Source organism: Perissodus microlepis, chromosome 6 (assembly GCF_051167445.1).
Source record: "Perissodus microlepis isolate ML-2025 ecotype Zambia chromosome 6, ASM5116744v1, whole genome shotgun sequence".
Taxonomy (NCBI): domain Eukaryota; kingdom Metazoa; phylum Chordata; class Actinopteri; order Cichliformes; family Cichlidae; genus Perissodus; species Perissodus microlepis.
The window spans coordinates 21,437,770-21,580,548 of record NC_140466.1 but is presented as its reverse complement, the minus strand read 5'-3'; the positions used below and the strand labels follow the sequence as shown (position 1 = coordinate 21,580,548).

General features: G+C 39.9%; 6 protein-coding genes, 9 long non-coding RNA genes and 1 pseudogene across 21 annotated transcripts; 11 read left to right on the top strand and 5 right to left on the bottom strand.

Moving 5' to 3' along the window:
- Window positions 1–1,237: 1,237 nt before the first annotated feature.
- LOC146385607 (uncharacterized) lies at window positions 1,238–1,898 on the top strand. 2 transcript variants are annotated; one of them, XR_014800390.1, is made up of 4 exons: window positions 1,238–1,322; window positions 1,434–1,507; window positions 1,662–1,709; window positions 1,846–1,898. It is a non-coding gene; the product is annotated as an uncharacterized LOC146385607 (long non-coding RNA). The 2 variants fall into 2 exon arrangements; XR_014800391.1 differs by having other exon boundaries at window positions 1,263–1,318.
- A 4,291-nt stretch (window positions 1,899–6,189) lies between these two features.
- On the top strand, window positions 6,190–6,990 carry LOC146385606 (uncharacterized). 2 transcript variants are annotated; one of them, XR_014800388.1, is made up of 4 exons: window positions 6,190–6,270; window positions 6,382–6,455; window positions 6,610–6,657; window positions 6,794–6,990. It is a non-coding gene; the product is annotated as an uncharacterized LOC146385606 (long non-coding RNA). The 2 variants fall into 2 exon arrangements; XR_014800389.1 differs by having other exon boundaries at window positions 6,211–6,266.
- A 29,892-nt stretch (window positions 6,991–36,882) lies between these two features.
- On the bottom strand, window positions 36,883–40,969 carry LOC146385605 (uncharacterized). Of its 2 annotated transcripts, none has more exons than XM_084929998.1 (4): window positions 40,625–40,969; window positions 39,036–39,191; window positions 38,740–38,832; window positions 36,883–37,738 (listed from the first exon to the last, which is right to left on the bottom strand). In XM_084929998.1, the coding sequence occupies exons 1-4, from the start codon at window positions 40,967–40,969 to the stop codon at window positions 37,424–37,426; spliced, it is 909 nt and encodes a 302-aa protein (XP_084786124.1). In that variant the 3' UTR covers window positions 36,883–37,423. The 2 variants fall into 2 exon arrangements, with proteins under 2 accessions (XP_084786124.1, XP_084786125.1); XM_084929999.1 differs by having other exon boundaries at window positions 39,036–39,182; window positions 40,616–40,726.
- Window positions 40,970–45,706: 4,737 nt separating this feature from the next.
- On the bottom strand, window positions 45,707–47,540 carry LOC146385604 (zinc finger MYM-type protein 1-like; annotated as a pseudogene).
- Window positions 47,541–73,791: 26,251 nt separating this feature from the next.
- Window positions 73,792–75,569, bottom strand: LOC146385603 (uncharacterized). Of its 2 annotated transcripts, XR_014800520.1 has the most exons (4): window positions 75,450–75,563; window positions 74,702–74,777; window positions 74,352–74,532; window positions 73,792–73,863 (listed from the first exon to the last, which is right to left on the bottom strand). It is a non-coding gene; the product is annotated as an uncharacterized LOC146385603 (long non-coding RNA). The 2 variants fall into 2 exon arrangements; XR_014800519.1 differs by lacking the exon at window positions 73,792–73,863 and having other exon boundaries at window positions 74,309–74,532; window positions 75,450–75,569.
- Window positions 75,570–88,465: 12,896 nt separating this feature from the next.
- Window positions 88,466–89,229, bottom strand: LOC146385602 (uncharacterized). Its single transcript, XR_014800387.1, has 4 exons — window positions 89,168–89,229; window positions 88,983–89,056; window positions 88,781–88,828; window positions 88,466–88,644 (listed from the first exon to the last, which is right to left on the bottom strand). It is a non-coding gene; the product is annotated as an uncharacterized LOC146385602 (long non-coding RNA).
- Window positions 89,230–92,285: 3,056 nt separating this feature from the next.
- LOC146385601 (uncharacterized) lies at window positions 92,286–93,041 on the top strand. The gene is made up of 4 exons (XR_014800386.1): window positions 92,286–92,339; window positions 92,451–92,524; window positions 92,679–92,726; window positions 92,863–93,041. It is a non-coding gene; the product is annotated as an uncharacterized LOC146385601 (long non-coding RNA).
- A 3,258-nt stretch (window positions 93,042–96,299) lies between these two features.
- LOC146385600 (uncharacterized) lies at window positions 96,300–97,079 on the bottom strand. Its single transcript, XR_014800385.1, has 4 exons — window positions 97,019–97,079; window positions 96,834–96,907; window positions 96,633–96,680; window positions 96,300–96,496 (listed from the first exon to the last, which is right to left on the bottom strand). It is a non-coding gene; the product is annotated as an uncharacterized LOC146385600 (long non-coding RNA).
- A 3,070-nt stretch (window positions 97,080–100,149) lies between these two features.
- LOC146385599 (uncharacterized) lies at window positions 100,150–100,908 on the top strand. Its single transcript, XR_014800384.1, has 4 exons — window positions 100,150–100,206; window positions 100,318–100,391; window positions 100,546–100,593; window positions 100,730–100,908. It is a non-coding gene; the product is annotated as an uncharacterized LOC146385599 (long non-coding RNA).
- A 2,037-nt stretch (window positions 100,909–102,945) lies between these two features.
- Window positions 102,946–103,722, top strand: LOC146385598 (uncharacterized). Its single transcript, XR_014800383.1, has 4 exons — window positions 102,946–103,006; window positions 103,118–103,191; window positions 103,346–103,393; window positions 103,530–103,722. It is a non-coding gene; the product is annotated as an uncharacterized LOC146385598 (long non-coding RNA).
- A 9,638-nt stretch (window positions 103,723–113,360) lies between these two features.
- Window positions 113,361–115,282, top strand: LOC146385597 (uncharacterized). The gene is made up of 3 exons (XR_014800382.1): window positions 113,361–113,516; window positions 113,631–113,672; window positions 113,746–115,282. It is a non-coding gene; the product is annotated as an uncharacterized LOC146385597 (long non-coding RNA).
- A 191-nt stretch (window positions 115,283–115,473) lies between these two features.
- Window positions 115,474–117,836, top strand: LOC146385596 (uncharacterized). The gene is made up of 7 exons (XM_084929996.1): window positions 115,474–115,933; window positions 116,092–116,364; window positions 116,460–116,516; window positions 116,712–116,885; window positions 116,970–117,005; window positions 117,114–117,152; window positions 117,283–117,836. Exons 1-7 carry the CDS (start codon window positions 115,880–115,882, stop codon window positions 117,577–117,579), a joined length of 930 nt encoding a protein of 309 aa, XP_084786122.1. The 5' UTR covers window positions 115,474–115,879; the 3' UTR covers window positions 117,580–117,836.
- Window positions 117,837–118,466: 630 nt separating this feature from the next.
- On the top strand, window positions 118,467–120,766 carry scpp7 (secretory calcium-binding phosphoprotein 7). Its single transcript, XM_084929995.1, has 9 exons — window positions 118,467–118,501; window positions 118,626–118,690; window positions 118,981–119,025; window positions 119,242–119,289; window positions 119,380–119,421; window positions 119,664–119,723; window positions 119,807–119,974; window positions 120,279–120,360; window positions 120,493–120,766. Exons 2-8 carry the CDS (start codon window positions 118,637–118,639, stop codon window positions 120,315–120,317), a joined length of 456 nt encoding a protein of 151 aa, XP_084786121.1. The 5' UTR covers window positions 118,467–118,501; window positions 118,626–118,636; the 3' UTR covers window positions 120,318–120,360; window positions 120,493–120,766.
- A 553-nt stretch (window positions 120,767–121,319) lies between these two features.
- On the top strand, window positions 121,320–123,480 carry scpp5 (secretory calcium-binding phosphoprotein 5). The gene is made up of 11 exons (XM_084929994.1): window positions 121,320–121,427; window positions 121,545–121,605; window positions 121,693–121,746; window positions 121,880–121,945; window positions 122,078–122,128; window positions 122,248–122,316; window positions 122,441–122,470; window positions 122,580–122,627; window positions 122,725–122,775; window positions 122,897–122,980; window positions 123,095–123,480. Exons 2-11 carry the CDS (start codon window positions 121,552–121,554, stop codon window positions 123,110–123,112), a joined length of 525 nt encoding a protein of 174 aa, XP_084786120.1. The 5' UTR covers window positions 121,320–121,427; window positions 121,545–121,551; the 3' UTR covers window positions 123,113–123,480.
- Window positions 123,481–128,295: 4,815 nt separating this feature from the next.
- Window positions 128,296–130,184, top strand: enam (enamelin). 2 transcript variants are annotated; one of them, XM_084930070.1, is made up of 6 exons: window positions 128,296–128,349; window positions 128,456–128,479; window positions 128,653–128,715; window positions 128,831–128,872; window positions 129,138–129,221; window positions 129,795–130,184. In XM_084930070.1, the coding sequence occupies exons 1-6, from the start codon at window positions 128,296–128,298 to the stop codon at window positions 130,182–130,184; spliced, it is 657 nt and encodes a 218-aa protein (XP_084786196.1). The 2 variants fall into 2 exon arrangements, with proteins under 2 accessions (XP_084786196.1, XP_084786197.1); XM_084930071.1 differs by lacking the exon at window positions 129,138–129,221.
- An 840-nt stretch (window positions 130,185–131,024) lies between these two features.
- Window positions 131,025–139,491, top strand: cnga1a (cyclic nucleotide gated channel subunit alpha 1a). Of its 2 annotated transcripts, none has more exons than XM_084931421.1 (9): window positions 131,025–131,449; window positions 132,353–132,454; window positions 132,550–132,609; window positions 132,691–132,744; window positions 132,834–132,971; window positions 133,063–133,167; window positions 133,500–133,606; window positions 134,137–134,747; window positions 134,849–139,491. In XM_084931421.1, exons 2-9 carry the CDS (start codon window positions 132,375–132,377, stop codon window positions 135,881–135,883), a joined length of 2,190 nt encoding a protein of 729 aa, XP_084787547.1. In that variant the 5' UTR covers window positions 131,025–131,449; window positions 132,353–132,374; the 3' UTR covers window positions 135,884–139,491. The 2 variants fall into 2 exon arrangements, with proteins under 2 accessions (XP_084787547.1, XP_084787546.1); XM_084931420.1 differs by having other exon boundaries at window positions 131,027–131,449; window positions 132,547–132,609.
- The last annotated feature ends 3,288 nt before the right edge of the window (window positions 139,492–142,779 follow it).

Here is a 142,779-nt window from a genome sequence, read left to right as displayed (position 1 = left end):
TGCTTTGCTGTTTTGTAGTTTAGTTTCTCCCAGTGTAGTTTATCTTTAGTTCCGTTTTGCCATTCTCTCCTTGTGTTTTATGTTGCAATAAACCTCCTTCGCATCTCAGCAAATGCCTGCTCTTGGGTCCTCATTTATTCCTCCACACGGCCCAGCCCGTTTTCCGTGACAATATCAGTGTTTGCCAACCACTGGAGAAATGATCAGGTGTGCCCTGGAAGATCATCTGGTTCCACCTGATTAGTACTCTAAGCAATGGGCATGAGTAACAGGCAGAACAATTACTTTCTCTTCCACTAGAGGGCAATAATTAAATAGGTTGCCAACTCCCAGTAAAACAGAAGGACAGGAAGAAGAAATTACATAATAGTCATGCTGTGAGACCACGCAGGGCGTAATAGCAATAGATGAATATTTGAAAAGAAAAAGTAGTCACTGATCTGAGTTCTGGAGAAAATTCTGACCAAGATGAAGGCCATAACATGACTAGTGGTCAGAACGAGGCAAAAAAGGTATGCTGAGGACACACTGAATCATTTCCACCACGGATTCTCAAGGGAAAATTATCAATATGCTTCTTGCGACATTTTCTTTGGTTGTGTGCTGTGCGATTTTTCTAATGTGAAACATTGGCCATGGCTCCAAAAGTTTGGGAAACACTTCTTCATATAACTAGAAAGTAATGCATATTACCACTGTAGGTGTCCACCCTATAGTGTTTGCAAACTGGTAAACAGATGGAAATACCTCGCTATTATTACAAATCAGGAGATTTTGCGGCTTAAGCAGTTAACAAACAACACCCAGTCTGACATCCTTTTTTTTTTTTTTTTTTTAATGACTTGCTGTTATAACACAAAGGTACATTAACTTTATTTAATAGATAAGAAGACAAAAATCAATTAAAGAACATCAAGAGCAGGTCCTGGTTTATGGAATCCGCTCGCTATTGTTCTCTCTCTCTCTCTCTCTCTCTCACTGTCATCACCTCCAACATTTTCAGGGGTTCCTAAACAACCAAATATCACATGTTGCCATATAATCTTTTGATTGGTTGACAGGATAAAAGTCAGCAGCTTGTTGCTATTTAATTGTGCTGTAGCAAAAGGATTTAATCAGGTGTGTCCTTAAATATTGCCTAATTGTGTTTCCACTTATATTAAGATGAGGATGTTTACTAAGAATTATAATTTCCCAACAGTTATGCTAAGGAGGATAAATCATCACTTGCAACTGTGTATAAAAAGCTCCACTGCCAGTACAGCATTACCACAATCATCCACATCTCTGAGACAGTCTGCTGAAGTTGTGAAGACCTGTCGGTAACATTTCTCATCAAACCTTTATTGCTTCTGTGTTTTCAGTATAATGTTGGTGGAATGGTGATTTTGCTGATGGTTTTGACCACATCTCATCAGAATTATTGTCAACAGGTAAAATCACTGAAACCATGATCAAGGTTGTGTTTCTGCTTGGATGCCTGCTGAGCCTTGCTCTGGCAAATCCTGTAAGTGTAATATGACTGAAGACTAAATTAATGTTTTAATATATAATGTATAACTATATCTTGTACTGTGTGTGTAATTCAGTCACCAAACTGTATCAGTGTTCCTGTGCTGTCATATCAAAACAACACATTTGCATATTTTTTTTTTAAACAGACTGACTCAGCACACGAGCGTGATGCACGTTCTTCATCTAGGGAGGGGGTGAGTCCCATGTTTGTCTTTCTACGTTTGAACATTAGACACACTGGACTCTCCGATATTATCATATCCACAGAAAGCCATTCAACAGAGAATGCATTATCCCATGTAATAATATTTATTACTTATTTTCTTGCAGACTACTGGGACTACCACAAGTTATCTTGCCCTGATAACAGCTCTTCTACAGAATCCAACACTCCTTGCAGCGATTCTTGCCGCTATACGATAAGCTGCTCCTTCACCAACAGCTATTACTGTTACAAAGAATGAATTGAAAATGAACCAACAATGAATAAAAACCCATGTTGAACGGCATCGTTGTTTTTCATAATTTATTCACACAGATTATTGAAAATCTCCACTTATTTTTGAATGACTTGGTCTTATAGAGAGTTTAAAAAAGCTTGCATGATTCATAGGTCAGTGTTGTGGCTTAACAGAAAAACAAAAATCTTTTGAAATTCTGACTTATTTTCAGAAAGCAGACCATTTTCAATGAAAAATGTCTTACTCTCTACTCTTGCTCAGCTGATTAATGCGCCACAGTGCAAAATCACATTGAAAAAGGGGTGGCTGGAGCTTAGGAGGTAGCACAGATCATCTACTGATTAGGAAGGTTAGTGGTTGAATCCCTGGCTTCCCTAGTCTGCATGCAAAATACTTGGCCCAAGTTAGTAACCCCAAGTTACTCTGATGCATCCATTGGAGTATGAACGTGTGTGAATGTTAGCTAGGAAAGTTAATATGGGTGAATGTGGCATGTTGTATAAAGCAGGGAGAGTAGAAATGCACTATATAAGAATCAGTCCACTTACCAAAGCAATACAGCAGCTATTAAATACAAAACTGAAGATAAAGAGAACCAAAGAGAAGCAGCAACCGAAGACTCTGTAGTAAATGCCAAGAAGAACATCTGAAGGGAGGAAACACAGTATTTGTGATGTTCATGGTGTATAGACTTAAGTATTTAAGTCAAAGCATAAAAAAAATGATGTTTGTATATAAAATGATGTCAGGCCATCCAGTTAGTACTGAGCTGCTGAAAATTGGGCACTAACGATGAAAATGTTTGTAATACTTAAACAGTTGATGCCATACTTTTGTAAAGACCCACCCACATTAAAGGTGAACGTCTGCAATTCTGCAATAGTATCTCAATTGTTTGATTTAAAATTCCCTGTGATTGTGTACAGAGAAAAAATGGCAGAATCTGTGTACAAAAACTTGTGCCTAACCATACAATACAATGGTGTTTGTGAAAAACAAACAAACAAAAAAAATAAATTTTGAGTCTAACTGATTTTCACTGATGAACTTTATTTGGCAGCTACTAAACACAACAGTGATCAGAAAGTCAAAAGTCAAGATTCAATTTAGAAAAGAGAAAAAGTAAAGCAAAACAAGCAACATTGAGCTGGCGTCATAAATGCAATGCTGGCTTAAAACCACTCTTTGGTTTTTTAGTTTCCTTTATGGTTACAGGGAGTTATAGTGGGTGCAGCTGTTGTAGTAGTTGTAGCAAGTGCTTGTAGGAAGGCAGAGAGAAGCTGCTGCAGGGAGATGCTGTTGTTGTTGGTCATCTCTAGAGAGAAAAATATCCATTTTACAGAACATTTTACAGAAAGTGATGTTCAATAAGATGAATAGATAAGTTGAGAAAAAGTTAAGATACAATAAGATGTACTAAAATGACAGATTCATCCAAGCAAATAAAAATTATCCTTCACAATCCGTGCACAAAAAATACTGAGAGTAAAAATGTTATTTGTACAGCTGCAGCAGACTGTCTCTGTCACAGCTGCAGAGGCAGATGTGTGGGATTTTAGAAGAATGGGGACCCAAATGCAGACATGGATGCGGGAGAATGTTTTGAACAGAAAGCGAGCCTTTATTTATGGATGATCAATACTGCAAACAGGTGGAACAGAGAAAACTAACAAAACCTAAACTAGGGAAAACTAACCATAAACATATAACCTGAGGGTTGACCAGAACCAAGGGATGAGGAACCAGGAAACACGGGAAAGCTGATGGAGAGAACGCTGAGACAATACAGGGAAGACATGCAGAGGTAACACAGGAGGGAGACATGGCTCAACCTAATGAACATGATGAGACAGGGAGGAAGGAAAACTGAATACAATGACATAAGACACGGACCTTCAAAGTAAAACAGGAAACATAGCGACTGAACACAAGATACGTAAACTTAACAAAGAGTCCGGGGAGACAGAGAACATAGGAACGTGAAACGTGGGATGGGAGGGCACCGAGTAGACAAAACAGAACACAGGGAAGCCAAATACCAAAACCTAAGAACTAGAACTCAAGAAATACTACTGAACTAGGGAGCTAGAAATACTAGGACAGAAACCAAAACACTAACAGTGAAAACCATGAATAACAAATAATCAAGAAACACAAATTAAACAGATACAGAACACTGGGTCACCAACTCAGGACTGTGACAGTCTCAGAGAGAAGGAGGTTGTTGTAGTGAGATTCTGAATGTTCAGTGCAGGAAGCATCCAAACAGAAATGCCTTCAGCATGGTTTCAGTTATTATAGCTGTTGATAAAAAACAAACAAACAAACACATTAAAGACAATAAGATAGTAAAATGACAAATACATCAAATTAAAAAACAAAACAATTATCTTTCACAATCCTTACACAAGAAATGCTGAGAGTAAAGATTACCTTAAGTTGTAAGGCTGCAGCAGACTGTCTCAGAGAGAAGGAGGTTGTTGTAGTGGTGTTCGGGATGTTCTGGATGAAATAATACAGGTCAACAGATTTGTCCAATACTTCAATGTAAACATTAATCTTTATATCTGTCACGGTCCTGGGTCATTTGACCCAGCATTTTCAGTTTCTTGTATTTTGGTATTTATCTGTATTATGATTTATGTTCTGATTGTTTAGTTATCCTGTTTTGAATATTATAATACTATGTTTCAGTTTATTCTGGTTTAGGGTTTTGTTCTTAGGGTTTGTGTCTTGTGCCTTCGTGTTTAGTGTAGCTTTAGTTCAGTGTCACGTCTTCATCTTTCTGAACTGTTTCCTGTTTTACTTTGAAGGTCCACGTCTTACGTCATTGTATTCAGTTTTGCTTCCCCCTCGTCTCGTCAGGCTCATCAGGTCCAGCTGTGTTTCCCACATGTGTGTAATCTCCCTGCGTTCTTCAGTGTGTATTTAAGTCGTGTCTACATGTGCCTTCGCCCACCTTCCTTCATGTTCTGCTTTGCTGTTTTGTAGTTTAGTTTCTCCCAGTGTAGTTTATCTTTAGTTCCGTTTTGCCATTCTCTCCTTGTGTTTTATGTTGCAATAAACCTCCTTCGCATCTCAGCAAATGCCTGCTCTTGGGTCCTCATTTATTCCTCCACACGGCCCAGCCCGTTTTCCGTGACAATATCAGTGTTTGCCAACCACTGGAGAAATGATCAAGTGTGCCCTGGAAGATCATCTGGTTCCACCTGATTAGTACTCTAAGCAATGGGCATGAGTAACAGGCAGAACAATTACTTTCTCTTCCACTAGAGGGCAATAATTAAATAGGTTGCCAACTCCCAGTAAAACAGAAGGACAGGAAGAAGAAATTACATAATAGTCATTCTGTGAGACCACGCAGGGCGTAATAGCAATAGATGAATATTTGAAAAGAAAAAGTAGTCACTGATCTGGGTTCTGGAGAAAATTCTGACCAAGATGAAGGCCATAACATGACTAGTGGTCAGAACGAGGCAAAAAAGGTATGCTGAGGACACACTGAATCATTTCCACCACGGATTCTCAAGGGAAAATTATCAATATGCTTTTTGTGACATTTTGTTTGGTTGTGTGCTGTGCGATTTTTCTAATGTGAAATATTGGCCATGGCTCCAAAAGTTTGGGAAACACTTCTTCATATAACTAGAAAGTAATGCATATTACCACTGTAGGTGTCCACCCTATAGTGTTTGCAAACTGGTAAACAGATGGAAATACCTCGCTATTATTACAAATCAGGAGATTTTGCGGCTTAAGCAGTTAACAAACAACACCCAGTCTGACATCCTTTTTTTTTTTTTTTTAATGACTTGCTGTTATAACACAAAGGTACATTAACTTTATTTAATAGATAAGAAGACAAAAATCAATTAAAGAACATCAAGAGCAGGTCCTGGTTTATGGAATCCGCTTGCTATTGTTCTCTCTCTCTCTCTCTCTCTCTCTCACTGTCATCACCTCCAACATTTTCAGGGGTTCCTAAACAACCAAATATCACATGTTGCCATATAATCTTTTGATTGGTTGACAGGATAAAAGTCAGCAGCTTGTTGCTATTTAATTGTGCTGTAGCAAAAGGATTTAATCAGGTGTGTCCTTAAATATTGCCTAATTGTGTTTCCTCTTATATTAAGATGAGGATGTTTACTAAGAATTATAATTTCCCAACAGTTATGCTAAGGAGGATAAATCATCACTTGCAACTGTGCATAAAAAGCTCCACTGCCAGTACAGCATTACCACAATCATCCACATCTCTGAGACAGTCTGCTGAAGTTGTGAAGACCTGTCGGTAACATTTCTCATCAAACCTTTATTGCTTCTGTGTTTTCAGTATAATGTTGGTGGAATAGTGATTTTGCTGATGGTTTTGACCACATCTCATCAGAATTATTGTCAACAGGTGAAATCACTGAAACCATGATCAAGGTTGTGTTTCTGCTTGGATGCCTGCTGAGCCTTGCTCTGGCAAATCCTGTAAGTGTAATATGACTGAAGACTAAATTAATGTTTTAATATATAATGTATAACTATATCTTGTACTGTGTGTGTAATTCAGTCACCAAACTGTATCAGTGTTCCTGTACTGTCATATCCAAACAACACATTTGCATGTTTTTTTTTTAAACAGATTGACTCAGCACACGAGCGTGATGCACGTTCTTCATCTAGGGAGGGGGTGAGTCCCATGTTTGTCTTTCTACGTTTGAACATTAGACACACTGGACTCTCCGATATTATCATATCCACAGAAAGCCATTCAACAGAGAATGCATTATCCCATGTAATAATATTTATTACTTATTTTCTTGCAGACTACTGGGACTACCACAAGTTATCTTGCCCTGATAACAGCTCTTCTACAGAATCCAACACTTCTACAGAATCCAACGCTCCTTGCAGCGATTCTTGCCGCTTTACGATAAGCTGCTCCTTCACCAACAGCTATTACTGTTACAAAGAATGAATTGAAAATGAACCAACAATGAATAAAAACCCATGTTGAACGGCATCATTGTTTTTCATAATTTATTCACACAGATTATTGAAAATCTCCACTTATTTTTGAATGACTTGGTCTTATAGAGAGTTTAAAAAAGCTTGCACGATTCATAGGTCAGTGTTGTGGCTTAACAGAAAAACAAAAATCTTTTGAAATTCTGACTTATTTTCAGAAAGCAGACCATTTTCAATGAAAAATGTCTTACTCTCTACTCTTGCTCAGCTGATTAATGCGCCACAGTGCAAAATCACATTGAAAAAGGGGTGGCTGGAGCTTAGGAGGTAGCACAGATCATCTACTGATTAGGAAGGTTAGTGGTTGAATCCCTGGCTTCCCCAGTCTGCATGCAAAATACTTGGCCCAAGTTAGTAACCCCAAGTTACTCTGATGCATCCATTGGAGTATGAACGTGTGTGAATGTTAGCTAGGAAAGTTAATATGGTTGAATGTGGCATGTTGTATAAAGCAGGGAGAGTAGAAATGCACTATATAAGAATCAGTCCACTTACCAAAGCAATACAGCAGCTATTAAATACAAAACTGAAGATAAAGAGAACCAAAGAGAAGCAGCAACCGAAGACTCTGTAGTAAATGCCAAGAAGAACATCTGAAGGGAGGAAACACAGTATTTGTGATGTTCATGGTGTATAGACTTAAGTATTTAAGTCAAAGCATAAAAAAAATGATGTTTGTATATAAAATGATGTCAGGCCATCCAATTAGTACTGAGCTGCTGAAAATTGGGCACTAACGATGAAAATGTTTGTAATACTTAAACAGTTGATGCCATATTTTTGTAAAGACCCACCCACATTAAAGGTGAACGTCTGCAATTCTGCAATAGTATCTCAATATTTTGATTTAAAATTCCCTGTGATTGTGTACAGAGGAAAAAATGGCAGAATCTGTGTACAAAAACTTGTGCCTAACCATACAATACAATGGTGTTTGTGAAAAACAAACAAACAAAAAAAATAAATTTTGAGTCTAACTGATTTTCACTGATGAACTTTATTTGGCAGCTACTAAACACAACAGTGATCAGAAAGTCAAAAGTTAAGTCAAGTCTATTATTAGAAATCAGGAGATTTAGCGGCTTAAGCACTTAGTCTGACATCCTTTTTAGGGCCTGAGCACTGACCCTATTGCATGGCTATTCAACTAAGATGTTAGTTGGGCCAGATTTTCAAACCGATGAATTTATCTGGGCCAGATATTTTTTTGCAGCCAGTAAGCAGCAGATCATGATCAATGTCAAACCCACACAACTGTATTGAAAAACAAGTACTTTTTTATTCCTTTTCCCCCTGTAAATCTGGTGACCTCTCACAAATGCACACCAAAAGGTCCATTTAAAAAAAAGGGAGCTATAATTAAATAATTTTTTTGCACATTTGAAATAATAATAATAAAAAAAAAACATTTTGATAATTCCCTTTCAAATTAAAATAAATGTTTTGCTGACCACTCACTTTTCCTGCCACGGATGGAGCCCCATCCGTCACAAGTACACAGACATGCTTCATATCCAGACCATTTTCCTCAAAAAGAGCTGAAATCTTCTCAAACATTATTTTGCCAGCTGCGTGTCCCTCTAACGGTAGTAAGCCGAGCAATTTCCCATCCAAAAAACGGACATATACGCACGAATTATTATTATTATTTAATTAATTAATTAATTAATTAATTTTTTGCGTTTTCTCTGTGTTTCTGCCAGGACCACAGGCAGGGCCACTCGCAGGTTGCTTCTGGGCTGCATGTGGCCCGCGGGCCACCATTTGAATAGGCTTGCCCTATTGTATCTGCTCCATTTCTTCTTATTATTATTCAGGCAAAACAAGTGACTTTTTGAGGGCTTGAACATGCTCAAAAACTCATGAAATTTTGCACACGTGTCAGGTCTAGTGAAAAATTTCACATTTTGGTGGTTTTACATATGAGCATTAGAAAATGGCTCTGGAGCGCCACCTATGCTTTGTTAAATGCAGTCCTACAAACACATAGTTTGAGCTACATGAATGAAATTTGACCCACAGACAAACAAAAAAGTCAGTTTTCTTTTGAGTTTTCGGGATACGGTGTGGCCGTGGCGCCACGGCGAATTTCGATGATTCGCCATAAAAATCTTATTGTCTTTCATTCCGTCATACATTGTCCGACCTGGATCAAAGTGCACACATATGATAAGGCTCCACCCCTGAACAAATTTCGACTGCCATATTTGACATCAGTGACAGTGCCATCTTGTGGGAACAGGACATTTCACGTTTTACACTTTGGGGTACAGTATAGAGATTGGTGACTGGTGCAGCCTCAAATTCCTCCAGGAAAGCCTTAAGGAGTTGGTCTTGGCAATACATTGAAAAATGTGAGCTTTTGCGAAAGGGCGTGACCCCAGTAACATGGCAAACATTGATGTCTCGCCATGAAGAAACAAATTAGTATAACTCAAAAGAAATCAGTCTGATCAGTACCAGACTTTACAGGCGTGATGACAGACCTGCCCTGAACAGATTGATATGCCCATTGTCAGGAATACGCAGAGCGCCACCTAGTGGGAACAGGAAATGTCATGTCTTTTTGCACACACCTCCAATGTGATGACGCCTTTCTTGTTATGTGATTATTTTTATGGAATATTACTAAATGGTGTCACAGCGCCCCCTACAAAATTACAAAACACCAGCCCCTGCCCTGTATTTCATCTATGAGTCTGAAACCTGTAAAGTATGGGATCAGAACGATGTCACCTTGAAATGAAACTGAAAAAACATATTGAAAGTGAAAAGTATTTGCATATATTATAATGCTGACCAATGACTGTAGAAAACACGGACGACGCGGCTGCGGTCACAGACAAACTTGCATGTGTCTGTTCGGGAATGGCAGATGCTAAGAGGTCTAGTGTTTACATTACCGACTATTTCAAAGTGACAGCCTGAGGTGTTCTTCAGTAAATTGGATTACCGGACAGGAGTACCTGAGGCCCCAACGCAATATTTTAAGTAAGTTAAATGTGTTTGTAAGCTATTCCGTAACTTAGGTCCTTAGCTAGCTACCTAGCTAGCCGCCATGATTCTAGCCTATGTCACAGCGGCATGTGCGCTTTTTACATCCAACACAAAAACTGCAGTCGTGGTGCTTTCGATTGTACTCAGAACTCGGAAATTCTGCCTTCCGAATAGGAAGATGTAGGTAACACGAGACTGCAGATTAGCTGCATACAGGGCTGGACTGGGACAAAAAATCGTCCCGGACATTTTGACTAGAGACTGGCCCGCCATTATAGGAAATCATAAAGCCTTTGAATGAAAACAAATGCTGTTGTGACAGTGATGTACACTGTTTTGATGGTATATATGTGTTAAGTCTAATTGTTGAATGTTGTCATTGTGTTTCTTAAATTTGTAAGGTCTTAGTTCAATCTATAGGATCAAGACATTTCTTTGATCCTGACCACCTCTCCGGCCACTCTGTGCTGGGGGAGGTTTTATTGCAGATACATTCTATCTGGAAGGTCTGTTTCTTGTGTTGTAAGCTTCCTGCTTTTATGATCCTTTTGGTGAGCAGGAGGTCACACAAACGCACCCACAGGTCACACACACACACACACACACACACATTCTCACATGACACACACACACACGTTCTTGCACATGCATACAGGTGCTTACACATACACACACATAGTGCCTTGTCTTAGAACCATTGGGGGGTTTTACGGTGGGAGGTGTTTGTGTTGTATTGTGTATTGTAACTGTCATGTCAATAAATAGCTACGGGGACAGCTGCTCTTTGAAGGATTTTGGGCATGAGACAGGTTAGGAGCGTGAGCTCCAAGAGCTGGTTCTTGACCAAAAACTTCCCTCGCTAGCGGGTTGAAGATGTTCTGTTATGTCTTATGTTCTTCATGAGGAATAAGTCTCTAAACTAGCGGGGCTGTAATCCATTTATTTCAACAATGTAACTGTATTCTGAATATCACCTATTAAACGGTAACTGTAACGGATACATTTACTCATATTTTGTATTTTAAATACATAACGCCGGTACATGTATTACGTTACTCCCCAACACTGCCTGTTGATGAGATCCTGAGATTCGCTCCTAAAACACCGGCCTCCAACTCCTAAAGAGACACAGGTATCCCTAAATTGAGCAAATATTAGCTTTAGGCTAGCTTGCTACGACGAATAGGCTAATACCAGCTTTTTACCACAACTTCACCAAATGTAGCTAAAAAAACTAAATTAATGTCCAGTCCAGTGGGACAGCAAGGAAAGATGACAAAAAATGATTACTTACCTGCGGTTTAGAGGGTCAAGCTGAAATTGAAGCAGCCATTGAAAGATGGGAAGAGAGAAAGATGGCAGCTTGGTCAGCACTAGTCGGAATCCCCGCCCCCCCAGCGCCCCCCCAGACGCCAAAACAGTGCCAGCAGATTGAAACTGAAAAATGTATTGAAACTGAAAAAATGTATTGAAACTGAAAAAAAAAAAAAATTGTAAGCGAAAACAAAAAAAATTACAGTTTCAATTAATTGTTTTTCACTATCATTTTTTTTTCAGTTTTAATACAAGATTTTTCAGTACATTTATTTCAGTTACAATATTTTTTTTCAGTTTCAATATTTTTTTCGGTTTCATTTCAAGGTGGCATTGTTCTGATCCCATAGGTAAGCTTATGTTAGATATCAAGATGTATAAAAAAGTCTCTTGGAGCAGTATTCCAAATCCTACAGGAAGTCATCCATTTTGAATTGGACATGTCATTTTGGCTACATTTTTTTCTCTTTTCAGGCCTCGTACTTTGACGAACTCCTCATAGGGATTTCATCAGAACGACATGATCTCCGGTGCATGGAATCTAAAGACCTTTTTGATGTTAAATTGCGAAGCTTTTTGCTTTTGGTGAAACGGGGTGGTCATGGCGTCACATGGAGTTTCAATCACTCGCCAAGAAGCAGTAAACTGCTGTAACTCAAAGACACATTGTCCAATCGCTCCCAAACTTCACAGGCATGATGAGAGTCGAGCTCTGAAAAGTTTGATATGCAATTTGTCAGCAATGGTTAGAGCGCCACCTGGTGGGAAGAGGAAATGCAACGTATATATTATAATCGTCATTGAACGATTAGCTGCTGATTGTATGCGTGAAATCAATGAGTGTGATATCACATCAGATCTGCTGGGTGTAGGTGTCGGGCGCGGCTCGACGCGCCGGGGTGCGATGGCCCTCTTAACGCTGCTTGCAGCTTTAATTTTTTTTCAATAATGACTTGCTGTTAGAGCACAAAGGTACATAAGGTTTATTTAACCCTCGTGCTCCCCTTCAGGGCAGCTCCGGACCCCGGGGGTCCCAGAGTACCCCTGGGTCGCATTTCACAGGCCGTGCATCAGGGTTGGCTCCCGCGCCCCGTACACCCACGTTTCCCTCCGCAGATGCCACTCCCGTTTCAATTTTTCTCCTAGTTTCAGGCAGGCTCTATCACGCTCGTCCATGGGAGGCCGCTGTTAACCCTTGTGCTCCCCTTCGGGGCAGCTCCGGATCCCGGGGGTCCCAGAGTACCCCCCCACCCTCAGTAAAGACGGATGAACGAAAAATGAAAAAAAAAAAAAAAAAAACCGCACAGAACGATCATTCGGGGTCGTCGAGTGCCCCAGAGCGATTCTAATGGGTTCGTCAGGGGATCAGGAAAAAAAACGTAGCACTTGGGGGCCACCCACAGAAGCTGCTGCGGCAGCGTGGGGGTCATTGATACCCCAGTACATGAAAATGAAGCATAATCACAATAATAATAATAATAGAAGAAGAAGAAGAAGAAGAAAAAGAAAAAGAAGAAAACAACACACAGACGCTTCTGATTTTTATTTTATTTTATTTGAAATGACACTCATGATACAACTGAGGCAATCTGGAACGCAAAATATAAGTCAACAACGGGGTTGAATCAGCCTTTCAAGACAAACGAATCTCAGTAGATATGTCAACAACAGGTTTACGTGAAAAAAAAAGGTTTACATGAAAAAATATCAACAAACTGTCCGTGTTTCAGGCGCTCGGTGCTGTAAAGCGCCTCCTGTGGATGAACGTGATAGAGCCTGCCCGAAACTAGGAAAAAAATTAAAACGGGAGTGGCATCCACAGAGGGAAATAGAAATGATGAGGAGCATACCATTTTGGGACATGCGCAATAGGGGGGGTGCGTTTTTAAAACGCCCCCCGTGGCTGTATTTTTGATTATAATATCAACAAACTGTCCGTGTTTCAGGCGCTCGGTGCTGTACAGCGCCTCCGGTGGCTGTGAATATATGATAAAAATATCACCGTAGGATGCGTGCGTTGAAAGAATCAGCCTTTCGTGACAAACAAATCTCAGTAATCTCCTCTGTAACACTCTGTGACCAGCCGCAGCTGGCCGATTTTCACCACATCCTCTCCCACCAGTTTATGGTAGGCCTCGGTGATGACGTCAAAGATTTTCCTCGCCGATTTCAGCTCATGCAACAGCGTTTCGGCCACGGTGCCGACCTTGACGTCATCCGCTTCCATGTTGCGGGCGATCAGGAGACGTTGAATGGAAGGAATGAAATGAGGCGTGAGGAGTCCTTTCCTGATGCTGTAATAATGGTCAGCGTAAAAGTCATCCTCCAAGACTCGCAGACACTCGTGTTGTCTCTGGCTGGGGTGATTGGTCTTGCAACCGTTGCATGCGTCGGTGCGGTACTCTAGGTCGAGTAGGTGATACACCGCAGTTTTCACGTTATCGCCGAATAAAGAAGACGCCCAACCATCAAGCTTGGCGTCTTGCCACTCGCCCGCTGCCGCATCACACTCCCCCTCTTCCGAGGAACTGTCAGTTGAGCCGTCCGAGGAACGGTCCTCCTCGTCGCGACGCAGGGGTGCAGAGCAATGTTCCCTCTAAGCTGCGCACGCGCGCAACTGCACACTGCTGGCACGGTCTCTGTGCACAGAAAATCTGCGTTGCGCACAAAAAAAAAAAAAAATCTAACCTGAATTGAAATTAAAATTAATACTTTAACACTTCTGTTTTGCAGTGTTAGTCAATAAGTGACTGGCTGCTCTCGTATGGGATTAGAATGATGCCACCTTATCCAATAGTCCAGCCAATAATGCGATTCACATTCGCAGCTAATCAATGTCGTTGACAGGCTATGACAGCGTCCTTATGTGCCGACACCGGTGTTTTAGTTAGAAAAGCGGCGTGGCTGATGTGGAGTGAAGCCACGTTAATGACAACGTGTACAATCATTGGAGATGTGAGCAGGACAGACGGAACAACTGACGGAAAAAGTGTGGATTTTATACCAGTTTTGATTTTGTGTTGATAGGCCACGTAAAACCAGAGATATGATAAAAAAAATATATGCAATGTTTGGTTTTCTTCCTGAATACTACTTTATATTTACTGCGGGAAGAAACGGTAAAAACTGTGTTTTATAAGGAAAACGCTTGAAAGCACTCTCCACCTGCAAGCAAAAACAAAACCAAAAACCCTCCACCCTTTCCTATTGGTCGAAAAAAGTACCATGTCGACCAATCAAAAAATGATATGGCAACGTGGCATCTAGTTGTTAAGAAACGGGGGGAAGTTTTAGGAGTGACAGCGGTGTTTTGAGATGGGAGAGATTTGAGACGTTTAGCGCAAATCTTGTGAAGTGAGTGTGTAGTGTAGTCAATAGTTTTGTTGTGTGTGTCAGAACAATGAGGCGACTGCTGAAAGTTACAGGTTTTACAGGAGTGATACATCTCCTGTTGTCAGGCCTGCAGATATCAGGCTGTTGTTCTCCTTTATCTCATGGTGGACAGAAATTATTTTTTGGAGTGGCACAAATAATTTGTGTGGCATCAAATTTAATGCAGAACAGCTGATTGTTCTGTAAATACTTTGAAATGTTTGTTTAAAAGCGCATTGGCTGCATTTAAAAAAAAAAAAATAGCTGCAAAAAACTCATACTCATAATACAAGTCAGAGCTTATATATATATATATATATATATATATATATATATATATACATATATATATATATATACATACACACACACATATATATATATATATATATATATATATATATATATATAGAAAGTTAAAAAGTTCAAGTTATTTTTACTTCCAATAGTGTTAACATACTGCACAGGTCAATGACTAGATTTTTTTACATTTTCATTGTAAGTGGGCTGAAGCAGTTAATTAAAAAGAGTCTAACATAAATGTAAATGCTGTAATTTGATTATTTTAATAAACCATGTAACTTGGATGGATTATGGTGGTGTGACCACAGTGCACACGTCTGATGTCGCTCACAGTAGTCCAAGGGATCGCTCAGGGAGTTTGTGTGTTCGCTCAGACACATTAAAAATTGGAGGAAACATTGGTGCAGAGTCCATCTTTTTCTTTTTATCTCCCTCGGTTTTGAGCGAGGGAGATGGTTTTGACAAATAAAAGTTTCAGAACGACAGAACTACGACGTAGGTGGAGGCATCTTCACCAAAGTTGTCTCGAATCCACTTCACAGCATCGCGTTCCTCTTGCGTGAACCTCGACTTGAGGCTCACCGCCAAAAGGAAAGCGTGGGGTCCGGGAGCCGACAGTTCGACGCACTCCTTGATTTTCGTTTTCACCTCGTCTTGCGTTTTGGTCGTGTCAAACAGCCCCGGAGTGTCGATCACAGCGATTTTTCTTCCGTCTTCGCCCTCTGCCTCTTTTCTGAGACAGCCGTCGGTGACAGACTTGGGCGAAACATCCTCTTTGAAAGCGTTCGCATCCCCCAGGATGGTGTTTCCGGACGCACTCTTTCCCGATCCTGTTTTACCGACCAGTCTCAGTTCTTCACGGATCGCAGAGCCTGCGTGGTTGGGGAAATGACAGTAACATTTGAATCATTCTAGAAAAAAAAAATAAAGCACTACGTTACACTAGGTTATTCTTTTGTTACCTTTGTATCGATGTTGACAGCGAGCAGTTTGTCCACATAACGCGAGAACCACAAGCAGCACACGTCCCTGGAACCGGCCTTTGGTCGTCAACATTTTTAGTAAGCTAAGAAAAGAAGAAAGAAAAAAGAAGTGAAATTAAAGGACATTCAAGGAAAGTGTTTCAGATCAGATTAGCAAGTTAAACCACACTGAAAATACACGTTTAATAAACCATGGCCCCAAACTGGTTGGTTGTCCCATGTGTTTCCCCCGTAGCTGCTACGGGCGCACACTCAATGAGCCCTGGTTTCGCAACGCAGGCGTAGCAACAACCTCCTTCTCCTCCTCACTGCCTCCTGTGTGTGTGTGTGGAGGAGGTACTGGGGTTCTCACAGACGGTGGTGTTCACGAAACCCGCCCTCCGCAAAGCTAAGCGTACGCTAGCGAGGCACGTGAGAACGATGTAGGAGGAGCAAGGAGGACGAGGGGCACGGAGAGCCCGAGGTCCAACTGGGGGGCGATGTTCACGTAATAGGCAGGCCAAACAGCTGTTCTTTCACTAGCAAGGCCCTTGAGAACGATGTAGAGGGAGCAAGGAGGACGAGGAGCAACGGAGAGCCCGAGGTCCAACTGTGGGGCGGTGTTCGTGTAATAGGCAGGCCAAACAGCTGCTCTTTCACTATCGGGGCACTTGAGAACGATGGAGAAGGAGCAAGGAGGACGAGGAGCAACGGAGAGCCTGAGGTCCAACCGGAGGGCGGTGTTCGCGTAATAGGCAGGCCAAACAGCTGATCTTTCACTAGTGAGGTGCATAAGAACGATGGAGAAGGAGCAAGGAGGATGAGGAGCAACGGAGAGCCCGAGGTCCTCACCGAAGGAGGTGTTCGCGAAACTGGACCTCCGCATACCTAAGCGTACGCTAGCGAAGAGCATGAGAACGATGTAGAGGGAGCAAGGATGAGGAGGAGGCAAGGAGTTTCTGAAGTCCAAACGGAGGGCGGTGTTCGCATAATAGGCAGGCCAAGCAGCTGCTCTTTCACTAGCGAGGCACGGGGGAAAGATGGAGAAGGAGCAAGGAAGACGAGGAGCAACGCAGAACCCGAGGTCCAACTGGGGGGCGATGTTCACGTAATAGGCAGGCCAAACAGCTGCTCTTTCACTATCGGGGCACTTGAGAACGATGGAGAAGGAGCAAGGAGTACGAGGAGCAACGGAGGAGCCCGAGGTCCAACCGGAGGGCGGTGTTCGCGTAATAGGCAGGCCAAACAGCTGATCTTTCACTAGCGAGGTGCATAAGAACGATGGAGAAGGAGCAAGGAGGACGAGGAGCAACGGCGAGCCCGAGGTCCTCACCGAAGGGGGTGTTCGCGAAACCGGACCTCCGCAGACCTAAGCGTACGCTAGCGAGGAGCATGAGAACGATGTAGAGTGAGCAAGGATGAGGAGGAGGCAAGGAGTTTCTGAAGTCCAAACGGAGGGCGGTGTTCGCGTAATTGGGCAGGCCAAGCAGCTGCTCTTTCACTAGCAAGACGCAGAAGAACGATGGAGAAGGAGCAAGGAAGACGAGGAGCAATGGAGAGTCCGAGGTCCCCACTTAGGCCGGTTTACGCGAACACTGCCGAGAAGAAGACGATGATGATGATGTGAAGTTGAGAGTTGTTTCCTCCGGCGGTTCGGGGTCCCTCCAGACCCCAGTGTTTGCCATCGTAACTTACAAATGTGGATTGGGGTGGCGAAATACCCCATCGTGATTCCTAAGGGGTCACAGGCTACCCACGGAACACAGAGGACCCGCGGTCATCACTTAGGCCGGTTTACGCGTAACCCGGGGCCCACCCGGCTAAGCACTCGCCTGCGAGGACCAGGAGAACGGAGCAGAAGGAAGAAGGACTAGGAGGCAGGGAGAGTCCGAGGTCCTCACTTAGGCCGGTTTACGCGAACACTCTTGAGAAGGAGACGATGATGTAGATGATGATGATAATGATGTGAAGTTGAGAGTTGTTGCCGTGGCGCTTGGGGGTCCCTCTAGACCCCAAGGTTTGCCATCGTAACTTACATGATCGATGGAGGGTTACAGCTGTTTAGGTGCCTTTGTCCGACGCTGTGACGAGACCCGCTATAGCTGGGGGTCCGCCTGACGCCCATCCGCCCCGAGCCGGAGCCCCGTTTCGCGATGAGACCTCGTTACGCGCTGCCGGGGTATGCGTGACCCTCCCCCCCACTTTTTGTCCAGGCCGCACAAGGGTTACATGGGTGTGCACCAATCATCTGATACACACAGACCAAATCACATGCCCACATGGAGGTTGTAAGGTAAATTTAACTCTGCCAGAATCTCACAGATCCACAAACTTAAGCTTACACTGGGACATCTGGGGTTCAGTTTTTTTATTGTATTTTTTTTTGGAACTTAGCGTGGATGTTACTTTTTGGAAATAAACAGAACATCTCTAAGAACTTAACTAGGAAACAGATTTGCCAATTACAGAATCCACACAGTAGTCTGCCACATCCTGAAGTGTTCAGGATTATTGAATTTTGAAGGGTGCTCCTCCCAAAGAGCAAAGCAATGTGTCAGTAGGTTCTCAGTTTTAATGACCGGAATGACTGAGAACCTGCAGATATGTTCAGGATTATTTATAACACTAACATTAATCACTCAGAAAGGCTGAGAAATTATAATTCTGACAACTTATCAGTACACATCCATATTTTTATATCTGTGTCTATATATCTGCAGTAGTTAAAAAAAAAAAAAAAACAGAGAAAACTATGAATCAACATAAGAACATTACCTGATGCTGCTGAAGTGAAGCAGAGCAAAGTTAGATCTTTTTAGAGACACAGCTAAGCGTTTTGCAATTTTGCATCATTTAAAAAGTTTACATTTCTTCAGTATTATACAGCAGAAATTCTTGTCCAGGGTTTGTACGGGTGCTTGAAATACTTGAAAATGCTTGAAATACAGTTCTGGTGCTTAACAGTGCTTGAAACTGTAATTGTATTTCATTCACCACAAATAACTATCTGATTGAATAGTTTTATTATCAGATAAAGAAATAAAATGAGTTGCAAAGTGCAAAAGCAAAATTTCTCCGCCTGGGCTGCCTTGCACCTTGCATGTCAGCCTGTTTCAATTTGCGACCCCGCCCCTCCCCCGAGCAGTTGGGGCTGAGTGCAATCACCATGCCTGGAGGGTGCCGCTTTAATGAAGGTTGGCTGGAAAAGGACAATTACAAATTATGGATAAGAGGTCCGAATCAACGCGTAGACACATTTTCACAATGGGGGAATCTGCCCTTTCGAGTCACATGAGAGGTAAGTCTTAGTAACAATTTTTTTAGTCTGTGCATGTTACAGTAATGCTAATTTGTTTGTGTTTGCTAGTTAGCAATTCCGTGGGAGAAGTTATTAAAATGGATTTAGTGTGATGCAGTATGGCAGCACTAGTATATATTATCTAGTTATCTCATGGTAATTTATGGAATATGTTGTGAACTTAGCTAACATTATTTAGCAGGAGCGCAAGTTACTTCCCTCAACTGAAAGCTTTAAACAGCAGCCTGGTACATAATCACCTAATTCAAGGCATCCAAAAACAGTCTACACAGCAGCGAAGTTGTCAACACCTAATTAGATGAATACAGGTTTTTTTTTTTTATGTATTTTGCAATCTGCAATGTTTTTCAAATATTATGTTGGTGTCTTGCAACACTTTCGGGTTGAATGGAGCTGGTGAATCTCAATGCATTCTGGGTGGTCGCTGCCATCCTGTTATTCTATGGAGTTATTTTTGTTCCACTTTTCTGAGTGCACGTAAAAAAAAAAAAAAAAAAAATTGCAAGTACAAGTGTTGCATTTTGAGGAGAAAATTATCTCCTATTTTGAGCAAAGAAAGGCTAAATTTCAAGGAACAAAATTCACATCCCCTGATTTAAAATGTTCCGTTCTTATTTAAACAGATAACTCTGAATTAAATCTAACATAAAACATATTTAAATTAATTAATATGACCATTTCAAACACTGCCACTCTGCGTTCCTCCACCTCTGCCTCATTTGAGTTTTGGATGAAATGCACTCTGAGATATTCGCCTGGTTTTAGCTACAGTAGCTAGCAAGCTGATTGGAGACCAAAACAGCCAATCCGAATTTTTTGCATCCAAGTCTGTGATTGGTTGTTTTTGTGGCACAAATATGATGGTGTACAGAAAGAGCTGAACAGGGGCAGAGATGTTGAGAGCACGAGTAACACTGCGAGCGGGCCCGCAGAGATCTGAGCAAGAGCAAATGCAAAAACTGAGCAAGAGGGGCTGCTATTGTGTATGTGTATATGGATAATAGCAAACCCTGAAATACATTTTTTGCACCCAGCAATGCACTTTGTTAAAAAAAAAGTGTTTATCCACTACATATGTATGTATATATGCTTATAATGCAGTTTTCCCCAGAGTTCCACCATCTATTTTTGCACTATTTCGAGTTGTTATTGCATTAACTCTTTGATTGATTTCCACAATACTTTAATTCAATGCCTACCTGAAAGACAATTTCTATTATTTCTAATTTTTACTGTGAAGTTGTTTGTTAATTGACATATGGCATAATACAGTCTTTTTGTGTGCGATTAAAAAATAAAAGTGAAATCATTATGAGTATGTACATGTTTGTTTAAATATGTAAATTATGACAGTGGAAATGCGCTGGAAAAGCTTGAACATGGACCTTGAAAGTGCTTAAAAAGTGCTTGAATTTGATCCTGAAAAAGGTGTATTAATCCTGTTGTCGCAGGTAATTTTTAATTTTTTTTTAATATCTTTTAAAAACAGTGTCCGACAGCGCTGTACACAAGGGTAGATTGGTGCGTAATAAGTGAGCAATTAAGACAGAAAACAGAAGTTTGAGATGAGAAGTACAAAGTGTGAATTTATAATTGTGGAAGCAAAACACCACAAGTAAGAGGGAAATAATGTCCAATATAAACAAAATGTCAAGTGTAGTTTGTGGATCTTCTTTTGCTGCTGGTTGAGTGATTTTTGGTTAGAGTGATGAAACCTGCAGCATCAGAATCAGAAATCAGAAATGAAATGTCAGGTTTCAGCACTGACGGCGTGTCCGTGTACATGCTGTTGGGTGAACAATCCAAGCTTTGTGTGGAATAAGTTTATCTGCTGTCATTTACTATTTTAGCTGTTTGGTTGTTGTTGAAATAGTTTTGTGATTTTTAACTTGAAATTCTGGTGTTTTTGGTGCAAAATACATATTTAAAACTCGATCCAGGATTTAATGAATCAATATCACATTGTTCAAACTGGAATCGATCTGAATTGGGAAAATCGAAAAAAACAAAAAAACAAACATCCTAATCCACAGTGACGTACAGCTAAATTGTTCCCTCTATCTGCAGCTGAGCTCTGACTTACTTTCCCCAGCAGAAGAACGTCCAGCACGTAGCAGCAGATTAAAATTTACATATTAACCTTTAAAGGCTACTGCATACTGTCTGTAACTGGTAAATCAGGGGTGTCCAAACCCCAGTCCTTGAGAGCTAACTTCCTGCAGCTTTTAGATGCATTCTTGTTTCAACACACCTGAATCAAATGAATGGCCTGTTACCAAGCCTTTGCCAAACTTGAAGGCATGCTGAAGAGCTAATCAAACCCAACCATTTGCTTCAGCTGTGTTGGAATGCATCTATTCTAAGGTAGCTCTCGAGGGCTGGAGTTGGATACCCCTCTGGTAAATCATCTTTTCTCATTTATTTTACAAGAAGAAACGTCCATGTTATTTGGAAAAAAAACCCAACAAAATCTCAGGCATACAGCAGAAGCCCAGATGTCACAGTTTTGCAATCACTCTAAAACAGAATTCCATTTTAAAAAAGAAAATACTCTGGTAATTTTCTACTAGTATAATAATTTTTTTGTTTGTTTGTTTATTACAGAAATTGACTTTCCTGTAAATGGTAAAATGGAAAATTCTGTAATTCTACAGTGTACTGTCTGTACAATTTATAGGCATTTCCTTCAGCTATAAAAAAAACAGTATATTTTCTTGTCATTAACAGATTTTTGATTAATAGATAAATTGAAAGTTCTGTTTATTTTACCATTTACAGGCACTTCCTTTCACTGTAATGCATACATTTTCTTTACACCTTTAAACTTACATTTTAATACAATTACAACTTAATATGCTATTTGGGAAGGCTTTTTCAGTTTTATTTGATAGAGACAAAAAGATTGACAGAAAAGCGTAGGAAGACGTGCAGAGTCTAACAAGGGCCGGTGTTCCAGATAAACTGGCGTTTAGATCAACTGGCGTTGGTCGAACAGATGTGTGGCAGACTTGCGTTTCAGGAGCTGCTACCGACAAACCAGCAAAAAAAACTCCAAATGTGTCATCTGTGACACTTGTAAGGTTATCTCAAACACCCTCCGAACACGAGGCGGGTCTGGGCCCGCGCTGGAGAGTCGGCGCAGTGGCAGGATGGCTGCTGTGTTGCCTGGGATTACTCCTCATCCCCTACCCAACCCTGTTGCTGGTCACGTGCTCTATAATGTTGTACTGTGGACATTTATGTGCTTTCTGTGCAGAGGAGTTTTTTGTTTCCTGTTCTCATGCTGTCCTCCTATAGCCCAGCATGAGTAGAGGTCTCTTTTTTTCCTCTTGTACTTTCCCATTGTAGTGTACATTTCAGTGTTTTTTCTGTAATGCAACCGTTCTCTGACTTGTATCCCCATGTGATGTCTGTGTTGTGTGTGTAAGGTCGGGGGCAGGTTCATTCCACTGCAGGGCAACCTGCCACTGCATGTGGCGAAAAAAATTTGAACTTGAACTTGGACTCGAATCAACCAGCGCCACCTCTGGCCAAGTGCCACAGCCTACAGCCAGATCAACTTGTGACACACATCTGCACCACATTTGAATTTGTTTCATGCACAATACATTTGTACCTTTCAATTGTTTGTTTGTGCGTCATGCAAATAAACCTTTGAAATGAATGAAATGATACCATGTATGTATGTATGTATGTATTATTAGCCTACATTTGTACAAAATGCCCAATTACATACACAAAGTCATAAGAATCACCACCCTTCTTCATCATGAAATCAATACTTTTGCCCATAAGAAAAAATGTCGTGAACAAATATATGACACACTAATATTTCACCAGTGTTGTAACATCACATGTCGTTAGCATAGTCTGCGTGTGTCTTTTCTCTGCAAACGAACATTTTAGAGTTGGTTGTTATATACAGTCTGTATAAGTAGTCAATCTCATAACAATCCGTAAGGAGATGGCAGTTACGCTGAATGTACAGCAGTTACACAGTGATCAGTAATAAACAGTCTCCAAAACTTGCATATAATCCTCAATTTGGAACCCATCTACTGACTACCACATAGCAGCTGGACCAGTCTCCAATGCAGGTCAGTCCACTGCTGCCACCTGTGGCCAAGTACCATAGCCTACTACTAGATTAACTTGTGACACACATCTGCACCTGCTGCTATGATCACATTGAGTAAAGGCTGAGTGGCTGCACTTACCCCTGGTACATCCAAATCTACCCACAAATATGTTGAAAGATGCAATGCCAGCAATGTGGATTGTTAACACTAAAAACAATCAGTAAGCAAAGACAACATGGATCAATTTTTTCTGTTCATTATCCAGCCAGATATACTTATGACACACATCTGCAGCTGGTCCTATCACCACGTTTGAATTAGTGTGGTTGAGAAGAGCTTGTGAGAGAGTGGACTTCTGAAAGTGAGTGACTGAGGTGTGCTAGTTGGTTTGTGTGGTGTGTCTTTGAGTTTGTGTGTTTGTGGTACAGTGGAGTAGGTAGATAGGTGGACAGGTGTAGGTGAGGGAAATGGATCCCAAAATTGTGAGGGAGCTTCTGGAGTTCAAACTCCACAATTGCTATCCTGAAGGATCAACCAGCAGGGAAAGATATACAATCAAGAGAAGAGCTGAGACCTTCAGGATAAATGGTGAGTACAATGGACAATGTCATGTAAACCATCAGAGTGTAGTATTGTGCTGTAATGTGACCATTTCTTTTTTTCCCCTGTTTGTTCTTGTCTTGCCTTACATGCTTAATGTAGAATGAGACCTATATTATGTATGCAGGCAGAAGAAGAACAAAACTGAGAAACTGGTGAAAGTGGTCTGCTCTGCCAAAGAGGCAAATGACATTTTTAAGGAATTTCATTCCAGCCACTTTGGTGGACACTGTGGATGGGAGAAGACCCACAGTGCTATCATGGCACGCTATTACTGGCCTGGCATGGAGGGGGACATTAAAAAATGGGTGAGCACATTTTGTCTGAATGAGCCTCAAACTCATTTTGAAAACCCCAACCCCCCCCCCGCCCCCTTTTTTGTTTGTTTGTTTTTCTGTTGTTTGTTTCTGTCTTTTGTTTGTACTTTGTTGCTCCTGACTAACCCGTATTACCTACAGCTCTAAGGCATTTTGCTGATTATTAGCATGTAATGTTACTTCATTTGTCAATAGGTTGCTCAGTGCCCACAATGCCAGTGTAAGCGGGCCAATATTAAGGAAAAGAAAGGATACATTCCAATCGAGGTACAGTAACACAGACAGAATATTTGATACTGTCCAAATACATCAAATGTAACATGTTCTCCCCCCCCTCACAGGTCACAGAGCCCTTTGAGGTCGTTGGAATGGATCTTGTGGGTAAACTGACCTTAACGGATGGTGGTAATCAGTATATTTGTGTAATGGTTGACTATTTCACCAAATGGGCAGAGGCCTACCCACTGAAAAACAAAACTGCAGATGAGGTCACCAGTTGTATTCTGGATTTTTTCTACAAATTTGGTGCACCTAAAAGACTGCTAACAGACCAGGGCTCAGAGTTCTGCAAGAAGGTAAGGTATTAATAGCTCAAGCAGATATGTAATGTAAGCTTGGATGACTAATGTGATCACCTTTTCAAGGTCAACTATGGCTTGTGTAAAACCCTGGGCATCCAAAGAAGCCTCTGCTCACCATACCATCCCCAAACCAATGGCTTGGTGGAGAGATTAAATGGCACAATCCAGAGGTACAATACTGTCATTTATATTTTGTGCTGTAACTATGTCACAACGCTGGCTATTTAGTATATTGTTCTTATGCATTCACATTTCAGATCCTTCAATAAACTGGTGAGTGACGAGCCCAAGAACTGGGACAAATTTCTGCAGTCCACCATGTTTGGACTGAGGACAAAAAAGCAGCTGACAACAAAATACAGCCCATATTTCCTCATGTTCGGCAGAGAGGCAAGGTATCCATCGGAGATCCCAAATGAATACAAGGTACAATGGTGTAATTTACAAGATGAAAAGAGACAGAAAAATGTCTCAATCCTAATCCAGTTACTCAGTCATTCTATTTTGGCAGATTGCAGAAGACATGGTCACTAAAATCATTTCAAATGAAGAGGTGTGTGAGGGCCTACAATCCCAGGAGGTGGTATATGCTGAAGTAACCAAAAATGTTAAAACCACCCAAGACAAAATCCGCAGGGGAAAGGCAAAAAGGGGAGAGGAGGATGGCTTTCAGGTGGGAGACCTGGTTTTGCGCAAAAATGTGAGGCAAGAACAGAGAAAAGGTGGCAAACTGGATGCTGATATGCTGGGACCCTTGGAGATCTCGGAATCTAACCGGCGAAAGCAACCGATCCTGCTTTTATGCATACTTCAGACTGTGACAGGGACCTCTCCCCGACTTAGTTATTTAAGGAGCCATGAATCCCCAGGTCACCACCCTGGATCTCCTGCCTTCAGGTCCTAGCCCCGCGTCCGAGACTAGGTGGGGTAACCAAACCCGTGACACACACAGCCCTCAGCTGGCGACGAGGCCTTTCAGCCCCGCTTTCTAACTAATAGTAACACAAGTTTCCTGCTTTAACGCACGAGGATGGATCACACACCGCCACTTTTTTCCTAATAACTAAAGACGGATCACACACCGCCACGGATGAAACACCGATTCTATTAATTACTAACTAAGACGGATCACACACCGTTTCTTTAACATACTGAGTGAATTTACACTGAGATACGTTCAACTTAGCGAACAGATAATTTAAGCTTTAAACAACATGCACGGTTCGAAAATAAACAGGTCGTGCTTACCTTTTAATCATGTGAGCTAGCTCTCTGTTCGCCTCGTTTCACGATCTCAGCGCTGCCAATTCATCCTCTCTGGGCCTCGAGCGAATCCCGGGTTCCACAGCACCAAAACTGTTGCGAAATCAGTTTTACCCCGGTTCTTTTATTCGTCGAAACTTCCAGAGACGGCACCGGAACTCAGTAGTCATTTCACAAAACCTTTATTCATCTTCATTTAAGCATGCACTTCTAGAAGGGAAGACGAGGCCGGTGTCCCTCTGAAAATCTTCACCCCTTTGTTCGTTACAGCCAGCTTTATAGAGGCGTCCCCATCATAAAACCCCCTACGGTGTGCTGCAAACTCTGTGTCTGTATCTATGTGCACGAGCACATGAATGCCTACATGTGCGCGTTCCCACGTGTCTATGTGAGTGCTCGTGTGTGACTGTGTACGCATACCTGTGTGTATGTGTGAGTGCACATGAGTGAGTGTGCGTGTGGATGTGTGTGCGTGACAGTTAAAACACTGTGGGTGTAGGTGACTCCCTAGGTCATAAAACCCATCTCCCTTCCAGACCACAGTTATCCAGTTACAAATGTTGAGACCCCCACCCAAACATCCTCTAGGTAATTTCCTCTCAGCATTAACTCCTCTCTGTTTTACTTTCACAGTTCAGCTGGGGAGGGGTCTCCTACAATCTACTCCTAAGTTCACGACACAGTCAAGCCTTTATTACTTTGAGGGCAGTGTCTCTACAATAGTTCTACATTCTATGTTAACACATTTCTAAACTCTAAAATAAGCTAAATACTCCTACAAATCCCCCTTTTTATCTGCCCTATGGCAGATAAAACTAAACTAAATCCCTCACCATAATGTTTTCATACTGTGACTCCCCATTTCCCAAAAGTGGCATCATGGTGTCTGCCTTTGTATCAGATTCTCCCACAGCACGATTGATGAGTCTTACGAACAAGGCTCTGATACAAGGCACACAACAACACCCACATGTCACTAATACTGCAATAAAAACAAACAAAGAAACCATAATTGACATAATGAAACCTTTCCATTGCCCAAAGACAGAGGTCTTCCACGCTTCCAGCGGGTCATCTAATCCCGAATGCTCCTACATTGTGGTGGACAACGTCTTTAGGCCTTCCAGAGCTCGGGTCACAGAGCCGTCGGGAACTGTGTTATTTGGAATGAAAGTACAATACATATCCCCAAACATCGCGCAAACGCCCCCTTTTTCTCCCAACAACATATCTAACGCCATCCGATTTTGTACTGCCATTAAAGATGTTGGACTCAACTGTTCAGCCAGCCCTTGCATTTAATGACAGCACAAAGATCAAATGTATACGAGATTGTGGACCCTTTAACGTAGTCCAACTCTATACCGCCATAATAATCAAAACACTCATCTGATTTACCTGTTTCACTACGTTTGGTGCGCTTCACCGTGGCCGGTGATGGTGGAGTCGCTGGAATGGATTCAGGTCTGTCTCTGGGCAATTCACTTATAAGAAAAAAATCACAGTTACAATGACAACAGTCACACCTAACACTACCGTTTCTCTCCAATTCCCCCTCAACCAGCCTAGAGAAGTTGACATAAATTAAATGTAGATAAAAGGCTCGTCTGTTTACATCTCTTCCTCACAGAAGGCTTCTCTGCAGAGCATCAAATCTGCATGGCAAAATGACACACTTTAGGTGATCTTCATCCTTGGGAAAAGTGGTGTCAACTATTTCCCAGTCTCCTAGCATTCGTGCTTCACACAGAATCACAATTCCATCGCTGGACTTCCTCTGCGCTGTCACTTTTGGAACTTGGCACGCTCTCTCCATCCCTCAGGTTCTCATGTTCCAACGCTGCTGAAGATTTAAGGCAGAGCACGTCGTACACCTTAGTTGTCTTCCTCAGAGTCAACATTGAATCTCATTTTATTTAAGATTTTGCTGTGGGAAGTCTCCTCTTGATCTCCTGGAAGCTCAGTAGCACAGCTCTCTGTGTGATGTCTGCTGTGCTGAAGATGATCTCTGATCCTCCTGAAGCCTCTCTCCTGGCCTCAGCTCCCATCTTGTGGACGATCCTCTCAGCCACTCCTTCTCGTCATGGCACCTCACGACATCTACAGATTAAAAATAACACTCCTCTTGCCACATGGCTTTCACCATGTGTCAACTCCCCAATGAGACATGCACAAGAATGTTGCACATTCTCTCTAAAACAATCTCCAGGGTTTCCCACTTGGAGCAGCCATACTCCAACCTGTAACCCTGTGTAAAAACATTAATCAGCAGTTACATGTTAAGCTTGTTTAACTCCCAGCTCCACCTGGAGCCTGTAACCTGGAAGACAAATCTGTTAAATCAAACTACACATTTGCACCCAACTGTAAATCATAAGAGTAAAGTATTCAGCATAAAAGACAAGTATCATGTCCAGGTTTTCTCCAATCATTAAATCACTATTATTACCATAATTTGTCCCAAATCATGAATCATCCCAATTTATTCCACAATTTAATCTGTGACTTTCCTTAAACAATGTCACTCCACCCATTTTATCACTATGAGCTCAATAGTGGCAGGCTAATGAGCCCATATTCAACTATTCCATAAACACTGCATCCCTTATTTGTTTTTCTCATGTCACTTGTCCGCTTCTGCTGAATCCTCCACATGCACTCTTAAAGAAAACAAACATTAGCAACACACATGGATCGTGTGGTGGGCAGGCGTCGGCCATCCACATTCCAGAGGTGCCGTAAAAGGCCATAAAATTAAGCCTGCTGTAAAAAGAATGACACTGGTTTCAACACAGGAAATTTCTCACGTTATTCACATCGTTAAAGTAACCTTCAACATTTTCCCAACAACACAGTGTAACAGCATCACCAACTCATAACCTGTAGTAGAGAAACAAACATCCACCAATTGTTCTGTTAGAAATCACATCATCAAATCACATGAAGAACTGTAATGCTGTAGAAAAGAGAATGCAAATGTTAGCGCTGCGCAGGTGTTTACACACTTTCTCACAGTAACTTCTGTGAGCAACACACCACACAAGCCCATGAATAACACACCCCTGGTAGATTCACAAACATAGAAAATGGCATTTAAAAGGTTAAACCATCACACAACCTCGAAAGTTGCTGTGATCTTTCTGCTCCTGTAAAAGGAAACACATAAATTCATCCACCCTTTTGTCCTGTCTAGGTGGAGGTTAACCTTGAATCGTGGTCAAGTCTTGTCAGCTTTTGTCAGTTTTTACCAATCAGTTTTTATTTCCATTCATTCATTCATACATTCATTCATTCATTCTTTCTTTGCTGATAGTGGAACCTACCGTCGCATTTAGTTTCCACTCTCAGCAAAATGACGTCATTTCAAAAAGAAAAAGAAGAACTTTAGATCGGATTACCTCGCTGAATCCTTTTTAGGAAGGGACTCTCATTTTCTAATTGTCCCAAATAAGTGGCTTTCTCCAGAGCCCATTTTAATGTGGAGAAACTCACTTGCAACAATTTTCTCGATGACGTGTAGCACTTTTAATTCCCGACGTGCAGATCTGCTTAAAATTGTGTTTGATCTTCATTACGTGTGTGTGTGTGTGTGTCTGTGTGTTAGTCGGGTTAATACATTTTCTGTTTTTATGTATCCTTTTATGTACCTTCCCCCTTTTTTCTGAAACAAAACTCCGTTCACTCCAAATTTTGTTTCAGAAACATCTAAATGAAAAACTCTGTCATAGTCAGGCACAGCTAAACCCCAAATGCTTGCAGGTTACCATAGGCAACCACACTGTGTGTTGTTAACCCCTTCTACAAATACCCTCTTTTAATGTGTAACACTTTGTGTATGATTTTGTGTTATCTCTGGTGCATATTATCTGCATGTGTGGTGTCACCTTTCCATTTTTCTAACAGTACACTTGCATACCTCAGTGCTTGTCTTCCTCCCCCTTTTGTGGTGGTCTGGACACTGTGTCAGTCCTCCACTTCCAGGCAGTCGTTTGTCTCCCCGGATGCTTTAACCCAATTTGATTTCCCCACACTAAAACAGCCGCCTCAGTCCTCTTCTGCTCCTTTCTCTCCGTTCTTCTCTCCCACTTTTCAGTCCAATGGCAGTCAGTTGTCTTCAGCTTTGTTCCGTGTATCTCTTTGTCCCATTGTCTCTTTCATTGCCATCTCACTCCAAACATGGCAAATGTCAAACTCAGACAGTCTTCTCAAAAGTCCTTCACACACAGTGAGGTTGCAGCTTGATGGAAACGCATCTCCATCCATCCAATCTAGATGGTGGATCTTCTCTTTCTGATGCCGTTTGCCCATAGTGCTGCTGGACCTCTCTGCTCAGGACTCTGGTATTGTCTCTTGGACTTCTGTCCACTGTTGATGTTCATGCTCGTGCTTCTGGAACTGCACTCAGTGTCTTCAGGGAGAGATTAGCTTCCTTGGAGCTTGCTTGTTCAGGATGAGGACAGGAAGCTGCAAAACAATTCAGCCAAAAATTCTGGCTGGGTGTTTCTATTTTTTCTAATGATTTTAACCTATAATTTTCTTCCGACTGCTGCCCGTGGAGAATTGATCCAGGTCCGTTCCCCACCTGTAATCGACAGACTGAGAGACTTTCATTAGTCACTGTGACTGCATATGTTTTCATCACTCCTAAAGCAACACATCTCTACTTATTTTGTTTTGAACTCTACTAACTTTAAACCCCAAAATGAAATTTTTATTTGGTCTTAACCGCAAACACAAAAATCTTCTTGATGTTGTTGTTAATTATTTTCATCCACAACACTCCAAATTATGTTTTCTTTTGTGTCCAGCAGGGGAAGAAGGTGACCTGTAGCATCACTGCTTCCCCCAGTTGGAGACAATTTCCCACTCACACTTCCACACTTTTTATTTTCTTTGTTTTCATCATTTTCTTTCTCTCTCTCTGTTTTTTTACCCCATTGTTTTACACCCACACATTAACCTGTTAACTCACTCCTCCAACCTCATTTTCCTTTCACCCCAACAGCTCTCATACAGTCAGCAATCAAATTCTCCATTCATCCTTGAGTACTTGATCACTTTTAAATGTCACTGTTAATTTTACCAATTTATTTATCATTACTTTAACACTAATCCACTGTTTATTTTTTTATTTACTTTAGTTCATTTTTCTCCTATTTGATCACTACGATTTCTTGACTATTTATTATTTCACAAAAAAATCAACTAATGTACTTTGTCTCCCTCTTTGTCATCAAGGAATTCACACACACACTCACAGGCTGGTCACTAGCCCCCACCTTTTCTTTCTCTCTCACACACACGCACATTTTACTCTTCGTTCGTTCCACCTGTGAACCCGCCCCTCGAGGCTGGCTCACACACACCTCATGCTTCTAGCAGTCCCATTCAAACTTTCTGCGAGACACTTTTGCTGATTCAGGACAACGCCCTAATCAGCACACAGAGCGGGTGCCGTCCGCTCTTATACACCTCAACCTAACTAGGACAATTAGGCTCACGATCTTCAGATCGCGCCACATTTGCCTCACGAATTATTCAAACTGCGCCACGGACTGGATACCGCAGTTTCTCTTCCCCATAAAAAATAAAACCAAATTAAACCCCCCAGTTGACTTCACAGCTTGCAACAACTCGTGACACGGCCTCCTGCCGCAATTTCTGCACACCACAAACACACACTTTAGACACAAATTATTTTTGTTACTTTAATTGACTCCCGTACTTCAGACGAGACGCCGACTCTAACGGCGCTTTCACACACACTACACCGTCCTCCTTCTGCATCAGGCACTGGTTCAACTCAGCTCGGAATCTAACCGGCGAAAGCAACCGATCCTGCTTTTATGCATACTTCAGACTGTGACAGGGACCTCTCCCCGACTTAATTATTTAAGGAGCCACGAATCCCCCACATTTCTAAACTCTAAAATAAGCTAAACACTCCTACAGTAGAAAGATTGTATTGTAAGTGAAGTCCACAGAAGCCATCCAAACACCGGCTACAAGCTAATGCATGAACTTCTGAATGCAAGAGGTGTGCGTTTCCCAGGTGAGTATAATAAGCCTGTTATTGAAAATTATGAATAACTATAAAGTGATCTCTTAGTGAGCCAAGCTAAAGGTAAGCTCATGTTTGTGTATGTATCCTTTCCTAAGCACCGTGATTTGTTATGCAGGTTATTAGACTGACACTATTTCCTCAAAAGTAACCATGACAGTATCACTAACTGATGAATATTGGAAATTCTACTGGTAGATATTTTACAATATTGGTCAGGTGGTTAATATAGGTATTTCTAATGAAGTGGCCAGTTGATTTGTGGTTATTTTTGCCCACCTCTCAGTCTCAAGACTGCGGGAGTCTTTACGCAGCGTCGATGCAGAAGGAGTGAACATCAGACGTCTACGGCTGCATGTATTAAGACGACGGCAGTATTCTGTTCCAGGTCCAAACTCCTCATGGCACATTGCCAGTAACCATAAGCTAATAAGGTATCAGTGGTATTGGCATATGAATACCTAACCATATTATAGATATTTTACTAATTGTTCTACAAAAAGGTTTCTGCTTTTTTGTGTTTTGTTGTCCATGGTGGCACGGATGGATTCAGTCGACTAATTGTCTACTTGACAGTGGATGGCAACAACAGAGTCTTGGAGAGCTTTATTGCTGCTGTTTAGCAGTACAGACTGCCATCAAGTGTTCGGTCTGATAAAGGTGGGGAGAATGCAGATGTAGCTGTATTCATGATCAGGAGCAGAGGTACCAACAGGAACTCTCACATCGCAGGCAGAAGTGTCCACAATCAGCGGTAAATAACAATTTTTTGTTGCTGTCTTATAGACAGCTTTGCGAAAGTTACATCACATAAACATTTTCAATTTTATTTTAATCACAGAATAAAGAGAGTGTGGAGAGATTTCTACGAGCATGCCCTAGGCCTTTTCTATCAGATCTTCACTTCACTGAAACATCAGGGAACACTTAATTCAGACAATGAAATCCATCTGTATGCCTTACACCGGGTCTTCCTTCCACACATACAGAGCAACCTCGACTCTTTCAGAGATGCATGGAACAGTCATGGTCTTAGAACTGAATGGAATCAATCACCACAGCAACTCTGGATAAGATACAGAGACCAAGGCCCCATGGAGGATCCTCCAGAGGTTAGAGAACAACAGCCTTTTAACAAAGTTATTAAAACTATCTGACCATACGCCAAAAAAAAAAAAAAAAAAAGGCTACATACTGATCTTAGTTTTTGACTAGGGGAGAAAAACCATGTGCTAAAAGGTGATACTCAGAGATTCAAACCTAAGCTCTCCAAAATTTTCTGAGCTAAGATTTCTTTGGCACATGTACATTTGTCTAGCCTATGCAGAATTGTACTGTTTTACAATATTTGATTGTTAACATATATTATTCAAATACTTACCAACATGCTGACCACAAAAGAGTCCCAAATAGGTTGTGCAATGACCTAAAGCACAGGTGTCGAACTCCAGGCCTGCAGGTTTTAGATGTGTCCTTGATCCAACACAGCTGATTTAAATGGCTAAATGACCTCGTCAACATGTCTTGAAGTTCTCCAGAAGCCTGGTAATGAACTAATCATTTCATTCAGGTGTGTTGACCCATGGTGATGTCTAAAACCTGCAGGACACCGGCCCTCGAGGCCTGGAGTTCGACACCCCTGACCTAAAGCATTATTAAAGTTGTAAGTTCAGGTTTCTGAAGACTATGGGATCGACTGGAAAAGGCCTCACACTCACCATGGAGGCACAACATCAGTACCTGACATTCAGCTGGGCAGTGAGCTATCAGATGAAGAGCTTGCTTCTTTGCCAGTTTCAGGAGTTTCTTTAACAGATGCAATTGGATCATACTTGGAGACCATCCAAATTCTTTCAAGAACCATAGGAGACTGATATACAACCCAAGCTTTTTTTAAGCATGCTAAAACAAACAGACATGCACTGTAAAAAATTTGCTTTCCTCACAAATTTTTTTTAAGTTCCTTTCTTTCAAGTTTTTTCCATCATGACATTTGTCACATATAACTTTTTGGTTAACATAAAATTATAATTTTTGGTTTGTTGTAATTGGAAAAAAAAAAGTAAGACATGAAAGCTGGGGATGCAGAACTGCATCTCCAGAACAAAATGTAAAACTGCTGTTTATAAACATGTGAAACATTAAGCATGTGTTTCATTCCCCTTTGCTTGCTTTCGGTTTGAACCATGGCAAATGGCCTGAAAACTCTTAAACCAGTCCAAAACCTGTGTGTGCACTATTTATTGCAGAAATATGTCTGGAAATGAGCAGGCAGCGTTAGCATTTCAAAACATGTGGAGGCTGTAGGAAAGACGCCCCCAGAGATCTCCACATTGAGTTCAGGAAGAAGCATCTCCCAGCCAACCCAGAATTTCATCAGTTGGGCCAGTCTACTTGATGAAGCTAGAAAGTCAGAAATGGAATTAAGGAAACATTTAAGTTCATTGTTCATAATGCTGCAGAGAATATACAGTTAAATTATAAATTTCATACATTAAATAACTTTAAATGCTTATTATCAAGCATTTGCAATATGAGCAATAGCTTTTTTTTTTTTTTTTTAAAAAAAGGTCCCTATACCAGTTTCAATGAAGATCCGTAGAAATCTAGTGATGCGGCACATGGACTCAACATCAAATTCCTCCCCTTCATCACTATCCTGAGCTGGCCATGTGATTTTGTCTATTACCATCTGACAGAACATGGAAGAAGGCAACTTAGTCTTCAATACTGGTGAAAAGAATATATAGATTAGGGCTGCATGATTTTGCATAAAATGAGAATCACGATTTTTTTGCTTTGAATTGAGATCACGATTCTCTCACGATTTTCTTTTCCAATATAAATATTTATTGCACTTATTAACTGCACATCAACTTCGTAACAGTTGAGACAGAACATAAAAACAATAAATAAACATAACAAAACAATAAATGTCTCACATTTTGTCGTTGAAGCAAAATGTTGTACTGCTTGTAATTCCACCTCCACCGTTGCTCAACACTGTGTGTATAGAACAGGTAGTGCAACAATAGAAAAATAGTTGCGGGATGGCACTAGGGTGTCTAGGGTTTGTCTAGGGTGTTGATAATTTTCATAAATCCCTCGCTTTGCACAGTGTTGATGGGAGCCATATCTTTAGCCAGGTGATAAGTGATAGCCTCTGTAATTTCTTTGTGCCTGCCGGAGTTCGACGGGTATGGGGAAGCTCTGTATAAGGTTCACGTTATTGATGTTTGGGTGGTTGACCGGGAAGGATTTTCTCCTGTCACTTTCTTGGCCTTTACAGCTTCGTCTCTCCGTTGTTTTTTCCCTGCCAGCTGACTTCTGTATCACGTGGTATAAGGCTCCCCCCTTGTCATTTGCTGAGCAGGAAGAGTGAGCGCTTGTTTTCATGCAGATTATGTCCCGGATCAAAATGCGGTACAACCATTTTTTTTTCTCTTTTTAAAAAAATCGTTGTCATTTGGAAATGAGATCGCGATTTTCTAACGATTAATTGTGCAGCCCTAATATAGATTACCATCTTTATTAATAGGAACACATCAAGTTCAGTATATTATTATTTCATGGCAAGTTCTCCAAATATATTTATAATTAAGGTCTCATAAATCAGTGGTCCCCAACCCCCGGGTCACGGACTGGTCTGTGAGTCGTTTGGTACCGGGCCGTGAGAGTTGATACACTCAAAAAAATCTATTGTTGGATGAACACAATTTAATCGTGGCACCCTTTTTGCACACAATTTAACCAAGTACAATAAACCATTTTCAATCATGTCAAACCAACACATTTAGCATTTGGTGGTTTAATGTAATCAGATTACGTTGGATCAACATAGTATACTTACATTGATTTGAAGTGATTTATTTAAGTATGTAGAGTGAAATTTGTTTTAATTCATTCTACACAAGTTAAAAAGTTTAGGAAAACACAATTAAATTTTGTTGTTTCAACAACTACTTTGTTAATCAAGGCAATTACTGCAAGTCTTGCTTAATAAACCAATATGGGGGTTGACGATTTCACTCATTTCAATCGAATTATTTCAATTAGATTTGTTTACATTTGTTACACATTTAGAAACCCACTACTTTACAAAAAAAAGTCACAATCAGATTATGATAACATTAACTTTATTAACTGGATTTAGTGGACAATATAAAAGCTTACCATTTTGTACACCTGCAAGCATTATGCCACTTCAAAAGGTAAAACGTTAGAATACTTATTTACATAGGTAATATGTTGGAACCAAAGCTTCCACAACTAAAAACAGATGCAAAATTTGCTCAATATATCAACTGTATTTTAAAAAATTAAACTAAAAGATAAAAATACATCTCCCACTTGGCAAGTTAAAACGTGACAAAATAGAATTACTATTGTGTGAATTTGGAAAAAAAAAATTTAGAAATAATTTGGGGGCAATACAACAACAAAAAATCCATAGGTAAAAAAAAATAAGGATTAAAAAAAATTTAGGAAGTAAAACTAAAATAGAAACAGAAGGCTTAACATCAAATTAAATGACAGATGACAATTTTTTTTCAAATGTAATTAATTACTTGAAATGAAAATCTATATTTGTTTGGTGTATCTCATTGTAATAATTATTAGTTTGACCAATTTTTATATTTCTGTATTTATTTTTTAATTTTGGTTTCAGTCTTTCACAGCTAGCGATATAGTTTTGCTGTGTTTTAAAACATGCTAGCAAGAAAAATGGACACAATAATACAGTGAACTTAACAGGTGGCAGTGGTCTTAAACTTTACAGGCCCTTGACACATAAACACAACATAGTAACAGTGCAGCTAAAAACAACAATGAACATTTCTTTGGGAAAACCCCTCAATGCAGTTTCTGTAAAATGTTGACTTTGTTCTACAAAGGAGAAAAAAAAAGAGGGGGGCACTAAAGCACTCCAATGATATCTTCATTCAACACATGACAGCATTATGGTATGTGTGAATTAGTACCTATACTACAAACTCAAAATTAAATGAAAAATAATTAACAGAACAGTACTTCTGTCAGTACTTCTGATCCATTTTGAGCCATCTATATAAGGACAAACAAAAATCATCTGCAGTGCTGTATAAAAGGTGAATTGCCCAACAGAGAGAATCCAAAAACTTAAAAAAAAAATTTAAATGAAAGAAAGAAATATAAACAACTCAAATATTAACATTATATATTGGAAATCACCATTGCACCAATGAACCATTCAAGACCTATCAGTCATTTTCAAGTGCTCTCACTCCATAAGCTTGTTTTTCAGAAACTGTGCCTTTGAAGACAGCTTTTGTCCATCAAGATTTAAAAGTATCTTCTGGAGGACTTCAAAGGTGCATTTAAGTTCTGGTGGGTAGCTCAGGTTCAAAGAGTATATGAGTCCAAACAACAGAGCACATGCTTGTGCAATGTTACCCAAATTAGTGAGAGCCTCCACACCCTCAATCAGGACACCAATGTCCTCTGGGTCATCTTCAGGTTCAGCACCCTCCTTCTGGATGACGTACACCCCCATCACAGTTTGCTCCATGCAGCTTTTTGCCTCACTGTCCGTATCCTACGTGAAAAAAATATAAGACAACAAAGTAAAATTTAAGAGATTGTTTAAACAACTGTTTCTATGCTGTTCATAAAATCCAAGTAGTCAAAGTAATAAACAGAAAATTACACACCACTAAAGCAGTTGTTAATAATTACTCCAATACATAAATGATAAAATACACCTCTCATGTCAAAAGAGGTGGCATAATTGACCTCTCACTGGCCCCTCCCCCGAAAGGGCCAGTGAGAGGTGGCATAATTGACCTCTCACTGGCCCCTCCCCCGAAAGGGCCATTGTCCAATTACACATTATAGCAACCGTTACTGTGTCTGACAAACATTAACCTCAAGCAAGATGGCGAAGCGGTGTGCCCACCGATACTCCGAGAGATTGTGTCTGGAAGAGTTGTGTTCTTTCCATTCACAAAGTCAAAAACAACGTGAATGGATTAAACAGTGTGGATGGCCCCACTCCCAGGTAAATGTACCGAACATTATGAAGCATGTCTGCTTGCACATTTGGGTACCCGTTGGTGCGCAGAGGGAACCATTTGTTTGTCGGGCGTAGCAAGAGTAACTTAGGGGGACAGGACTTGAGAAAAGGCTAATTCAGCTGCTAAAATAAAACAGGTATAGAAGTGTTAGTACTAAACAGCTCAAAGTTCATAGACATTTCTATTTACAAATACTGATGACCATAGCAATGAAAAAACAACAGGACTTGTTTTAATCCAAGTACAGATTCAAAAGCAATGTTGTCTTGATGCATGTTAAATGCATTGCATGTTTGTGTATCAAGTTTAACTACGGTATGCATAAATTTCTTTCCTTCCAATACCAAATTTCAGAAATTCTTTATTGCAACGCTTAATACTGTTTGGTATTCAAGACATCCTTTCCCCAATACCAGGTGTCTTGTTGCTAATCTCAAAATTTTAATTTTAACGATTTGCATTTGAGGCAACGTCACAATTTGTATGAGTATGTTACAGTCAACATGCTGTCACAATGACTCACCAAGTACTCCTTTATTAACTTCTCATAGTCTTCGTTTAGGTAGATGCACAAGGACTTCAAGATGCATGCTCGTCTGGTATGGATGTTGTCATGCTGGAGAGGAGGAGGAGATAATATGAGCCAAAACCAGGCTGTTTTTCTTAAAGCTAGGGTAATCAGTTAACTTGCATAATTATTCTTTAGGTTAGAACCGGGCATGTATCATTTGTTAAGCCAAAATAAAATTGACAACTTCATCTCCAAATAAAAGTTATTTTTGCTGCCTATGACAAAGTCTACTCAATCCTAATACAAACCTTGGAGATGGCAAGCATGAGACCTCTTATTTTCTTTCTAGGTGTCCCTCCTTTGCTCAGAAAGATTTCCATTAAGCGTGGTGCATATTGGTCAAGCTCGGCAAAGAAAGTAGATAGCAGAGGCTTTGTGGTGATTCGCAGAAACTCCTTGTCAATCTGCAATAGAGAACAAATACATTGATTAAAAACTCAACTGTATATTTCACTCACTTCACATCCAAGCTGACTAAAGCTGCCTTTAGAAGACCATGCAGACATCAGTACTGTCATTGATGACGGCTTCTGAGAAGCTTTTGGTCAATTAAAAGATCTTAGCTGTGGCTGCAATATGCTGCCATCAGATGCTTTTCACAAAAGATTAAGCCATGACGGGATAAAGAGGGGTCTAGGGGCGGCGCCCGGGCTGTGACGTGCAGGGTTGCGTATACAGCGTCAGACGGAAGAGACCGGTAAACAGGTCTATAAACATTCAAGCAATAACCTATAATCATTTCTAATATGACGCACTAAATTAAAATCACTTTAGGTTTAAAAACTTCAATAAATACAGATATTAAGAAACCCTCAGAGGAATGCGATCCACATGTTTGCGATACTGCTGCGCATATGTTTAACCATCGAGCGTGTTTTCGAAATTTATGCTGCTGCTCAAATTAACCTGTTAGTTACGAGCTGGAGAAAATGTGCAATGAGCTGTCTGTGGCGAGGAGCTGCAGTAAGGAAGGCAAGAGGCAGACGGACGCAGCGCCTGCTTTAAAACACGACGGAGAATAGTCCCTCTTTTCTTTCGGGACCACTCTAAATAATGGTAGCTTAGATTAAACTCCAGCTGTCTGACAATAAAGTGTGGAGGATTCTCCGTTTTAGCACAACGCCTGTCTGATTGGTCATACAGTCATGCCTCTGTTGCATTCACTGAACCCAGGAAAAGTCATAGCACTCAATTAGACTGATCCCTTCTGGGTAAAAAACAAATAAAATAAAAAAAAAAAATCACTGGTTGATAAACGTTTGTGGGTAAAGCTGAGAATGTCCTGGTCAGCCGAGGCCAGCACACATTCCATATGTCATCAGAAGACCTCCCTCTGTAGCGCAAAGACTTCATTCACAAGTCCAGCATTGAAGCAAAATTGCGGTAATATTACTATGAAGCTTGCAGGCACAGAATGCAGCAATATCTCGTTTTGCCAAGGCATAGTGGCACATTTAGAAGGCACACCATTGCGGGAATATTACTCTGATATGCCGCTACGTTGCGTCTCTAAAAGAGGCTTAAAAAACAAATGCACAAATGTCTCTTCAATGTAGACCTGTGAAAAAGCAGACCAGAGTACCTGTATAACAGTAGAGGTTTTGGTTTAAGTGTTAACAAAATGCCATCTGAGGCTGTATTTACAACATTTTATGACGAGGTAGGATCCGGATGATTCTTATGTCCTGATACATAAAACCTACTAAATTAAACGGTACTTACATTTTCACATTACTATTTTCAGTGATACAGGAACCAACAACAGATAGTACTTTTAGTTTTGGACTACAAAACATAAATTACATGCAACATCCAAATGCATTTTAACCACACTTGCCTCTCTCGCAGTGAACAGAGCTGGCCATCTGCTTTTGAAGTCTGCAACCATCGGCTGACCCTGAAGAACTTCTTGCCTTCTGTATGAGAAAGTCTTCTCCATTTTCACACTCACAACAGAGTCATTATTTCTTTTAGTCAACTCAGAAAGAATTGCAACTCTCTCCTGTTCCAGACTTTCTGATGTCTCTCCTTTTGGATGCTGTGGACAATAGTTAACTTCAGCTCTTTTGGGTTTCTTCACATTGAAGGCTGCCTGACGGTTGTCACCAGACTTGTTTTTGATGGAGTTTATGGTCACCTCTGTACATCCAAGGCCTCTCAGTTTGGTGCGGAGGTTAGCCATTTTATATTTTAGGCTAATCTTCCACCCATAACAGCCATTGAAAGACCCCTGCTCTCTAAGGCAAGGATGCTTTTTCACAAGAGCTTCTGCAACGTCAGTCAGATCATTGTCTGTTGGGTAGGCTTTGAATTTGTATATTTCTTCAGCCAATCGTTCCAGAATTTGGGATTTCAGTTTTGGTGAAGGGTTCAATAGAGTTCCCCCATTGGCGCAGGCAGTATTGGCCTTCTCGAGTTCAAATTCTGCCTCATAGCTAAAATGTGGTACAGTGAGGACACTTGGCCAAACCCAGTGCCTTGAGGATGGTGAAGAACCTGAAGATGAAATAGGCTCTGTATCATCTGTGTCAGCAGAGGAGATGGATACAGACTCTGTTGCTTCGCTTTGAGAAGTTCTTGCATCTTCCTCCTGTGGGCTTTGCAAAAATATCACCTTAAGGGTGCCTTTGTCCTTTACTGAGACATCTGACATATTCATGAACTCATTTCCAAAGTCCTCATCTTGATATTGAAGTCGAATATCTTGCTGCAATCCAAAACTTGTCTTTACTGTGTGGCACAAATCTTCAATTGAGACCGGTGTCCCTGCAGGAAGAATCAACTTCCTGGCATCATCTTCACCCAGGATTATCCGCAGTCTTAGGGGTGACGTCATTTTGAAGATCTGAAAAATATCAGCAATTCTTTTAGAAAAAGACACCGTTTGGCATATCAACAAGCAACAATTAGTGATCTCTTTAGAGTAACCAGACGCAGTCCTCCAACAGAGTAGGCAGCTAAGGGATATTCATCAACCAGTTCCTCATGTGCAATGACAGCCACCTCCCTCACATGTGACGGGCTCAGATCAAAAGCTCTAAAGTGCTCCCTATACCAAGCAGATATCTTTCTCACAAAAAAATGCAACTTCCCTTCCAAAACACAGAGCTGCAAAATTTCAGCAAACTCAGGCAGACCAAATGACTCTCCATGGATAACAATCATTCCTTTGCTGTAGTTCATACCATTGTATGACACATTCTTCGCAATGTGAACATCAGTTTCATCTGGAAGCCTTAGGTTAAAAGCAGCTGCAATGTCACTTTGGAGCACATCAATAGGCACTGATGAAACATTAGTTACCGCCAACTGTTTTTTCTCATCAGACATATGCAAATGGTGAGCAATGACAAGCTGGTGTTTCCTGAGAAGTGTGAGAGGTATGTTTTTAAAACAGTTGGTGTGGCGAGCAACCTGTTTAAAAAAAACTATGCTTGGCCTCAAACCTCATTGTCCACTTATGAACGAGAGGTCCAAAGAGACGTATCATGACAGGATAGTGCTCTACAAAATGGTGTTTAGGAAGAATACAGCTGTTTGGAAAAAGTTCTTTGTATCTCTGCCGATGCTCTCTGATTTTGAACTCAAGATATGATATTGACTCATCACAGTGGATTGGGGCAACAACAAGTTCCACTATATCCTTGAGATCCAAAAGAACATGCCAGGCCTGTTCATCTTCAGGAACAAGGGGACCAATAATAAAAGGCAACAAGCGAAGCAGAGCCCAATTTTCGTGTGCATTCCCCCCTATATGTTTTTTCCTTGAGTAGGTATGTGGTATGACGTGAGGACGATTTGTCTTATCGCCCCATTTGTAGTCAAAACTTTGGATTGAACTGTTAAGTTTTTCTAAGGTGAAATACTTTTTGGAGATCAAAACAGCCAAGCATTCTGCTAGTTCTACAGGTATAATGCCCTCAAAAAAATCGTGTACTATATCTGGGGGAAAGCCTGCAATAACATCAAAATGAGAGAGACTTTTAGTCAAAACACAGTCACGTTTAACCCCACAACACAAGCTTGAGGTTTCCAATGCAGATTTTAAGTGAGCCAAATGGAGTTCACGTGCTCTACACTCAAAAACGTCTGCAGTCAAAAACTGAATTTCAGTCTTCTTTGCGACACAGAATCTACATATGTGTTCCCCAGAAAATTTTTCAACAAAACCTGCAAGCCCGTGAGCAGCTAGGTTATCAGCTATTACACAATTTACAGTGCCTTTAACGAACTCATTTAACTGAGCAATAAACACACCGTGTTGTTCCAAGATCACAAGATCTTTTAACAGGGGTTCCAACACCTTTTCAAACCCAAATGTCTTTAAATCGTCACTTTTACAAAGAACAGCTAGGTAAATGGAGGAGAGTGCTGAATGAGAGCCTGGAGGCAAATTATCCAAGACCCAATAAATACCACAAAGCTTGTGTTTTTTGCGTGAGGTTCCAAGAGGATTGCAAACCTCAAAATCATCAATGTAAAGTGTAATGGAGATTCTCAACACGTCAACAGCTAAAAAGCTATTGGTTCTAAAGTGCTTGCCATCTCGGAAAGACCTGTAAACACTCAGACCATTAGCCAAATCCTCACTTTTTTCTTGTCCTATATGTTGCTCAATCACTCTATCAAGTATGTGATTATGACTCAATAATTCTTGCAATAACTTTAATAAAGGAATGTACTGAAATGACTTTCATTGATCAATAGATAAAATGTACTCAACAGGCTCTACGACCCTAAAGTTATGCTTATAGTATTGTTTTCTTTTAAATGAAGTTCCAAGAGGACCACACTTAGCTAAAATTTTTGATACAGGGTTAGAAATGCACACTGTATTGGCAAGCTCCTCAACAACAGCCTGACCAATATGAAGGTTATGGCTCTTGAATACCTCTTCAACAGTTCGTTTTGTCATTGCAAAAACGGGTAACAAAAAAAAGCAATTAAGTGGAAATGCTAATAATAATATAAATATAGCCGGAGCGGATTAGAAATCAGGTATTAGATGGTACCGATTGGCACCGTCTAATACCCGATTTTCACTGTATTTGCTCCACTCCCGCTGTCTAATGACAACTTACACATTTGGAATTAAAAACATTGTTAAACAATTAACCGACGGAACAACTTTGTTTGACTAAGATATTTTCAGTTATTTATCACTTACCTGTATTGTGGAAGATTCCGCAGAGGGAAACGGCAGTTCACTGAACACATATAACTTTGTCCGCGTTCCCACCTCTTCACTTCTGGGAAGTTTGAGCATGCGCACTAGGCATCGGTTTTAGAGTTGTTGATTTAAAATAATTACATTTAATTGAACTGAAGAATGCAAATCTAGTTCATTAAACTTTTTGTTATTTTATGTTAAACCAACAACTGATAATGATTTAAAAACCTAAACTCAATATGTTCATGTTAAATAGACAAATGTCTATTGAATTAATCAAACAACTGCCTTAGTTGACTTTTTTGAGTGTACTCGGGTGTGAAATTTATGGTTTTCAGGGATTTTATCGTTAACTCTGTTTCCCTGGGTCTTTTCCCGTTTGTTATGAATAAACCTTTTTTTGGTACCGGTACTGGTTTTATTTTGTTGTATTAATCCACTACAGCTTTAAGGCCGGTCTCTGAAAATACTGTCAGTCTGCCCCAGGGCAGCTGTGGCTACAACTGTAACTTGCCTCCACCAGTGTGAGAGTGAATGAATAGTGGAATTGTAAAGCACTTTGAGGGTCTCGAAAAGCGCTATATAAATTCAATCCATTATTATTATTATTATTATTTACACTGTAGTAGACAGTGTATACACCAAAGACAAATTATAATATATTTGCACATTTTACAGTAATATATTCTTCAATTCACACATCTTTTCTGGGGGCTTTGTTATTTTCCCAACATCAAACCACATTCTGGTAATGCAGAATTAGAAGTTTCATTCAGGGGCCATGTAAAGATATATGCCACCAGTTGGATCAACAGCCTAGGCAGTGATCTTACTCCCTTGACGAAGCATCACAGTGTCTCTTATGTTTGCCATGCTCCAGTCTGTCAGGACTGCCGTCTTAGAGGGGTGGTGAACCTATAACGTATACATATCAGAACTTTCCAGGTTGACTAAAATCTCACAAATGTTATCAAAACTGTCATTCCTCATTATATGCCAATTCCACTGAAGAAATTGGCACAGACTAATAAAAGTAGGTAGGGTAGGGCAGGACAATATGGCCAAAATATTTATCACAATATATATTTGAAAATTTGCGATAACGATATAACTGACGATATAATTGATGGGAGACAAAATACTTTACAACTCCACAACTTTATTAGTGCAAAAAAACACCATCAATTTATTTTCACCTAAGCAAGCAGCTGTTTTTATGTGCATTAAAGCTATATAAAAATGTAACAGTGCAAATGCATATTCTTTGCTGACAGTTTAACCAAAAGGCATTTCCAGTGGAAATGGGCATAACCATGTATAATATTCACAAAAGTTAAAATGAGGTGCTTTGCAACCTCAAATGGCATTGTGTCAAATAAATAGGTCAAATACCTATTTTTCAGACTATAAGGTGCACGGGGTTATAAGAAACCAAATTAGTCAGATAAGCAGGGGCGTCACTAGGTTTTAAGGACAGGGGGGGCTTAGCCCCCAAGAGATGCACATGATATGAACGAACATAGTGAATGACCACAAAATTTCACAAACAGAAAACAAGACTGAGAAATTGTTTTCCTACTTTTTTGGACAGATTAAACATCCTAGGCCACCAATAGATCTATTGTTTTATTTCAGTCTGTTTTATAATACAGTACAACAAGAAAACAGAAGAATTGTGTTTGCTGCATCAATAACAAGAAAAAAACTGAAAATAAAAAAGTACATCATTTTTATGGCTGCAATCACCAGTTACTTGGTGGGTGGAAGCATCAAAGAATGACGTCTGTTTTTAAGAGTGGCAAATCAGTCAATCACTCTGTTGTGACTTAGATGCTGAAGCGTGTCTTTTTCAATAGACATGACTGCAAGACTGAAGTCTTTTCTGACCCATTGTTTGACGCAGCCAGGAGTGCAGCCGACGCAGTGCACTAAAGGACCTTTCGCACGAGCAGCTGCTGACAGGCACTGTTAGGGCAACTTGGATGGTTGCCTTCAGAGAGGGAAACATGTCTGAATCAAGGAGGTTGTACACAGGCAACATATTTTTGGGTGGACATCCAGCCTCTGTTTTCCGGGTAAGAAAGTTTCTGGCCACCAGAACCTCCTCTTTTTTCAGGTCAAGTCTGTAGTGCTTTGCAAGTTCATTCAAGTGTGGTTCACTCAAGAAGTTCTCAGATTTAGGACTGCATGCCTGGATGCCTTTTAGCAGCCCTGCATCTACACTGCAAAATCTTTGATCAAGCTCGCCAACCATCCGATCCACACAAGGGAAAAGTAACTCTCTTTTCAATGTGTCTGAGTTGTTCAATTCAGTGCGTGAACCCACAGTTGCCTCCAGGACAAAATCCTCCATTTTCCTCTGCTTATGCCTTGTCTTGGCACCTGGTTCAGGGATACTGTGGGTGTTACACAGGGCCTTGGTTTTCTCATACAGCTCTGTAGCAAATGCATCTGAGTGTTTTCCCTTAAGTGTGTCACACACAGCTTGTTTGCAGATAAAAGCTTCTGCCAGGTCTAAAGTCTCTTTCTGCAGGAATTTGTGGAGTCCTTCGGTTACAGACAGAATCGACTGAAACATCAGTAGTGCATAGACTGCTGAGAACTTGTAGAGCTTTGCTCTGAGACCAACAGCTATGGGGGATCCAATTGCAGATAGGCACTCCAAAATGGCAGGTAATATCTCAAGAACTGCACTGATTGATCGCAACTGACATGCCCAGCGAGTGTTTGAAAGTTGCACAAGCTCAGTTTTTGTCAATCCAAGCTTTGCCTGAGTCTCAATGAACTTATGATGATTGACTAGGGAGGTGCTGAAGAAAGAATACACACACTCCAACAAGCTGAAAAGCTCCACAGCCTCTGGGACAGCCTTGCAAGTATTGCACAAAACCAGGTTGAGTTGATGAGCATAACAATGCACATAGATAGCCTCAGGATGGAGCCTTCTAAAATGTGCTTGTACACCTCCAGTGGAGCCACTCATAACGGCTGCACCATCATATGTTTGTGCTACACATTTAAGCTCTGCAAGACCATAGTTTTGGATCTGCTGCTGAATCTCATTTGCAATGGACTGAGCATCAAATGATTTTATCTCTGCTAGTGCAAGGAAACGCTCCTTCACTGCCCCACCTGACACAAACAGCTAACTGCTCTGCCTTTTCATCCCTTGCCTCATCTGCCATGATGGCATAGACTTTAGACTTTGTCATTTCAGATAAATGACACTAGTAACTTCCTGGGCACAACAGTCAATCATGTCATTCTGGGATGTTGGCGAGATATACTGTGCATTTGATGGGGGATTATGTTTTTGAAGAAAAGGATCAAACTCCTTCAAAAGCTCCATGCACGCAAGAAAATTCCCTCTGTTTGGGCTGTCTTCACCTTCATCATGGCCACGAAAAGGGAGTCCCTGTCTCCCTAACATAGAGGTGACTGCAACAATTCGTCTGAGATACTCTCTTCTTTCGACTATCTCACTCACATTTGCAGTTGCTATCATCTGTGCAACGTTTCCCTGTTTGCTAGTTCCCTGGTAGCTTTTCCATGCAACAACACTGTCCTTATGTGTTTGAGCCATCTCATGCTTGCCAAAGATGACTAAATCTTTCTTCCAGGTCTTGCAACCGCTACTGACCAAACTATCATGTTTGATGTTTTTGCCAAACACTCTACATGGGAAGCAGAAAGCTGCATTCTGGTTGACTGAATATTCTAACCAGTTGTGCTTTTCAAACCAGCTGTGGTTAAATGCTCGCTTCTGTGTACCAAAAGTATCATGTGGATAGCTCTTCAGCTTCACCTGTCTGGGCCCTGTGTCTTTGTCACCTAAATCAAACCCTGTAGTAGAATGAGTTGCTGCAGCTGCTTCATCATTTTCCCTCTCTTGGCCTGTTTGCTCTCCTCTCTCTGTAATAACTTGATCTTCCTATGCTACTCGATCCATTTGCTGCAGCTCCTCTGTCTCTCCTTGCTCTCTCTGACTTGAACTTGCCTGTTGACCTTTTTCTCCCTCAGCCTCTCCTTCTGCCTCACCCTTCAAGATACATTAAAACATACTGAATTGTAATGTAAATTGCTAATATCATGACTTCTGCTCACGCGCCACAGTAATTTGTTGCTCCCAAATATTTTGAAGTTACAAACATTACATTTTGAGCACGCATGTGACTAAAATGGTTGCAATTTAAAGCCCTGAAAAATATTACTAAATTACTTGAATTGAAGTAATATTAAAATAGAACCCTCAAAAATATGTGAGTCAGGCTAATTTGACTTATTTATATATATTTTTATATATATATATATATATATATATATATATATATATATATATATATATATATATATATATATTAGGGGTGCAACAATACACAAAAATTCTCGGTTCGGTTCGATACTTTGGTGTCACGGTTCGATATTTTTTCGATACAAAAAAAATGTTCATGCCTTTTTAATTTGTCATTTATTAAATTTTCACGGCACATTCCGCACCACATCTCTGTGTGTTCATCATTTGTTTGAAGCCAGCTCACCTCCTGCAACTACTTTTCCGAGAATACGTGCTTCTTTTGTGGTTCGGACTCCTGACATTTCTTTGGAGGTGGAGGAACATCACAGTAATTGCTTAAAGGAGCTTGATTCTTCGACATCTTTAAGAGTTCTAAACAAATGTCTGTCCTCCTCCTGAAAATCTTATGTACACAAACACGCGTTGCAACTTCTTATCTTGTTGCAACTTCCGTCTTTAACTGATATTACTGATCTCATCCACAAATCAAAGCCTTCTACCTGCCAGCTTGATCCTATCCCCACTGTCCTTGTCAAAGCCTGTTTACCCCCACTCCTTCCCCTCATATCTGCTGTTATTCACTCTTCACTCTCCACTGGAACTGTTCCTGCTTCCTTCAAAGTTGCCGCTATTACCCCAATCCTGAAAAAAACAGGTCTAGATCCCAACAACTTTAATAATTTCCGTCCTATCTCCAATCTACCATTCCTCTCAAAAATTCTTGAAAAAATAGTTGCTTCACAAGTCCATCTACACCTAACTGATAATAACCTCTACGAACAGTTCCAGTCTGGTTTCCGTCCTCTGCATAGCACCGAAACTGCTCTTATAAAAATAACAAACGACCTTCTTATGGCAGCTGATTCTGGTCTCCTCTCCATCCTTATTCTCCTTGATCTGAGTGCAGCCTTTGACACCATCTCTCATCCCATTCTTCTTAGCAGATTAGCTTCTATTGTTCTCTCTCATACTCCATTAGCCTGGTTTAAATCATACCTGTCTGACCGCACTCAGTTTATTCAATTAAAATCCTTCACTTCTCAGCTTTCTCCTCTATCTACTGGGGTGCCCCAGGGATCTGTCCTCGGGCCCCTTCTTTTCATCATTTACCTTCTTCCACTCGGACATATTTTTCGTAAATATAATATTCAGTTCCACTGCTACGCCGATGACACCCAGCTTTACCTCTCTACCAAACCCGATTCTACTCTTCCTCCACCCTCCCTTACCCTCTGCTTAGCTGAACTCAATTCCTGGTTCGCCTCCAACTTTCTTAAACTCAACAGCAATAAATTGGAACTTCTCCTGGTTGGCACTAAACGATTGCTATCCAGAATTAACAATTTCTCTCTCACCATCAATAATTCGCTGGTCCCTATCTCTCCCTCTGTGAAAAGCTCGTGTGTCATTCTTGATAGCACATTATCCTTTAATTCACATATCAATAATGTCACACGTACAGCATATTTCCAACTCCGTAATATCAATCGCCTCCGCCCTTTCCTCACTCCTCATGCCACTGCCATTCTCGTCCATAATGTTGTTATCTCTTGAATTGATTACTGTAACTCACTATTATTTGGCCTTACACAAAAATCTATTAACAAGCTCCAACGTGTCCAGAACTCTGCTGCCCGTATTATTACTAGGACTTCCTCTACCCACCACATCTCCCCAATCCTGAAGCAGTTCCACTGGCTCCCGGTTAAATTTCGCATCCATTTTAAAATAATCCTCTATACATTTAAGGCTATTCATTCTCTCTCTCCACCATACCTCTCCGATTTAGTACAGATGAACTTCCCATCCCGGTGCCTCAGATCTTCATCTTCTCTTTCTCTCTCTGTTCCTTCCGCTCGTCTGATTACAATGGGGGGCAGGGCTTTTAGTTGCTCTGCCCCTCGACTTTGGAATTCCTTACCCCCTGACCTCAGAAATATTACTTCATTCCCTCTTTTTAAGTCCACCCTCAAAACCCATCTGTTTAAAATTGCTTATGTTTAAACCTCTGTATGCTCTTAACTTTTATCTGTTATTCTTATTATTGTGTATATTTCCAGTTTTTGTGTTTTTATCTGTTGTACAGTGTCCTTGGGTGCTTTGAAAGGCGCTATTTTTAAATAAAATGTATTATTATTATTATTATTTGTGCGCATTTTTTATTTTGACAGCGAATGCGCACCTGCGGACCACTTATGTGCAGCCCTGGTTATTTAGCTTGTCATATTGCAGCCACAGAAATTCTTTTGTCCATGAAACCATAAAGCTGCACTTTCTTTTTGCCTTATAGTCTGATTTGTCATAACTTTTCCGTTTTGTGGTAAGCTTTTCTTTGGCTGTCACTTCTTCACCCTGACCTGTCTTATTTGGCTCAGCAGAACTAAAATATATATCCTGCTGCTTTTACACACGCACTCACATAACGCGCAGCGATTCTCTGCGCGATCAACCTCTCACGTGTTTAAGCTTGCTGCGGGAGATTTCACTTCTCATGTTTGCATAGTAAGCTAACGATTGATAAGACGATGTCAGAGGAATTGGTGCGCAAATTATCATCACTCACCAATCAGTGCTGTCGCTCTCTATACACAGTTCGCGCGATTGCAAAGTGAAAGCAAAAAACAAGCGCAAATTCAAACGCGATTTCAATATGTCACATATTGACAGTGGCTCACCGATGCCAATGACATAATTACCCAGCTACATTTCCGAAAGAATGCAAAAGCATTGACATATATTTTTCCTTCCTACGATAGCCCGACGGGCAGGGCAGAGATAGATTTTGGTAGCCCGACTGGAAAAATCGCTAGCCCCGGGACGTCGGGCAGGCGATTTTGCGAGCCCTGTATCTGATTGAGGAATCACTCATCTTTGGAAAAGAGAGTTTATTACAGAGAAATGGCTCTTTCCAAAATAAAAGCTATACTATACGCTTCTTCTGGGCTATATTCTCAGCAGCATATTAAACATATCAGGTCCCCATAAGGAGAATCATGTGCTAACGGCTGTCTAAATGACTCGGGTAAAGTTTGTAGCATGCGTGCTTGTTGTTTTTGTCTGCTTCCACTTGTCTTTGCACTAGGATGATGTCAGTGTAAATGTGCAGTCATATTTGTTGTGTTCCCACTAGTGCTGTCAGCGTAAATCTCGTTGAAATGACGTTAACGCCACAACACGGCAAATCTCCGTTAACGAGCTACCGCAGATCGCCCCGTGCATGGGGCTGGACGGCCAACACGTTAACGAGCTAACTGCGCTAACACATGTAATTGAGCATTGCATGGCACATCCAACATACTGTTTTACTTTAGTCCATGACGCGCTTACCTTCAGGGTCATACGTCACATGAAAACCAAAATAGTTCCAAACGCCAGATCTGAATGAGGGTGGGGGAGGTTCAATTTGCCATGTTGCAAGGAGAGCTTAACTTCTGTCTCGCTAGCTTGCCCTGCGCTCAGTGAATCTGCGTTCGACTACTCCGCCTAGGCTGCACTGTCGAGCGCAGATCCACTGAGCACTCAACACAGACAGCATCGTCAGAAGGAAAGTTGATAAAATAAATTAAAAATTTATTTTGTATTGTTCGATACATATGCGTACCGAACCGAAAGCACTGTATCGAACGGTTCAATATCGATAAGAGTATCGTTGCACCCCTAATATATATATATATATATATATCTTTGCTCTCTCTCCTTTTTAACCTTGACTCTCCTAAATAAAAGCTTAAGTTAAACAGGTCTTATATGTTGTACCGTGACTGAAATGTTTCATATTTCATATCCATATTAAGTTCCATAACATTCTAATCAGACTATCTGCATCACAAATGACTCCATCCTGTGAAATCTTTGACTCACCTCTCCAGCAGAGGTCTCTCCCCTCTCCCTGATCCTCTGCCCTGACTCCTACAGGTTAATGGGGATGGAGGAGTGATTATTATTATTTCCACTGATGATAACCATACCTGAATGAGCTCAGCTCGATTTTTCAGAGCTAAAACGAGTGACAGAAATTAACATTATGCTAACAATTTAACTTAATGCGCTAGCCAGGTTTTTATTTATCAAAATGGGGAGCACCTGGTTCATTATTTACATGGGACTCTCTGCTGTTAGCTGGAGCTAACTAATTGTTACTACCAGCCAGTGATGAAGACTTACTTTCTTGAAAAACTTGCGTATATCCATGATTTCTTGCTGTTTGCCGCATGTACGCTAGTGTGTCCGCAGGTGTATACGAGCGGAGTGTAAAGTAGCAGTGAAAACGAGGACTGGATTTTCAGTAATGTGGATGTCCCCTGTGAACAACTGGAACGGATTGGATAAGGAAGCACTGACGCTACCTTAACAGTGTAAAGTGAAAGGGACCAACCGAGTTATGATCATATTTATGTGAATAGCGACAGGTTTATATTATTATTTCTTTAAACTCATATTCCTGCATCTTTATATTGAATTTGTCTGCAAGTTCTGTAAAAAAAAAAAATCGAATAAAAAAAAAAAAAAAAAAAAACTAAACACCAAATTATTTAAGGGGGCTTAAGAATATTTTAGGGAGGCTTAAGCACCCCTAAAATAGGCCTAACGACGCCACTGCAGATAAGTCTAACTTTACTCAACTCATTCTTGTTTCCTCCACTTCTGCACCATTGATTCATTAATCCCGAATTCTCTCGCAGCTGCTCTATTCGGATGGTCCACTGCACGACTGATTGACTTGAGTTTAAAATCCGCTTCATACGCATGTTTCTTAACAGGTGCCATTTTGGGGTCCTTATACACACACAATACGGTAATATTATGTTGAAGCACAGTATTACTCCGCGAGGCCCCTGACTACCATAGTAGTCAGTGTTGGCCAAGTTACTTGAACAAAAGTAATCAGTAACTAATTACTGATTACTTCCCCAAAAAAGAAATCCCGTTATTTTACTGATTACTTATTTTCAAAAGTAATTAATTACTTAGTTACTTTTTAAAAACACGATTTACAACCTGAATGGGTGATAAAGCAATAGATCTTTCCGCCCAATTCTACTTTTTCTGCATAATCCATCATACAAAATGTAATCAAATGGAAACTTCTCTTTTTAAAACTTGTTTTATTAGTTTTAATCTTAAAAAATGTTTTATTATATGCAACATTCTCTGACTGGAAGAAATTTGTTTAACATTTAAACCTATTTTCTGCACATTCCAGCACATAAAATAAAATATTTTTTTGTGTTTACACTCACTCTTTCAAATAGACACACCAGAAAATAAATAAAATCAAAGACTAGCGGTCCAGTTGCTCTATTTTCTCCTGTAAAGCAGGAGTGGGGTAGGCAGAGGTTTGCCCTGGTGCAGGTGTGCCACAGCGGTCAGTTGAAGAATCCGCGAGTTTCTCTGTGAATTTCCAATTACGTGGTAGCGCACTCGGTGCTTGCTTGGAAGTTTAGGGGGGTTTTTCGCTGTAAAAAGAAGAAGTTTTCTTCCCACGCACAACGGACACTAATGTTTTTGTCACTTTTTATAGAATCAAACTCAAAGTAAGGTCAGTACTTCCAAGCTTTAAACGCTGCACGCTCATACTCTCTCCCGCACTCGATATATTATCCATTGTTGATATGCACACAGCTGTTGTCACGAACGTTGCACTCGCTTATGCCATTGTCATGAGACATTCTCGCAAAAAAAATCACGGTTTTAGTAACGCAGCGTGCTTACGGCAAAGTAACGGTAATCTAATTACCGTTTTTGCAATAGTAATCCCTTACTTTACTCGTTACTTGAAAAAGTTACGTGTTACTGCCAATCTCTGGTCGTAATTCTCTGACAATCCATCAAGCGGTGCAGCTTCCTAGCTTACCAAAGTCGTAATAAAACATTTTTTGACAGATTTTTGAGCACCGTGTACCACATAAAATTGGTTTGAGGTCAGTAAGTAAAACCAGAATACATACATAAGGCACACCAGGTTATAAGGTGCACTGTCGGTTTTTAAGAAAATTATGAAAATGATTTTAAGAGCGCCTTAACCCTTTAAAGCCAGTCGGAGCGGGCACGCTCCGTTTTGCGTAACTATTTTTAAATCCCGGTAGCACTGCAACCACGTAAGCTAGCGCAGTAATTTTTTTTGCATATGAAACCGGAGGAGTTGTACTTACATCTTATGCCATCAGCTTGCCCTAGGTCACAGTTTCCTTCCACATATGGCTTTGCAAAAATTACATAAAAAGCACTTGCAGCAACAAAAACATAATATTCCAGAAACACGCTTTGTCGATCAGCTGTTCGTAACACGTCCTATATCCATCAGCATCGCATGTCCGCCATGACCTGCCTGAAACCGGAAGTGATGTAATTTTGCGGAAATGTAGTAATGTAATGTAATGTAGGCCTTGTAAGCCTATACCGGTGTTTTTAAAAGTCATGTTTGACTTTATGACTTTCTGTGTCATTTCTGGGATGCTTAGGACTCAAATTGCACTGCTTGATATAGTTTATTTTGATGCATATGCTGTTTTTTTTTGCAAATTTGCATTATAATATTTATTTTTGTTTTTCTTGCAGTATATAAAAATTGGTGTATTTCAAAAATAAAACTATGAAGACACTTAAAATTAATTTCCTGTGGTGGGAAACTATTTTGTGCAACTTTTTTGTATTTAGAGTTTTGAGGGATAAGCCTCTTAAATTTCTCTAACTAGAAAATATATGTTAAAAAAACAAAGACAATTTTCAATTTTTTTGTAGTTTATTGCACTTTTTTGCAATTTTTGTAATTACTATGCACTTAATGCATACATATTATTAAAATTTGGGCTATAATGGTTGTATTGATGTATATCAACTTGAAATGCTCCCAAAAATGGCATTACAGCATGTAAAAATATAATATAAGCTCTGGCGGACTTGGTTCTATGGTAGGTCTTAAAGGGTTAAAGCAAAAATATGCTAATAACGACAGCCCGCTTGCATGGTCTACAAAAAAAAAAAAAAAAAAAAGGGCTTTGGTGGGTATCTGAAGGACAAAAAACAAACCAGTACCACATCACTGAAGTTGCACCATTTTTACAAACTAATTGTGGTTCATCTGTTTCATTCAACAATCTGCTTTTGCCCTTCTCATTCGCCATCGCCGCCATGTGCGTATGTAAACAACGGCACTGCGCATGCGCGTTTTACCCATATTGTATCGCGATATTTCATTTTCTTATCATTGCCTAACATTATATCGGTATTACCGTGAACGGTATATAATATGGCCCAGCCCTAAATAAAAATATAGAAAACTTACAGTTTGTATAGTCTAAACTTACTACAACATGTTTAGGAATTTTGTAGATGTGCAACATCCAACATGTCAATACATACAGTGCATTTACATGTGCAGTTCCTTTGTGCAGATTATAGAGAAAATGTACTAGCACGTCTCAAGGACCACACACAGAAACAGTGTCTGATCTTGGTCGATGTGTGTGTTTCTGTGTGTGTGGTGCATAATGGGGGTGAATGTATCACATGGGAGCTCCTAATCTCAAAGAATATCTAACAAACAAAATTTATGTTTTCATTGCATAAAATAACTAAAGAAATAAATGGTAAAATACTGAGTTTTAAAAAAAAATTTGAATTGAAAATTGAATTATGAATGAATGTTCATGTTAAAATGTCCTAAACACAACTCTAACTCAAGTAGAATCACATAAACTGAATGAAACATTAAGTGAATTACATCCACATGTGATTGAATGTGAAAGTTCTATGTTAATATTACCGTTTCAGTTTACATTTTAAGTTCCTAAGTTATCCCTTTAAATTTTGAGTAATAGGATTATCATTTGGCTGCCTTAAGTTATGTTTCACTTAGGTCTTCTACGTTAGTCGTGTTTCTTGTCGTCTTGTCCATGTTGTCAAGTTTGTGTTGTCATGTCTGCGTTCCATGCTGTTTCCTGTTTTATTGTGAAAGTCCCTGTCATGTGTGCATTGTGTCTAGTTTTGCTTCCCCTTGTGTTGTTAGTAGTGATGGGATTTCCGGCTCTTTTTAGAGAACCGGCTCTTTCGGCTCGGTTCACTAAAAAGAGCCGGCTCTTTCGCCTCCCAACCGGCTCTTCAGGTTGTTTTAATTAATTTATTATTAACAACAATATAAAGTTATGCACAAAAGGAATTACTAATGTAAAAAAAAAGGGGTCTTATTTATATATGTTTATATATAAATATATACGGTGGCCCCTAGAGACAAAGCACCTACAAACTCCAAAAAGCACGTACAAATTCCAAAACACATTTCTAGCGTTAACTGAACTTCCAAAACAGAGCTACCTAGATCAGTTAAATCACACAATTGAAAGCATATGTGTATTGTTTGTGTATTTATACACAAGCACTCATATATATTCAAATAATAAAAAAAAATGTTAATTTACCTGTTACTACCACACACCAAATCTGGTCGTTGGTACTTGCTGGCTTGTGTAGCCACTAAGTAACGAAAGCTCAACACTGCGCCTAGCATCCTGGAGCACTTCTGTTGTGTTTTGTATGTGTTTTGGAGTTTTTACGTGTTTTGGAGATTGTACGTGGGGTTTGTCTCTAGGGGCCACCGTAAATATACTTTTATTTATTCACTCCACATGAAATGTAATAAAGAAATGGCCTGTGTATCCACTAGGATCCTGGAGCACTTCCATTGAGTTTTGGAGATTGTACGTGTTTTGCAGGTTTCACGTGCTTTGGAGTTTGTACATGCTTCAGAGTTTGTACGTGCTTTGTCTCTAGTATACTTTTATTTATTTACTCCACATAAAATCTAATAAATAGATTATAAAATACATAAACCAACTATTCATATTTCAACTTTTAACTATTTAAATTTTCAGCTTTTTCCTTTTAAACAAATTTAAAGTGAAACAACACAAACCACAAAAACAAAAAGAAGATGCACATTCTCTGTCATATGGGCCTGCATGAATAAACTTTCTGAATCCTTTATCATCCGCAACTGAAAATAGTTGTGGACCATTACTATACCTTTCTAATGTGACATTGTTGTCCTTGGATCTCTTTCTCTGTCACAACCTCCTGCTCTGTTCCTGTGCTACTGCGAGTGTAACTACCGCCCCTCCCCCCTCTGCCCAGCGCAAAGCACAAGGCTCACATATGCGGAGTGAAGCGGAAAAAAAGAGGGTGAGAGAAAGAAAAAACACAGCTCGTGATAAGGAGCCAGCTTGTATTGTTCATGTCAAAGATCCAGCTCGCATTGTTCATGTCAAAGATCCGGCTCTGAGAGCCATTTCGTTCGTGACCGACACATCACTAGTTGTTAGGTCTCATTTGACCTAGCTGTGTTCCCACCTGTTCCCCATCCCCTCATTATCTCTCTGTTTACTTAAGTCCTCTATCTTCCTTTGTTCAGTGTCAGGTCGTCTGTTGTCTTTGTGCCATGTTTCCATGTAGCTTTGGCTACGTCAACGGGTGTTTTTGAAAATTGAGATTTTTCGTTTAAAAAAAAAAAAAAAAAAAAAATCCTGTTTACATGTGCAGTTTTGAAAAAATATCTCTGTCCACATGTAAACACTAAAAACGAAATGTTGGCCATTCAAAAGTCTAGAAGCCTGGGAGAGAAAGACTAAACAGGGTTTTTGTGCCCTCACACAATTTAGAGACAAAATACTGTTGTAAATCTGACTATCTGCAGTTTTTACAGACATGCAATTACTGTCCCTCCTTTTAGAAAGAAGCGTCAGAGTGAACTTCGGATGTGGCTTCTACATTCAAAACAGACGCTGTCACAGCCTAAATATCGATGTCGGTTTTGAATAAATTTACTTTAATAATAATAATAAAATACACACACACGTATGCTGTATACATTTTGTTCATTCCTAAGCTGTGAGTTTACCCCAGCCAAAACACTGTCTTTATTGTTAACATTCGAAATGAAGAAGGCACTTGAAGTAACACAATTATCTGCCTTATCAGAAGTACTTAAGCTTTGATGTTGCTTGACTAAATCACAGTTTTTCTTAACCACACCTAAAAACAAAAACGGAGTTTTGAAAATCTCCACCCTGCAGGAGTTTCAAAAAACCTTCAGTTTTCAATGATTGAAAACACCATTTAGGTGTGGACGAAAGGTGCATACGCATAGAAAAATCTGCGTTTTCAAAAATACCCGTGTATGTGTGAACGTAGCTTTCTTATCCACATCAGGTTTCATGTTTTGTTTTTTTATGTTAAACTTTAGGTTTCCCAGTTTCAGTGATGGTTTAGCTTGACCTCTGCCTTTTTGTTTCGTAATGTTTAATCACCCTTATTAAAAGGCTGTCTTTGTTCACATTTAAGTTTTGCTCCACGTTCCTTGGTGTCTACATTTTGGGTCCGCTCCTCGAATTCTTACAGTCAGCTTCATAGCCTGACTGTGACAGTTTAGAATAACAATTAAAATATAATGAAGCGTTTTTCAAGTTTAAAATGGAACCAAACAAGCTAGGACCACCCCAACTCTAGCCATAATAATGAAAATAACCTTTCCAATTATTTCAGTTTCAATGTGTGGGTCACTGTGACGTAAAGATCTGTAGGGGCTTTGTCTTAACCCAATCCTCGATTCTGTATAATCCATCTTAAGATAAAAATAAACATTCTATTTACAGATTTAATGATTGCAGTGATCCATACTCAGTGCAGCAGCAATCTTCTGGGGAGCCTCTTGAGTAGCAAAGCAAGTTTTTCTGCTGTGACAAGTCTGTCCGAAAACAAAGTTAAGCACAATCCCTGAGACACTTTACCTACTTTAATGACATGATGTTAATAATAGAGGTAGAGATGTGAATTATATATGTACTAGACTTAGTCGGGTGCACATTAAACTGGCGCCCGAGTACTTCACAGCCAGTATATCTGTTACGTGGCCTTAGTTCAACCAAATATAGCGTTGATTGTGAAAGTCTGACTTGTGGTGGTGACATGTTTAAGATATATTTCATAAAGTCACAGCACCCATCAGATAACAGAAACAGGAGGTCAATGTTTGGAATTGCTGAGTCGGCCATGAATTTAAAAAACTGGATGACATGAGTGGCTCACTGCCTTGCATTTTCATTTAGTTTTCTGCTAGGGTTCTAGTGATCTGTCGGTCGCGAACGAAACGGCTCTTAGAGCCGGATCTTTGACGTGAATGACGCGAGCCGGCTCCTTATTGCGAGCCGTGGGTTTTTTTTGGTTTGTTTCTTTCTCTCACCCTCTCTCTCGCACGCGAGCCTTGTGCTTTGCGCTGGGCAGAGTGGGGAGGGCCGGTAGTTACACTCGCAGTAGCACAGGAACAGAGCGGGAGGGAGAGAAAGAGAGCCAGGGACAACAACGTCACATTAGAAAGGTATAGTAATGGTCCACAACTATTTTCAGTTGCAGATGATAAAGGATTCAGAGAGTTTATTCATGCAGGCCCATAAGACAGAGATTATGCATCTTCTTTTTGTTTTCATATTTTAATTTATATTTAATTGTGTTGTGGTTTGCTGTGTTTTGTGTTGTTTTACTTTAAATTTAAAGGAAAAAGCTGAAAATTTAAATATTTAAAAGTTGAAATGTGAATAGTTGGTTTTTGTATTGTGATTTATTTGTTACATTATATGTGGAGTGAATAAATAAAAGTATAATTACGGTGGCCCCTAGAGACAAAGCACATACAAACTTCAAAACACGTACGAACTCTGAAGCACGTACAAACCCTGAAGTCCAAAAAACGCATACAAAAGACAACAGAAGTGCTCCAGGATGCTAGGCGCAGTGTTGAGCTTTTGTTACCTAGTGGCTACACAATCCAGCAAGTACCAACGACCGGATTTGGTGTGTGGTAGTAACAGGTAAATTAACATTTATTTATTTATTAATTATTTGGAGTGCTTGTGTATAAATACACAAACAATTCACATATGCTTTCAATTGTGTAATTTAACTGATCTAGGTAGCTCTGTTTTGGAAGTTCAGTTAACGCTAGAAGTGTGTTTTTTGGAGTTTGTATGTGCTTTGGAATTTGTACGTGCTTTTTGGAGTTTTGTACGTGTTTTGTCTCTAGGGGCCACCGCATATATTTATATATAAACATATATAAATAAAACCACTTTTTTTTTACATTAGTAATTCCTTTTGTGCATAATTTTATATTATTGTTAATAATAAATTAATTAAAGCAACAAAACAACCTGAAGTGCCAGTTCAGAGCTGAAAGAGCCGGTTCTCTAAAAAGAGCCGGAAATCCCATCACTATAGGGTTCACACCTTCTGCATGGGCCTTAAATTCTTCCACTATTATTACTCATGAGGCAAGAACAGACATCATGTCAAAGTACATTTGTATAGCCCTCATATTTAAGCCTTGTTTTTTTTGTTTTTTTTTTTTATCCTCAGAGGGATTTCATTGATAAAAACACACCTTTTTCTTCAAGTTAAAATCTAAGATTTTATTATTATTTATTTATTTATTTATTATTATTATTTAGTATAGTGAGGGGGTTTGCTGGGTGATAAAAGTTTACATCTGCTATACTTGAAATAAAAGGATCATTAAGCCAATTTGTTTGTCAAAAGTAACTTAAAGATTTTTCACAATGAGGTGAACAATCACAGAAGGTAAACAATACTCACATTTGCACGCTTGGTTGAAGAATGTAGCTGCTTGAGCTCAAGATTTCTTTCGATTTCACACTCTTAACAGCTGCTTCACCACCTGTAGCTCAGTGAATAGTATCTGACTCTTAGCAATAAGGAGCAGGAGCCTTTTTTTGCTTTGCTGCATAGTAAGGTGCACTGCTTGGGATTAACACATTAGGTGATATCACTGTTGAATCACAAGCAATCTTGCTGGCAGAGATAGAAGAAAGCTGCATAATTGGGATTGTGTGGTCACGGGGAGTGTCTTTGGTAGAGAGAGAAGGCTGTAGGTTTGATTTTTTTTACAGAGTCACCGGGAGCCTCACTATCAGAGGGAGGGAGCAGGGTGGTGTTTCAATGTGGCATTGTCACTGGGAGCCGTGCTGTATGAGGCTATAGGAGAAGTAACTTTTGACTTTGCCTCCAGTGCCCTAAAGATGCCCTCTTTAATTATTGCATCATCCACTTCATCCACATGTGAGACCATTCGTGTTGTGGGATTTGAAGCCATCAGAAGTGCCAGTTCCTTAACAATGCATCTGTCCCTTTAGACATCTGCTGTGCCCAGTATCACTCCAGAGCTGTATATATGGTTGTGTGAGTTAGATCTAGGGCTGGCTCACCCACACACAAAAACCACACAGAGACAGCTTTTCAAGGTGCTTGTCAAGCCGATTAAGATATTTTGATATTTTTTGACATAAGCAGACTGGACAGTCCAGAATTGCAGAAAAGCTGTACAAATAGTTAAAAATGCTGTAATAGAAATTGGGCGTATAAAAAAGGTAGCAAATTAAATGAATGCAGTGATTAGAAAAAAGGGTGCAAGAACAGTAAATATAAATTTAGTCTCCTTCGGAATTTATTACGACTTACAGCTGTCTCAAAAGAGTCAGCTCAATCTCATTTACCACCTGCTCTGTGGCTCTAAGGTGCTTGACAATATCAAATGGGACGCTTATGTCCATTTCTGACATTGTGATGCCTTTGAGTTTTGAAGACCACAGCAACCTGTTGCTGTTCCCCTGTGGCTCCTCAATGTTCACAAACACCACCTGTACACAAAAACAGGACTCATACAAGTACTGAAGGAGAAACATTATTGAATTATTAAATCAAAATTAGGCTAGTTTTGTTTTTGTCTTACTGTGCCTTTTTAACATTTACAAATGTCCTTGCTTTTGCAACAATATGAAATGAATGACATGACAGAAGCCTGTGTATAAATGTCGCCTGCACTGAATGTCAAGCAAGTGGTGCATGGCTGAGAATATATTACACAGGAATAATCTGGGGGATAAAAAAAAAAAGACAAAACAGGAGGGAAATGTTAAAGTAAATTGTTAAATGTTGTCATTTTTATACTTACCATCTCTACATTGTTTCCAACTGTGTGATCAAAGACATTCCTTTGTCCCCCTCCCCAACCTGTCGAGGTTTTGGGGGAGGCACAGACACATCCCATGTGAAGGTTCTGTTTGTTGTTTGGTAAACTTCCTGCCCTTTTATGGCCTCACCTGTGTTGTGCATGGTGAACCAATACAGGAACTGAGGCCGCCTCAAAAGAGAGAGGACTCAAATGCTGGACACCGAACAGCACGTAAGTAGTTTTAGAGACAACGTTTATTTTCTCAGTAAGTGTTCATAAACAGGAAACTGGAATGTGCATTTAACAAGTGCAAAATGCCACAATTAAACCAAAGGGGTTTTAAGCAGCCTGGGCTAAGTAAGTAATATGGTGTTGGTCAGTGGAAACAGCAGTTCCAGGGATTGGGCTGGAGGGAGAGTCAAACTGGGTCCGGGGTTAGGGTCAGAGTCACTGTAAATAGAGTACAGACGTTCAGGTATGGTTCAGGAGGAATATGGGCAAGCAGTTCGTTCTGAATTTTCCTTCGCACTGCGTACTTGCCGCGGGTGGTCTGTAGTGGCGTGGAGGGGTGGGTGGTCCGGGTGAGTGATCCAAAATTCCTGGCGTTGAGGCAGGGAGGCAGGCAGGTGAGTCGGGTGAACAGCCCGTGGGACTGTCAGGTGGTCCAGCGTCGGGATTGGAGCTCTTCGGCGGAGATTTGTGTCTGGCAACTTGGTGCGTGGCTGTGAGAGAAACACACAATGAGTCAAGGTAGTTTGCAAAGCGTGTGCGAAATCACAGTGGTGGCCTGCACTAACTATGGTTAGCTGAGAATCTGGCGAAGAGAGGTTGAGTGCGCTGGCCTTATGAGTCCCCGGCTTAATTACCCACAGGTGTGAGCAATCAGCAGAACACTGAGGCCCCTCCCAGGGGTGGAGATGCCGATTCGGAGGGAGACACCCTGGCACACACCCGGACCATGACATATATTGGGTGTGGGGGAGATTACCGTCTTTATGACCAAGGATGTTGTTAAAAACAGTTGTGATCAGGAAGTCATGTAAACTTTTGTTTTACTTTGCAACCATTGGGGGGTTTTACGATGGGAGGTGCTTGTGTGTACTGTAACTGTTTTTAAATGAAAAGGATTGGATTCAGAGTGCTTTTCTGAGACTCCGACCGGGGCTTTCTTTGCGCAAGTAAAATCGATCGATCGCTGTCGTCTTGCTTTTTGTCCTTCACAGGAAAAAGTCTCTGAGTCAGCCAGGTCTAAGTTTAGACCCAACAAAAACCATACAAGCCACGGCTCTAACCTATTCGTACATACATGTGTGGGGGTTAGGGTAGTCCACGGCGCCAGCCCGCAGATGCAATGAGAGTAGCTTGACTGTAATGACTGCTGCTGCACTCACACCAGGAGACTCTTTAACTACTACAATGACAGGACGACACCCACCATAGCTGTGCTATGCCATAAAACGGGTCGTTACAACATGTCTGTACAGACCTTAATTCAAGTAACTTCTGAAAGATAAGCTTCATATCTGAAAGCTGGTACCTCCAAGTTACATTTTTGGCGGTGTAGACTTCATGACCCAACACATCCCAGACTTCATAGCGCGGCGGTGGGTGTGGATAATTTTGCCGAAAAATACGGCTGAAGAGGAGCGGCCGAAGAGTAAACTCTTAAAAGTAAATACTGAATATTATGTCACTTATATATGTGCAAATGTTCAATAATGAAGGACATTAAAATATTACTGTTGGCCACATGTCGGCAAAGTAGTGTGCCATTAGCGATGTTAGTACTAACTTGGTTTTAAAGCCTTTAAAATATACGCCGTGCAATAGTCGACCTTAATGAGGTGACCGTGGCTCAGGGGGTTGGGAAGCGTATCTGTAACCGGAAGGTCGCCGGTTCGATCCCCGGGCTCTCTGTCTTGGTCGTTGTGTCCTTGGGCAAGACACTTTACCCTACCGCCTACTGGTGTTGGCCAGAGGGGCCGATGGCGCGATATGGCAGCCTCGCTTCTGTCAGACTGCCCCAGGGCAGCTGTGGCTACAACCGTAGCTTGCCTCCACCAGTGTGTGAATGCGAGAGTGAATGAATAGTGGCATTGTAAAGCGCTTTGGGTGCCTTGAAAAGCGCTATATAAATCCAATCCATTATTATTAATCTTACAGAGAATGTGATGATTTTATGGATAATTAAAGTCAGTCACAAACACAACAAGCTGAAAGTCAGTGAATGCTGCTCGGTTTGCGGTCCTGAATATCACAGCACAAGCAGGATTCACTGCACTGTTAATGTGCAAAAGAAGCGCGTATTCCTGGAAATTCCGATAAAGTAATTGCTAACGGGGCTTGCTTCTTCGACATCTTCAAGGGTTCTGAACAAATATACGTCCTCCTTCAGAAAATCTTATGTACGCAAACGCGCGTTTCAACTGCTTATCTGGTGCATGTCTTTTATTTTGACAGCAAATGTGCACCTGGGGACCACTTATGTGCAGCCCTGGTTATATTGCTGCCTCTGTTCGGTGGTGTCCAGCCAAACGGACTTTAACGTTTGTTTGAACGAGCTGACGGTTCACTCGTTAAGCTGAAAGAAAGATGCTTTAATCAGTAGTACTGCTGTGTTTATTGCATCATATTGCTGTAATTGTTTATATGCTTTATATATTCTGAGGTAAGTTGATCTATAGTGTTACATCATATTCTATAAGGATGTTATGTGTTTGTATACTTTCTGCCCAGTTTGACCCAGCAGAAGTCAGCCTGTTTAAGGCTCTGATAGCTATTCTGTATGACTTAAAGCAGTTATGACATGGTATGATTTTCTCACCCAATAAAGAAATATTTAATATATCAGTCTACTCGTCATTCTATCAGAAACAGTTATTACAGCTCATACATTTTCTTTATATACATATATGTAAGCATTGAGCCAAATTTACTAATGCCAACATACTGAAACAATATTTGTCTTTGTCATATGATACATCTAGATATACACTGTCAAAGATACTTGTCTTTGAGTGAAGATTTAAGGTGATAGGAAATATAAATAACTGCAACTTGAATCTTTACTGAAGCTCAGTATTTGACACAGAGTTCAAGTTCACTGCTGTAATAACTAATAATGATTAATATAATAACTTAAATATTGGCCATATTATATTTATATTACCAAAGTGAGATGATTTTAGTCTCATGAACAACATTAGCTAAACGTTATTTACTAGCTAATCTTGAAATGATTGTTCAGTACAGAAATGAAGCCCAACAAGCATGTCTTACAGTCCTGTGGTCTCAGCCTCAGATACTTATCAAATCACACAAAGCTCATGTAGAAACAAACAAACAAAATAATCATGGTTGCTAGGCAACCTGGGCAGTGCGACCGAGGCTAGACCGTCCCATTTCACAAGCCTCGCACTTCCGGCCTTAGCAGTCTTTGAGTACGCGGCCCTTGAGGACCGTTAAGGCTGCGTACTTTAAGGCTGCAGACCCTGAATTGGGATACAGCCACTCTTCTCCAAAGAGCAGGAGTAATTAAGCAGCATGCGCACACACAAAGCTCACCAGCTGCAACACCGCAAGGCTCTCTGGCCTAGAGCTTACCTAACCCTGGCTTAAGTACCTCTAACTCCTGATGGGAGTTAGCTGTACCAAACACGTAAGCAAGAGAGAGACTACACCCACACCAGGGCAATTTCAGGTGGAGGCCCTGCTAGGGCCAAAAAACTGTCTTTTCTAATTTGCTGCTGTCAAGGGCGGCAAATTTTTTCTGGCCACTATCTCCAGTCTTCAAATTTCCTCACAGCTCACTTGGTAAATGGCCTTTATTTGTATAGAGCTTTACTTAGTCAGGACCCGAAAGGCTTTACCCATTCAGTCATCCACCCATTCTCTCACACACACACACACACACAGGTGATGGCAAGCTACATTGTAGCCATAGCCGCCCTAGGGCGCACCGACAAAGGTGAGGCTGCCGAACACGGGTGCCACCGGGCTCCTCTGACCACCACCAGTAGGCAACGGGTGAAGTGTCTTGTCCAAGGACACAACGACCGAGACTGTCCGAGCCGGGCTCTAACTGGCAACCTTCCGATTACAAGACGAACTGCCAACTCTTGAGCCACGATCGCCCAAGGTACCACTTACCACTTCCAGGTAAGAGTTAAGACTATGTTATTTGTGATTATTTCTGTTTAAATCCTATTTAATTGCTTTATTTTAGTCCCTATTTTGCTACAGTACTGGTTTTAAAACTCTCGTCTTTCTGTTTTTTTAAAAGTGTTATTTAGTGTGAAATTTGTGTGCTGCAGAGGAACTACAGCTGAAAGTTGTAAAAATAAAGTCATTCATTTTGTATTCAATGGTAAGCAAAAATCCACTTTGACAGTATTAGACCCTTTACAGTAAAAACTCAAATGGTGTTTTGTATAACAAAACTCCAGTGTTGTAGGAACCTGTCATGGTCTGTGGTGGGTGGCTGGAATTTCCATAAGGCTCCTGAACTTACCTGGGATCCGCCCTTGGGCAGGGCCAACTCCTCCAGCTCCTGCACACCTGGAGCCTATTGCAGGCAATCAAGCCAGAGGGATTTAAGCCACACGTTGATGTTCATTCACTGCCAGTTCGTCATCAACCCATCTGCTGGATTTACCTTGGCTCACGCGCTACCTCCGGACTCAGGATACCAAGCAACCATTTTGAAAATCACTCTGTGCCTCACCTGCCTGCCCTCCTGCCATCACACTACATCTGAAGACCCCGGATCTCAGGTCAGCCTTGCCACGCCACTCAGCTCCCCTGGATTCTCAACACTCTATGTCCCCTACTGCAAGTAAGAATTGCTACTCTTACAACTTACCACTTCAGAGCTACCTCCATTACCTCCCTAACTCCACTGTCTTCTCTCTTCAGTGAGACTGTTCCCTGCTCAGCTCCACTCTGCATCTCAGGCCCCGTTCCCTCACCTAGCAACGTTTCCCAGGCCACGCCTCGTCAAACTCCATGTCTTATTGTTTTTTTTTGTCCTTGCTACGTTTCTTGCACTTAAGCCTAATAAATCATTGTTACATCATCTGCTGTTTCTGCACCTGAGTCCTGTTCAGTACAGACCACTCGGACCCATGACAGAACCATGCTACTGTCTCAATGTCTCTGTAGTCCCTTTTCTATTTGTCATAAGAGAAAAAAAAAATAATAATAATAATAATTTGAGATGACGCATTAAAGGAACTAATTTTAACCGTAAAAATTTCATATGAAAATTTTATTTTGCCATGGGAGTATCTCATTTGAAATAAGAACCAAACAAACTTGTTTTGAGTGAAAAAACCTCCAAAGATAATCAATGAAAACAATAATAACAATAATAAATAAAAACAGTCTCAGTCGTTGTGTCCTTGGGCAAGACACTTCACCCGTTGCCTACTGGTGGTGGTCAGAGGGCCCGGTGGCGCCACTGTCCGGCAGCCTCGCCTCTGTCAGTGCGCCCCAGGGTGGCTGTGGCTACAATGTAGCTTGCCATCACCAGTGTGTGAACATGTGTGTGTGAATGGGTGGATAACTGGATGTGTAAGGCACTTTGGGGTCCTTAGGGACTAGTAAAGCGCTATACAAATACAGGCCATTTACCATTTATAAACACCAATTTTGTCATGGTCCTGGGTCGGTGACCCAGCGCCTTGAGTTTGTGATTATTATTTTCTAGTTATTCTGATTGGTATTGGTTGTTGGGGTTTGGTTGTCGTGTTTATTTTCCCTACCTGTGTCTCCCTCTGTGCTCTGTACGGGTCCCCGAGTTTTGTGTTGTAAAACAGTCTGGGTGCTTCCTGTTTTACTTTGTAGGTCTGTCTCGTTATGCCCATTAGTTCCAGCTGTGTCCCCTCCTGTGTGCCATTTCCTGATTACCTGGTGTGTGTATTTATAGTTGGTGTCTGCCTGTGCTTCTCGTGGCGTCGTCTGTGTTTCTCTGTGAACCTCCCGTGTAGTCTGTATTATTCCATGGTTCTTCGTGTCTCTCTGCTCCTCGCTTCATGTCCTCCATTTTGTATTAGTTTTCCCAGTTTAGGTTTATGTTCGGTTCTGCCCACACCTTGGTTTTGTGCACTGTAAATAAAACCCACTTGCACCTCCGCCATTGTCTGCTCTTGGATCCTCCTTTCTCACCCTCCACACGACTGCCGCCCCAGCCGTGACAGTACGACGCCACCACAAGATGGATCCAGCAGCTTTGTCTGGAGAGAGCGACCTCGCACGCATCCAACGCCTGATGGACTGGGTAACCCACACCACCAACGCAAGGGCAAAAGTGGTGGGGTTAAAAGCCATCGAGGCAATCCTGGGAGGAAATCCCTACCTCTGCCAGCTTACGGGAGTTTCAGACTTAATTTGCAACCTGCATAAAGCCCGGGGGGGTGGTGCAAGCCCGGGAATCCACAGACTTTGTCCAGCAGCAGCGGACTATGGCCGCCCCGGAACATTCACGTCAGCTTCTCCTGCCGGAGGTTTTTCCCGGCCCGCCGGAGGTTTTGCCCGGCCCCTCGGATGTGATTTTGCCCGGCTCGTCGGAGCCGTCGGCAGGGAGGAAGCGACGATCGCGCCGTCGGCGCGTCACCCCACAGCCGGATATTAGGACTTCAGAACTGCCGGCTGTGGTGAGTGAGAAGGACCCTTTTTCTGTTTTGGACTGTGGGACAGTTTATTCGGGGGCTTTGTTTTGTGCAGCAGATGACAAGGAGAACTGTTTGTTGCCTGTTCATTCTCCTGCTCAGCTGTCTCTACCTCGTTTAGCTGCACAGCCACGAGCCCGTTTAGCTGCACAGCCACGAGCCCGTTTAGCTGCACAGCCACGAGCCCGTTTAGCCGCACAGCAGCATTCAACTCGGCCTCCGGTATCCCCGCTAGCCCAGTCATCTATGCCATCTCCGTCTTCACCGACTCCCTCTGTACGGGAGGCTGCGTCTGTGCCTCCCATTTTGGACTCTTTTCCTAGTACGTATTATTTGCAGAGAGACAAACACGTTAAAAATGCAATCGTTCCTCAACAGCTGGCTAGTTTAGAGACTGTTACTTGCTCCAGGGCCTCACCAGAGGTTAAGTTACAGCCCTCAGCTGACTCTGGACCCCTGGAGGCTAAGAACCCAGCTGAGGACTGCACCCGGCTGTCGCTGCCTGAGCAGGGTCGGTGCTCCGCGCAGCTGCAGTCTGTCTTGTCCCTGCCAGAGGCCCGTGTGCCTGCTGGTTCCGTTCTGTTCCTGCCAGAGGCCCGTGCGCCTGCTGGTTCCGTTCTGTTCCTGCCAGAGGCCCGTGCGCCTGCTGGTTCCGTTCTGTTCCTGCCAGAGGCCCGTGCGCCTGCTGGTTCTGATCCGTTCCTGCCAGAGGCCCGTGCGCCTACTGGTTCTGATCTGTGTTGTCCAGAGGCCCGTGTGCCTGCTGGTTCAGCCCTGCGTGTGCCAGGGGCCCCTGTGCCCCCTGGTTCTGTGACTATTTCCGCTGGGGGTTCTGGAGAGCCCGGCCAGCACTTTCCTGTCTCCGCTGGAGGGTCCGAGGGGCCCGTTCAGCCGCCTGTCTCCGCTGGAGGGTCCGAGGGGCCCGTCCAGCCTCCTGCTTCGCCAGCTGGAGGGCCCGAGGAGCCCGTCCAGCTTCCTGCCTCGCCAGCTGGAGGGCCCGAGGAGCCCGTCCAGCCTCCTGCTTCGCCAGCTGGAGGGCCCGAGGAGCCCGTCCAGCCTCCTGCTTCGCCAGCTGGAGGGCCCGAGGAGCCCGTCCAGCTTCCTGCCTCGTCAGCTGGAGGGCCCGAGGAGCCCGTCCAGCTTCCTGCCTCGTCAGCTGGAGGGCCCGAGGAGCCCGTCCAGCCGCCAGCTGCAGCCTCGTCAGCTGGAGGGCCCGAGGAGCCCGTCCAGCCGCCAGCTGCAGTCTCGTCAGCTGGAGGGCCCGAGGAGCCCGTCCAGCCGCCAGCTGCAGCCTCATCATCCTCGCCGGCTGCAGCTTCATCCACGCCGCCGGCAGCAGCAGCGGCTTCATCCACGCCGCCGGCAGCAGCAGCGGCTTCATCCTCGCCAGCTGCAGCCTCCGTGTCTTCATCCTCAGCATCGCCTGGTCCGGCTTCGTCTTCCTCAGCCTCGCCTGGTCCGGCCTCTGCATCCGCATCAGCCTCGCCTGGTCCGGCCTCTGCATCCGCATCAGCCTCGCCTGGTGCTGCGGGGGCCACGCAGCCTTTGGGTCCCGAACCGCCGCCTCGACATCGGCGGTCATCTGCCAGGCCGCTTGTTGGGCGTCATCGTCGTTATGGACAACCTCCCAAACGCCGCCGGCCTCCGGACTTGTGTCGCCGCCGCCGTTGCTGTCCGCACGGTCAGCCGCCTGAACTGTTTCCCCGTCGCCGCCGTTGCTGTCCGCACGGTCGGCCCCCGGAGAAGAACTGTTCTAGGCTCCTGAGTTGTCAGCCTCAGGGCCGGCCTCCTGAACTATGTTTTGGGACCCTGTTCAGGGACTCCAGTGTGTGTTGTGTTTTGGACAATTCTTTTGGATCACTGGAGCTTGTTTTTTGTTTGGTTTTGTATTAGTTTTCCCAGTTTAGGTTTATGTTCGGTTCTGCCCACACCTTGGTTTTGTGCACTGTAAATAAAACCCACTTGCACCTCCGCCATTGTCTGCTCTTGGATCCTCCTTTCTCACCCTCCACACGACTGCCGCCCCAGCCGTGACAAATCTGGAAACTAATGAAAAGTATAATAGTAACAAAAGATATTATTTGAGTAATACCTGAATCTGCTCAGAGACTTAAAGAATGGAGTTGTTGATGGCAGCTTTACATCAACTAAATTAAAAAAGAAGTGCTCTAATTGTGAAAATCCGCCTCCCCTCTCCCACCTGTTTTGCTTCAGGTGGGAGGGGGTTTACAGTTTACTTAATGAATCATATTCCTTTGTTCTGTTTTTATTTAGATGTTTTAAAGGCTAATATTGGCTTCATCTATTTGCAGCATGAGGTATGTTGAAAAGCTGCCTAATCATAATTACATTGAATATTTACATGGCTTTCCATGCTGGTTTGATGTCAGGTGCTAAGGAGAGATGGGTCCTCCACACCGTGTCATTGCGACCAGTCAGCTTGCCTTGATTGAGAGTTTGTACCAGCAGCCTATACAAAGTTTTTCCAGAGGCTCCTTCCAGGGACACCCCCACAACATCCACATTATCCAGTAAAGGACCAAAGCAGTTCGTAAAACCAGCAAACGGTCTGATAGAAGGATATGGATCTAATTGATTTGGAAACAGAGTGCCATCACAATAACTTCCCAAAAGTGAACACTCAAATCCACCTAACTTGCGTTTCCAATGATCCAAAAGCTGAACTACAACTCGAGTAGACCGTATCCCAAGCTGTGAAGCAAGTCCATCTGGAGTATATAGCTGAGGTCCAGCCAGCTCCACCACTCTCTTCAGAGAAAAGACTCGTGGAGCCGTCTGGATAAAGTAGTCCTCCCCCAGACGGGGCAAGCTGCCAAACAGTACAGGTTCCTCCAGCAACCGGTACAGAGAATCAGCTTGCTGCCGCCTCTCTTTCCTCAGCAGAGCCCATACAGGAAAAAACACTCTTGTAAAAAAGGTGGAAGAAGTGAAGAGTTCAGCTTGCTTGCTGAGAAACAGAGATAAATCCAAATCCATATGACCAAGCTGCTGAAGAACGATACCCTCCTCCATACTAGATCTTGGGGTCCTGTAAACAGCCTCTGAATAAACTGAAAGCGAAAAGCAGCCCCTTATCCCCTTATCTCATATCCCGATATAAGAATTCTATCGTCCCGATAACGATATAAATCACAAAAATGTAACATTTTCTGTAAATTCTGTGAATCTCGGGCAGCTCGACTTGCGGGAAGTGATTCCAGCTGGGCGTCGTGTAGCTGGAGTCGAGTGTTTTAACCGATGCATGAAACGATACATTTTTAGACATAAGTTGTAACGGCCGCCGTTTTCTTTGTGAGTATTTATTACACGGCGTGCTGCGGGGAAAAGCCTGTTCTAAGGTTTGAGTCTAACGGTGTGTTCACACCAAACGCGATGGACGCGAACAAAATGCCCCAAACGCCCCTAATTTGACGCGTGCACATTCGCGTCTCAACGCGTGTCCAAGAAAAATCCATTTTGACGCGCGTGAACCGGAAATGTGGGAGGAAGTTGTGCCAGACCGGTATCTTTGCAAGATGGCAGCTGTCGAGCTAGCGCTTGAAGAGAGAGTCTCCCTTCTCTATGTACGGAGGAGAGCAGAGCAGCGGCGTAAAAGACGTCCTCGCCGTACCTGGGTCCATCAGGTCCTCCAGAGGCGTGAGCAGTTTGGTGAGTTTCACCATTTGCTCCAGGAGCTGCGCCTGGATGACGGCCGATTCCAGCGATATCACCGTCGGCCAGTTTGAGGACCTGCTTTCCCTCGTCGGTCCCAGCATCGCCCGCCTAGACACCAATTACAGGCACTCAATCCCACCTGCAGAGCGCCTGTCCATCTGCCTGAGGTTAGTAAAAGTATTTAATACGGTAGTCCTTTATTGATACCTGTGCTAATATGCTAAACCATCCATTTATACACTGCTAACATGGATGTGCTATGCTAACAGTGAATGCTCTCGGTGTTTACTGATAGCAAACTGTGGTACGGAGACGACTGTTTATAATATTTCTAGTGATACTCAGAAGCTCTCATCAAGTCCCGATTTAATTCGATTTATGCTGTTATCAGTGTTAGCAATGATAGCATGGCTGTGGTGTCACATCAATGTATGCGCTCGGTGTTTGCTGATATCAAACTGTAGCATTAGGACCACTGAGTTAACCTTTGTAGTGATACTCACTCCTTTTTATTTAGACCTGGTTTAATTCTGCGATAGTTGAATATTTGTATATAGCTGTCAGACTCTATAACAGGGGTCACCAGCCTTTATTAAAACAGAGTTAGATAAAACTGAACAGTTTGGTTCATCTTTAGTTATGTGGTTCTATCTAGATCTTGATAAGCTATGTCTTATCACAGGTTAATTTTTCAAAAATATTAATGATTTAAGCAAGGAAAGGGCTACATGTCAACATACAACTCTTTATTTCTATTAATGTCTTACTTCATTCCTACCTGATTGACATGTTTAGGAATTATGAGTGATTGGCACACTGTAGTGGCAAAAGTTGCTACCAATCAAATTATGATATGTTAAAGTTAAAACAAAACACAACTGTTTTAGATATGATCTAATATACATTTTGTAATTATCCTTATAATTACAAAATGTTTTATGTAAGATTTTGTAATTTAAATCTGACATCACAAAAGTTTTTTGGAATTTGAATAATGTATTTTGTAACTGCAGTACACATAATACTAATATTGAACAATTCTGTCCAGGTTCCTTGTCACCGGGGACTCCTTCAGGACCAAGCGTTCAGTTACAGAGTCGGTGTGTCCACGGTGTGCCAGATCACCCCCCAGGTAGCGACGGCCATCTGGGACTGTCTAGTGGATGACTTCATGGCTGTGCCTTCACCTGGAGACTGGCGGTCCATCACAGAGGGATTCCAGGAGCGCTGGAACTTCCCTCTCTGCTGTGGAGCTCTGGATGGGAAGCACGTCCAGACAAAGGCACCCCATATATCATATAGGAGACACACATTGATGTACACTAAATATTTATTCCATTTCTTTTTTTGTGGTGCCCAAATTTATGCACCTGCTTGATTTTGTTTAAACAATTATTGCACACTTTTTGTAAATCCAGTAAACTTCTTTTCACTTCTCAAGTATCACTGTATGTCTCTCCTGTATGATGTATTTAACTGACATTTTTTATTGTAACAACCAACGATTTATACAGGAAAATGATGGCTATTAACAATGTTGCCCAAACTTTTGCATCCCACAGTATTAGTATATTTCGTCATTAGTATAATATGAAATAAATTCTACATGTGTGAAGTCGTGTGCCAACATTTGCTGTGTAGTAGAACTGAGACATTAGTCATTATAAAAATTTATTTGAAATAACATAAACATTCTCAAACAGAAAAACATTAAACATAAATATATAAAATATAAGTATTTACAGAGAGACAGGAATAAAAAGGACCCAGCTGCTCTCCAGAGCAGGAACAAGGCTGAGGAGGAAATGCTCCATTGGAGACTGGTGTGGCCTCTTCAGGGACACCAGGATGGCCAGCTCCACCGCCGATGGACCGTCCTGGGACCCGTCCCTCATCTGCCTCGGAGCCGTCCTCCTCTGTGGGCCTGTAAAACAGCACAAAACACAAAGAAATGAGAAGGCTGCTACTAGATTTTAATTTCAACATTGAAAAAACAAAAACAGGATATAATCAGATTGGTTGTAGATATTTAGTAAAGGTGATCACAAGGGAATCCCACCGACTAAAAAGGTATCAGTGCTTGCTGTACATACCTGTGGGTGCAGCAGCAGGAGCTCAGGCATTGGGGAGCCAGGAGAAGCAACTGCTCTGCTGCAGAATCAGTTGGCTCTATCAATACAGTATTAAATGTTAACATGTTGAATATAATCAGAGAAAGTATATACAGTGGTCCCTCATTTACTGCAGCAGGGGTTCTCAGAATAACTAGCCCCTGGTCACGCACTTTATACACTGTTTTCCCCACACACATGAACATTAGTCACAGTTCTCACAATTGATTCTCAAAGTGCAAACCTTTGTAGATTGCAAAACGTAAAAGTATTATTATGCCGCGTTTTGTCTTCATCTGCCTGCCACTTTCGTGTGCCTTTTTCCCTCGCGGTGCAGGTGTCTATTTCCGAATGAGGGTCATAGTTATGGGTGTTTTTGTGCTGTTTTTTCTATTGGACGTGATGGTTATCAAAACCAAACGTGATAAATTTGGCAAGCGCAGGAGACACGACACGGAGCAGATTTGTCAATCAGGCTGCAGAATGCAATGCTGTACGGTGCAAAAAAAAGAAAAGAAAAAGAATATCAGCGAAAAAGCGAAGCAGTGACGGATGAACAGCGGGACCACTGTGTGCCGTTTATTAATAAACAAAATATATTCCTATATGACAACATGCATAAAAGCAGAACGGTATTTGTACGTCAGTGGGAAAATAGTGGTGGCTTGCTAGCTTTTGTGCGGCTTCCCGGGTCAACGAAAACTTTCAAAAGAGAAATGAATGAACTTACCAGGTTGCCCGATCTCTTCACATATCTTCCTCCAAGCTCGGTCCTTTATATTCCTGTCTCGGTACAGAAAGCAGCTGGTGTCGTACGGCTCCGGGTTGTTTGCTACGGCGCTGATTAGCCTTCCTTCCATTGAAGAATGAAGGGCTTTGGCTGATCTGCCCCTTTGACCTAGGTCAGAGCCACGTCACCAGGCTCCTGATTGGTTGTCGCAGCGCGATTTGACGCTGGAGTTCAGATTTTTCCAACTCGAGCGGTAGACGCGTAACGCGCGTATGCACAAAATGCAACTCAAAAACTCACGTGCGTGGTTTTTTTCGCGAGTCAAACGCTCCAAACGCGCTAGACTGATGCGAGTTTCAGGCGTTTTGGTGTTTTCGCAACGCAAATCTGCTTCCGAATTTTCGCGGGAGCCGCAATCGCGGGTCATCGCGCCTTTCCATTGACTTTACATGTAAACCTGACGCTCTGGCCGCCTCTATCGCGTTCGGTGTGAACACACCGTAAGGTTTATTTTTTAGCACCTGACGGCTCTTTTTTACTTCTCATCCATAAATAATCTGCTCTTTCACGTGATTCAGTTTATTTTGAAAAGTCTCAACAGGATCTTGAGCTTTATTGTGAAAGGTTTATGTGGAACATAAACAAGCAGACACACGATGGTTTTACCATCGTTGTTGGTTATATAAAATATAAGAGAAAGAGAGAACTTTAAGAAATTAATATAGCCACTACAGTGACCATCAAAACGGTGAGAAAATATTGCCGTAAAGAGTTTCTTTTGCGACACCACGAAACAAACGATAGTGTAAAATGAAACGATAGACGTTTTTATATCGTCATCCGATATATATCATTATATCGAACATTCTGTCCACTCCCTTAGTTGGTGCATATACATTGAGAAAAACATTACTCACATTTTCATATTTGATTTTAACTTTCAGCAAGCACCCCTTGATTATTTCCTCTGCTTCGCAAGAAACAGGTAAACAATTCTTAGACAACACAAGCCCCACACCTCCACTACAACTGGACTTATGACTAAAAAAAAAAAAACATCCCCCCCACAGCACTTCCTCCAGTCACTCTCATTGTCACCAGTACTGTGTGTTTCTTTAACCAACATAATATCCAATTTCATTAAGTCCATAAGCTTGAAAAAAGCAGCTCTTTTCACCTCATCTCTAGCACCATTGAAATTTAATGTGCCTATTTTGAATTCAGACATGAGAGAAGCGAGACAGAGGAAAAAAGACAGGGACATATAGAGTGTGTTCCTAAACATCGTCATCATCAGCAGTAAGTGCTTGAGCTCTCACTTTCAAAATCAGTTTCTTTAAATGATAAATCTCTTGGTCTGTCAACACATCATCAATAAAATTTCCAGATTTTTTTGTCAAGACCCGGGACAACTCAACAAAAAGCTTAAGGCCCGGAAAATAGTCCTCCACTTTCACCATCCTGAGGCCTTTGGTTTTCTGTAAGAATCTCCTGATCTCAGCAGAAGAGTACAGATTCCGGTGTTCCTGGCTTAGGGACAAATCACTTTCAGACTCCATACTGCTCTCTCCTGTTTTGTTTCCTCTCTAAGCTTTCAACGTTTTTGTACTACAGTAGGCAGGTTCAGAGCTCTTCCTCTTTTGAGACAACTTCAGCAAATCCTCATCAAGCATGTTGTCATCCTCACAAAGATCATCACACACAGACTCAAGAGCCGTATCAGCTTTCTGACTGGTGTCAGAAAAACCTCATTAGTCAGATCCGTTTCTATACCATCAAAACTTTTCACAATGCCAGTTTCATCAGACCCATTACTGCTCGTAAAAACACGTTTTTCCACCGGCGCCTGCCTCAGCTATGGTGGAGGCGCCCGCGGCCTCAGTGGGTTTCACATGAGCAATCGCCGTGTCCCTACCAGGAGCCCTGGCCGGGACCGGCTCTCCAATGGCATCATCCGCTGGCTGCCTGTTTCTTAGCCTCTCTGGACAGGATCAAATTAAATGCCCTTCTCCACCACAACCAAAACATTTCATGCTCTCAGATGAAGCAAACACCATGTAGTTGAAAATCTCTATTTTGCAACTGAAAGACAGGTTCAGCTCGCCAGCGGTGACACACAACATGTTTGAGGAGCACAGATTTGCACCCCAAAGAGACCATCTTTATGGGCGAAACTAGTTGGCCATACCATGACAGCTCCTTGGCTAAAGTTTCATTCTTAATAAAAGGAGGCGCACTTGAGATGGTAACCTTTTTAGCAGGGCTAACCAATGGGAGAATGGGCGTAAAGGTTTCGTGAATGATGATGCCGCTTTCCACCAACTCATTAACTTTAGGTACCTTATCAAGAAAGATAACAATCGCACCATTCATACGGGAGGCAGATTTCATGCTGTCATAGCCCACCAGGGCCCGGTGGCGCCAGTGTCCGGCAGCCTCGCCTCTGTCAGTGCGCCCCAGGGCAGCTGTGGCTACAATGTAGCTTGCCATTGCCAGTGTGTGAATGTGTGTGTGAATGGGTGAATGACTGAATGTAGTGTAAAGCGCTTTGGGGTCCTTAGGGACTGAGTAAAGCGCTATACAAATGCAGGCCATTTACCATTTTACCTCTCCTACAGCCAAGACAGCTTCCTCCACCAAGGAATTCACAGTCGGTATAAGTTTGACAGCATGACGGTGTGTTAGCTCCTCAAACTCTGCACCACCCTCAACAGCGGGCATTGTGCCAAGCCAAGCCGGTAGCAAAAGCTACCAAACCAGCTGGCAACAAACAAAACAAACCAACAACCGTGTGTTGAAAAAATAATTAGACCTGACAGTAAAAATAGAAAAAAGGAACTCGAAAACAGAAATCCACTCACGTCCCCAGCTCCATTCACTTCGCCATTCACTCCGAGCGAGAGTGAGAGAGCGAGAGAGAAATGGCCTAGATGCGACTCATTAGCAACCATCCCGAGACGCCTTATTTCCAGCCACCACCCTTGCATATCTCCGTCTTAAAGCCTTGTGACCAGCTGAGGGTGATAAGTTGGGATGTGAAAGAGTGAGTGACTAAGGATGTCATTACAAAATGTAATAAGGTGGCAGCCATATCTGATGGGGCCGAAGTGACATTGTTTCAGCAGTTTGTATCAAAAGTGTAGCAGGGGTCTCGTATATAATGAGGGGGCATGAACTAAGAGGTGCAGCTACCCCCTATGCCATTCACATTAGTGCTTCCACACAGTTCTTCAAGGCCTCTGCCCTTTCTGTTTCAGAAGAGGTTTGTTTTCAAAAGCAGAGGATGTTTTGCATCCTCAGGCTCCTGTGACTAACCTGAGGATGAGCTCCACAAATGTGGGGCTTATTAAAGTAGAAGGGGATGCAATGCTGCTGCAGGTGAGACAGACTTACCTAGTCCCTAGTGTGGAAATATTGAACCTAAACCCTAAATGATCCGGCTGAAAAAAACTGCAACATAAGTATAGAGACTAACAGCAGCATTTCACAAAGTAGAGGTTTTATTTTAAGTTCCATAGTAAGTTAGTGGTACCAACTATTTTAGCTAAGACAAAGACTGTGCCTCCCCAAAAGCCTGCATTAGGCGTGCCTTTATCCACACCTCACATTGCTCAATTAGCAACAGCTGTGCACAGAGAATAGAGGCTGCAGAGGGTGCAACAACATTTATTGAAGTTGGTTTAATTATGCTTTACAAGATTAAACCTAATATTTTTAGTTGCAAGCAGCTAATATTTTATTCATCAAGCTTTGCATCATGTGACGCAAAAGTAGACATGTCAAATATTTTGGAAAAATAGAAAATATTTAGGCAGTTATTTCCAATGAATACAATAATGGTATTACAAATATAAAACATGCACTGTATTTAAACTAAAAACATTAAAACTGAAAAGCATTAAATGTGGAATAACCTGAGGGCAAAAAAGATCAATAAACCAACAATGGTTTTTTTTTTTTTTTTTTTTTTAAATCAAACTGTAACATTTAAACTAAGTGAACTAAGAAATGGTCGTTGGAACTGTGACTATATCCTTGCTTGCTATGTTTATGGCCCCATGACAGGCAGACACACGATACACTGCTAACATTTGTATATATACATATACAAACAAAGTGAAGGACAAAATATATTCTCTGATTTGAAGTTTTGTGCACATACCATATGGTAGGATAAACAACACCTGAATCAAATGATTAGATCATAACCAGGCCTCTGACGAACTTAAAGATGTTCTGAGGAGGTCATTTAGCCATTTAAATCAGCTGTGTTGGATCAAGGACACCTCTAAACTTTGTAGGACACCGGGCCTTGAGGCCTGGAGTTCCCAAGCCTGGTTTATTGAATCAAATGCTAGTCAGATCAAGCACTACAGCCCCAACCACACTTCTATGTAATAGTTTCTAGAAGCTGGTTGCTGACAGTTTCTAAAATCACTGATCTTATCGATTGGAAGCACTTGTGTCACGGTCTGTGTGACAGACTGTGGGGAAGCCGGGGAAAGGAGGACCCAAATGCTGGACAGTGCGGTGAACAGGGTGTTTATTTACAGTGAAGTAAATGTTAACCCAATAAATCCCTGTGCATTCCCTCAACACCCATCTTGTGTCTTCTCCCAAAAATCCCTGTTTTTTGCTCTCAGCTTCTGTGTCTCCACACTCCCTGTGGTCTCTGCTGTTCTACACTTCTCCCAGGAGAAAATAACGGAGACAGCTGTCAGGACACACTCTCTAGCAGGCATAAACTCTCTGACTTTAAACTAGTTCAGACACTGACGTGGAGTCTCACACAACAGCCCCCCATTGAGAAGTGCTCAGCCACACTGTTAAGTAGTTCCCCAATTAGGCTTGATCAGCTCCAGGTGTGTGATGATCTTCAGGTGTGGTCAAACACCTGGCAGGACCACACCCACCAGGCCTGAAGTTGCCTGCCCCAGCCACACACACACACACACACACACCAATAAACACAAGCATAGACACAGGAACAGCAGCACAGTGCAGAAACAAACACATATCATATAAAAAGAGTCACAACTTTCATGGACCCTGGGTTGCTCAGACCCAGGTCCCTGACAACTTCTGTCTAAATTGACATTTTACAGTTTTTGTTTTGTAATATTAATATCATCACTTTTTCCTCAATAATTTCATGTCAGTAGTGATGTGTCGGTCGCGAACAAAGCGGCTCTTACAGCCGGATCTTTCAAGTGAACGACGTGAGCCAGCTCCTAATTGGGAGGCTTTTTTTGTTTGTTTGTTTTTTTTCCCGTCTTTTGCACTTTTTTCCACTTCACTCCACACGCGAGCCTTGTGCTTTGCGCTGGGCAGATGGGGGATGGACGGTAGTTACCCGCAGTAGGACAGGAACAGAGCAGGAGGGAAAGAGAGAGAGAGAGCAAGGGACGTCATATTAGAAAGGTATAGTGATCATCCACAACTATTTTCAGTTGCGGATGATAAAGGATTCAGAAAGTTTATTCATGCAGGCTTATATGACAGAGAATGCGCATCTTCTTTTTTTTATATATTATTTTAATTCATATTTAATTGTGTTGTGGTTTGCAGTGTTTTGTGTTGTTTCACTTTAAATTTGTTTAAAAGGAAAAAGCTAAAAATTTAAATAGTTAAAAGTTGAAATGTGAATAGTTGGTTTTTGTACTATATGATTTATTTATTACATTTTATGTGGCGTGAATAAATAAAAGTATATTTATGGTGGCCTCTAGAGACAAAGCACGTACAAACTCCAAAACATGTAAAAACTCCAAAACATGTAAAAACTCCAAAATACGTAAAAACTCTGAAGCACATAAAAACTCAAAACACGTACAAAAGACAACAGAAGTGCTCCAGGATGCTAGGGCGCAGTGTTGAGCTGTTGTTACCTAGTGACTACACAAGCCAGCAAGTACCAACGGCCGTATTTGGTGTGTGGTAGTAACAGGTAAATGAACTTTTTTTTTTTTTAATTATTTGAATATATATGAGTGCTTGTGTATAAATACACAAACAATACACATATGCTTTCAATTGTGTAATTTAAGTGATCTAGGGAGCTCTATTTTGGAAGTTCAGTTAAAGCTAGAAATGTGTTTTGGAGTTTGTACATGCTTTGTCTCTAGGGGCCACCGCATATATTTATATATAAACATATATAAATAAAACCACTTTTTTTACATTAGTAATTCCTTTTGTGCATAATTTTATATTATTGTTAATAATAAATGAAAGCAACAAAACAACCTGAAGAGCCGGTTCGGAGCCGGTTCGGAGCCGAAAGAGCCGAGCCGAAAGAGCCGGTTCTCTAAATAGAGCTGAAAATCCCATCACTAGTTGTTGTAGTGATGGTCCAAATGTTGAGTGCTTTTTATATACACTTACTGGATCAGCTTTGTTTAGAAATGGTCCTCTAAATCCATCCTCAACATCATTACTTTGACCCCCTGCCAAAAAAGCCCCATAAAAATAGTTTTTAAGCCATAAATTGAAACCCCGCTCACAAATAAAACAAAAATAGATTTGTCAAATATAATACAAATTAAAATACGTATGCAAATTAACATTTAATGTGTTTCATGAAAAGGTTCAACAAACACTCAGTTTTCAAAAAGTAGACATTTCTGGCAATTATTTTGTGGTCAAAGCTGATATGATTATGCTGCACTCATTTCATCACAAGTATCAGAAATAATACATTTTAATAGATTTGTCCAGTAGTTAAAGTAAACATTAATCTTTATGTCATCAGAAAACATTGCATATGCACTGTAATGTCGGTCTCCACCCTTTAGTGTTTGCAAACTGGTAAACAGATGGAAATACCTTGCTATGATTACAAATCAGAAGACTTAGCAGCTTAAGCAGTTAACAGTTAACACCCAGGTGAGTTTTTTTTTTAAAGAAAACAAGAAAAAAAAACAGCAATTAAAGAACAGCAAGCCACAAATGGAGAAAAGTTGGAACACTGATTAACCTTCTACTCCAACCTTCTGCAAAGAAGAGTGGGCCATCCCCCAGAGATGTTAAAGGCTCATTGCCTGCTATCACATCTGGAGAGGATCGTGCAAATCACTGACATGAAACATGAACATGAACACACAGATGACCCGACAAAAAACAGAAGAGACTAAGGATATAAATACACAGAAGGGTAATAAGGGAAGTGTAAACACCTGGGGAGAAACATCTGACACAAATGACCATGACGCCACAGGGGGTAAGTAAAACTAAGCACATTAACCATAAAAACAAGATTTTCAAAATGAAAAAGGAAGTATCGACAGATGTGAACTGGGACATGAAAGCTTGACAAAAGAGACAGAGGGAGCGAGAGAGGGAGAGTGACTCAGAGAAGAGAGACACAAGGGGACCTACATAGACGAGGAAGCATAGAAAAAACATAAACCAGACCAAACCGAACAAAGACAAACTAATAATGATACTAGAACTTTGATACTAGAACTAGAACATTGTCTCATAAGTAATACAAAATAGAAAATAACTCAACTATACCCTTACTTAAGAATACCACATGACTTTAACATAATATTAACATAAGAAATCAACAATACAAAATAACACAAAACGCTGGGTCACAGACCCACCCCTGAACGGTGGTAAAATATAATACCTGATTATTTTCTACATATATAGATAGATACAACCTGGTGACCATTACCCCTACATTTTAAAGGGTAGACAATTATACTTAAAGGAACATATACAAACAACAGTTAGTTTTGTATGTGACTCATACCTGGTCAATCTCACATCAGTGTGTTGCAGCAAAAAGATTAATCAGGTGTGTCCCTGATTGTTGCCCAATTGTGTTTACCCTTGTTAAGATGAGAGGTTTTTCTACGAATTACAATTTCCCAACAATTACGCAAATGAGATTAAATCATCTCTTGCAACTGTGTATAAAAAGCTCCGCTGTCAGTATATGGGCTCAAAATGTGGTCATAAATATTTTGTACTTGTAAAAAAGATTTGTATGTGTAAAAAAGATTTGTATGTGTAAAAAGAATTTGTGTGTGCGTAAAAAAGTTTTGTATGTGTAAAAAAAGATTTGTATGTGTAAAAAGAATTTGTGTGTGTGTAAAAAAGATTTGTGTGTGCGTAAAAAAGATTTGTGTGTGGACTTAGCCAAAAAAAAAACCCTGCAAGTTACAAGTACGAATTTTGACCCGATTTTTCTTCCTTTCATCTGATTGGTCAATGTCATGTCAATCACAAATGTAACAATCCAATCAGAGAACAGATGGGTTTGGCTGTCGGAGGGGCGCTTTTTTGAACTGCAGGTCCTTGAAGGGTAATACAGTTTGAAGCTGGAGGATCTCTATATAAATATCCGATAGCAGCTAGGTCCCCTAACTTTCAGCAGCTGTTGAAAGGATAAAGTTGTGCTATATCAGTGGTTAGAAATACCATTATTACTTTAGGATTAGTTTAACACAAAGTCAGGGCTGATCCGGGACCATTGCTGTGAGTCACAGTGCGCAGCATAAAAGTCCTTTCACATCGGACGCAGGCTGTGCTGCTAATGCTAACTGCTAACTAAAAGCAAAGGATCCAGAATTTGTTGCGCTGGCTGCTGGGCTCTGTGGGTTTTTGCAGCAGCTCTACCTGTACTAGATGCACCTGCTCCTTGTCTTTTCTATCTCTGACTTTATGTCCTCTACAAGAGTTTCTGTTTTTTTTGCTGGTTCTTCAAATGTTCAATAAAAACATGTATGCTAATTCATAACGAAGAAAGCTTTGTAATGAAGACTGTCATTTCCAAAACACTGCCCGCCCCCACCCCGCGGTCCGCAGCGCTGTTGAAAAGGCTGTGGAAGTCCCTATATTAAACACGTAGACCTGTGACACAAAAATCACCAAACTCGGACGACCACAGACTGTTTTCCTTCGTGGTGATGAAGGAAAACGCTGGGTTGGCATGTAAAAGGGCATTTATTCCCTTCAAAGACCTGCAGTTCAAAAAAAGCGCCCCTCCGACAGCCAAACCCATCTGTTCTCTGATTGGATTGTTACATTTGTGATTGACATGACATTGACCAATCAGATGAAAGGAAGAAAAAGAGGGTAGAAAATTCGTACTTGTAACTTGCAGGGTTTTTTTTGGGCTAAGTCCACACACAAATCTTTTTTACACATACAAATCTTTTTTACACACACACAAATTCTTTTTACACATACAAATCTTTTTTACGCACACACAAATCTTTTTTACACATACAAATCTTTTTTACGCACACACAAATCTTTTTTACGCACACACAAATCTTTTTTACACATACAAATCTTTTTTACAAGTACAAAATATTTATGACCACATTTTGAGCCCATATCAGTACAACATTACCACAATCATCCACATCTCTGAGACAGTCTGCTGAAGTTGTGAAGACCTGACGGTAACATTTCTCATCAATCTCTTATTGCTTCTCTGTTTTCAGTATAATGTTGGTTGAATGGTGATTTTGCAGATGGTTTTGACCACATCTCATCTGAAATATTGTTAACAGGTGAAATCACTGAAACCATGATCAAGGTTGTGTTTCTGCTTGGATGCCTGCTGAGCCTTGCTCTGGCAAATCCTGTAAGTGTAATATGACTGTAGACTGTGCTAGTGATGTTATCTGTAATATATGAATATATCTTGCACTGTGCGTGTAACTGTGTTACCAGAGACTGTATAAAACTGTTTGTTTTTAAACAGAATAATTCAGCACACGAGCGCGATGCACGTTCTTCATCTAGGGAGGGGGTGAGTCTCATGTTTGTCTTTCTAGGTTTGAACATTAGACACACTTGACTCTCTGATATTTACATATCTCTAAGAAGTTATTCACCAGAGAATGCATTATCACATGTAATAATATATATTACTGATTCTCTTGCAGACTACTGGGACTTCCCTAAATCGTCTTACCCTGCTACTACCTCTTCTACGGAATCCAGCACTTCTGCAGAATTCAACGCTCCTTGCTTTGCTTCTTGCTGCTATACGATAAGCTGCTCCTTAACCAACAGCTATTACTGCCACAAAGGATGAATTGAAAACGCACAAACAATGAATAAAAACCTATGTTAAATTGCACTGGGATTTTTTTTATTTATTTACATACTTATTTCTGAGTGACTCGATCTTAAAGTAAAAAAAACAAAAAAAAAAACAAGAACAGATTATTCAACATCTCCTTGTTCATGCAGTTTCTCCCAAATCAACCCCCCCAAACACACACACACACACACACACACACACACACACACACACACACACTCACTTTTGTCTGATCATTACCCAATAACATGAGGGAGACCTACCTGGAGCCAAGTGTCGTTCCACACACTTGACCTCCGTCAGACTCTCAGCCAGGTTCCCCATAGCACTCCTTTTATTGTGGTTACATGAATATGCATAGGTTCATTAACATATGACGTTTCATACACACAAAGAGTACCGTGCGTTGTGTGTGTGTGGTCAGAGTGTGACCCCATGAAGGCTCCCCAAAGCTGGTGCCAGGAGTCTAGTGGTCCATCTAAACAAAAGGCTCTTACACTCAAACAGATATACGTGTGTTTGCTATACCATATATCAGCAAGAGAAGATACGACCTCTCCTAGGAGGTGTGTGATCTATGCCAGAACACTCTGTAGAGGAGTGAACACACCCCCCTCTTCATGCTACACAGAGTTGTTACAGACCTCCTAGGATGAGACATTCTTTCAATCTACAAATGATTATATACTTCTAAGCATATGAGTAAATATTTCTAAGCATAAATGACAATGAACAATACAAATCTAACAGTGCACCTTAAAGCTGATACAGTGGTCCCTCATTTATCGTGGGAGTTACGTTCTAAAAATAATCTGCGATAGCTGAAATCCCTGAAGTAGCCAACTGTATTCTCTCTTTTTTTTTTTTACAATTATTATAGATGTTTTAAGGCTGTAAAACCCTTCACTACACACTTCATACACTTTTCTCAGACAAGCATGAACATCTTTACACTTTTCTCTCTTGTTTAAACACTCAAAGGTCAAATCTTTGTAGAAAAACAAGTCTAGTATTCCAGAATGAAATCAAGGCTAAAAAACTGTTTTCAGGTCTAGAACATGGGAATAGAGCAGCTGCAAGAGAATTCAACATTAATGCATCAATGGTACGGAAGTAGAGGAAGCAAGAAGAATGAGTTGTGTAAAGTTTGACTTTTCTGACTGTTTTGTTTCGCTTAATGCGCCTTATAATCTGGAAAATACGGTAACTACTACTTTCCGTTAGCATGTCCAGAAGTCCAACTTTTTGTGCGATTGTTAGCAGCCTCCTCTGCCTTTTGGGTGCTACCGCAGGTGCCTTTGACGGTGCAAAACGTTTCATCAACATTGTTGTGTTTGTTGGGGAGAAAACTTACAAACATACAGTACAGCACTTCAGAGTCACACTGCTAGCGATCGAAGATGTTTGTAAATTTGACAAGCTGAACGCATTCTGTACTGTACAGGAAACCCGGCACAAGATTGGACGCAGAACACAATGCGCTGTGCAAACAAAAACGAAAACAAACTATGTAAAATTGAACCAATAAACATTTGCGAAACAGCGAGGCCGCGAAAGGTGAACCACATTACAGCAAGGGACCGCTGTAACTCGTATGCTGCAGAAGAAATTGCACCTTACTAATTTAGAAGATCATCGTTTAGCCTGGAAAGCCAGTTTGCATCTGTATAAAAAAAGGCTATATAATAATACTAGAGAACATCTTACTATTCATCACTGATTGATGGAAATAAGAACAACACTAGGTTTCTCTATAACACTCTAGCCAGACTGAGAAAACCCGGGGCTCTGTTGAGCCAACAGTCGTTTAACGTCAACTAGTGATGACTTTGTGAATTTCTTCATGTGTAAAATTTTAAACATTGAAGAAAAAAATTGTCCATAATCATCTCACAGATGTAACATTATCTACAGCTACTTTCATTAGGAAAAATTCAGGAAAAATGACAAAAGCTTTGTCCAAAAACTTGTGTGTCATGGCTGTGTGAAGGCAGGCAGGAAAGGTGGACCCAAAAGCAGGACTCACGGAGGTGAACTCAAAACCCTCGGCTTTATTGTGGGAATGCAGACTGAACAAAGAACTAACTAGACTGGAATGCAAATAAACTAGCAGGCAGGCAAACAGAACACATAGGGTGGTATGAGGATGAACAGACGTTAACGACGCCACACTGACACAAAGACATACTGGGCTTAAACACACTGAAGGAGTCATCAAGGAATTAAAGACAGAAGGGGAACACAGCTGGGAGGGATAAGACCTAACAAGACAGGGGGAACAAAGCTATAAACACTGACAAAGACAGGAACATGAACCTTCAAAGTAAAACAGGAAACAAGACACACTTTACTAGGACACGGACTCGACAAAGTAAGACAGACTAGACGCTGAAATATACCGGATATAATAACAAAATACAACCCGAACCTTAGTCATAATGCAAAAACATACCAGAATAACTGAAACACAGATTCATAATTCAAAAATACACCAAAGCATAAGGAACTCAAAATGCTGGGTCGATCCGACCCAGGACCGTGACATTATGGGCCAAACTGTACAATAAAAAGGTGTTTGTGAAAAACCCAAAACAAATTTTGTGTCTGCCTGATTTTCACTGATGAACTTTATTTTGCAGCTACCAAACACAACAGTGAGCAGAAAGACTAAAGAAAAAGTCAAGATTCAGTTTAGAAAAGAGAAAAACTAAAGTGCTTTAAGGTGCCAATTTGAGAGGTATACCAGGGAATCAGGTACTGATTGAAGCCTTTCTTTTTCAGAAGATCTACAGTATCCAGAGTTGTACGTAGTGAAGAAGTAGCGTTCAGCTAGCTACACTGCACTGTTGGCACAACAACATTTTTAATCTTTTTTTTAAGACAGAGTCACTCAAAAATAAGCACTGATTTTCAATAATCCTGTAAATAAATGACAAAAGAACCCCAGTGCAATTCAACATAGGTTTTTATTCATTGTTGGTTTGTGGCAGTATTAGCTGTTGGTTAAGGAGCAGCTTATCGTATAGCAGCAAGAAGCAAAGCAAGGAGCGTTGAATTCCGCAGAAGTGCTGGATTCTGTAGAAGAGGTAGTAGCAGGGTAAGACGATTTAGGGAAGTCCCAGTAGTCTGCAAGAGAATCAGTAATATATATTATTACATGTGATAATGCATTCTCTGGTGAATAACTTCTTAGAGATATGTAAATATCAGAGAGTCAAGTGTGTCTAATGTTCAAACCTAGAAAGACAAACATGGGACTCACCTCCTCACTAGATGAAGAACGTGCATTGCGCTCGTGTGCTGAGTCATTCTGTTCAAAAAAAAAACATGCAAATGTGTTGTTTGGATATGACAGTACAGGAACACTGATACAGTTTGGTGACTGAATTACACACACAGTATAAGATATAGTTATACATTATATATTAAAACATTAATTTAGTCTTCAGTCATATTACACTTACAGGATTTGCCAGAGCAAGGCTCAGCAGGCATCCAAGCAGAAACACAACCTTGATCATGTTTTCAGTGATTTCACCTGTTGACAATAATTCTGATGAGATGTGGTCAAAACCATCTGCAAAATCACCATTCAACCAACATTACATTGAAAACAGAGAAACAATAAGAGATTGATGAGAAATGTTACCGTCGGGTCTTCACAACTTCAGCAGACTGTCTCAGAGATGTGGATGATTGTGGTAATGCTGTACTGACAGCAGAGCTTTTTATACACAGTTGCAAGAGATGATTTAATCTCATTTGCGTAATTGTTGGGAAACTGTAATTCTTAGAAGAACGTCTCATCTTAACAAGGGTAAACACAATTGGGCAACAATCAGGGACACACCTGATTAATCTTTTTGCTGCAACACAGTGATGTGAGATTGACCAGGTATGAGTCACATACAAAACTAACTGTTGTTTGTGTAACTATAATTGTCTACCCTTTAAAATGTAGGGGTAATGATCACCAGGTCCTATCTATCTATATATCTATCTACTGGCTTTTTAGAAAATGTAAAGAAAATAGAAAATAATCAGGTGTTGTATATTACCACCGTTCCGGGGTGGGTCTGTGACCTAGCATTTTGTGTTATTATATATTGTTGATTTCTTATGTTATTATTTTGTTAAAGTCATGTGCTATTCTTAAGTAATGGTATAGTTGACTTATTGTTTGAAAATTATGCTACTACATTCTGAGCTAAAACAAAAAAAAGATCTCAAAAGGTGTATTTTGTGACATAGAAACAGTAGAATGAAGAAATGTATCCAAATCTATGTGGTCCTGTGTGAAAAGGTAAATACACTCTAAACCTAATAACTGGTTGTGTCACTTTTGACTCCAAGAAATTCAATCAAGCATTTGTGATAGCAGGCAATGAGTCTTTAACATCGCTGGGGGATGGGGGTTGGTGGTGATGTGTAGAGAGAGAAAAAAAAAACAAACGTTTTACAGAAAGTGATGTTCATGTGTGATTTAAATGTGGAGGATAAAGAAAGTACTCACCTCATATCAGCCGTGGTGAGAGCCACCATACTTTTCATACACATTGACAAACTGTAGAAAATTCCTAAGTATTGTATTACTTGTATTTGCGTATTCAAGTAGTATCTGCATATATAATCACTTATAATAATACTTACAGGTTGAACTAGAGTGATAGGGGCATAGGAAGCATCCAAGCAGAACTACCTTCAGCATGGTTCCACTTATTGTGGAACCAATAGGTGTTGAAAAAAAAAAAGATAATGAAGACAATAAAGATGTACTGACAGATTCATCCAAGCAAATAAAAAAATGATCTTTTAAAATCGTTACACAAGAAATACAGTTGTGGCTGAGGTGTGGTCCCTGGTGCAGCTGCAGGGGAGGAGTGGTGCAGTGAGCTCAAGGGGTCAGTACCGGGAGGCAGGTGAGCCACAGGTGGTGGTGATTGACTGATGATGGAGTCTCTTTCTATTTCTCTATATAGCCAGAGTCGAGCGGGGAGAGAGAGAGCTCGACTGGAACAGACTATTTCCCTTGAGTTCATAACTGTCAAGAAAACGCAATAATAGTGAGCACAATCATCGTGTGTGTCTGGTACTTTTACAACAGTCATGTGAGAAAATAAGGGCACAACATTAAATTATCAGCTCTTTATTAAGAAATGTTCACATATCACTGTCCAATCATGTTTTCATGTATTACTGGAAAAGTAAGCGACTTAATTGCAATTAAACAAAAAATAAATAAAATTTACACATCCAAAAAAAACAAAACAAAACAAAACAAAAAAAAAAAACCCAAAAATTTGTATTTTAATGGAGGAAAAAGTTAGGACACTCTACCCCCCCTAATAACTAGTGTTGCCACCTTTGGCTGATATAACTTCAGTGAGACACCTTTTGTGGCCTTTTACCAGTCTCTGACATCGATCAGAAGAAAGTTTGCCCCACTCCTCACACACAGTAGACTTCATGATGGATTCTATGATGGTGAGCTGGCCAGGTGGTGCCTCAGATAAGCATCCCCAAACTATGATACTGCCACCTCCATGCTTCACAGTTGGTATGAAGTTCTTTTCTTGCAAGGCTGTATTTGGTTTATGCCAAACATGTCTACTGTTCTGGTGTCCAAATAATTCCACTTTAGATGCATCTGTCCAAAGAACATTATTCCAGAAGTCATGGTGTTTGTCTACGCTTGTCCGGGCAAACTTCAGTCTGGTCTTAATGTTTCTCTTTGAGAGCAAAGGTTTCCTTCTTGCACACCTCCCATGAAAGTCAAACTTGTGTAGTCTCTTTCTGATAGTAGAGTCATGCGCTTTCACATCGACAGCAGCCAGAGCCTCCTGTAGTTCCAGTGATGACATTTTAGGCTTTTTGATGACTTCTTTGAGCACCTTGCGGTCTGCAAGGTGGTGAATTTGCTTGGAGGGCCAGACCTGGGCATGGTGACAGTTGTTTTGAATGTCCTCCACTTGTAAATACTTTTCCAGATGGTGGAATGGCTGATGTCAAATTCTTTTGAGATCTTTTTAAATCCCTTAACAGACTCATAAGTGGCCACAGTCTTCTTTCTTAGGGCGTCAGACAGTTATTAGATCTCACTATGGCGCTCACCTCAACACTTCAAAAGTGAGGCGCATACCAAACTAAATCTGAGGTTGCAACAGGACAAGTCTCCTTTATAATGCTGGGTAACGATGTACTGATCCTGTGCACCTGACGTGATACACCTGTGTGTGATTTAAACCATTTTAAATAATAACAGTAGAACTTAACAGAATAAAAGAAAACTCAACTATACCATTGCTAAAGAATAGAACATGAATTTAACATATTATTAATATAAGAAATCAACAATATAAAATAACACAAAATGCTGGGTCACACACCCACCCCTGAAAGGTGGTAATATACAACACCTGATTATTTTCTAGTTTCTTTACATTTTTTAAAAAGCCAGTAGATAGATATATAGATAGATAGGACCTGGTGACCATTACCCCTACATTTTAAAGGGTAGACAATTATACTTAAAGGAACATACACAAACAACAGTTAGTTTTGTATGTGACTCATATCTGGTCAATCTCACATCACTGTGTTGCAGCAAAAAGATTAATCAGGTGTGTCCCTGATTGTTGCCCAATTGTGTTTACCCTTGTTAAGATGAGAATGTTTTCTAAGAGTTACAGTTTCCCAACAGTTACGCAAATGAGATTAAATCATCTCTTGCAACTGTGTATAAAAAGCTCTGCTGTCAGTACAACATTACCACAATCATCCACATCTCTGAGACAGTCTGCTGAAGTTGTGAAGACCTGACGGTGACATTTCTCATCAATCTCTTATTGTTTCTGTGTTTTCAATGTAATGTTGGTTGAATGGTGATTTTGCAGATGGTTTTGACCACATCTCATCAGAATTATTGTCAACAGGTGAAATCACTGAAACCATGATCAAGGTTGTGTTTCTGCTTGGATGCCTGCTGAGCCTTGCTCTGGCAAATCCTGTAAGTGTAATATGACTGAAGACTAAATTAATGTTTTAATATATAATGTATAACTATATCTTGTACTGTGTGTGTAATTCAGTCACCAAACTGTATCAGTGTTCCTGTACTGTCATATCCAAACAACACATTTGCATGTTTTTTTTTTAAACAGAATGACTCAGCACACGAGCGTGATGCACGTTCTTCATCTAGGGAGGGGGTGAGTCCCATGTTTGTCTTTCTACGTTTGAACATTAGACACACTTGACTCTCTGATATTTACATATCTCTAAGAAGTTATTCACCAGAGAATGCATTATCACATGTAATAATATATATTACTGATTCTCTTGCAGACTACTGGGACTTCCCTAAATCGTCTTACCCTGCTACTACCTCTTCTATTGAATCCAGCACTTCTGCGGAATTCAACGCTCCTTGCTTTGCTTCTTGCTGCTATACGATAAGCTGCTCCTTAACCAACAGCTAATACTGCCACAAACCAACAATGAATAAAAACCTATGTTGAATTGCACTGGGGTTCTTTTGTCATTTATTTACAGGATTATTGAAAATCAGTGCTTATTTTTGTGTGACTCTGTCTTAAAAAAGATTAAAAATGTTGTTGTGCCAACAGTGCAGTGTAGCTAGCTGAACGCTACTTCTTCACTACGTACAACTCTGGATACTGTAGCTCTTCTGAAAAAGAAAGGCTTCAATCAGTACCTGATTCCCTGGTATACCTCTCAAATTTGCACCTTAAAGCACATAATGTTGCTTGTTTTGCTTTAGTTTTTCTCTTTTCTAAACTGAATCTTGATTTTTTTCTTTAGTCTGTCTGCTCACTGTTGTGTTTGGTAGCTGTAAAATAAAGTTCATCAGTGAAAATCAGGCAGACACAAAATTTGTTTTGGGTTTTTCACAAACACCTTTTTATTGTACAGTTTGGCCCATAATGTCACGGTCCTGGGTTGGATCGACCCAGCATTTTGAGTTCCTTATGTTTTGGTTTATTTTTGAATTATGAATCTGTGTGTCAGTTATTCTGGTATGTTTTTGCATTATGACTAAGGTTCAGGTTGTATTTTGTTATTATTGCCGGTTTAGTTCAGCCTCTAGTCTGTCTTACTCTGTCGAGTCCGTGTCCTAGTAAAGTGTGTCTTGTTTCCTGTTTTACTTTGAAGGTTCATGTTCCTGTCTTTGTCAGTGTTTCTAGCTTTGTTCCCCCTGTCTCGTTAGGTCTTATCCCTCCCAGCTGTGTTCCCCTTCTGTCTTTAATTCCTTGATGACTCCTTCAGTGTGTTTAAGCCCAGTATGTCTTTGTGTCAGTGTGGCGTCGTTAACGTCTGTTCATCCTCATACCACCCTGTGTGTTCTGTTTGCCTGCCTGCTAGTTTATTTGCATTCCAGTCTAGTTAGTTCTTTGTTCAGTCTGCATTCCCACAATAAAGCCGAGGGCTTTGAGTTCACCTCCGTGAGTCCTGCTTTTGGGTCCACCTTTCCTGCCTGCTTTCACACAGCCATGACACACATGTTTTTGGACAAAGCTTTTGTCATTTTTCCTGAATTTTTCCTACTGAAAGTACCTGTACATAATGTTACATCTGTGAGATGATTATGGGCAATTTTTTTCTTCAATGTTTAAAATTTTACACATGAAGAAATTCACAAAGTCATCACTAGTTGACGTTAAACGACTGTTGGCTCAACAGAGCCCCGGGTTTTCTCAGTCTGGCTAGAGTGTTATAGAGAAACCTAGTGTTGTTCTTATTTCCATCAATCAGTGATGAATAGTAAGATGTTCTCTAGTATTATTATATACAGATGCAAACTGGCTTTCCAGGCTAAACGATGATCTTCTAAATTAGTAAGAGGCGATCGTGGCCCAAGAGTTGGGAGTTCGTCTTGTAATTGGAAGGTTGCCGGTTCGAGCCCCGGCTTGGTCAGTCTCGGTCGTTGTGTCCTTGGGCAAGACACTTCACCCGTTGCCTACTGGTGGTGGTCAGAGGGCCTGGTGGCGCCAGTGTCCGGCAGCCTCGCCTCTGTCAGTGCGCCCCCATGGTGGCTGTGGCTACAATGTAGCTTGCCATCACCAGTGTGTGAATGTGTGTGTGAATGGGTGGATGACTGGATGTGTAAAGCCCTTTGGGGTCCTTAGGGAAGAGTAAAGCGCTATACAAATACAGGCCATTTACCATTTAGTAAGGTGCAATTTCTTCTGCAGCATACGAGTTACAGCGGTCCCTTGCTATAATGTGGTTCACCTTTCGCGGCCTCGCTGTTTCGCAAATGTTTTTTGGTGCAATTTTACATAGTTTGTTTTCGTTTTTGTTTGCACAGCGCATTGTGTTCTGCGTCCAATCTTGTGCCGGGTTTCCTGTTCAGTACAGAATGCGTTCAGCTTGTCAAATTTACAAACATCTTCGATCGCTAGCAGTGTGACTCTGGAGTGCTGTACTGTATGTTTGTAAGTTTTCTCTCCAACAAACACAACAATGTTGATGAAACGTTTTGCACTGTCAAAGGCACCTGCGGTAGCACCCAAAAGGCAGAGGAGGCTGCTAACAATCGCACAAAAAGTTGGACTTCTGGACATGCTAACGGAAAGTAGTAGTTACCGTATTTTCCAGATTATAAGGCGCATTAAGCGAAACAAAACAGTCAGAAAAGTCAAACTTTACACAACTCATTCTTCTTGCTTCCTCTACTTCCGTACCATTGATGCATTAATGTTGAATTCTCTTGCAGCTGCTCTATTCCCATGTTCTAGACCTGAAAACATTTTTTTAGCCTTGATTTCATTCTGGAATACTAGACTTGTTTTTCTACAAAGATTTGACCTTTGAGTGTTTAAACAAGAGAGAAAAGTGTAAAGATGTTCATGCTTGTCTGAGAAAAGTGTATGAAGTGTGTAGTGAAGGGTTTTACAGCCTTAAAACATCTATAATAATTGTAAAAAAAAAAAAAAAAAAAAGAGAGAATACAGTTGGCTACTTCAGGGATTTCAGCTATCGCAGGTTATTTTTAGAACGTAACTCCCACGATAAATGAGGGACCACTGTATCAGCTTTAAGGTGCACTGTTAGATTTGTATTGTTCATTGTCATTTATGCTTAGAAATATTTACTCATATGCTTAGATGTATATAATCATTTGTAGATTGAAAGAATGTCTCATCCTAGGAGGTCTGTAACAACTCTGTGTAGCATGAAGAGGGGTGTGTGTTCACTTCTCTACAGAGTGTTCTGGCATAGATCACACACCTCCTAGGAGAGGTCGTATCTTCTCTTGCTGATATATGGTATAGCAAACACACGTATATCTGTTTGAGTGTAAGAGCCTTTTGTTTAGATGGACCACTAGACTCCTGGCACCAGCTTTGGGGAGCCTTCATGGGGTCACACTCTGACCACACACACACACAACGCACGGTACTCTTTGTGTGTATGAAACGTCATATGTTAATGAACCGATGCATATTTATGTAACCACAATAAAAGGAGTGCTATGGGGAACCTGGCTGAGAGACTGACGGAGGTCAAGTGGGTGGAACGACACTTGGCTCCAGGTAGGTCTCCCTCATGTTATTGGGTAATGATCAGACAAAAGTGAGTGTGTGTGTGTGTGTGTGTGTGTTTGGGGGGGTTGATTTGGGAGAAACTGCATGAACAAGGAGATGTTGTTTATATTGACTAGAATAATCTGTTCTTGTTTTTTTGTTGTTTTTTTTTTTACTTTTTTTAAGACCGAGTCACTCAGAAATAAGTATGTAAATAAATAAAAAAAATCCCAGTGCAATTTAACATAGGTTTTTATTCATTGTTTGTTCGTTTTCAATTCATCCTTTGTGGCAGTAATAGCTGTTGGTTAAGGAGCAGCTTATCGTATAGCAGCAAGAAGCAAAGCAAGGAGCGTTGAATTCCGCAGAAGTGCTGGATTCTGTAGAAGAGGTAGTAGCAGGGTAAGACGATTTAGGGAAGTCCCAGTAGTCTGCAAGAGAATCAGTAATATATATTATTACATGTGATAATGCATTCTCTGGTGAATAACTTCTTAGAGATATGTAAATATCAGAGAGTCAAGTGTGTCTAATGTTCAAACGTAGAAAGACAAACATGGGACTCACCTCCTCACTAGATGAAGAACGTGCATCACGCTCGTGTGCTGAGTCATTCTGTTTAAAAACAAACATGCAAATGTGTTGTTTGGATATGACAGTACAGGAACACTGATACAGTTTGGTGACTGAATTACACACACAGTACAAGATATAGTTATACATTATATATTAAAACATTAATTTAGTCTTCAGTCATATTACACTTACAGGATTTGCCAGAGCAAGGCTCAGCAGGCATCCAAGCAGAAACACAACCTTGATCATGGTTTCAGTGATTTCACCTGTTGACAATAATTCTGATGAGATGTGGTCAAAACCATCTGCAAAATCACCATTCAACCAACATTACATTGAAAACACAGAAACAATAAGAGATTGATGAGGAATGTTACCGTCAGGTCTTCACAACTTCAGCAGACTGTCTCAGAGATGTGGATGATTGTGGTAATGCTGTACTGACAGCAGAGCTTTTTATACACAGTTGCAAGAGATGATTTAATCTCATTTGCGTAACTGTTGGGAAACTGTAACTCTTAGAAAACATTCTCATCTTAACAAGGGTAAACACAATTGGGCAACAATCAGGGACACACCTGATTAATCTTTTTGCTGCAACACAGTGATGTGAGATTGACCAGGTATGAGTCACATACAAAACTAACTGTTGTTTGTGTATGTTCCTTTAAGTATAATTGTCTACCCTTTAAAATGTAGGGGTAATGGTCACCAGGTCCTATCTATCTATATATCTATCTACTGGCTTTTTAAAAAATGTAAAGAAACTAGAAAATAATCAGGTGTTGTATATTACCACCGTTCAGGGGTGGGTGTGTGACCCAGCATTTTGTGTTATTTTATATTGTTGATTTCTTATATTAATAATATGTTAAATTCATGTTCTATTCTTTAGTAATGGTATAGTTGAGTTTTCTTTTATTCTGTTAAGTTCTACTGTTATTATTTAAAATGGTTTAAATCACACACAGGTGTATCACGTCAGGTGCACAGGATCAGTACATCATTACCCAGCATTATAAAGGAGACTTGTCCTGTTGCAACCTCAGATTTAGTTTGGTATGCGCCTCACTTTTGAAGTGTTGAGGTGAGCGCCATAGTGAGATCTAAAAACTGTCTGACGCCCTAAGAAAGAAGACTGTGGCCACTTATGAGTCTGTTAAGGGATTTAAAAAGATCTCAAAAGAATTTGACATCAGCCATTCCACCATCTGGAAAAGTATTTACAAGTGGAGGACATTCAAAACAACTGTCACCATGCCCAGGTCTGGCCCTCCAAGCAAATTCACCACCTTGCAGACCGCAAGGTGCTCAAAGAAGTCATCAAAAAGCCTAAAATGTCATCACTGGAACTACAGGAGGCTCTGGCTGCTGTCGATGTGAAAGCGCATGACTGTACTATCAGAAAGAGACTACACAAGTTTGACTTTCATGGGAGGTGTGCAAGGAGGAAACCTTTGCTCTCTAAGAGAAACATTAAGACCAGACTGAAGTTTGCCAGGACAAACGTAGACAAACACCATGACTTCTGGAATAATGTTCTTTGGACAGATGCATCTAAAGTGGAATTATTTGGACACCAGAACAGTAGACATGTTTGGCATAAACCAAATACAGCCTTGCAAGAAAAGAACTTCATACCAACTGTGAAGCATGGAGGTGGCAGTATCATAGTTTGGGGATGCTTATCTGAGGCACCACCTGGCCAGCTCACCATCATAGAATCCATCATGAAGTCTACTGTGTGTGAGGAGTGGGGCAAACTTTCTTCTGATCGATGTCAGAGACTGGTAAAAGGCCACAAAAGGTGTCTCACTGAAGTTATATCAGCCAAAGGTGGCAACACTAGTTATTAGGGGGGGTAGAGTGTCCTAACTTTTTCCTCCATTAAAATACAAATTTTTGGGTTTTTTTGTTTTGTTTTGTTTTATTTTGTTTTTTTTTGGATGTGTAAATTTTATTTATTTTTTGTTTAATTGCAATTAAGTCGCTTACTTTTCCAGTAATACATGAAAACATGATTGGACAGCGATATGTGAACATTTCTTAATAAAGAGCTGATAATTTAATGTTGTGCCCTTATTTTCTCACATGACTGTTGTAAAAGTACCAGACACACACGATGATTGTGCTCACTATTATTGCGTTTTCTTGACAGTTGTGAACTCAAGGGAAACAGTCTGTTCCAGTCGAGCTCTCTCTCTCCCCACTCGACTCTGGCTTCACTATATAGAGAAGTAGAAAGAGACTCCATCATCAGTCAGTCACCACCACCTGTGGCTCACCTGCCTCCCGGTACTGACCCCTTGAGCTCACTGCACCACTCCTCCCCTGCAGCTGCACCAGGGACCACACCTCAGCCACAACTGTATTTCTTGTGCAACGATTTTAAAAGATCATTTTTTTATTTGCTTGGATGAATCTATCAGTACATCTTTATTGTCTTCGTTATCTTTTTTTTTTTCAACACCTATTGGTTCCACAATAAGTGGAACCATGCTGAAGGTAGTTCTGCTTGGATGCTTCCTATGCCCCTATCACTCTAGTTCAACCTGTAAGTATTATTATAAGTGAATATATATGCAGATACTACTTGAATACGCAAATACAAGTAATACAATACTTAGAAATTTTCTACAGTTTGTCAATGTGTATGAAAAGTATGGTGGCTCTCACCACGGCTGATATGAGGTGAGTACTTTCTTTATCCTCCACATTTAAATCACACATGAACATCACTTTCTGTAAAACGTTTGGTTTTTTTTTCTCTCTCTACACATCACCACCAACCCCCATCCCCCAGCGATGTTAAAGACTCATTGCCTGCTATCACAAATGCTTGATTGAATTTCTTGGAGTCAAAAGTGACACAACCAGTTATTAGGTTTAGGGTGTAATTACCTTTTCACACAGGACCACATAGATTTGGATACATTTCTTCATTCTACTGTTTCTATGTCACGAAATACACCTTTTGAGATCTTTTTTTTGTTTTAGCTCAGAATGTAGTAGCATAATTTTCAAACAATAAGTCAACTATACCATTACTTAAGAATAGCACATGACTTTAACAAAATAATAACATAAGAAATCAACAATATATAATAACACAAAATGCTAGGTCACAGACCCACCCCGGAACGGTGGTAATATACAACACCTGATTATTTTCTATTTTCTTTACATTTTCTAAAAAGCCAGTAGATAGATATATAGATAGATAGGACCTGGTGATCATTACCCCTACATTTTAAAGGGTAGACAATTATACTTAAAGGAACATACACAAACAACATTTAGTTTTGTATGTGACTCATATCTGGTCAATCTCACATCACTGTGTTGCAGCAAAAAGATTAATCAGGTGTGTCCCTGATTGTTGCCCAATTGTGTTTACCCTTGTTAAGATGAGAATGTTTTCTAAGAGTTACAGTTTCCCAACAGTTACGCAAATGAGATTAAATCATCTCTTGCAACTGTGTATAAAAAGCTCTGCTGTCAGTACAACATTACCACAATCATCCACATCTCTGAGACAGTCTGCTGAAGTTGTGAAGACCCGACGGTAACATTTCTCATCAATCTCTTATTGCTTCTCTGTTTTCAATGTAATGTTGGTTGAATGGTGATTTTGCAGATGGTTTTGACCACATCTCATCAGAATTATTGTCAACAGGTGAAATCACTGAAACCATGATCAAGGTTGTGTTTCTGCTTGGATGCCTGCTGAGCCTTGCTCTGGCAAATCCTGTAAGTGTAATATGACTGAAGACTAAATTAATGTTTTAATATATAATGTATAACTATATCTTGTACTGTGTGTGTAATTCAGTCACCAAACTGTATCAGTGTTCCTGTGCTGTCATATCCAAACAACACATTTGCATGTTTTTTTTTTAAACAGAATGACTCAGCACACGAGCGTGATGCACGTTCTTCATCTAGGGAGGGGGTGAGTCCCATGTTTGTCTTTCTACGTTTGAACATTAGACACACTTGACTCTCTGATATTTACATATCTCTAAGAAGTTATTCACCAGAGAATGCATTATCACATGTAATAATATATATTACTGATTCTCTTGCAGACTACTGGGACTTCCCTAAATCGTCTTACCCTGCTACTACCTCTTCTATTGAATCCAGCACTTCTGCGGAATTCAACGCTCCTTGCTTTGCTTCTTGCTGCTATACGATAAGCTGCTCCTTAACCAACAGCTAATACTGCCACAAACCAACAATGAATAAAAACCTATGTTGAATTGCACTGGGGTTCTTTTGTCATTTATTTACAGGATTATTGAAAATCAGTGCTTATTTTTGTGTGACTCTGTCTTAAAAAAGATTAAAAATGTTGTTGTGCCAACAGTGCAGTGTAGCTAGCTGAACGCTACTTCTTCACTACGTACAACTCTGGATACTGTAGCTCTTCTGAAAAAGAAAGGCTTCAATCAGTACCTGATTCCCTGGTATACCTCTCAAATTTGCACCTTAAAGCACATAATGTTGCTTGTTTTGCTTTAGTTTTTCTCTTTTCTAAACTGAATCTTGATTTTTTTTCTTTAGTCTGTCTGCTCACTGTTGTGTTTGGTAGCTGTAAAATAAAGTTCATCAGTGAAAATCAGGCAGACACAAAATTTGTTTTGGGTTTTTCACAAACACCTTTTTATTGTACAGTTTGGCCCATAATGTCACGGTCCTGGGTTGGATCGACCCAGCATTTTGAGTTCCTTATGTTTTGGTTTATTTTTGAATTATGAATCTGTGTGTCAGTTATTCTGGTATGTTTTTGCATTATGACTAAGGTTCAGGTTGTATTTTGTTATTATTGCCGGTTTAGTTCAGCCTCAAGTCTGTCTTACTCTGTCGAGTCCGTGTCCTAGTAAAGTGTGTCTTGTTTCCTGTTTTACTTTGAAGGTTCATGTTCCTGTCTTTGTCAGTGTTTCTAGCTTTGTTCCCCCTGTCTCGTTAGGTCTTATCCCTCCCAGCTGTGTTCCCCTTCTGTCTTTAATTCCTTGATGACTCCTTCAGTGTGTTTAAGCCCAGTATGTCTTTGTGTCAGTGTGGCGTCGTTAACGTCTGTTCATCCTCATACCACCCTGTGTGTTCTGTTTGCCTGCCTGCTAGTTTATTTGCATTCCAGTCTAGTTAGTTCTTTGTTCAGTCTGCATTCCCACAATAAAGCCGAGGGCTTTGAGTTCACCTCCGTGAGTCCTGCTTTTGGGTCCATCTTTCCTGCCTGCTTTCACACAGCCATGACACACATGTTTTTGGACAAAGCTTTTGTCATTTTTCCTGAATTTTTCCTACTGAAAGTACCTGTACATAATGTTACATCTGTGAGATGATTATGGGCAATTTTTTTCTTCAATGTTTAAAATTTTACACATGAAGAAATTCACAAAGTCATCACTAGTTGACGTTAAACGACTGTTGGCTCAACAGAGCCCCGGGTTTTCTCAGTCTGGCTAGAGTGTTATAGAGAAACCTAGTGTTGTTCTTATTTCCATCAATCAGTGATGAATAGTAAGATGTTCTCTAGTATTATTATATACAGATGCAAACTGGCTTTCCAGGCTAAACGATGATCTTCTAAATTAGTAAGAGGCGATCGTGGCCCAAGAGTTGGGAGTTCGTCTTGTAATTGGAAGGTTGCCGGTTCGAGCCCCGGCTTGGTCAGTCTCGGTCGTTGTGTCCTTGGGCAAGACACTTCACCCGTTGCCTACTGGTGGTGGTCAGAGGGCCTGGTGGCGCCAGTGTCCGGCAGCCTCGCCTCTGTCAGTGCGCCCCCATGGTGGCTGTGGCTACAATGTAGCTTGCCATCACCAGTGTGTGAATGTGTGTGTGAATGGGTGGATGACTGGATGTGTAAAGCCCTTTGGGGTCCTTAGGGAAGAGTAAAGCGCTATACAAATACAGGCCATTTACCATTTAGTAAGGTGCAATTTCTTCTGCAGCATACGAGTTACAGCGGTCCCTTGCTATAATGTGGTTCACCTTTCGCGGCCTCGCTGTTTCGCAAATGTTTTTTGGTGCAATTTTACATAGTTTGTTTTTGTTTTTGTTTGCACAGCGCATTGTGTTCTGCGTCCAATCTTGTGCCGGGTTTCCTGTTCAGTACAGAATGCGTTCAGCTTGTCAAATTTACAAACATCTTCGATCGCTAGCAGTGTGACTCTGGAGTGCTGTACTGTATGTTTGTAAGTTTTCTCTCCAACAAACACAACAATGTTGATGAAACGTTTTGCACTGTCAAGATTAAATCATCTCTTGCAACTGTGTATAAAAAGCTCTGCTGTCAGTACAGCATTACCACAATCATCCACATCTCTGAGACAGTCTGCTGAAGTTGTGAAGACCCGACGGTAACATTTCTCATCAATCTCTTATTGCTTCTCTGTTTTCAATGTAATGTTGGTTGAATGGTGATTTTGCAGATGGTTTTGACCACATCTCATCAGAATTATTGTCAACAGGTGAAATCACTGAAACCATGATCAAGGTTGTGTTTCTGCTTGGATGCCTGCTGAGCCTTGCTCTGGCAAATCCTGTAAGTGTAATATGACTGAAGACTAAATTAATGTTTTAATATATAATGTATAACTATATCTTGCACTGTGTGTGTAATTCAGTCACCAAACTGTATCAGTGTTCCTGTACTGTCATATCCAAACAACACATTTGCATGTTTTTTTTTTAAACAGAATGACTCAGCACACGAGCGCAATGCACGTTCTTCATCTAGTGAGGAGGTGAGTCCCATGTTTGTCTTTCTAGGTTTGAACATTAGACACACTTGACTCTCTGATATTTACATATCTCTAAGAAGTTATTCACCAGAGAATGCATTATCACATGTAATAATATATATTACTGATTCTCTTGCAGACTACTGGGACTTCCCTAAATCGTCTTACCCTGCTACTACCTCTTCTACAGAATCCAGCACTTCTGCAGAATTCAACGCTCCTTGCTTTGCTTCTTGCTGCTATACGATAAGCTGCTCCTTAACCAACAGCTATTACTGCCACAAAGGATGAATTGAAAAAGAACAAACAATGAATAAAAACCTATGTTAAATTGCACTGGGATTTTTTTTATTTATTTACATACTTATTTCTGAGTGACTCGGTCTTAAAAAAAGTAAAAAAAAAACAACAAAAAAACAAGAACAGATTATTCTAGTCAATATAAACAACATCTCCTTGTTCACGCAGTTTCTCCCAAATCAACCAAATAATTCAGTATACATTATCACAGAATATGTAGCATATTTATAGATACCTATGTTTGTTAAAAACCATATAAATAGAGATTATATTAAGGCTTGCCTGGAGAGGTCACAGATGTTTTGCAGGATTCATTCATCATCCCTCCAGTCCAGAAGAAAGAGAATACAGAAACAGCTTGTTTTGGGTGGCAAGGCTAAGATATTTTCTTTAAAAAAAAAACATTAATTGTGAGGAAATATTTAAAATATAGAGTTTTACTAAAACTGCAGTTGTCCGGTATGTCACAAATAGTAGATTTGCTACTAATTGTATTTTCGCAACAGGAATGCATTATGCTAACTGGATGACAGTTTAAGAAAAGCTCGGCACAACACCACAATATTATTACAGTCCACTTGATTCTTTAAGGTAGTATGCCAGTACTATATAAACTATATACTATACTATACTACATAGTATTATACTATATACTATACCAGTGGTTCTCAAACCTTTCAAAAGGAGTACCACCACATAAAATATATGGCTCTTGAAGTACCACCCTTATGACCAATATTAAAGTACAGTAGCATAGGCCTATTTAACACCATATACATTTTCCATGAGACAATTTTATTTCTTATATGAATGTTATTTATTTTAACTGTCAAAAACAGCATGTGACAAGTGATAATGATAACAACTGCACTGCATTAAAACAGTCACAGCAGGTTGGATAGCCAATCTTTAAGAGATGACCTGATGAAACCTGCTTCTGGGTCCAAACTACTCTGAGTTTAATAAGGCTGTTGTGTTTTTAACATGTTTTAATGCTTTGTATCTTGTTCTATTTAATCTGAGGAAGCCCCTAAAAAAAGTCAGTGATCCCTGTGGACCTGTCTCGGATTTTCTCATCACTATTCATTTTAAAGCTCAGTTTTTAAAACGTTACGATGTAACTACAGCCCAGCCCATGCAGCAGTGTTTTTAATGACTAGTCTTATATTGCAGTTGTTCTCCTCACTGAAGTTTGGTCCGTTTACAGCATCCTGCCATGCAATTACATTAGTCCCTAACCATCAGGAACCCTCACGTTGATTTTTATTGAGTAGAAAAAAGTTAGCGTTCATGCTCCAGCTTCACTGTGTTTATGCTAGGCTAACCATAGCTGTGTAGCTAGCCACCACGCAGCACATCATTATATACCAGCTCGCCCAACTTCAGTAACCCTAAAAACGCCACTGCTGTTTAGTTTTCTGTCTTCATTTATGTCGGAAGTGATAGTAGAGCTGTAGGTTAAAATTTTTGCTGTGGGATTTCAGCCAACGACATGTGCGGATCGCAGCACAGCGGCACCGCAATCCCGGCCATACGATAAAAAAATACATTTTTCCTGGCCAAAATATATTTCAAATATATGGTAAATATATGTTGTATTTATGATGCTAAAAAAAATATATTTTGGAAATTGAAAATATATTTTTTTAAAACCAAAATACATTTCAAAAGATATTTCAGGTTGAAGAAAATACATTTCCAACCTTACAGTAGAATGTATATCAAAGTATCCTTTATTTAAAATGTATTTAGTGCAATAATGATAATAATAATAATAATAATAATAATAATACTAAAAGTAACAACATGTTTTATGTACATCTGGATTCAAACAAAACAGTCAAAGGTTTAGCAAGAATTAGGCTGTTTATTCATTTGCTTACAGTATTTCACATTACACAATATCTTACTATAATGTAGCGTTCAATTGACTTTGAAATTATCTGTCAGTGATACAGTAAACAAGATACAACAACTGCTATGTACACTTTAGTTTTTGACAATATATACAATACAGTACTTAAAGGAACACACTCCACTTTTTTTGGAAATAGGCTCATTCTCCATCTCCCTCAGAGTTAAAAATGCAGCGTCTTCTTTCTAGATCCGTACGTTAATAAGGCTCTGAGCGTGATCTTACCGGATGGGGCGTAGCCAGGATTTTTGGTTGAGGCGCCATATTAGCAGGCCAAACAAATGCTTGCTGTGTGGTCGGTTGTAATGTTAGATTGCACTACTGGCAAAGGAATAAGCTTGAAAACGGGCTCTTTTCATTGTTTCATTGGAAGCATCATGAGGGAGCTTATGTGTTGGATGTAACCAAAAGAAGGCGTCTAGCCTGGATAGCAGCTGTGGGACGAGCTGATATTCAGTTCTCTACCAGCCACAGATATCTGTTGGTGTGCTTCAGTATTTTCATTCTGGTAAGTTCTGTTGCGGGTTCAGATATTGAGGGTGAGCACAAAAACAATAATGGTCCAGAAGAGCTTCGATCAAACAATGATTTTAATGAACACACGCGTGGGGAGATGAACACTGCCCGCAGACAGCATCGATCTCCGCCTAATGATACACAAACGGTTGTTTTATACCATCAGGGTTTGGTTTATGACGCCCCCTCATGCGTCAAACAAATACAATTCACATACAATAATATTGACGACTTTCGACATATATGGAAAGAGCCTTCTCTCCGTCTCGAGGCCAGGTGCCAACTCTCACTTATCTCCTGGAGTATACTTTTGCAGCTACAGGCATTTGCAAACTGTTATTCGAACTCCTAGCCTAAACATGAGCCCAACTGTTGTCTGTGTGTGTGTGTGTGTCGACCTCCAACGCACTCAGCCTCACCCCGCCCGTTGGCGCTTCTAACCTTTTCCCAGACAGAAGCTCTCAGTGGTATGTGTAATAATCTTAACTAAAAGTATGTGTTATCTATTGAATAAATGTTTTACCAAAATGCCCCTACTCAAGGCTTAATAAAAGAATGTAAAATATGTGTTGTGTAAGCGTGTTCTTTCCATATGATAACACCAGTAATACAAATTGTAACATAATGCTAACAATCAATGTTTTTGATGAGAATAAGAATTAATGCAATGGTTAATGATAATGGTTATGAATAGTAGCAATAAAATATTTCCCTGTTCTCCACAGTTCTAAATAAGTTCATATTACTCTTTTTATTTTCAATGCGCTCTGAGGTCATAGCAAATTAGAACAAACATGCAGAACTACCTTTATTTATAGAGTTGCTAATTATTTGGCATTATTGCAGGAAAACCAGTCTATGAAATGAATGAAACAAATCCTGACTGGGTTCTAACCAGGGGCGATTCTAGGATCAGAGCTTTGGGGGTGCTGAGCACCCAGAGAGCTGCCCAGCCTGGCAAGATAAACCTGTCTCTGTCAGTCCCTGCATCCTTAAATGTTGTCCTGAGTTCTCTCTGACTGTCACTTTGGTGCATTTAAACCCCTGTTCCTCCCTGTCCTCGTCGTCTGTTGTCTTTGTCTCCGTTATCAGTCATCATAATTTTACCATCTCTGTGCAAGTCTGCAAATTTCTTTATTAAATCATAAGATTCTTAAATTCATCAAGTCTCTCTGTGCCAGGGTCCTTGTCACAAAACCTGACATCACTGTTTTGTGCATTTTAACACAATTTAATCCCCACATTTGTGAAAGAAAAGCAAAACACTTTTTTGAAAAGTCTGTAACAAAGCCATCAAATCCGATCAAGGTTATTTAAATGCTGCAAAAGAAGAATGGATTGGAATAAAAAAAAAAAAAAAACATATCCTAACCTTAATTACTGGGGGAGAATAATGAATGATGCTCATAGTGAGTAAAAAGTAAACTGAGTGCATTTTTTGGACAGAGATTCACTTTTAATGTGTATGTATAATATAATACAGACACATAAAAAACACTCCCAAAACAGAATAAATTATTACAAATAAATTATTACAAAATATTAATAAAAACTATAAAAATGGAGGCAACTTTGCCTGTGGTAGAATGTATACAATGTATGAAAAAGTCTTTATTGCAGATACTAATTTTACTAATTTAATAATATTAATTTTTTGTTGTAAGATTGATGACTTTCATGCTTTCATAGTGGTACTTAGGAGAGCTTGACATTTTTATCAGGTGGTACACACTGTAAAAAGTTTGAGAAACACTGATAAGTTAAGTGTATGTGTCCTTTTGGAAAACATTTAAAGCTGCTGTACAGAATCTTTGAAACAAGCTTAAAACATTTTTAGAATATAAACAGAGCTTCTGCTTCTCTTTACAGCTCCTCACTCCACCAGGGCTGTTTGGCACTTTCTGATAATGTGTAAATGTGATGTACGTACTGCGGCAGTCATACAGACAACTGGACGGTCCAAAAGTTGGCCTACCTATTACTGGCTGAAGTTTTAGTAGAGTTGTGGCTGAATCACATAAAAATATATCATTAATTTTAATCTCCCCAATCAATTATAATGTTATGTTGAAATGTTGTTGTTGTTGAAGTACCCCCAAAAATGGGCTAAAATCGCCCCTGGTTCCAACACTACAAATGGGGCACTACGAAATCTTTGCTTCAAACTACATGCTACATACCACCATGCCAATCAGATTACTTCTTCCACGTGAGGGTGAAAAGGTGACCCTCCTGGATAAGATGGCAAAGCGTTTTGGTGAACATGTGCCCCAGTGTGTTAGTAAAACCAGGGAAATACTCTTGTTAAATACTCTTAAAAGTCTTGTGCTGTATATGTAGTGATACATTTTCAAAAGAGACAGTAAATTAGAATGCTAGTAGTGGGTGATATTATATAAATGCTGTCATGATTTTATGTAAACATTTTGTTATTTGTAAACTATACATGACATTGATTCTACATTGTAACTGATGTCATGTTCTACAAAGTGCTTTTAATTAAAAATAGGCAAACATTTGTTTGTTTCTTTATTCAACTTTTGAACAGTGGTAATTAGTAAGTACATAATCAGTAAATGCAAATTATTTACATGCCCCCCTAAATTAAAACATTATGGGTTATTCAGAACAGAACTGTGCTTGGAAAAATATTTTCCCATCAGTTGATCCAACTCCACAGTAGCAGGTGGAATTTTTCTGTTTTGAGGATGGCTCCTTTTACCTGTCACTACAGATGGTCTGTTTATGTTTTGATTGAGAGGCTTTTTTTGGGCAGCTGAAGAGGAGAAGTCTATCGAAATCTATAGAAATCAAATATTCCTCATAAAGTTCTTCCCATATCTTTTGTAGAAGTTCCAATAAATGTGTGGTACTTGCAGATTGCTTTGCTTTTACTCTTCTGCCCAGTTAATCCCAAACCGACTCATTGGTTTGGGATGAACTGGGGCTTACTTCTGGAGACTATACTGGCCACTCCATGTTTTCAAGCTTACCATCTTCTAGCATAACTATGACTTTTGTTTTGGGTCGCTATGTTGCTGTACGATGAACCCCTGACCAACTAGGTGCATACCAGAGAGTATAGCATAGCGCTGCAGAATGCTGTTGTAGCCATTTTGGTTCAGGGTGCCTCTAACTCTGCACAAGTCACTGACCCTGGATCCAGCACCAAAGATTTCAAATTTTGATGCATCAGTCCATAATACCTTTTTCAAGTCTTTAGTAGTCCAATGGTGGTGTTTCATGGCCCAGGCAAGCTTCTTTGTCTTATTCAGATGTCTTAGCAATGGCTTTCTTGCTTCAACTGGTCCTGTCAAATAGGGCTGCCACAAACGATTATTTTGATAGTTGACTAGTCACCAATTATTTTTGCGATTAGTTGACTAATCAGATCATGCATCCATTGGATGTAAAACGTACAGCTTATTGCACCAGCACGCATCTGCTCTTATATAACTATCATTAGCTTACAGCTTTAAGTGTTTAAGGTATGTGCTAACTAAAAATAAAGACAAAATGGTAGTTAATTAAATTTTAATGAAATTTGCAGATTGTTTCGGTGAAGTTTAATAAACTCAGCCATCTGCTCCTTGCTATCTAAAATATAACGGGACACCGGAGTATATTCTCGAGCATCTCACACTTCTGATAATCAGTTGTCTGCTTGACGTTTGTTCAGCTGTGTAAAAGCAATAACTTTAATCTCAGCCAAACCGATTTACTCAGGAACAAATAAAATACTAAAAAAAAAAGCCAAACAATAACATTTTTAAGTTATCTAAGTGACTTATATATCATGTTTAACCTGAGTAGCGAAAGGCAGCGGTGGGTTTGAAAACGATTTGCCGGGAGTCCGGTGTTCTCACCGGCTCTAGTGAGCCTTGAACCCCAGCTAGCTATCGAGCTAGTGGGTAACAGACGTCTCCAAAAACGTCGGAGCGCTTTTAAAAATATGTGGTGTCTTGATAAACTGAGCAGACATTTGAGGTTTACACAGCTACATTCTCGCCTGAAAATATGTTAAACGTTTATTTTGTGACCCAGAAAGAATAATAAGAGTAATATTAAAACTAACTAGCTGCCGCCATTGTTGAAAACTGAGCAGGGCCGCGCTATGAATTCTGGGACACAGTCTTCTTCTTCTTCGGGGTTTAACAGCAGCTGGCATCCTTGTACATGCATTGCTGCCATCTTCTGTTTCAGTCCGTTATTACACTCTTAAATACTACTACTTATTCCTGCGTCTTTTGGGATCTTACAAAGCTTCAAACGGCGCATCGACTATTAAATCAGTCGGCGACGATTTTGATAGTCGACATAATCGTGACTAGTCGACTAATCGTGGCAGCCCTACTGTCAAACCTGCAGCTTGAAGTCTTCTCTTCACAGTTGAAACAGAGACTTACTTACTACAACTACTACTACAAGCTGTGCTTGAAGCTGTTGTCCTGTGAGCTGCCTATCACGCATGCTGTTAACTCTCAGAAACTTGTCCTCTGATTCAGTTGTGGCTTTGTGTCTGCCAGACCTCTTCCCCAGTTTGCATCAGTTTCTGAGTGCCTTTTGATTGTAAAGGAAACTACTCACTGACACCTTGACTTCTGTTGTAATTTCCATGTAGGAAAGAGCTACATTTTTAAGTTTTATTAAAATTGTTAATTAACTTTTTCTCGCCATTTTTGTACAAACACACTACTTTCTGCAGTACAATACGATTCAACTGATACTCATAAGGGAATGGTGCATTAGTGTGTTCCAACACTGCTTCTATGCAGACAGAGGGGATTGTAAGTAATCCAGAAAAGTTGGAACACCTGTAGGAATTAGTAGCAACAGCTTTCAAGGCTTGATCAACCTCCATTGCCTCAGAACAGTTTTAAATTGTTAACCCATTTTGTGTTCCCTGAAAAAGGCCTTTTTGTATAATTCTGAAATGTACATTATTGTTAAGTTTTGGGTAACTTTAACTTTTTTTAACCTCTAACAGTTCACCACTTACCTTTATACCATTTCAAGCTATCCATTGACTTGAATGACTTGAATTGCAATAAATAGCTGGAAAAATTGTGCTGTTCTAAAATGTTTGACCGGTAGCAGCAGTAAGTTGGCCTGGATATTGCAATTACTAAATTTATATTTTTAATACAATAGTGTCTTTTTATTGTAAGCAAGCACATAAAAGAAGTATAAAAATAAAAAAAACTAAATACCTAATGCCTCACTATTATTTTTACTATGGATTATGAAAACCATTATAGGCTATCTGTTCACTTAAACATTGAGATCTAAAGTGCAGTTGAATAAATATAGTCTTATTGGATGATGATTCTACCAAAAGAGAAGGAGTGAGTGAAACAAAGAGATGGCTGAGTAAGCTACACTGACTATTATCAGTAGAGAGAAAGCATTACTTTACTGTGAAGTTGTTCATTATTTCAATAGAAACCACCTCTGCTTTCAGTCTGTTGACTCTAGAAGGTCAAACACTTGGTTGGTGGATGAGCTTTTTCATGAATTTCTCAAGGATCTGGATGTTGTGAGGCTTTCTAGTTTGACACACCTCTTTAATATTGCATTGAAGTAAGTCCTCTGGATTGGCAGACTGGGGTGAAGTTTCCCCTCTTCAAGAAAGGGAACTTTAGGGTGTGCTTCAAGGGAAGGATCACACTCCTCAGTCTCCCAAAGAAGGTCTATGGCAGTTTATTGGAGGAGAAAGTCCATCCTTTAGTTATGTGACACACAGCATATTGGTAATATTTTCTTCCATCAGAAACATTTAAAAAAACAAGAAGATCAACTTACTATTTGCAGTGTTCGTAACAAGTAGGTCTTTGAAATGAAAACCACTTTATTTGAAAAGATAAGTAAATCTAAGTCTTTCAGCATTATAAATGGGATGTGGATAAATGGTCTGACTCTAATGCTTTGTTGCAAGAAGAAAAAATATAGAAAGAAAAAAGAAAACATATAGCAGGATGATAGTGCTAGCACCTTGTTTTGTTTTGGAGTAATGACAGTTTATTGTAACACATGAAGCAACACATCCCAAGTGATCTTTCAAGTTAGTTTTCCAACTCCAGGAAACACTCATATATTGAACATCACTGTCAAAAATAAAGTCTCTCACAGACATTTGCAAGGTTTAAAATTGAATTGTTAGGTCTAATGTCAGACCTTGCTGGTGCAGAGGTTCGTCACTGTAAACAAAAGCAAGACACTCTGTACGGTTCTCACTTGCAAGCAAGGGAAGTCCGGCTATGTTCAGCGGACTTCAAACTGACTCCTCTTGCAGGCTCTTTTATTGACTACCGTGGGTTACACAAACACGGTCAAACTGGTTTAAACTGGTTACACAATGTAAAACCCATGTAGTGTGCCATAAAAGCTAAGGCACTGTGTGTGTGTGCATGCATGTGCGAGCAAGTTTGTGTGTGTGTGTCTCTGTATATGTGACTTCCTGCCACACAATATATGCTTACAACCGTTTAACCACATTTCCTAGTTATCCACAGGTCATCTCCCCACACCCGTATATGGGTTAACTTTAATGGTTCACCATATACAAGCATAGGCGAACCCCTAAATGGAGAGGAGGGAACATCCTTTACCAGATAAGGAAACCAGAACCTTTAGATGGAATGTGCCTGCAATTAAACATTATAGCATCCAACACTATTATCAAAATCAACCTAACATTAATGACAGTACAGGAAATAAAACGAGGTTCACCACATGTCAACAAGATGATTATAGTATTTGGAAAAGATTGAGCAAGTATTGTTTTGCAGGTGGAAATACAGCTGTAGGCAACAGTTTTGCAAGTATATAATGCCTAACCACTTATCAGTCATCCCTGCATTCAGCAACTGCTTATTTGTGTTATATACATATTTGCTTCCATATATATCCATATAACTAGAACATGTTTTTACATGGTGATGCTCTGAATTTTACTTAGATTGGAAATATGAATATAAATTTTAATCTTACAGTATGTGTGTGTCTGTATGTGTATGGGATTAAAAACTCAAAGCTTCTCAGCATGATAAACAGGATGCGGGCCTTTAATGTTGCGAAAACACAATCTAGTCTGCTAATGAAATTGTGTTCACACCTAGTTTGGTTTCGCCTCTGGAGGCGGCCATGAGAACTGACCACATCTGAGGTGAAGTAACATTTAGCGTGGGAGATCAGTGTGGGCACAGAGTCTATTTAAAAGCCAAGGACTGTCTTGGAGATAGACTGCAGGAGCTTGATTTTATTCATTATTGTGCTGTTTACTGTCATACTCTAGTGTGGGAGCTCTAACTATCAAGGGAACTGAATTACACTCTGAACTGCAAGATGAAAGTCTTTCTTCTCATGATTTTATACTTGGTCAATTGCTCTGTTGCTGTAAGTACAAAAATGTCTAAATAGTTTTATTTGATATTTATTGTCAATTTTTATCCCTTATCAAAACACTTTCTGTTAATATTTAAAACAAATACATCATTTATGTTTTTGTAGAGGTGCCATCATTCATGCAGCAGTGGGTCTGACAGTAGTGAGGTGAGACATAAATAATGCCATAATTGTTTGTAAAGAACACAGTAATATTTTTTTTTTTTCAATGCTTTTGCAGAGTGGCCAACACCCCTGGATTAGACCTTCATTCAATATCTGTACTCTGTTTCCGGTTCTATGTGTGCAACCACCTATTCAGCCATCAACATCAACCACAACACTGAGTTCCAGGACCACAATCATGTCTACCACTACAGCCCCGAGGGGAGACAATAGGTGAATAGCATTGATCTGAAAAAAACAAAAGTAGCTGATACTACTTTGGTTTGAACTTTCCAATATAAGCAGCACAAAGCTGCATAATAATAGGGAAATTGATGCTGAGAATTATGTCTGTTTTTTACATTTTGTTACCTTGAAGCCAGAAATGAACCAAATTTTATTGGCATTCAAAAATATGTGTTTGCATATTTTCACATTTCATTATTGCAGCATCCTTCAACCTCCCTTTACAATGTTATATATGTTTTGTTGATCCTACTTATTTGAATGTTTTGTTTAATTAAAAAAAAAAAAAAAAACTTATATAACCAGTGAGGTTATATGTTGCACTGTGATTTGAAACATTTAAAATTTAGAGAGGCATTCAGTCAGCAAGGTAATGATGAGTTTTGTTAGAGACTAGGCTACCAGACATTAGTGGGAGGGATGCTGATGACATGCATGCGTAATATCCAGTCAGCGGGTACACACAACACCAACCCTAGATCAACACAGCTTAAGTGAGGGATGATTGCTGAGCTGTTAATGCATGGCTCTGTGCTTCATGAGTTAAACACATAGTACTGCTTTATTTCTTCTTCACACACCCTCTTCAGCAATATTTTCACTGATTGCACAGCACTGCTTGCTCCACTGATTTGACAAAAAAAAAGTAATTAAGATTGTCATTAGCATACACCCTTTTAACACAGCTAGTATGATATCTTACTTTCTCTTTGATGTGATGTGTGCATGAATGTGCATTATAAATGTAATCTCCTGTTTTGTGGATGTCTGCCTAATTTGCAAACTTGGTTAATTTTGTAAACCAGCTGGCAACCAACTTTTAAAGTATGCACTGAATTATATATATTTTTCATAATTGTTGTATTTGATGCTTTGATTATTTTTTTTCAGAATAAATTATAATTTGAAAAGAGAACCTTGTTGTGGCATACTGCACTTTTAAATCTATCTATCTATTGATCTATCTATCTATCGATCTAGTTAGACAGATACTGCTATTACTAATAACAATATATTATTATTATTTGGATCCTGTACCCAAATTGCCACTTGTCAGTAATTTTTATGTATGCCGTTTTAGCGTATGATGTTGCAAACAAAATGTTGTGTCAGTTTAAAATGATGGAAAGACATTACTTTATCAAATGTGAAAAAAATGTGTGGTCATAAGTATTATCTGTGTTTCCTTTATTTTGTTATTTGTTATTGAGTGTTTGATTAAAGAAGGTTGATTCAAGGTGATCTACAAAGGAATTTGTTTTTAAACAGGACAACTAAAAGTCAAGCTGGATAGAATTTATACATATTATAATTACTTGCTCTTCAATTTTCTCTCACATTTCAAATACATTTAGTGCTAAGTTAAGCATTTGAGCTCATCTTCAAATTAATTTTAATATTTGAATCAACATATATGCCATTAATGTGTAGTCCTTTTTTTTTTATGTCTTACATTAACTTATCAAGTGTTAATTTTTATGTCTGTTGCAGCTTCAGTTATTTTTCATGTCTGCTTTTTAAGATTCTTTTTTTGCACATCACACATTCTTGGTTTGACCATACTGCAATTACAACAGCGAGACACTGACACATCAGCCACACCCGTAGGTGCCCGTAGTAGCAGGAAAACCACAAGGCCTCAACTCTCATGCGTTTGTTTAATTATTTCAAGAGACATTACACCATCATAATTGAAGAAAAACATGCCGTTTAGGACACTTATTAGATTTTCTTTGGTTTCCACCTCCCTGCTTCATTCAGCAGATGATTAGGTTGAATTTATCTTTCTTCAGTCTGCCATGTGATTGGCTGATCCAGTTTGTGAGCAGTGCATAAGTTGAAGGACCCCTCCATACAGTTTCAATGAATTTACTCCTGAGTGCTCCACGGAGATAGTCCTTAAAGCACCCACTGATCCAGTGGAACTGATTAAAAACCATATCGATTTTGTTCTCTTTTTGGAAATGATTATCATAACGCTGCTGTTATGCTTTACCATAGAAGTCTCTGCAGTACCAGTAAGTAGACTCATAGAATATGGTTTAAAATACAATACTTGATATAATTATATAATTTTATGTTTATTCATTTAATACTGGTTGTCATTTAATTAACATTTGACATTCTATGAACTCTGTGACTCTGTGATAATTTTACCATCTTCTTTCTTTTTCAGGTCAATTCAAATGTCCGTCGTCCCCTGCTGTTACATGGAGGGGAAACAGCAACTCAAGGTGCTCAGCATGTTGTAGCCGCAAACCAGAAACCCGAATCTCCTACGCCAGCCTCTGTTTCTCCCAGTGTTCAGCCACAGGCAGGAGGTCTACAGCAGCCTGATCCACAGCCCATTCCTTCACTGCAACAGTACCCCTGGTATCCACAAGGGGGCATGCCCATGCAGCCACACTTCTATGGACCCCACCAGCTGACACTGCCACAGCAGCCTCTAGTAGGAGGAGGCGGGGGGAGCTAAGAAAACAGAATATTAACTCTTATTTTAAATTATTTTCTCCCTTTAAAAATGTGTATTGCTGCTTTTTTCAGATTTTCCCACCTTATGGATACTTACCGCTGTTCTCCTCACACTATGGGAATCAGCTGGTAAGCTAAGAGACACGCTTGCTGGAGACAGGAAACACCCTAAAACCCTTTCATAAGACACAGTATTATGAAAATAAAGACATTGGTATTTTGGCTTTTGGAGTAAGGAGTTAATATTGGAGTTGTAACTTGTGGTGTCGGTGCAGAAATTGTTGATATGTGTTGTTTTGTTTTATTTTATCTTCTCTCCATCAGTTCAGCCCATATGGTTACCCAATGATTCTGGAATCGGCTCTCCCACAAATTCCAGCAAATCAGCTTCCCAACAGTCCAGTGTTACCTGCAGAAAACGCTGCAGGAGTTGCAGTTGCTCCTTCAATAGATGCAACTCAGGGAATACAGCAGCCACAGCAGCAGCTGCAACAACAGGTGTCTCTGCATATACATAATGCAGAATAAGGCAAAAAAAAGAAAAAAAGAGTTACAATTATCTAACCGAATTCTCATCCACAGAATCCCCAGATTGTATACATGCTACAGCTACCAATGGTAAATATATAACACCCTCTGCAGACTTAGATGATTAATGCTATTTGCAATTTCACAATTTTCTTTCTGAGAACATTTCACTTGACATATGTTGTAATTCCTTACCAGAGCTCTCCTCTTGGCAGTCTTAGCTCTGAGGAACTTCAGGTAACACAGCCAAGATTTTTTTTTCTTCTTCCAGCTTGTTCAAACAGTCTGTTTAGTGAACTCAGTGATCCCACTAACACTGCCCCTCCCTTGCCTCTTTACAGTATCTTATCTCTGTTTACTGTTTCAGATGGCTGCTACAATGGGCCAATTGGGGGTGTACATGCCTAATGTGCTTACAAACCAGCCTGCGGGAGCTGTTCAGCCCGAGAGCCAGGCCACAGGACTCACACACCCAGAACAACAAGGCGTTCAGCCAGCTGTGGGGACCTCAGCTGCTGGAGCTCAACCGATAAAGGCACTGCCGTGCTCTGGATCACAGCCAAATGCTAGCCGGTTCTCTGCAGGTTTAGCTGGGTCGGATGCTGCCACTGCCCAAACACCTGCTGAACCCCAGCTTCAGCCCATGCAGGAAACCCTTGTCTGAGACTGTTGTCACCAGTGGAGATAACCCACAACATACAGAGAAAACAAAATGCATTATTGATGGGTACTAACAACTATTCAGTGGAGCTTCTCAAGGATCTTACTAACCGTTGCTATTTAATTTCATTTATTATTATTTTACTTAAAAAAATAAATAAATAAAAATAAATGTCAAATAAAAAAGGAAAACAAATAAGGCTGGGCCTGAACTGTTTTGTCTTTCCATGTTACTGTCTTTCATAACCTTCAATTAAATACATTTTAAAACCATAATGTAAGAGCGTGTGCACAGTATTTATCTAATCATCATCCTGAAGCATATTTATCCCAGATTATAGATTGTCGTCGCACCTCTGATGTATCCACGCAGGCTCAGATACAATGTGCAGTGAATGTCCCTAAAACTGTTGTAAATTTAAAGTTCTACCCAATACATTGAAAAGGAGATTCAGTTTTACAAGTATACATGATCATTTGTAGGTTTTAACAGGCCTCGAAATACTGCTGTTGGTAAAGCATTTATCCTCTAAACATCATCAGGTATAAAGCATCATATTTTTTATTAGGAAAAACACACAGGAGTAAGTAAGGGAGCACTCTTTTGAATTCCAACTCCTACTCCCGAATAACCCTGTTGCCCTTTTTGAGTTTGAGATGTTGCAAGGGGGCACCTGATAAGACACATTGCAGAGGAATGTGATAGATGTGCTTTTCAAGCCAAAAAATTTATTAAGAGATTTCCCAGAGATGCAGCTGCCAGGTTTGTGATCATACAAAGAAAAACGATTGGCTTACCATCAATACCTGTCAAAAATTTGCTCGCCCTTTGTTTCTCTCAGCAAATAAATAGGCGATCTCACTCTCCTCTAATCACACCTCTCTTCAACAATCCTCCAGTGCTCACGTGCAGCCAGGGAAGAAAGGTAATGTAGATCCTGCTAATATCACATGAAACTGCAAAAGACGTTTTAAATTTGAATGCTTTTTTAAAAGACGTGCACTAAAAACTACCAAATGTAATAACTCAAAATTCTCTTTCTGTCACAGCAAGTTTCAAAATGAAATTTATCGTGCTTGCTGCCTGCATCCTTGGGATGGCCATCTCTGCTCCTGTAAGAAAAATACTTACATTTCTGCAAAAATATCTATTTTCCCTTTCTTTTTCTTTCACATGTAACAATTAACATACAACATTCATCTTCAGTATTTTAGAGAAATATCACCTACAGAGCTTTAATACTCACCTTTGTTTTTTTTAGCAGATGGAGTTTTTCGGTCATTGTTATCCGTTTATAGTTTCTGTTTTTGTCTTTAGCATTAATCAGTAAAACAACATTCAATAACATGTCTGAACATGTTACACTGACCTGCATTACACTGAATTTTATTCTCTTCTTTACAGCTGCAGATATTTGAGGAGTTTGACATCCATTACGCTCCACCTCAGGTACAATAAGAAGCAGCTTGGATCAGCTGGTGGATATCATGCCACCCACACACATTAACCACAGTAAAAGCCAGATTTTCAAACTCTGCATGGTGGTCTGTTATGATTTGTTCACCACTGATGTCTTCATAGCTGAACTGCTTTTCTTCAACATGGCTGACTTTTCTCATAAGATTGTGTCCCTGTTAAGTGTATATGATTAATACTGTATTTCAGGCGGCCCAGGTTATCCCTGCTGGAGTCCCACTTGACAATCTGGAAGTTGTAAGAGTTCAATCATTGTTTTGCACCTTTTCAGAACTTTTCTGTGCATCTGGTGATTATTTCTTTACTTTGTTGATTTAATGCTTCCAGTTGCTCCCTGTTGATGCCCAAAGACACCCTCTTGGAGGACCTGTGAGTAGCACAGTTCATATATATATATATAGATAGATATTTACCTATTGAGAGTGTAGTTTGCAGACTTTGATCCAAAGAATGGAAATGGAATAGAAACCTAAATGCTATCTGATAAAAAGAGTTAATTCTATAGACTTTGACGTTTTTAGAGCCTACATGTAATCAAAGAAGAACCACAAATCAGAAGTATTACAGATTCCAGTGCAATTATGAGTTTCTAAGTCTGTTTTCATTGAAAGGTCCACGGCTTTATCAAGCACGAGATTCCAAATCCGAATGGCATAGGTACCAAGGAGGTGGTAGGTGTCTGCAGAACATATTTTCTCTGGCAAAGGTTTTTCAGATATTTTATTGAATTCACAATTTATTTTATTTTCTGTAGTTCTACCCCTTCGGCTTCAACCTGCCTAATCCAGCTGCAGCTGACCCAGCTGCTCCAGTTGCCCCAGCTGCTCCAGCTGCCCCAGCTGCTCCAGCTGCCCCTGTTGCTCTTGCTGATCCTGCCATTCCTGTGGAACCTCTGAATCCTGTCGTCGTTGCACCTCCCCCAGTAAGAAAGACTATCGCATTTAAATGTATTTAACAAACAATAAGCCTCTGTCATGATTTGATGCTGGCAATATGCAGTTTAGTGCAGTAATAGCTTCAATAGACTTTGACAGGCAATAAAGTGGAGTTGGATTGAACTGAAATTTGTTATGAGGGCAGCCGGTTCATTCCAATAAAAAGTATCACGTCAGACAAACCTCCCAACTATTTCTGCTGAGTTGTGGAAAAAACCGTGACTCATAAATGCACATGTAGGAGACTATCATCAGTCCTGAATGGCTCACCCAAGTCCTCTGTCATTTTAGCGTGGCAAAGATGATGAAGATGAAGATGAAGATGACTAAAACTACTTAGTCAGCAGGAAAAAAACACTCTTGGCACACTCAGGTATCAATTCACATATTCATATATAAAGGTTTTAGCAAAGTAGTTCATATAAATAAATATGCAAGGATCACATGTTATTTTTCTAGGGGATTGAGTCTCTCAAACTTTCATTTGCTTTTGTCCCCACTGTAGGTGACCAGAGATGTAAGACTATCTGCTTACTGTGGTGAAAAATCGCCAGCCAGCAATGCTATTTTCTGTGGTGCTATGCATTTTTTGAAATGGTGCTTTGTTTGTAAAAAGAAGAATAAAGTCAAAAAGCATGACATGCCTCTTATGAAAAAAAAATTGATGGTTTGCAGTTAAATATGACCAAAAGAAAATATCAAAATAAATGTAGCAGCATATTGTTTCCTCTCTACATGCAACATCAAATGTTTCATTTCTGTGCTTCATAATAAATGAAACAGCTCATTCATATATTGTTTCTGGTTCTTTGCTTCAGATACATTTCAAATAATAAATATCTGATACTCAGTCCATGAATTATATGCAGCATTTTGCAGATTATTACTGACTTGCTTTTTTGACTATCCACAAATAGCTACAGCAGGCAATTATATTTATTATAAATAATAAAGGCTGTTCTCTGATTTCACTACTATGTGCTGCTTCAGTACAAATTTATTTTTAGAGTAAAACAAGCAAGCAAACAAACAAAAAAGGATATAGTATTATATTTATCTATGCTGTATTAACATAAATTTTTAGTTTCAGATATTTGTGCCACCTTATGCAATTGTAGTGAGACTAATGGCAGAATGAGGAGTAAGCAAAGTGAAGGTGTGCTCTGCTCTAGACGGTATAATCAAACAGACGACTCTGCTATTACACAGAAAGTGGATATGACCACTGGTCATTTAGTAAAGCTGAAGACTAGACACCTAAACTCTACCTAGTCATTGGGCAACACCACTCCTATCTCCCGTGACTGGCTCTTTGGTGAGAAAGCAGTGTATAAATATCCAAGTAACTCTGCAGAAGTCACAGTCCAACCTGCTGGCATCATCTCCAACATCAGCATTCATCATTTTCTCCTTTTCTGGTGATTTTTAAAATTTCAGACGGTGAGTTGAGCAAAATTTTAACATTAGCTCCTGCATGCCTTTCCAGAAGGAAGCAACCATCCAGTGTGACTGTGGTGGAAGTTTCACAACTTGGAATGATTTATTTTATGTCTGTAGGATAAACATGAAGCTGGCTCTCTTGTGCCTCTGTTTGGCTAGCACAGCCTGTGCTGCACCAGTGAGTGTTAAGTAAAAGCCAACCATTAATTTCATGGAGCTGAAACCTGTCCAATACTTAAAGTTTAACATCTGTTTATGCCTTTAGTTTCAGTACTTGCCTCATTACACTGGATCCAGGCAACAGATGCCAACTTTACAGGTAATTATGCATACTGCATAGTTTATCTTCTCTATATCTTCTGTGTATATTCTATATACAGGTTCAAAATACTGCAAACACCTACACAAAATATTGCTGTATACTGAAGTCTTCAAAATTTGCATGTATTCAGATGAACAATCCCTTTACGGCTGGTTTTGCACACACTGGACTACCTGGTGGTTACAGTGTGGAACTGGTATGTCAGACTCTTATTTATTACTCAGGTTTATACACGTTTTCAGATCAGCACCATTATTTATTACATTTGGCTCTAACAGTGGCTATGAATCATGATTACAATACAACATTTATGTTTTTTTTCTCCAAGATTTATCCCCACAGATTTCCAGGAGGTGCAGGTGTTTCAAACCCAGCACAGGTATGCATACACCAGTTTGAGAGAAGTTTTTCCACCTACAAAAAAATAAAATAAAATAAAAATCACCTAACTTCTTTTGGTTGATCCTGATTTTACTTTTGCCGTCTTTCTCTCTGCAGCCCTTTTCATCTTTTGGTCTCATCAAGTACTCCATTCCTCAGCTACCTGGCAGACAGAGTGTTGAAGTAGTAAGTCATTTCTCTTTCCTGTTGCAGATTATGGAAACTTTTGGCCCAGGAAACCTTTCTGCTCATAGAAGTGTTTTAACTGCTTTCTTGAACTTTTTTGTGTCTTGTGTTTTTACAATTCCAGTTCTATGCATATGACTTTGCTCAGCAAAGGGTAAGAATTTTGAACTCTTAGATATTAATTTAAAATTTGAAAATATGAAGTTATGTTTGTATATTTCTATATATCATGGGACTAAATACAATATATAATTTTATTACAGATAATCCCAAACATCCCCCCAATGACAAAAGGCCCCATAGTGCCAGAAGTAAGATTTTAGTTATTCTATTTACCCCATTTGTATATTTGTTGTTTATGTTTAAAAACATGTTTGTTTATTTACCATTATACTTGTTTCCCCACAGGTTCTCCCATTTGAATATCCACCACAAAACATTCCCCAGCAAAATATGAACGTGAGAAAATACAGTAGCAAATAATATAATCTCATTATGTTTTGAAGAAGCTAATTGTATTGACTGTGTATCTCCATGTTTTGGTAAAGTAGGTGTTTTTTTTTCTTTTCTTTTCTTCCAGATTCCGCAATTTGACGCTAATGCTCTTCCATCCCAGGACCCCCCAAAATTGCACCTGCAGGATCAGCCCATACAGACAAGCCAGGTAACCAATCAACAGATCGGTCCTTATAAAGCATCTTTAAAAACAAGGGAACACTGTTTGAAATGTGTATGATTTTAACAATGCTGATATGAAACTGCTCATTTGTCTTTACAGATGCCAGCAAAGGTGTAAACATGTGAACATTCAGAAATCAGCATTGGAAGAAATTGTCAGTGATGTTGTTTCCGAAAGTGCTAACATAAGTTAAAACCCCACCCACAAATGTTATAAATAACACTTCTTTATTAAGAAATCACAACATTATTAAACTAAAGAGTAATAGGATAATCTGCATAAAATAAGACATGTTCCTGAAGCACTCTTTTATTCCCCTTGTCATTTCCCCACATTAACAATAACCTGTTCTAGAACTGCAGATGCAATGTGATGCTGAATTTTCATCATACTTTAATTACTTCGTTCTAACTTTTCCTTAAATGTCATTTTCTTTGAATAAATAAAGTCTACTTTTTGAAGCAAATTTTGATACTTTTACTCATTATTTAAACACTTGTAGATCTGCTTTGTTTTGTTTGTTTTTTTTGATTAAAATATACATGTAGTAAAAATAATGTTATTTTTCCTTTAGGATTTAACTTGTGATTTAACATTACACCATTACAAAGCTAGGTGGATTATCAAGTATCAGTTTGACTTTAACTGTGGTGCCATTCAAAAGTACATTTCATACCTTGCTCTATAAAGACCTTGCCCTAGTTAGTGCCTCAGGTCTTCTGTCAGGTGAGAAAATAAATATCTCACTTGTCACATACAACAGCCTCCACACAGCAAAACTTGGTTCCTTTCCCAAAGACTTCTATAAACCTTGGAATTATTTTTTTTACTTACAGTCATATCTCTTCAGTACACTTAAATAAATACCAAAGGTTTGGGTATCAGCAACTCTATTTCTATAACTGTGTTGCTAGAAACTTCTAACATACACAATAAACTTGAAATTGATTATTTGAACTGAACTCTTACATTGAAATTTGTGTTGAAAACTAATCTCAGAATGTATGAATAATGAAGAAAAATGCAACAAGTGATAAGAAAAGCATGATTATAAATGATTAAAGACATAAAAATATGTCTATTTTAGAGTTTAGATGTATTCCTGAATGGAATAAACCAAATTCATCTATAAATACTATTGCTTGATTTCAGTTTGCTGAGTTTGCTGAGTTTGGTATGTTTGGTATGTTTATGACTTAATATTACTTGGCATCACATGAGCTATTTTACCAGAAAATACTCTAGCATTATCAGCCTAAAAATAATATTTTCTAATGAATTAAGTTATGTTTATAAAAAAATATAAATATGCAATCTTATATATGTATAATTTATATAAAAATAAATAAATAAAATTAAAATTTGTTCAAAATTAACCGACAAAAATGTAGAACCTTACCTGATTTCAGCATCGGTGGTATAATTTTTTAGATCTTCAGTCACATTACATTTTCTTGTACTTGTGGACATAAGTGTAGGCAAAGTTAGAGGGAGCCAAAAATGTGTAGAACCGCATGAATGCTGAGAAAACAGCATGCGCCTCCCAGTCTTGCTTCTCACCTCTGGCAATGGCTTTGAGCTTGGAAACTGTGGTCACTTTGACTGAAAACTTGAATCTTCACACGGGTCCCTTTGAAACAGAAAATAATGTTTGCTCTTTGCTTACCTTTAAGTTCCACAATTAAACTGCAGAGCACAGCGTTCAAAGACCAATTTAAGTATAACACCTACACCAGAGTAATTCTGCACATGCCTGTGAAGATTATCGAATAGGAGATCAGCCATGGTTAAAATGAGTCAGACTTTTGATCTTTTATAACACAATTCCCAGAGGTTTTGATCACAGCTTGTATAAAAATCCTTGTTTAGTTCTGCAACATAGCACATACATTATAAACACCATCTAAGTGCTTTATGTAAGACACTACTATAGTTTATCACACAGAAGACATGAATTTTCACTGTTGGTGGCAAAATTTCCCCACTGTGAAACGTAATTGTCTTAAGGAAGTAAAAAACGTTACAGGAGAGAGAATGATCTCCCTGATCTTGGCTCACCTGGGGACAAAAGCCTGTCCCAACATGACTGAACACTTACCTCTTCAGAGGCACATCAGAAATGCAGACATTGGCCTCTCACGCTATTACTGTCTCTTCTTCAAAAGATTCTTTCCTGGAACTGTAATTCAAGCCAAAAAGTCCCCTTTTTAGTGTTTTACAGTTATATATGATGTGAATGGATTCACATTACTGATAGTTTAATGTTCATGTTGGGTTTTACCACTGCAGATGTTTGAGGTTTAGCTCATTTTAAAATTCTTTATATACTGGTGCATAGTTTAATCTACAACAATACACCATATTCTATAGGATCATCGTGTTTGTTGTTGTTGTTGTCCTGCAACTGGACCTCTGAAAATACAGGTTTTTTTTAATGCTGTTCTATATGCTAGCTTTGCAATTAGAATCTGAATGCATGATGGTACCGAGCACATTTTGCTTTAACAAGAACAGCTACATAGAATCTCTAGTATTGTATTGCATTGTATGTATTGCCAGCTTTGGTACCTGTAATACACAAAAAACAAAACAAAACAAACATACAGCACCTGAAACACACAAAAAATATACAGATACATGAATCACCAATCTTCCTATAGTGTGAGAGTGTGTGTGTGCGTGTGTGTGTGTGCGTGTGTGTGTGTGTGTGTGTGTGTGTGTGTGTGTGTGAGAGAGAGAGTGTATGAGTGAGGGAATGTGAGAATGCCTGTGTCTTTGTTGTTTGATAATGAGACTGGGAAGCTGCAGTGATGCCCCCCCAGATGGCCCCCCCAAGTACTGAAACTAAAGGCATAAACAGATGACCAACAAATTAGGGAATACACATTTTTCCCTGGACACTAGTAGTTGCCAGGGGGTCACCAACTGGTCTCTAGGCCAATGTGACCGGAATCTAATGGCCCCATTATGATCGCCATGTTTCTTGTGTCACAGGTGTTGCATACCCATTTTAACATCACAACATGTGTTGCACGACACAATCTTTGTGGCCGGACGTGCACTTTTGATTTTTGTAACCTGGCACATTGTGCTGGAGCTGCCACAAATAGGTTAAAAACTCAAGTGTACAATTGTGTACAGAAGCTCAGAAGACACACAGATATACAGACGGAAATGTTGGAACACTTTGAAAACTTGTTTTGTCGATTTTGTGGAAAAAACTTTGCAACAGGCACAGTCTTGGCTTCCTTTTTAAGTTCTCCTCCTTTATCAGCACTTATGTTTAAGATATTGTCCGAGTGGTGACAACTATCGTTCAGGAGAATACTGCAGCAGCTTCAAGGGCTTAACTATAAATTCAAGTGACTGTGAGATGAGGTTGCAGTGGCAAAGCAAAGCAACCATTGCTGCTTGTATACCTTAAGACTTGAAACTAGGGTTGAATCACTTGTCAAGAAAATGCTCACTGAAGGGAGCTGAAGGGTTGCATTTCTATAGACTTTTATAAAGCTGGAAGAGGATCTGCTTCATGCTAGTCATTGAAAAATGTTTAGAACACTTTACTCCAGTGAATTGAACGAGGTTCTTTATGACGGTTTACCTTAAGTGAGCCACACCCAGTTATGAGGTTCACTGCTATGTAGAGGCTTTGTAGAGCTTTGATGCAAGTCACGCTTTTAGATTTTTACTAAAAGTAAGTAAAAACCTAAAAAAAAAAAAAAAAGCTTTATTTCGTTCTGTTGCTTTTGATGTTCTAAGAAACAAAAATAATTAAAGCATTTGTTTGTCAAAGCAACAATGTAGCCTTCTGAAACAAAGCATAGTTTGAGAGTTAAAAGTTCAGTATTCCTGTTGGAACAGATGATCACATTGTAACCACATTTTTATAACTGCAGTTTTTCTTCAAAGGAGAAAACAGGAATAATCTAACTACATGGCACGATATCAACTGTTAACTTTTAAATGACTAATGAAGAGATTGTTATCTTTTGACAAAGTTGATTAGCTCAGCAGATTTGAGGTCAGAATAGTATAGAGTTCAGCAAATTACAGACCAACTCCTTCATTATCTGATCTGGAACCTGAAAAAATAAACATAAGTGAGCTATAATGTTCAAAATCACTGTGATGAACAGCCACGCCAGTTAAAGCAAACACATTTAGTTAAAACTTAGACACTATAGAAGTGGTGCTTCCCACTGGCACTTACACCCACTGTAAGTTTCAGTAGATGAAAATAATCTTTGGAATACTTGTGTGAAATGTGGTATTCAATTGAGAAAAAATATGTAGTTGTTTAACTTAAGTCACACAATTGTTGTAATACATACAGTGTAAAATACCCCATTGCAGAGGGTATTTTACATGGGGTCAGATTCTTTCTTAGACTAAAACAGATTATGAGAAAAATGTATGTAAAGGCTAACCAGCCTTTACATACATTTCTACACATTATCTCCTGCATGCATAATGAAACATAATGTCTGTAGTCAGTCAAAAAAACTTTTTTTTTTAAATACCCCACCCTTTAAAATGCTAAGCTAAAAGAAAGAGCTGAAAAAGTGCAATACTTGAGTAGATGTTCTTATAACTTCTGTTCAAGCGAGGAGGATCAACACTGTATTTCATGTTTCTGTAGCTATCACCAGTACTTACATTATTTTTAGTAATAAGATATTGCAGATATTTAAGTTCTTGATTTTCCTTTTCACTGTTTTCAAGTCAAACTAAGTAGGGACTCTCTGTCATATCATTACATGCTTATGTCTGCTTCATGGCGTCTCTCTCTGTTTTTTTTGTTTTTTTTTTTCAAAGTTTGGTTTTAGGGCAGTAAAGGTGGGCATGTGTGCTAAGCATACTTGTATAGCATGTAATTAACAACAACAGGGGCCTCAACCCTAGATACCTCTTTTTTTTTTACCTTTGACATGTAAGGATAATTCTTCAAACACATAGGTGTGCCTGTTTTACTGGATGGGATTGGCTGCTACGTGATATAGCAGTATATAAATTGCATCCATGAGGGACAAGAAGTAGACTTCTTTCTACTGAGGTACTTTTTCACAGTTTCTCTGCAGGACAACAAGGTAAGGTGACTTTACAAACAGAAACAATTTCTCATTTTTTGGGGCAACCTTGTTGTCTTCACAAATATTTTTAATATAATTTTTTTAAACTATTTCTCTCTTGATTTTCTTAAAGTGCCCCCCACCTATTCAGCAAAGAAAATTAAGAAAAATTGAGATAAAAGTCTGGGTTGTATGTTATATTATACAGGTTTTTCTACTGAAACTGTCAAAATGAAGCAGCTTGTTTTCTTCATGTGCCTCTTGGTCTCTACTCTCGCTGCCCCTGTAAGTCTAATATTGTGTATTATTAAATCTGCCATCTGATACCATTTTAAAACACAGTTATCCACATCTAACTGTTGTTTGCTCACTTCTATTTCTGAAATTGCAGGCTCCAGTAAGCGAAAGCAGTGAGGTAAGATGGCCTTTTCAACTTTTCTGTTTTGAGTGTTGGATCCGTCTGCTATGACATGTAATGCTATGTTTTTGTCATGCCATCAGTTGGGCACTATGATCGTTGTCTGACAGACAGGGTATAATTGGCTTAATTGCACCGCATGTCTGAAGATGTCTGGTATTTATTTGCAGATTGCAGCACATGCTAATGAGGCCCTGAGGTGGATGGAGATGTACAGGCTGTACCAGCAGCAGGTAATGGGGGTTCATTGATGTTTGAAGTAAAAAAGAACTTCAGATAGACCTTCCATGAATGCTCATTTATGATTATAAATCTGTTTTAATTCCTATTATTGTTGTTTCTTTCCAGGGAATAGTCCAAAATCCCTTCATTCCCTCTGCTAATTCTCCTGTAAGTTTACTCTTGTTAGCCTCTTACAGGAGCTTAGTGGTGGATTTTTGTGAAAACTAAAAATAAGCGTATTTGGCATGATTGCTGAAGTTTGTGAGTTACTTATTTGCAATCTGACATAAAATTATGTTCTTTTAGGCTGTCTCAGCTGGGGCCACTGTGAGCATACACACAGCACTGTGACATTGCATATACACATTTATTTCCTGTTATATATATTATTATTATTACAAATAATAATATAGGCTTAATACATTTAATATAGGTGGATGCAGCACCAGCCCAACCTGCTGATATCCCTCCTCCAGCTCCTGTCCCTGTTGGAGATGCTTCAGAGGAGGAGACAGAGGTGCTCAGGCATCATAGTTTCATGCTGAACTGTATATTGATTGTTATTGAGAAATTCATGTGTACATTTTCTTCCCTGTTTAGAGAAATATTTACTAATATTTGCTCGTATCTTGTTTATTCACAACAACTACTTCTCTGTTCACAATGGATTGGTTTAAGAATAGCCTAAGTGTAGAGCTAAAAACAAACTGGGTAAAACTTGTAATGCATGTAGAACAAACACATTCCATTGTAGAATAAATTGAGGCTTTTCTCAATTTTCCTCAGAGACCTGAATAAATAAATTTAGGCTAAATTGACAACGGCGGTAGACGCTACGTGCAAACACTGTTAAAACAGAGAGCTAGAACAAGAAAAGGACACATTCAGGACAGACGACACTCTGACGGGTGTAACAAGCCAAAGAAACATAGACTGTTACACATTTTGCTGGAGCATTAGTTCAAACAATAACTTTAAATATGACAGCGTCACAAGCATAAACCCTGAACATGAAGCAGCTAACTTCAATAATTCATCATTTTTTGTCAACATATATATGACATGATTTTTTCCCATTTCTTTGGCACAGGATGGTAACCCTGCCACCAAAGCTGCAGGACGCGCCCCGCTGAACTCTGATGAGGTAGAGGAGGCCGAGGAGGTGGAAGCAGCTGAGGCCGACCCAGCCATGGTTGAAGCAGAGCCTTCAGCAAACCCTGCAGCGGTAGAGCCAGCTGTAGTTGACGTCCCCATAGATGTTGCTCCAGTTGATGATGCTGCTGCTGTGGATGTACCTCCTGTTGATGTAGTTCCTGTTGACAGTGCCCCAGCAGCCCCTGAGGTGGCCGTTGATCCAGCTGCCCCTGCCACCGCCGATATACTTGCTGCTGCTGATGTCCCAGCTGAGGTTGACGCCCGTGCCACTGATGTCGGTGAGGCTAACATGACAGGAGGTCCAGCAGATCCCACTGCACTGTAATCTGCCTCTCATCACCAGCAACAATACTCCTCTGTTAGCAAATGGAACAAAAGCTGAAAACAGCTACAGGTGATGTAGTTAAAAGAGACTAAAAAAATTAATTGGGAAATAATTGAACACTTTGTAAAGAGAATAACCAAAATGTGTTTTCAGACCTAATCTAAAAAGGTTTTTTTTGTTTGTGGTTTCTCTCTTTTTCTGTAGTTCTGTACTTGAAAGTTTATTCTTACTCATCAACACATTGTATAAATGGTTGAGGATTATCTTATGTTTTATTGTTTTGCTGTACTGTCCACAGTATTAAACCATTAAAGTGCCAAAAAATAACATATCCTTATTTTGTGTACACGATCTTTATCTTGTTGTGTGCCACTGTTACCTCAACAGTGTTTCCTTCTAGTCAATGTTCCCCTGAGTTTCATCAGTGACATAAACACATCAAAATCACACAATGTCATCTCCATTTATACTTATTTCAACACTAAACCAAAACAAATTAAAGGACATTAAACTCCTGCAAAGATGCTTCAGCTCAAATGCAAACTGTGAAATTTGCTGTCATAAAACTGCAAACACCACATCAGCCAACAGGGAGAGCCACTGAACCACAGGATTTCTACAGTATACTCCTGTACACGTTATTCTCCGATAGAGGTTCTGCTTTGATTTCACACGAGACATTATTGTTCTTTTATGCCTGATCTGGAATCTGTTCTACTGGACATGATCTAATAGGATTAAAGGAGGATATGGAGGAGAGTGCTGACTGAGCAGGAGTAGTGTGTGTGTGTGTTAGAGTGCGTGTAAGCGTGTGTGTGTGCAAGCAGACTAAATCCTCTGTTCCACAAATGATCAAGAAAATTATAGCTTGTTGCTGAATTTTAAAAACAATGTCAACACATAATGGTTTTCAGTGTTGTGGATCCTGAGTAGGAGGTTAACTGAGGCTTGTCGGAACTTCACTTAAATGTATCTCATCTCCCGCTGGAGTGGACAAGCAGGGAGGATGATTGACTTTGCCTCCACTCTCCTCAGACAAGTCTAATCCCCAAATCCTCATCAGGGTCACTGAGACTCTATGACACAGTTAGATGGACTCAGTACCTACAGGTGTTAGTTGCCTAGCTACATGTTGTTATACATTATTAAATAGCATTCAGTGATTGATGATACAATAAATCTGTGGATACCGTGAGTGTCTAAGTTCCAGGAAAGTACTCAACTAAAGGGAAATGGACTTTAAATTACATTAAGGATCAGAAAAGGTAAGTTTAGTCACACGATACTGTAAGTTCTTTTTGTAGCATCATCTATGTGTATGGCTAAATAATTCATTTAGACCTGTAAAACAATGTGCTTACCAGCTGAGACTGACACTACAAATGCAATAGTGACATTGGATATAAGTGACGCATGATGCAGATGAAGACAGTAAAATCTTTTTTTTTTAATGGATTGATTTATTCATATATATATATATATATATATATATATATATATATATATATATATATATATATATATATATATATATATATATATATACACATATATATATATATATGTATGTATTTATTTATGTATTTTGACCTTGAGGCAACTGTTGTTGTGATTTGGTGCTATATAAATAAAACTGAATTAAACTGAATTTTTTTTTTTTTTTTTTTTTACATATGTAAGAATTGTATTTATTTAGTTATTTATTCATTCAGGCATTAATCATTTATATGTTTATTTGTTGTCTCAGTAAACAAGTTTTGACAGCACAACACATTTCTGCTTCCATGGGTTGCTGTTGTTTCTAATAAAAAGAAAACATCAAATCAAAACTTTTTTAAAATATGCACAGGGATGCCACTAGTAATTATCTCTGTGCTATCACAAGGTGAAATTGTAAAACAAGTTCCTCAAGATCAAAGCGATATCTTCTTTTGTCTGACCAACAGTATAATCCCGCAAAAAGTTTGATAAATCAAAAAGCAGATATATTTTTCAGGTGTTTTTTTTTTTCTTTTAAAGCTAGGTGATCAAACAACTGCCAAAAATACGTCCAGTTTCAGTTTAAAATATGTGTAAATTTATGCACTGCTAAAAGACCAATTTAGAACCCAACAGTACTTAAATTCTAGTCTGAAGTTGTCATCCTGAAAAATATTTTATTACTGCAGAGTATACTACAGTTCTGCTGCAATGGCCACTACCACCAAGGCCTTGCTCACCTCGCCACCTTATGTTCCACCTCACTTTACCAGTGACAGTGACGATGACATGTGAGCAAAACTTAAATATAAATACACAAAGAATAATAATGACAAAAAAGCAAAGATTTATCAGTTAATAAAATGTGCTGTGTTTGTTTCAGAAGTTCACCTCAATCAACGCCTCTTCATATAGGCAACACGAACAATAACAACAACAATGAAGAGTAAGTACAATTTGGGGTCATGAAAAAAGGCTTAGATTCCTGTAATCACGTTAAACATGTTGCATTAATCATTTTTTTCAGAGAGAAAAAGAAAAAAAGGAAAAAGGAGAAGAAGGAAAAGAAGGAAAAGAAAGAGTATTGATTTTTATCTCCTCACCTTTTAGGAAATGTTACTATGTTATTAAGGATAACCGGTGCTCAGTATTTATTATTGCACATTACAGAAAAAAGGAGAAGGAGAAGAAGGAGAAGGAAGAAAAAGAAAAAGAAAAGGAGAAAGAAAAAGAAAAGGAGAAAGAAAAAGAAAAAGAAAAAGAAAAGGAGAAAGAAAAAGAGAAAGACAAGAGCAAGGACAAAGATAAGTAAGTACATAATTTACAGAAACTTCAAAATAAATTTATGTGTTGTATGATTTTGAGTATTTATTTTACACTTTCATTCTTTCCTCCACAGGCCAGCAGAAATATTTGTCATTAATCCTGCTGGAAATTTGTATTACAACTGGCTGTTTATCATTACGCTACCAGTGATGTATAATTGGACCATGATCATAGCCAGGTGACCTTGATAAATCAGTCATTCTTCCATCACTAAAGGTCAAATATTTACATGATTTCATTTGGTTGTTTGTTTTTAATATCCTACTTCATTAAAACTACTTTTAGCTACAGTTTGCTTTCATGCACAGAAATAGTTTTTTTTTTTTTTTGTTTTGTTTTTTAAGGGAGAAGTTGTGTTTTTTAACATTGTATTGTCTTTTTTTCTGTTAGTACAGATTACTGGCTTAATGGGGTGTGACAGTAGCACAACAGAACATAGTGCTGAGATATTCAACATTGTTAATTTACAAACCACCCTCACTGCTGGTGGTCGTCTTCTCTTGCAAACAGGGCTTGCTTTGAGGAGTTGCAGCATGACTACATAATTTACTGGGTTATTCTGGACTACACCTCAGACCTTATCTACCTGGCTGATATGTTCTTCAGGGCCAGAACAGGTGAAAGACTAACCTTACCATTCTGCAGAAATATTTTCAAAATGTGATATAGTTTTCCTTAAAGCACTAATTAGACTTACACAGATGAAATGAGTGGCCAGTGATGTCATCGTTTCTCCTGGTCATGTTATATGTAAGTGATGGTGTGGTTCTGTCTCTCTACTGCAGCACAGCAATCAACTATTATCCAGCAAGACTCAAAATGGAAATTTGTACTGCTGAAGCCTTCAGCTGAATTCATGTTAGAAAACATCCCTTTCTAACATGAATTCCCTTTCTGGATATAATTTTTGTACTCTGATCAACAGAAAAAAAAAAGACTTGTTGAAACTGCTTTACTATAAGATATCTAGAACATTATTTACACCACCAACTACAAATCTTAAAGCTGCTAATAATTACAGTTTGAACAGTGATCCTGTGTGCAATTAAAAGGTGATTGTTGCAGTAGAAGGGAACATTTAATTCCATATAGTATTTAAAAACACAATGTCCCTGTAAATGGTAAACACTATGTCTTTCAACTGCAGGTTACCTTGAACAAGGCCTACTAGTGAAAGATAAGAAGCTGCTTTTGGATCGATACATCAGCAGCTTTCAGTTTCGTCTCGATGTTCTCTCCATGCTGCCCACTGACATCTTCTACTTCGTCCTTGGCATCTACTACCCAGAGATCCGCATAAACAAGCTTCTGAGGATTGGGCGCATGATGGAGTTCTTTACCAAAACAGAGACTAAAACCAACTACCCCAACATCTTCCGTATTTCAAACCTTATCATGTACATCCTTATTATCATCCACTGGAATGCCTGCTGGTATTTCTCTTTTTCCAAATCTATTGGATTTGGTGCTGATGACTGGGTTTACCCTGCTCTGGATGATCCTGAGGAGCCTGAGTTTGGACAGCCCATGAGGAAGTATGCTTTCAGCCTGTACTGGTCCACACTGACTCTGACAACTATTGGAGAAACCCCACCACCAGCTTTGGACTCAGAATTTCTCTTTCATGTTGTGGACTTTTTAGTTGGAGTCCTAATCTTTGCCACCATTGTGGGAAACATTGCCACCATGATCTCCAACATGAATGCAGCCCAAGCCCAGTTCCAGGCCCGCATTGACAACATTAAGCAGTACATGCAGGTAAATAAACATTGATCAAAAAAGTCTAGATCAAAAGACGTAGTAAAATAATCTAGTCTTTAAATATTATTTTAATCCTCTTGCTTTCTTTTCATTTGCAGGTTCGAAAGGTTAGTAAGGACCTAGAGTTGCGAGTCATCAAGTGGTTTGACTATCTGTGGAATAATGGCAAGGCACAGGATGAAAGAGAAGTGCTGAGGTATCTCCCAGACAAGCTAAAAGCAGAAATAGCCATCCAAGTCCACATGGAGACACTAAAGAAAGTTCGGATTTTTGCAGACTGTGAGGCAGGCCTGCTGATTGAGCTGGTGCTCAAACTCCGGCCACAGGTGTTCAGCCCTGGAGATTACATCTGTAAGAAAGGCGACATTGGTCGTGAGATGTATATTATCAAAGATGGAAAACTGGCAGTCGTTGCCGATGATGGTGTGACACAATTTGTTGTACTCGGAAGCGGCAGCTATTTTGGTGAGATTAGTATTCTTAATATTAAAGGTAGCAAAGCGGGTAACAGGCGGACCGCCAACATTCGCAGCATTGGATACTCAGAGCTCTTCTGCCTTTCCAAGGATGACCTGATGGAATCACTGTCAGAGTATCCAGATGCCAAAGGCATGCTTGAGGATAAGGGTCGGCAGATCCTGATGAAAGATGGTCTTATAGACTTGGATCCAGCTAACATCAAACCTGAGCAAAAAGAGCTGGAGGAGAAGGTAAACAAATTGTATGGTACCATGGAGCTGATGCAAGTCAAGCTGAAGAAGATCTTACGAAATAACGAAAATGCAGACAAAACTCTAAAACATCGTATTATAGATCTTGAGCGCTTAACTGGAGAGGAGGTAGAAGAAGATGAGGAAGAAGGAGAAGATAAAAAGGAAGAGAAAGAGGGGGGTGGGGAGAAAAGGGAAGAGGAAAAGGTAGAAGAAGAGAAAAAGGAAGAAGGGGAAAAAGTAGAAGAAGGGGAAAAGGAAGAAGGGGAAAAAGTAGAAGAAGGGGAAAAGGAAGAAGAGGAAAAGATTGAGATGACAAAAGAAGATGAAGAAAAGCAGGAAGAGGAAAAAACAGATGAAGGAGGAGATGAAGAAAGAAAAGATGAAGATACCAAAGAAGAGAAGGAAGAACAGAAAAAATAAACAATAATTTATGTAATGCACCAAGCTCTTTTTTTATGTAGCTACAATAGAATGCTTATCATAATGAAGTGGACTTTGTACTTTAATGATTCAGTAATAATATAAAAGACAACATATGAAACACTATAGATGGACTGAAATACCTACTCTAAGTTGTCCTTAAAAGGTGTTGCTATTCTATATGTGTAATAAAATTAACATATTATACAAAATCTTTTCCCATTTTTATATTCTCATTCAATTAAACATTGGGCAGACAAACACACTATGAGCAGCAATACTCGGGTAGGCTGTAGCACTAAAAGACACTTGTTTGGTGCTAAGGGGCTCAAAGTGTCAAATTTTGACCCTACCATCTAAATGTTGGATAAGAAATTGAGACATATTAGATCAGGAATCATTTTTACAATCTTCTATTGTCCAAATTTGTTGAGCTGTGTAAATTGTAACATCAGTTTCCTGTTCTTAGCAGACATGAGTTGCGCCTTTTTGCGGTCTTCTGCTGTTTTAGCCAGATGGGCTAAAACAGCAGATGCTCCTCTGCATACCTTCACTGTAATGAGTGGTTATTTTAGTCACTGTTATCTTCCTATCAACCTGAAGCAGCAGGGGCAACATATTTTTGCCCAGAGAACTGCGGCTCACTAGGTGTTTTCTTTTTTTCTTCCCCATCCTAAAGCTCTTTTTGAGCTTCATCTTTGGTCATCTTGACCATATCAACATGCCTAAATGTTTTGTGTTTTTGGCACATTGATGGGTGATGAAATATTTGCTTTAACAAGTTGTTCAGCAGCTCTTCCCAAGAGAACAACTGATGAGAGTATCTGTTTGCTTGGGGATGGTAACTGATAAGAATTTAACGATTCCGATTGCATCACTGATTCAATTCCTTATTGATTCTCATTGGGTTCTCATTGACTCTGCCTTGAGAGTCACCATCATCACAAGCCAACATATCAAAGGTATTGATCCAAATTATTTGTGTGCTGTGTGGTCAAATGTTTGTGCATGTTGGAAGTATTTCCCCTCTTTGCTGTGATTGATGCTGGGGTCATTACTCAAAAAAACATATTACACATTTTTCTGTAATAAAGTACACTTAATTACATACTTAATTACTTCCAGGCAAAAATAATTTGTTACATTTAGTAAATGATTGTCTTGACATGAAACACATTGTCTTATATTTACCATTTAACAATATAAAACCCATAGGCTACATTCTCATACACCAACACAAATCCCTATTCTGTGGACACACATATGATCTTTCCTTTAGTATTTAGGGATAATAAAAAAAAAGACAACAGCACAAACGAAAGATCAATACCACCAAAAAGAAACTTTAAAGTGATCACCAATGTCATATTACTTTAGAAACATGAACAGGTAGAAACAGTCCAGCAACCAGACCCTGAACTTTACAAGCTGAAGTTCAGGGTCTGGTTGCTGGGCTGGGCTCAGCTTTAACATCACTTTGGCTAGCGTTAGCATGCTTTCTATGCAGATGCTTGCAAAGCTAACGTTTTTTGGGGTTTTTTTTGCAGCATAATGCAGCTATTTCTGTCATGGATGCAGTTCCCACTTAACCACCATGCTCTCGTCCATTTGTGCAATAAAAATAAAAGCAATTGTCATATCCACGCTGCAGACTGCGCCACTATTTTCCTCCTCCAGCACATAACCTGTAATCAGCCGGTTGTAGCACAAGTGCAAGTGGAAGCAATAAGCAAAATCCATAGGCAAAGCGATACATACACACATTGGACTGGCACATTACATTACATATTTGGCCGTTATACTGGGTTAAGACAAGAGACAGGTAGAAGAAAGTCATATATATATATATATATTATTAATTTACCAATGATTGAATGCAGAGTGATGTACATACACATAGCGAGTAAAACAATAGCAAACAGTGATTACTGTGTCAGCCATTCATATAAGTAACCAATAAGCGGCTCATTATAAAAGACCCTTAGGTATTTTATGAATAGGTACATGGAAATTCTTGTATGGATTCACTGCTGCTAGGAATTGGACCGGTGGTTAATTTAAGTATGTGGGATAGCCTTAACCAAGTAGTGTTGGTTTTAAATCTAACCAAACAGCACATGAAGCAAGTGAACATAAAGTCTAAAAGAATGGAGTCAAATTGAAGTCAAGAAGGGTGAGAGTCGCCTCCTTTTTGGTTTCACATACTGTTGTTTCAACAGTGTTCTTTATAATTCTTATTATAAATGCCAGTTATTATTTAACAATTAAAGAAAATTTTCATGTTAGTCAAACACTATGTAAATAATTGAGCTTATTTTCCATTTCATTGTGTTCAAATATTAATACTGCAGTGAAGATTACTGCAAAAAGTGGAGCCTATGGTGTCACTAAATTGATATTCCTAGTAGTCTGTTTTTCTCCTCAAGTGAAACAGGAAGAGCTGGAAATAAAAATCTAAAATGTAACAAAAACATTCAGTCATACAATGAAGGTACTTTGTATGAAATCACATAGCTGTCTTCAAGAGTGAAGGGACATTGGTGAACCCTGATGTTTTTCAAAAAACAACAGAGAAATCTCTTGTTTCACATCAAAAGCACCTAATTCTTTTTCACTCATCAGCACTTTATTACTATTGCACTTCACCTGTGAAAATAAATGAACCGTTTTAGATCAAAGTAAGACATCTGAGAGAACAAAAATAAATGCCACACAGTCCGGTCCCCAAATAGAGTGTGAAAGCAGCAGGCATGTGACTATTGATCATCCTTTGTGCTGTTCTCTCAGTGCTGATGAACGTATGGCACTAGCAAAGAGTTTGTGAGCTTTCATGTGTAAATCAGTGATAAAGCCAAACCAAGAAGAAAAGCAACTCATTTGTGATAACTCACAAGGATGAATGAGTAACACAGAGGACTGTAATTTGTTGGCGCTTGTATAATTAACAAGGTACATTCTGAGAGCAGAACATCTTGGTCCTGATTAATGAAGAGATGACAGCAGGTTCATTGCACTGTACTTCAGATGGTAGCAATTTAGTGTTTAATTAAAAGTCCATTTTCTAAATATCGTCTCTCAATAAGACAGAATAAACAGATATGCATTCAAAGGTTTATGAAGTCAAGCCTATCTTTATTGTTATGCAGATTCACTTTTGGATTCTATAATGTGTCAAAAGCACCAAAACCCAATTAATGTGTTTCAACTTTATTCTTTTTTTTTAATTGATTATTCTTTTCTTCCATCTGTATAAGATAATGGTCTAATCATCTGTTAGTTTACTCAGATTGCACAGAGTGTATATTTGTTAATAATTTGAATCATTTTGGATAAGGATAAGTGTATGATAATGGCGAATTTCAGTTTTTACTTTATAATTTGTTTAGCGTAAGATTTACAGTTAAATTGTATTTTCTTTCCTTATTTAATTTTTACATACTGTTCCTTTAATACATGGTAACTGTGCACGGGGGGAGCGTTGGCAGTGTGGAGTAACGGGGCTTTAACTAGCTGTGGAGTCAAACAGTTTTCTTACCGTGTTTGCAGTGTACAGGAACATTGAAACGGATTACTGTATTTCAAGACTGTGGAAATAAATGTTTGCCTGATTGTTTTTCAACTACAAGCTGACTTTGTGGATTATGTTCAACTGCACAAAGACACGCATATGGCCCGACTACCAGCTAGTGCTTCTGCGGTATTACCACCAATTAAATGACAGTCAGAAGAAGAGATGGCACAGTGTGTTTATTTTATCCCTGTGTTTAAAAATGAGGGAAGATGAGCATAAATGGATAGAAAACTGCTGATGAAGATAGTGGTAACATTATTTATTAATATTTACCGTCCTGATCTAAATGAAATTTTGAAAGGTTTAGGTTGAACGCAAAAGCAGATAACAGGAAAGTCTTTGTTTTTATCTGGAAGAGCTAATGAACATTATTGGCTAGGCTGAGAAATACTAAGTGCTGGATGGCAAGGTGAGAGGCTGGGGGTTTGGGTTACTGTTGAGCAGATGGGATTTCTTGCACATAGGAACAATGGATAATTTAACTGGTAACCAGGCAAATATTTTTTTGCTTATCTACAGAACACAGCAAAAATGTTAAGTTATGGGACAGGTTTTTTTTGGTGTTGTTCTGTAAGGATCTGGTCAGGTGATTACTCCAGCAACACTTGAAAGACTAGGAAACAACTTTATTAGCAGAACAACGTGTTTCGGCTTGTAGCCTTCATCTTGGTCATTACAAAATACCAAACATCGTTCTGTAAGGACAATAATAATAATAATAATAATAATAATAATAATGGATTGCATTTATATAGCACTTTTCGAGACCCTCAAAGTGCTTTAGAATTCCACTATTCATTCACTCACATATTCACACACTGGTGGAGGCAAGCTACAGTTGTAGCCACAGCTGCCCTGGGGCAGACTGACAGAATCAGAATCAGAAAGACTTTATTTATGTCACGGCGAGTGAAAAGAGCCGTGTGGAAAAGGAAAAGGAGGATCCAAACGCAGGCAGTCGTGAAAGTGTATGGGTGATTTATTGAACACAAAATAAATATGGACAAACAGCAAATGGAGCACGAACTAAACTAGACTGGAAACAACTAAACTACAGAGCACAAACCTGGACAAGAATGAGAACGAGCAGAGGAGATTGACGATGGACAGCAGGGAGAACACACGGGTGAGACATGGTGGATACACAGACGGACCAGCAACTACAATGACAGAGGACACGACTTAAATACACAGAGAAACACAGGGGAATTACACACAGGTGGTGGACACAGCTGGGAATAATCAACAAGACGAGACAGAGGTAAAACTGAACACACCCACATGAGACGCAGACCTTCACAATAAAACAGGAAACGAGAACACTACACCAAGACGCAGACCTGACACTGAGACAGACAGAATGACACATGGAACCTGAACTAAACCTGCAAAAACATGACAACTCAAAATACTGGGTCAACCTGACCCAGAACCGTGACAATTTATCCCCAAGGGGCAATTAACATAAAACAGAGCAGCATAACGTTGAAGATAAGAACAATAAGAACAGGCAATAAGAGTGAAATAATAAATACACAGAATATACAGTATATACAGTTTTAAAATTACACAGTTTAAAACCAAAGTGACTGAAAGGTGAATAAATAACTGTGAGTGACTAAGAGTGAATAAAGTGTCGGTAGTATAAAAAGAGTGTGGGGTAGTCTATGTTTCTGGTGTGGGAAATGGTCTTATCTGCTGGAGTTAAAAAGCACAGTGGCTTTGGGGACAAAGGTAGCTCTCCTCCTCTCAGTCCTGCAGGAAATGCAGTGGAGGCATCGCCCGGAGGGGAGCCATTGAAATGCAGAGTGAAGAATGTGAGAGGGGTCGATGATGATTTTGGCTGCCTGTCTAAGGGCCTGTTAGCTGAAAACCTGTGCCAGAGTTCTGAGGGAGTGGAACCAGCAGGTAATGAAGGTCATGATGCTTTCCAGGAAGGCATAGTAAAAGGTCATCATGATGGGTGTGCTGACTCCAAAGGAGTTGAGTTTCCTAAGGAGGTATAGCCGTTGGTGGCACCTCCTGAGAATCTCCTCTGTGTTGGCAGAGAATTTCAGGAGGTTGTCAAAGATGGTTCCCAGGTATTTGTACTCCTCGGCCATCGGCCCCTCTGGCCAACACCAGTAGGCGGTAGGTGAAGTGTCTTGCCCAAGGACACAACGACCAAGACAGACAGAGCTGGGGATCTTAAACTAATCAAATATTTAGTTTAAGCCAAACCTGGTCTCTAATGGTGTGAGTGTCTAGAGCAGGGGTCGGCAACCCTAGGCACAAGGGTTAACTGATGGCACAACCATAGCTGGACTGGCCATCGGGCATTTGCTTGGTGGCCAAATGATTTTTTTTTTTTTTTTTGTAACGATGTAAACAATGAAAGGTGGTGGATTGGCCAGATGCTGGCCGGTGTGTAAAAATAGCTCAGTTGTTTGGTAGTGGCATCGCGGAGCTTCCACAGATTCAGTAACATTAGCAAGTGGTGGAGGCCAGCAGGTGGATGAGAGAAAGGGAGGCAGGAGGAAGAGAGACCCGAGCGTCAGGTGAACTGAACTTCAGGTAAGAAGTTATGACCTGCAGTCTATCTGGGTCAGATATAAACCAAGTTGAGGTGGAGTTTATTTTCGTTGTGCTGACTTTTTACAGTCAGTTACGTCAGTTACAATAACTCCTACTGCGTACTAGCTAGCATGACGGAGTTTCTATACAGCTGGGTCGGTGCTGTGATGTTACTGATAGTGAACTTTATTTTATTCATAAGGTTAGTTAGTAGAGTTGCCAACCGTCCCGTAAAAAGACGGAATGTCCCGCATTCAGAGAAATTATTACGCGTTTCGTGTTGAGCTGAGAGGGGACGCAGTTTGTCCCGGACTTCAGCTAGAATGAAAAAAGACACAAAGGTGGATTTATTCTGTCGTTACGCTGCACAGCTGCCTCTTCTTCTCTGATTCTCTCCCCTCCCTCTCCTGTTGCTACTTTAATCATGAAACTGATCAATGATCAGCTGATCAGCTTTTCTCTCTTGTTTGTTTATCGTCCACTTTGCGCCAGAAAGAGGATGTCGAGCTAAACAACAGCAGCACGTTTAAGCTTGATCAGCTGTTGTTAGAATTTATTTAATATTACTTTCTAGTATCAGCTGATGTTTGCTGGAGCCACAGCTGTAAAAGCTGCTGGTCATGATGTCGGTTTGGTTATCTGGTGAGAGGGAAACATGAAGATGAAACCAGGAGATGTCCTTACTGAATCATCAGAGCTGTGATGGAGAAACAGGTTTACCTTTTAGGTGACATGAATGAAGGGAAGTTATGAACTGTTTCTGAGAGACAAA

Coding starts and splice junctions, on each gene's coding strand:
- cnga1a (XM_084931420.1), top strand. CDS start 132,375: ATGGCCACTACCACCAAGGCCTTGCTCACCTCGCCACCTTATGTTCCA. Junction 132,455..132,546: donor AGTGACAGTGACGATGACAT/GTGAGCAAAACT, acceptor TGTTTGTTTCAG/AAGTTCACCTCAATCAACGC. Junction 132,610..132,690: donor AATAACAACAACAATGAAGA/GTAAGTACAATT, acceptor CATTTTTTTCAG/AGAGAAAAAGAAAAAAAGGA.
- scpp5 (XM_084929994.1), top strand. CDS start 121,552: ATGAAGCTGGCTCTCTTGTGCCTCTGTTTGGCTAGCACAGCCTGTGCT. Junction 121,747..121,879: donor AACAGATGCCAACTTTACAG/GTAATTATGCAT, acceptor GCATGTATTCAG/ATGAACAATCCCTTTACGGC. Junction 121,946..122,077: donor GTGGTTACAGTGTGGAACTG/GTATGTCAGACT, acceptor TTTTTCTCCAAG/ATTTATCCCCACAGATTTCC.
- LOC146385596 (XM_084929996.1), top strand. CDS start 115,880: ATGATTATCATAACGCTGCTGTTATGCTTTACCATAGAAGTCTCTGCA. Junction 116,886..116,969: donor AGCAGCAGCTGCAACAACAG/GTGTCTCTGCAT, acceptor TCTCATCCACAG/AATCCCCAGATTGTATACAT. Junction 117,153..117,282: donor TTAGCTCTGAGGAACTTCAG/GTAACACAGCCA, acceptor TTACTGTTTCAG/ATGGCTGCTACAATGGGCCA.
- LOC146385605 (XM_084929998.1), bottom strand. CDS start 40,969: ATGGCTAACCTCCGCACCAAACTGAGAGGCCTTGGATGTACAGAGGTG. Junction 39,192..40,624: donor CTCTGTTCACTGCGAGAGAG/GCAAGTGTGGTT, acceptor TCTCTATTGCAG/ATTGACAAGGAGTTTCTGCG. Junction 38,833..39,035: donor TCATGCTTGCCATCTCCAAG/GTTTGTATTAGG, acceptor CCTCCTCTCCAG/CATGACAACATCCATACCAG.
- enam (XM_084930070.1), top strand. CDS start 128,296: ATGAAGCAGCTTGTTTTCTTCATGTGCCTCTTGGTCTCTACTCTCGCT. Junction 128,480..128,652: donor CAGTAAGCGAAAGCAGTGAG/GTAAGATGGCCT, acceptor ATTTATTTGCAG/ATTGCAGCACATGCTAATGA. Junction 129,222..129,794: donor CTTCAGAGGAGGAGACAGAG/GTGCTCAGGCAT, acceptor TCTTTGGCACAG/GATGGTAACCCTGCCACCAA.
- scpp7 (XM_084929995.1), top strand. CDS start 118,637: ATGAAATTTATCGTGCTTGCTGCCTGCATCCTTGGGATGGCCATCTCT. Junction 118,691..118,980: donor GGATGGCCATCTCTGCTCCT/GTAAGAAAAATA, acceptor TCTTCTTTACAG/CTGCAGATATTTGAGGAGTT. Junction 119,724..119,806: donor GCATAGGTACCAAGGAGGTG/GTAGGTGTCTGC, acceptor TATTTTCTGTAG/TTCTACCCCTTCGGCTTCAA.